We start from the raw sequence: 144,179 nt of genomic DNA on the forward strand, positions 1-144,179 counted from the left end.
TCACTTCATTTAAATGCAGAAGATCCTGAACAGACTTGCCAAGGTAGATGTGAAAAGATGTGGATCTGCCCAGAACTAGGGGGATCACTGGTTTGAAATTAGGCATCACCCTTTTAGGACAGAAATAAGGAAAATTATATCTTCTCACACTTGGACTTTGGAAATCTGCCTCAGAAAGCAGTGGCAGTGAGGTGGTCATTAAATATTTTTAAGGCAGAGGCAGATAGGTTTTCAGGCGAAAGTGAAGGCTGCAAATTTTGGAGATCAGAGTCAAGATTAGAGTGGTGCTGGAAAAGCACAGCAGGTCAGGCAGCATCCGAGGAGCAGGAAAATCGACATCTCAGGCAAAAGCCCTTCATCAGGATAGATTTTTGTCAGGAAGAGGAATTGAAGGTTATTGGGGATGGGGGTTGGGTGGGACCTGAGATCTGGATGTGGAATTTGAAACACTAACAGATTGGCCGTTGGTGGGGTCGGAGCAGAATGGACTATTTCCATTTCTATTTGGTATGTTTATATATTAATTAACAGGAGCAAAAATCTGCTTAAGGACAGGGTTTTTAAGACGTTTCTAAGAGGAGGAAAAGAGGGTAGAGAAACGGAGAGGTACAGAGAAGAAATTTCAGAACCCTAGGGCTCGTCTATTAAAGGCACAGCCACTGTTGATGGCAATCAGGGATGCTGGAGTGGTCAGATTTAGATGAGCAGAGATCTGTAAAGTGTATAAGGAATCTAAGGATGGCTGGGGAGCTTTTGAAGCTAGAGGGGCAAATAGATGCTCCTGAGAGCAGCGGCAAGATGTGCTGAAGGTGAGTACAAGAGCAAGTCCTTCAAGGGTGGTCTAAAGGAAATGACTTTGCATCATGCTTATCACTCCAGGGAATGGGGCTTTGAATCTGCGGGTCAAAATGGACCCCTCAACATCCAGGAAAATCCCAGTTAAATTCCTTCATTCATCCAAAATTAGTTCGATTAGTCACTCCTGCCATTTCGGCAGTCCCAACCTCCCTTGCTCATCACCCCTCTGGCAAAATTGGAGACAAAGTATACATGGAGCAGATGTTTCCCTTGTAGGACAATCCAGATGGGAGGTCATAGTTTCACACTAAATGGGGTGTAGGGCAGATTAAAAACAGAGATGAGGAGGGATTACTTCCCTCATGTAACCCTATGGAATTCACTACCTCAGAGTGTGATGGATGAGAACACTGGATAATTTTAAGGAGGAGATAGATCGATTTTTAATCAGTAACAGGTTAAAGGGTTAAGAGGAGCGTGTAATTGAGACCGAGATGTGATCAGCCATGGGCAGCATGGTGGCTCAGTGGTTCGCACTGTTGCCTCACACTGCCAGGGACCCAGGTTCAATTCCAGCCTCAGGCGACTGTCTGTGTGAAGCTTGCCCGTTTTCCTTGTGTCTGCGTGGGTTCCTTCCAGTTCTACAATTAAGTCCAAAGATGTACAGGTTAGTTGGATTGGCCTTAGGAAATCCAGAGTTACTGGGACAGGGTATGGTGGTGAGTCTGGGTGAAATGCTCTTTGGAGGGTCAGTGTAAGTTGATGGGCCAAATGGCCTGCTTCCCCACTGTAGGGATTCTTTGATTGTATTAAATGATGGAGCAGGCTTGAGGGGCTGAATTGCCTACTCCTGATTCTAGGTCTCATGTTTAAGCATAATATGTGCACGAGCAGAAAGACCAAAGTGTTAGAACATAGAACATTACGGTGCAGTACAGGCCCTTCAGCTCTCGATGTTGCGCCGATCTGTCATACCAATCTGAAGCCCATCTAACCTCCACTATTCCATGTATGTCCATATGCTTGTCCAATGACAACTTAAATGTACTTAAAGTTGGTGAATCTACTACCGTTGCAGGCAAAGCATTCCATATCCTTACTACTCTCTGAGTAAAGAAACTACCTCTGACATCTGTCCTATACCTATCACCCCTCAATTTAAAACTATGCCCCCTCGTGCTCGCCGTCACTATACTTGGAAAAAGGCTCTCCCTGTTCACCGTATCTAATCCTCTGATTATCTTATATGTCTCTATTAAGTCACCTCTCAACCTTCTTCTCTCTAATGGAAACAGTCTCAAATCCCTCAGCCTTTCCTCGTAAGACATTCCTTCCACACCAGGCAACATCCTGGTAAATCTCCGCTGCACCCTTTCCAAAGCTTCCACATCCTTCTTATAATGTGGTGACCAGAACTGTACACAATACTCCAAGTGTGGCCGTACCAGAGCTTTGTATAGCTGTAGCATAACCTCATGGCTCTGGAACTCGATCCCTCTATTAATAAAGGCTAAAACACTGTATGCCTTCTTAACAACCTTGTCAACCTGGGTGGCAACTTCCAAGGATCTGTGTACATGGACACCGAGATCTCTCTGCTCATCTACGCTACCAAGAATCTTACTATTAGCCCAGTACTTTGCATTCTGGTTACTCCGACCAAAGTGAATCACCTCACACTTGTACGCATTAAACTCCATTTGCCACCTCTTAGCCCAGCTCTGTAGCTTATCTATGTAACTTACAACATCCGTTTGTCACTATCCACAACTCCACCGACCTTAGTGTTGTCTGCAAATTTACTAACCCACCCTTCTATGCCCTTATCCAGGTCGTTTATAAAAATGACGAACAGCAGTGGACCCAAAACCGACTCTTGCGGTACACCACTGGTAACTGGACTCCAGGATGAACATTTCCCATCAACCACCACCCTCTGTCTTCTTTTAGCAAGCCAATTACTGATCCAAACTGCTATATCTCCCACAATCCCATTCCTCCACATTTTGTACAATAGCCTACTATTGTTGGGAAACCTTATCGAATACCTTGCTGAAATCCATATACACCACATCAACCAGTTTACTCTCATCTACCTGTTTGGTCACCTTCTCAAAGAACTCAATAAGGTTAGTGAGGCACGACCTACCCTTCACAAAACCATGCTGACTATCCCTAATCAAATTATTCTTTTCTAGATGATTATAAATCCTATCTCTTATAACCTTTTCCAACACTTTACCAACAACTGAAGTAAGGCTCTCTGGTCTATAATTACCAGGATTGTCTCTACTCCCCTTCTTGAGCAAGGAGAACCACAGTTGCTATCCTCCAGTCTTCTGGCATGACTACTCTAGACCTGTAGACAATGACGATTTAAAGATCAATGCCAAAGGCTCGGCAATCTCCTCCCTGGCTTCCCAGAGGATCCTAGGATAAATCCCATCCGGCCCAGGGGACTTATCTATTTTCACAGTCTGCAGAATTTCTAATACCTCCTCCTTGTGAATCTCAATCACACCTAGTCTAGTAGCCTGTATCTCAGTAATCTCCTCGACAACATTGTCATTTTCTTGAGTGAATACTGTTGAAAAATATTCATTTAGTGCTTCCCCTATCTCCTCTGACTCCACACACAACTTCCCACTACTATCCTTGATTGGCCCTAATTTTACTCTCATCATTTGTTTATTCCTTAAATACCTATAGAAAGCCTTAGGGTTTACCCTGATCCTATCTGCCAACAACTTCTCATGTCTCCTCCCGGCTCTTCTGAGCTCTATTTTTAGGTCTTTCCTGGCCACCTTGTAACCCTCAAGTGCCCTAACTGAGCCTTCACATCTCATCCTAACATAAGCCTTCTTCTTCCTCGTGACCAGAGATTCCACTTCCTTCATAAACCTCAGCTCCCGCGCTCCTCAGCTTCCTCCCTGCCTGGCAGGTACATACCTATCTAGGACACACAGCAGTTTTTCCTTGAATAAGCTCCACATTTCTAATGTGCCCATCTCCTGCAGTTTCCTTCTCCATCCTATGCTTCCTAAATCTTCCCTAATTGCTTCGTAATTGCCTTTCCCCCAGCTGTAACTCTTGTCCAGTGGTATACACCTATCCCTTTCTATCACTAAAGTAAACATAACAGAATTGTGATCGCTATCACCAAAATGCTCACCTATTTCCAAGTCTAACAATTGGCCAGGCTCGTTACCCAATACCAAATCTAATGTGGCTTCGCCCCTTGTCGGCCTGTCTACATACTGTGTCAGGAATCTCTCCTGCACACACTGGACAAAAACTGACCCATCTATAGTACTCGTACTATAGTGTTCCCAGTCAATATTTGGAAAGTTGAAGTCCCCCATGACAACTACCCAGTCTCACTCCTATTGAGAATCATCTTTGCTATCCTTTCCTCTACATCTCTTGAACTATTTGGCGGTCTATAGAAAACTCCCAACAGGGTGACCTCTCCTTTCCTGATTCTAACTTCAGCCCATACTATCTCAGTTGACGAGTCCCCAAACATCCTTTCTGCAACTGTGATACTGTCCTTGACCAACAATGCCACACCTCCCCCTCTTTTACCATCTTCTCTGTTCTTACTGAAACATCTAAATCCTGGAACCTGCAACAACCATTCCTGTCCTTGCTCTAACTAAGTATCCAAAATGGCCACAACATCGAAGTCCCAGGTACCAACCCATGCTGCAAGTTCACCCACCTTATTCCAGATGCTTGAAGTAGACACACTTCAAACCAACTTCTTGCTTGCCGGTGCCATCTTGCGTCCCTGAAACTTGATTTTGGACCTCCCTATTCTCAACCTTTTCTATACTTGAACTATAATTTTGGTTCCCATCCCCCTGCTGGATTAGTTTAAACCCACCCCAATAGCCTTCGCGAATTTTCCCCCCAGGATATTGGTATCCCTCTGGTTCAGATGAAGACCATCCTACTTGTAGAGGTCTCACCTACCCCAGAAAAAGCCCCAATTATCCAAGAATCCAAAACCTTCCCTCCTGCACCATCCCTGTAGCCACGTGTTCAACTCCTCTCTCTCCCTATTCCTTGCCTCAGTAGCACGTGGCACGGGCAACAAACCAGAGACAACAACTCTGTTCGTCCTAGCTCTAAGCTTCCATCCTAGCTCCCTGAATTTCTGCCTCAAGTCCCCATCTCTCTTCCTACCTATGTCGTTGGTGCCAATGTGGACCACGACTTGGGGCTGCTTCCCCTCCCCCTCCCCCTTAAGGATCCCAAAAACACGATCAGACACATCACAAACCCTGGCATCTGGGAAGCAACACACCAACCGTTAGTCTCTCTCGTCCACACAGAACCTCCTATCTGTCCCACTAACTATGAAATCCCCAATGACTACTGCCCTGCTCCTTTTCCCCTTTCCCTTCTGAGCAGCAGAGACAGACTCTGTGCCTGAGCCCTGTACCCCACTGCTTTCCCCTGGTAAGTCGTTCCCCCTCAACAGTATCCAAAACGGTATACTTATTGTTGAAGGGACTGGCCACAGGGGATCCCTGCACTGCCTGCCGGTTCCCTTTCTGTCCCCTGACTGTAACCCATTTGCCTTTTTCTTGTACCTTAGGAGTGGATTACCTCCCTGTAACTCCTCTCAATAACCCCCTCTGCCTCCTGAATGATCTGAAGTTCATCCAGCTCCAGCTCCAGTTCCCTAACGCGGTTTTCGAGGAGCTGGAGTTGGGTGCACTTCCCACAGATGTAGTCAACAGGGTCACTAGTGGTGACCCTTACCTCCCACATTCTGCAGGAGGAACATTCAACTGCCCTAACCACCATTCCCACTATTCTAAATTCCCAAAGAGATTGATGAAAAAATAAGGAATAAAAGAAAATCTCGTTACCTTACCAATCTGGCGCACAGGTCACTTTTTTTGGTTAGAGGAGGAGGATGGGTGGGAGATACTACCCGAGTAGTGTTTCGGGTAATGCCACCACACAAACATATGACTTCCCAGAAGTCCTTTGCTCCACCCTCGCACCTCTCGGCAAATGGAGGCCCGACTCCTGAGGTAAGTCCCTTTTAATGTGGGAAAACTCACCCTTCCCGGCAGCCCTCGCTTCACCTCTCCTTCTCTCCTCACCGCTCTGGCAAAATGTTAATGTAGGTAAGTCACTCAAGGTGGAAAGACAAATAGAGGGAACTTATGAAAGCATATAGTGTTCTAGGCCCCATACGTGGGGGCATAGATTACAGGAAGGTTCTGATGAATTATATAAGGCACTAGTTAGGCCTCAGCAGGAGTATTGCGTATAATTCTGGGCACCACACTTTAAGAAGAGAGAGTGCAACAGTGGGTTTACAAGAATGGTTCCAGAGGTGTGACGCTTCAGCTCTGAAGAAAGATCGGAGTGGTTGTAACTGTTCTCCTTGGAGAGGAGAAGGCTAGGAGGGGATTTGATAGAAGTTTCAATATCACAAAGATTCAAAATCATGACATCTAACACCCTCCAGGGAAGGAGTTTGTCTTCCTTACTGGTCTGGCCTATACGTGAATCCAGATCAAGTTCAATCAAGTTCAATCAACCAGAATCAAGATGGTTGACTCTTAGCTGCCCTTTAGGCAATTAAGGATGGGCAGTAGGTGCTGGCCTAGCCAGCAACATCCTCATCCTGTAAATGCATTTTAAAGAATCATAAGGGGTCTGGACAAAGTAGATAAGGGGAAACAGTTCCCAGTCGTAAGTGGATCAAGAACTATAGGGTATAGTTATAAAACATTTTGCAAAAGGGGCAAGTGCAAGATGAGAATAATAGACAGGGTCTAAAATGCACTGCTTGGGAGAGTGCTGGAGGCAAGTTCAATTGAGGCAATAGATAATCGTTTTAATATTGGATTTTGATTTGATTTGATTTATTTATTGTCACAAACATTTTGTTGCAAAATACAATAAAAACTGGTTGGGCAGCATCGTCACTCTCTGGTGCCACTTTAAAACACAAAAAAATGAACCAAAACATAGAACATGAAGACATAAAAATAAAGAAATAGAGAAACAAAGTTCATCTCCACAGCCCTTCTTGCTAAACGCTCAGCCATAGGCTTGGATCTCCCCCTCCATGAGTTCTTGCTGGACATGTCCAATGCAGCTACTGCTGATGCCCCAGGGTCTCACCCTGGACAGTAACTTGCCTCTGCTGCAACCACCAAGAGTCTGCTCTGGCCCACTTCATCGATGCAGAAACTACCAGGAACACTTCAAAGGTTTCAGTTAAGATTTACAAGGATGTTGCCAGGGTTGGAGGGTTTGAGCTATAGGGAGAGGCTGAACAAGCTGGGGCTGTTTTCCCTGGAGTATCGGAGGCTGAGGGGTGATCTTATAGAGGTTTACAAAATTATGAAAGGTACGGATAGGAGTAAATAGACAAGGTCTTTTCTCTGGGATGGGGGAGTCAAGAATTAGAGGGCATAGGCTTAAGGAGAAAGGGGAAAGATTTAAAAGGGATTTAAGGGGCAACTTTTTCACACAGAGGATGGTGCATGTCTGGAATGAACTTCCAGAGGATGTGGTGGCGGCTGGTACAATATTAAGATTTAAAAGGCATCTGGATGGGTACATGAATAAGAAAGGTTTAGAGGGATATTGGCCAAAGGCTGGCAAATAGGACTATATCAGTTTAGGATATCTGGTCAGCATGGACAACTTGGACTGAAGGGTCTGTTTTCATGTTGCACATCTCTATCACTCTATGACTCTAATACTTGCAAGTTTGTGTTATCTGCAAATGTTGAAATTGGACCACAAGTTTACATCATTAATATATATCAAGGGCAACATTGGTGCCAGTCCTGACCCAGAACAAACTTATTATATATTAGTCTTCAGTCCAACAAAGAACTGTTCACCACTGTTCACCTCTGCGAATATTGTCTGTTTCCTGTGGACTTGCCAATTACATATTCATTCATTTTTTATTCTGTGGCTTCAATTTTGCTGACAGTTTTATTATGAGACAATTTTGTCAAATGCCTTCTGGAAGTCTATATATATCTCATCAACTGCATTATCCGCATCAATTCTCCTTGTTACTGCTTGAAAAATCTCATCCAAGTTAGTTTTGTGCAATTTGTCTTTAACAAAGAAATAAATCTGCTTCTTTAAAAATCTTGATCCAAGTGCAGTCTTCTGTATTGGAATGAAATGTTATTTTCTGCACAGTTTTTCAGTCAGTTTTAGCAATCTATTTTAATGCATGGTGCAATGCTAGGTTGCTGCTCTCTATGCATAATAATAGTATTAATCTCCTTGAAACTGAGAAATCTCAGTATCCTGTGTAATATTGATTTACTCTTTTATAGTCAATTTAATTCATATTGTGCTTAAACTAGAATTCCTGTTAGTTCTTCATTACAATGTATATTGCAGAGGCCCATCTGATTAAGTAAGTTTGGTCCATGCAATGGATATGTCTTTGTGAAAGGTACAATGAGGGGAGGAGGCCGGTTGCAGAACTGACACAGCTCTCCTCAGCCAGGCTCTCTCTTGGAATGGAATTGCTGGCCATTCAGTAACTTATTTCAAACACATACATTGCAATAGTTGATGCTGAACAGTTGAAGGATCCATGTGCTTTATCTGACATATGAGGAAAAGATGGATCAGTTTTGAATAAAGTCCATGCCAACAGTTAAAGATTCTTTCACTCATTCATACCTTGAGTCAGAAGATGCAGGTTTTTTTAGATTAGATTACAGTGAGGAGTTCTGGCGAGCATCTAGTTGATTAGATTCACTCTTCAGCTTAACAAGTCTATACCTACCCTCTGAAGAGCAACCCACCCAGACCCATTCCCCTACACCGAACACTAGGGCAATTTAGCATGGCCAATTTCACCTAAGCTGCATAGCTTTGGACTGTGGGAGGAAACCAGTGCACCCAGAGGAAACCCACGCTGACACGGGGAGAATGTGCAAACTCCACACACACAGTTGCCTGAGGTGGGAATTGAACTCAGGTCTCTGACACTGTGAGGCAGCAGTGCTAACCACTGTGCCACCGTGCTGCCCACTTTTAAACACTGCCATTGAGAATCCCATGAATGGAAACAGGATGTATGGATCCCAATTCTAGATCATCAACCAACAGTAGTGGCTGTGGATGATTCCTCCTAAACTTCCATCATACTGGTTGTGAGCACAGAAAACCTACCCAACACAGAGGTCCACCATCTGGGATAAATGGGTTGAATAGGCATGGAAGGGAGTTCATGTTGTGACTTATCAGACTGTTAATCAGACCATAAACATTTCAAATTTCACTCTGCTTTTCCAAAAGAACACTTCGGAGACTCAAAAAAAAATCAAACTGCCATCCTGTGATATTATTAATCAGTTTATGAAGGTACAAAGTCAACAGAAGCTTAGTTTGCACAGACACCGAGGGCTGGAATTGAGAAAGCAATTGAAAACCCATCTAAGTTTGGCAAAAGTTAATAAGCCATGTGTATCAATCTAAAATATTTGACCTGATTGGTTCAAGTGAACCTCGAGAGATTTTAGATTGATCACTGATGTAACGTGTTAGAGTATTATTGAAGTGGCTCATATAGGATTATAAATGCTTTCTCCAAAAAAAGCAGATATGGAACCGTGCAATAGTGGAGAACTAATTTACTTTGGCTGCACTATGAAATGGAAAGGATAATTGAAAACAGAACAATTTGATTTGCATCCATGACTGAAGTTTTTCTCTGAGAAGATGTTTTATAGTTTATCTGTAAATTCTGGGCCACATAACACCACTGAAAACATTGGTAACCAGTCATTTTTTTTAAAAAAACAAAAACAGAAGTTGCTGGAAATGCCTCATCAGGTCTGGCAGCATCTGTGTAGAGAAATGAAAGTTAATGCTTTGGGTTCAGTGACCTTTGCTCAGGAGTGTTTTTCAAATCCTTTTTGAGATATAGCATTTATTATCGATCCTTACTTGCTAATATTGGTGTCATAGAGTCATCCTTCACACACCTAATGGGCTTTACACAAAATTACATAAAATGTTTTAATTAATTATGTGGTTACAGGACAGGAACAGGTAATTCAAGCGAACAGGCCTTTGCTCTGTTTATGCTTTGCCTCTGCCTCCCCACATTCTTCCTCATGTCTCCCTATTAGTATATCCTTATATGTCTTTCCCCTTGTATAATAAGACCATAAGACATAGGAGTGGAAGTAAGGCCATTCGGCCCATCACGTCCACTCCGCCATTCAATCATGGCTGATGGGCATTTCAACTCCACTTACCCACATTCTCCCCGTAGCCCTTAATTCCTTGTGACATCAAGAATTTATCAATCTCTGCCTTGAAGACATTTAGCGTCCCGGCCTCCACTGCACTCCGCGGCAATGAATTCCACAGGCCCACCACTCTCTGGCTGAAGAAATGTCTCTGCATTTCTGTTCTGAATTTACCCCCTCTAATTCTAAGGCTGTGTCCATGGGTCCTAGTCTCCTCACCTAACGGAAACAATTTCCTAGCGTCCACCCTTTCCAAGCCATGTATTATCTTGTAAGTTTCTATTAGATCTCCCCTTAATCTTCTAAACTCCAATGAATACAATCCCAGGATCCTCAGCTGTTCCTCATATGTTAGACCAACCATTCCAGAGATCATCCATGTGAATCTCCGCTGGACACGCTCCAGTGCCAATATGTCCTTCCTGAGGTGTGGGGACCAAAACAGTACTCCAAATGGGGCCTAACCAGAGCTTTATAAAGTCTCAGTAGCACAACGGTGCTTTTATATTCCAACCCTCTTGAGATAAATGACAACATTACATTCACTTTCTTAATCATGGATTCAACCTGCATGTTTACCTTTAGAGAATCCTCGACTAGCACTCCCAGATCCCTTTGTACTTTGGTTTTATGAATTTTCTTACCGTTTAGAAAGTAGTCCATGCTTGTGTTCTTTTTTCCAAAGTGTAAGACCTCGCATTGTTTCACATTGAATTCCATCAGCCATTTCCTGGACCACTCTCCCAAACTGTCTAGAACCGTCTGCAGCCTCCCCACTTCCTCAGTACTACCTGCCTGTCCACCTAACTTTGTATCATCAGCAAATTTCGCTAGAACGCCCCCAGTCCCTTCATCCAGATCATTAATATATAATGCGAACAGCTGTGGCCCCAACACTGAACCCTGCAGGACACCGCTTGTCACCGGCTGCCATTCCGAAAAAGAACTTTTTATCCCAACTCTCTGCCTTCTGTCAGGCAGCCAATCCTCAATCCATACCAGCCTAGACTCCTTTTAACTTCATCTTCCTGCATTCAAGGATTGAACTTGGCCTTTGAATCCTTAATAATGAAAGTTAGAATTCTAAAAGATCTGCAGATCCACGTTCAAAAATCAATTTGCTTCAACATTAAGTGGCAGATTTATTACATTTGCTTTGATTTGTGACCTCCAAAAAGGAATTGCATATATATCTGGATTAGCTGGATCTTCGTTATGAACTGGCTTGATAGACTTTCAAAAAACGGAATGTGTGGAAGAATAATTGTCAGGGTTCTATTGTAAAATCAAATGCAACTTATACAAACCTGAACATAAGCAATAACGACTAATGTATATATTGAACAGGTTTTGGAACTGATTCTAAACCAATACACTATATATACAACTTAGACTCTAATATTCTGGATATACATGAGGCAAATATGGGTTAATAGACAAACTGTGGCTGAACACTCCTCAGACTGCACTTTAAATGGCTCATGTTTCAAGGCAGATCCTACCCAAACATATTGGTCACAAATTACCAATAAAGTTCTGTCTCATTTGCAAGGGATTCCAAGTCTTCAGTTGGAAGATCCATCCTTGGAATGTTTTGATGGTTTGGTCTCTTATTTCAAGCCTCAGTTCTCCAAGACTCCTGAGTCTACTCCCAAAAGTCTAAATACCAACAAAATTTCAGCTTTTATTCAACATCTGCTTTATCAGGTGTCTCTAAGTTTCTTTAAACTCTAATCTTTGTCTATCTACACCAAGCAAATACAGCTTGTGGGCTTCCTTCATTGCCCTCTCAGTTGTACTGAACTTTCAATGGCTTCCAGGGATTTGTTTTAGCCCAATCTTTCTATATGGCAAGGAGGCACAATTCCCTTTGACTTCTCTTGAGCTTTAATTGCATAGTCGCTAAAACTCTTATGCTTAGTAGGCACTTTGCATCCTCACTTCCCACACCTTGACCTTTGAGCCCCACCCCTTCAATCGCAACAAAAATGGAACCTTCCTGGTCCTCACCTTCCACCCCACCAACCTACAGATCCAACGTATCATCCTCTGCCATTTCTGCCATCTACAAACAGATTCTACCACCAGAAATATATTTCCCTCCCCATCCCTCTCTGCATTCCACAGAGACCATTCCCTCTGTGACTCCCTTGTCCAAGCACACCACCAACCCACCCACCACTCCTGGCACCTTCCCCTGCCACTGCAAGAGGTGTAAAGCCTGCAGCCACACCTCCCACTGCACCTCCATTTAAGGCCCCAAAGGATCCAAAGGATCCTTCCATATCCAGCAGAGATTTACCTGTACCTCCAAACACCTCATCTACTGTGTCCATGACTCTTGAGGTGGTCTCCTCTACATTAGGGAGACAGGATGCCAACATGTGGAATGTTTCAGAAAACATCTCTGGGATACATGCACTAAACATCCCCACCGCCCTGTGGCCGAACACTTCAACACCCTCTCCTACTCCGCCAAGGACATGCAAGTCCTGGGCCTCCTCCACAACCAAATTCTAGCCTGGAGGAAGAGAGCCTCAACTTCCGCCTTGGGACACATGGGATCAATGTTGATTTCACTAGTTTCCTCATCTCCCTTCCCCCACCTTATCCCAGATCCAACTCTCAAACTTGGCACCGCCCTCTTGAATTGTCCTACCTGTCCATCTTCCTTCCCACTTATCTGCTCCACTCTCCATTCCGACCTATCACCATCACCCCCACCTTCATTGACCTATTGTATTTCCAGCCACCTTTCACCAACCCCACCCCCCCTCCCATTTATCTCTCAACCCTCTTGGGCCTCCTGACATTCATGATGAAGAGCTTATGCTCAAAATGTCGACTTACCTGCTCCTCAGATGCTGCCTGACCTACTGCGCTTTTCCAGCACCACACTTTTTGACTTTGCATGCTTCAATTTCCCAGCTCCAAAACTTGCAATGAACTGATCTCCCACCAAAACACACAGATTAATTGAAGCTAAACAGTGAATGGGATTTTTTGAGGAGTGACAATCTCAATCTCAAGTAGATTGTCACTGTGATCCTCTTCCTACAAAAACAAGGGAGCTCTGCATTTCTGAGAAGAGATTTCACTTGGGGATCCCACAGAAATACAGAAGCATTCTTCCACCACATGTAGAACTGTCAGATGTAGGTAAATCATGTTCCCTCTCCACAGCAGTCAGCTGCCGTATCCTGAAGTGTAAAGGTTCTGATGGCCACTTTGCCAGTTACTATCAAACCGCATGTACAGAAGGGCAGTGTGATATTAAGATGCCAATGGATAGGGCTAAAGGTCAGTAGGATGCCAGCTGGGAAATGAGTCAGTTGTCGAGTGGTGGGGTGGCATGTGAACATTCCAGATGAGTAGGAAGTAAGGTGCTGGGAAAGTAAGGAGCCAGACAGGAAGGGGATGGGTGCCAGGTAAGTTGATGCCAGGAAAGTAGGGACCAGGATAATAGCTGTGTAGGGTGCCAAGCTGAGGAGGAGGATCAGATGTCAGGTGGATAGAATGCCAAGGGTGAGGGGGTAGCATGCCATGCAGTAGGGAACAAAACTGTAAGGTGGCAAGGTAAGTGATTTCAGGTAGTTTGGGCTATTGGGCAAAATTGGGTTTGCAGGGGAAGGTGGGTGTTTGGGTCTGAGTGTTTTGGGGTTGGCAGGTTTTGGGGTTTTGAGTCAGTTTGAGTAAGAGTGGGTGTGGAATTGGGTCAGGTCTAATGGCAGAGGGGGTCAGGATGTGTACAGCAATGGGAAGGGGAGTGTGGGAATGGTGGGCTGGTCCCAGTGCGGGGAATTGGGTTGGCATTGGATTGTGTATGACAGGAGATGGCAGGTTGGGTCGCACTGTGGAATTGGGGAGGGGTGTGTTGGGTCAGTTTCAGGGGCAGAAGTGTGGGGGGGTTGGGTTCTATGTTGTGCCAGAGACTCAGGGGTGTAAGTGGTTTGGAGAATGTATGGTTGGTTTTGGGGGCTGTGAGGTATGAGTGGTGTCTGTTAAGTAGTTACTCTGAAGTTAGACTACATATGTAACAGTTTAACACTTCCTGAGTCACCATCTTACTTAATTTCATTGTAAACCTCCAAAGTCTTCTACGTAAGTGGACACTTTTGGAGAGTTCCAGATATTGAGGAATTTCCCAGTGGGAAATTCAATTTCCTGGACAATTCCTTTGGAGTCTGCTATAATGGAGATTCCCAATCTGCAATTCCTACAACTCTGGAGTAATGACTGCCTGGCCAATGGAAAAAACCTGGGACAGCATTCCTTAGCTTTACCCAGTTCTCATCTGTCCTTATCCTATCTTTTACTTTAAGTGGCCCTCATGAACTGTTTCTTTGCAGCCTTTTAAGATTCATGGAATACTTTTGCTCTCAAAACAAACAATCTCTCTGGACTGCTTTATTTATGAAAAGCAGCATAGACACCATGAGCAGAACTTTTATCAATAATCAGCCAAGTGTCAATCGTGGGGAGTTTCATGGGGTCGAAAGGTCATCTCTCTCCATGAGCTTTAGTGAGTTTTCTTGTGCTGTTCTCTGCCTCATTAACTATGCACCACACCTCCATGCTACCCCACACACACACTATCTTCCACTCAGCGATGACAAAAATATTCACTACTGCCCAGACTTCCTGGAATTCCTGACACTGGTATCATTTTTATTACCGGAAATGGTCGAAAATGATAACTTCTATAGAACGTCAGCACAAAGAACGAAACAAACACATGCTGCAGTGGCTTCTGGGACAAGCACAGGGACCACTTGCTTGTTGAGCATTAACAGGTTTAGAGTCAGTGTGATCTCTGCACCCAACTCACATCTGTTGGAACTGGATGTCAATAAAGTCCTGTCCGACTTGTTATGTCTGAGACTGCAGCACTCTATCATGCAGAAGGCAATGTCTCTCGTGCATGGTGTTGCTGCTGCTTTCCCAGCTCTTCGCAGTCCATCTCATTCACTCCTTGCCTCCAGATGTGCAGCGCCCAGCATCCTATGATTATGCGACAGAGTCTTCAGATCGTACTGTAAGGACCCCAAACCCCTCCTGCTCCCCAGGCGTCAAAACCTCATTTTCAGGAGGCCTTTTATCTGCTCTATGAGAACCCTGGTTGAAGAATAGGTTGCAATGTATCTACACTCAGCCTCAGTCAGGGTGTTGCATGTTGGAGTCACCAGTTGCCAAGGAGAACCCTTGTCTCCCCATCTCCTATTAACCAGCTTGTAAAGCATCTGCACCTTGAAGTAAGAGCATGAGGGTCCTCAAGGATATTGGGGTCAAGGCAGCTCTCAGGTTACCTGCTGCATACCTGTATCAGTCAAAAGTCAAAAGTAGCTTTATTTGTAGTTTCTACCTTATATACAGTAAAAACAAGGCAGCATTCCTCTAGGACCAGGGTGCTACATGGACAGCTCAAGCTACATGATCATACACAGGCGGCATAAGGAGCATAAGAAGTGCAAAACCTGCAAGGCAGCACAGTAATACCTGACTCTCAAGACAGTAGGCAGAGTGGTGTACAATTTACATGTAATAAAAGAATGATAATGAATAAAACATTGTTCTAGCAGCAATTCGAAGTCTTGCAAAGAATTTGAGATGGAATAGAGTCCGATCATACTGTGTTAAAGGGGACAAAATTGTTGCACAGTCTGGCCGTGAGAGACCAAATTCTCCAGTATCTGCTGCCAGATGGCAGGAGGGAGAAGACTTTGAGTGAGGGGTGTGTGGGTCTTCCACAATGCTCTTAGCCTTTCGGATGAAGCGACTGGTGTCAATGTCTGTAATGGAAGGAAGAGAGACCCTGGTGACTTGTTTATTAATTGAATAGAAATCTTTTCTGTGGATGAAATCAACTGCCTGATGATACAGTGCTCTCAATGTGATGTGTGTACACTCTATGGCATCCTGGCCCCGGGGGAGGGCAGCCTTGTTTGTAAAGTTAACTGCCCGGGCTGCAACACTGACCGCGTCACGGGGAAACTCAGGAAACATGTGATTGGCACAAATTCCATCTTCAATATCCTTGATCTATTTCTGGATTGAGGATTGTGAGACCTCTCACAGGTCCTCAGTGGAACCCCAGAAGCAGCCAGTTGTATAAAGTCTAGCATAGGTCTCACCTTGACCACTTGACCAACCACTCCATCAGGCCCCACTCCAGCAGTTCTGTGATGGTGCCCTGGAACATTTACAGCCTGTGCTGGACTTGCATCCTCGGGCACCTGGAGGAAATGACATCGAGGATGATAGACTCTGGGCCTCCTCTGCACCTGGAGGAGATCTTCAGCTGTGACTTCATCCTGTAATTGCTGCTGACTATGACCTGCTGAACTGCTGCCATCATGCTCAATATTTGCCCTGCTGCTAAGTTTTTAATCCTCCCCAAACTTTGAAATGATGTTCCAGGCCTGGGAAAACCACAGTGGCAATACTGACACCTGTGGAGCCCATTATGAGCTTCTGACAACTCTGAAAAACATTTGTTCATCATTACCTTACAACTATGTGCACCGGTAATTACCGGTCTCTTTAATAACGTGTTTTTCTATTTTTCCAATGAAACTTTGAAAGTCCATGTGTGTAACATCTGTTGCCTACCTCCATGAACCATCTGTGTTACTTCATAAAAGAACTCAGTCAGGTTCGATGGACATAATGTTTCATTTACAAATTCATCCTATCCTTTATTGATTTCTGATTCTGCGAGAATTAATTTAGTCCTTGACAAATGGTGCCTGGTAGCTTTTCAGCATGAGTTAGATGGACTGGCCTGTCATTATCAGACTTAATTCTGACTTCTTTTTCAACAAGAGTATAATGTTTGCAATCTTCTGCTGTGACTCTGATTGGAAGGAGGAGTGAAATACTGTGGCCAGAACGTCAGTTATCTCCATCTTACCTTCCCTCAGCAATCCCCCATCTGGACTAAGTGGCTTGGTAACTTTGGATGACACCAAATTGTCAACAACTTGTCTATTCAATGTCACCAACCTGCTTCCTGTACTGTGATATTAATCTCCTCTTCTCTATTTTCTGAAAACAGTTCATCCAGTACGACAGTAATGTCCTTTGGTTCTACATGATTTTCCTTCTTACCCTTAAATTACTTTCTTGTCCCCTCTATCTATAAAACTAATTGTATTATTTATGACTTATTCATATCACAACATTGCAGAACTGTTACAGTACAGAAGGATACTGTTCAGTTTCTTTTGCTGGTCTTTACTTGAATGGATGTTAGTCACTAGTCTGAGAAGCACTCTATGACCTTGTTTCCTTGAACACATGAAATAAGAAATTTATTTAACTTCTAGATAATGGGAACTCATTCCTCTTCAATGATTAATGAGAAGAATCATTGTCTGTGGGAATAAAACAGAATTGCAAAGACACCTCAGCGTGAAATATAACTCATCATTATCTTGTCCTTGAAAGATAAGGTGCGTTTAAGCCCTGGCACATGAGATTGGTTGGCAATGTCAAATTGTTAATAACTGCGTTTATATATGATGACTGCAGCAGTGCTAAAGCAAGAATGATGTGGATCCTGTTAAAAATAATCCAGTCAGAAGCCAAACTGTTGATGATAGAAAATGTTCTCTTATGACTAGAATGCCAATTCAGCAAGTAATCCATTTGAAAAGTAGGATTTTTTTTAAAAATAGCAAAAAATTGCAAGAAACCATGATGCTTTACCAAATAAAGGGATAACTCTCACTTCACATCATGGTTCCAGGATAGAGTTAGTAAGAGAACAACGTACAACATTAAAGACAATACTAACATTTATATAGCATACTTCCAGGCCATGGACATCCGACCTTCTATGGCCAATTAAGCATTGTGGGTGTGTGGTCACAGCTGATGTGGAGGAAGCAACTGAGTTAATTTGTGCAAGCTCCCACATGTCCTGATGTGACATATAACTGGATGTCCTGGTTTTCAGAGTGGTGGTTAAGTTGTTGAAGGTGATTCTAAGAGAGGACTTACATGCATTTGGAAAGGCAAGGACTGATTAGGGATAATCAGCATGGCTTTGTGCTTGGGAAATCATGGCTCACAAATATGATTAAGGTTTTTGAAGAAGTAACCAAGAAAACAGATGAAGGCAAAACCTACATGTTGCCGTTTACAGGGACTTAAGCAAGTCCTTCAACAAGGTCCTGCATGATAGATTGGTTGATAAGGTTAGATCACATGCAATCCAGGGAGAAATAGCCAACTGGATATAAAATTGGTTTGATGGTAGAAGACAGAGGATGGTGGTACAGGGTTGTTATTCAGACTGCAGGCCTCTGACCAGCGGTGTGCCATAAAGATTGATTAGATTACTTACAGTGTGGAAACAGGCCCTTCGGCCCAACAAGTCCACACTGACCCGCCGAAGCGCAACTCACCCATACCCCTACATTTATCCCTTTTTACCTAACACTACAGGCAATTTAGCATGGCCAATTCACCTGACCTGCACATCTTTGGACTGTGGGAGGAAACTGGAGCACCCGGAGGAAACCCACGCAGACACAGGGAGAATGTGCAAACTCCACACAGTCAGTCGCCTGAATCAGGAATTGAACCTGGGTCTCTGGCGCTGTGAGGCAGCAGTGCTAACCACTTTGCCACCGTGCCACCCACTGGTTCTGGACCCACTGTTGCTTATCATTTGCATCAAAAATTTGGATGAGAAAATTGAAGGTATGGTTAGTAAGTTTGTGGATGATACCAAAATTGGTGGCATAGTGGACTGTGAAGAAGGTTATCTAAGAGTACAAGATCTTGAACAAATGGCCAATGGGCTGAGAAGCGGCAGTTAGAGTCTAATTTAGATAAAGGCAAGGTATTGTAATTTAGTAAGGCAAAACAGGGTTGGATTTACACTTTTAATGGTAGGATCCTGGGGAGCGTTGTTCAACAGTGGGACATAGGTGTGTAGGTTCATGGTTCTTCGAAAGTGGAGTCGCAGGTAGACAAGGTGGTGAAGAAGGCATTTGGCATGCTTGCCTTCATTGATCAGAGCATTGAATATTGGAGTTAGGATGTCATGTTGCGGCTGTACAAGGCACGTGAGGCCACATGTGGAGAGCTGTGAACAATTCTAGTCACCTTGCTATAGAAAGGATGTTGTTAACCCAGAAAGGGTGCAGGAGAAATTTACATGGATGTTGCCAGGACTGGACAGTTGGACTTATAAGGAGAGGTTGGAAAGGCTGAGACTTCTCTTCCTGGAGCGTAGAAAGCTGAAGGGTGACTTGAGGGTTTTATAAAATCATGAATAGGGTGAATAGCCAAAGTCTTGCCCCCAAGTGTAGGGGAGTCCAATATGATTGGGCTTATGTTTAAGAGGGGAAAGATTTAAAAGGGGCCTGAGGGTGGTGTGGGTATGAAACGGGCTGCCAGTGGAAGTGGTGGAGGCCAGTACAATTATAAGCATTTAAAAAGCATTTGAGCAGGTACATGGATAGGGAAGGTTGAAAGGAATTTGGGCCAAATGCAGACAAATGGGACAACTTCACTTTGGGAAACCCGATCAGCATGGACAAGTTGGGCTGAAGGGTCTGTTTTAGTGCTGTATGACTCTAAAGACTCTCCTTAATGTCAGCCGCAGCAGTGCACTTCAAGATAACACCCTGGAATCTTTCCCTTTTTCTTGCAGAAGTTGATAGAGCCTCATTTTAAAACTCATCTGAAAATGGCCGCTGTGGCATCGGGAGGGTCAGCTGGATCCTAGGCTCACGGTTCTGTCGTGGGACAATAACTGGGCTTTCACAAAGGCAGAACTAGGAAGCCAACAAGCTCCGAATGCATCGGTGCTTCGAGAAAGGTAGACCTGATGAGCTCCAAGCGATGGAGCTCTGAGAAGGGGCTGAATCTATAGAGAAACAGTGTACTTTTGAGGTGGTGGGCAGTGAGACAACTTTCTCGGGAGGGAGGAAGGTCAAAAAAAAAATCCTTGCAAGGAGTTAAATCGGGGGGGGAATGGGTAAGGACTATTGAGGAAAAGGGTCCAATGGAACTGTGGGTATTCTGAAGACGGTCACTCAGCTGAAATGCTCAATGGAATTTCTCTGTGGCCTCTCTTGTGGTGTATTTGGAGAGAGAGAAGGGTATTTAATTAGTTAAGATGGTGGCACATCTTCTTATCTGCATCAGGTAAGGGGCCTGTGCTTGGACGTCCTGACCCTCTGCCAATCGAAGGCTTTAAGTAGATAGTCAATGATAACATTAGGGCTTCCTCCCACCAGTGCTGCCACTATGTGGCATGAGTGAAAGAGAAATCTATGTGGCCTGTGTGACAACCTTCCCCCCCACCCCCACAGACACACATTGTGACAGCCCCTTCCCTGTATCCCCCTTTCCCTCTATGATTTGTCTATGAACTGGGTTAATCTTTAGCTGGGTGGATTTGACTTGAATTCCAGACAAAGAGATGATTTTGGTGGATGGAGATGCAAAGCTGAAGAATAGACAATATTCCTTCATATTTTGTGTTATTCTCTGATGTGTGAAAATAAACTGCTTCAGCCATCTGGCAGATGGCCAACAGTGAAATCTCAAATGAATGCAGAAATATTTGCAGGCCATCATTATCAATGGTGATTGTTCGTTCAGAGCGTATTGGTGAAGACCTATCTAATCCTTGCTTCTAAGTCCACATGGAAAAACACAGATAACGATTTATGATCAGAAGGTTCTGAGACACTGGTTTCCCTGATAGAGCTCCTTCAAAGACGGCCACACATTTTTTTCATCTTTCAAGCTGCCAAAACATTTTTTATTTCACAGTGTCATTTAATTTGACATTAAGTTCCATAAATCTACAATCCAAACCAATGCTTGATAAACAGTATTGGCCCTTTGGAAAAGGTGGAAAAGCGCAGCAGGTTAGGCAGCATCCAAGGAACAGGAGAATCGACGGTTCGGACATAAGCCCTTCTTCAGGAATTATGCCCGAAACGTCGATTCTCCTGTTCCTTGGATGCTGCCTGACCTGCTGCGCTTTTCCAGCAACACATTTTCGGCTCTGATCTCCAGCATCTGCAGTCCTCACTTTCTCCTTTGGAAAAGGTGCATCCTTGAGTGAGAAATGACACAAACAAGTGGAAGGATGTGAGTCAAAAGGTGAGGAAAGATCTATTACGTTCTGCTATTGGTTAAACATCTCTTCTGTAATGATTGCATCTTAAATTGAGCTCATGGAAGCAAGTCATAATTAAGAGGGTTTCAGTAATTGGAGGGGTACAAAAAGTATTTACCTGTGAGATAGGCTGCTGTTAGCTTTGCTGTAAAACCTGTGGAAAACTGCAACCTCTGAAACAGTGAAGTACACAGAGGGTGTTATTTTTGGTAGTCACTCATTGCCTACAATGGGAAGAGGCTTTGAAAGTGACATTTATGCATTTTCCAGATTGTATTATGACATAATTAGTTACATTGGAAGGTAACAATTCAATTATTATTTTTTTGTCTTCCGAACGTCTGTTGATCCCAAAGAAAGAATTCTTTGTGGTGCAATCATAAATTTATTTGCCCAACTCTCTATTGGTCAGCGCTTTTACTACAATCACAGTCTCCACTCTAGCATCCTACAAATAGGACAGAGCAACATTTGTCTCAACCACAACTTCTATCTCTGCGCAGAGCTGGCTGGACAGGGAAGGTGATTATTACTCTTGTCCTGCCTCTTGTGTCCCTAAGTGCACAGTGAGAAATTCAATCAGCAAATTTGGTGTTCATCAAAATCATCTCTGTTGGGTAGATTTGGGGGGGTGGGAACAGTGAAGATTTTCCTTGAAATATTAGGGCAAGTGCAGTGGCTCAGTGGTTCGCACTACTCCCTCACAACATCAGGACCCAGGTTCGATTCAACCCACAGGTGACTGTAGAGTTCCCAGGATTACCCATGGGAAATGCAGGGCTACAGAGATAGGGTAAAGGGGTGGGTTTGGGTGGAGTGTCATTGTGGACTTAATGGGCTGAATGGCTTGCTTCCACACTGTAGGGATTCTGCCTTAGTTTGAAATCTGTCTTGGGTAATAGCAAATGGGCTGCCCATTGACTTCATTTCAGAAGGAAATGATGAAGTGTTGAAATGGGCTGCCAATTCATTATTACCTGTTTTATGCTGTCACTGTAAACCTGTTTCAGCAGTTGCAACATTATGCTCCACAGATACCATAAAGACAACTGTGTTTTCTGGGACAATGAGGAGGTCTCTCAAGATCTGAATCTGAGTCATATCTGACTTGAAACATTAACTCTATTTCTTTCTCCACACTTGCTGCCAGACCTGCTGAGTTTCTCCAGCATTCTCTGCACTTTTGTTGTTTCTTTAGGGTGGAGCAAGAAGAAAGGAGGTTTTATTTTTTTCAATGCATCACAAGAAATGCAGGAACACAGTTGGTTTATTACAGATCAGGAAGGGATCCATCAGCTCCTTGAGCCTGTTCCAACAATCCATTAGATCATGGCTAGTCTGTACCTTAACTTCACTTTGCTGGGATTTTCTTTCCTACGTCCCTTACCTATTAGAAGATCTGTTAATCTTGGACTTAGTAGCTCCAATAGATCGTCAGGATCCACCCATATTTTGGGGAGTGGGTATCAGGTTTTCAGTAGCCATTCTGCAAAGTTCTTCAATACAATCCTAATGTTAGAACTCAAATTTTAAGATTGTATGCCTTATCTGGATTTACTGGTCTGAGGAAATTGTAATCTACTTTATTAAATCACTTGACCCATTTTGAACGGCCTCCACTTGGTGATCATACTACCCTTTTAACTCAAGGCAACTCACGTGATGTTTACATGACCTGTCCTTAGAATTTTGCTTTTAAGCACTGGAATCATTTTGATAAATCTGTGCTGCATTCCTTCCATGGCCAATTTGTCCCTCTTGAGGTACAATGCCAATGAACTGAATGCAAAACTCTAAAATTAGTCTGACCCATATGAAGTGGGTGTAATTTTGTCTTAGCTCATAGTGTAGTGTGGGCGACAGTGAATTGGCAGTCTTCCCTTGACTTCAGTTTATAGCATGTATACATACAAATTGTAGGTACTTATGAAAAACCAAATCATTAGAGACATGACCAACATAACTTCGTAAAATGTCAGGATCAGAACAACTTTAGAATTGAGATTCACAATTAGCTAGAGTGATGAAATATAGCAATTACATTTATGGAAATGTATTTAATTTTCAAAAGTGACACCCTTTCATAGTCTGTAAATTAAAGTGCCTGACTGACATGCTTTATGAACAATCCTGGGTATTATTCCCAATGGTACTCATAGGTTGTTTTCATCAACCTTAGTCAAACATTCTTCACTCAATCCAACTGTAGATAGACACACCCACAGTTTCCCAGATGCCATATTTTGTGGACGTTAATCACAATTTTCCAAGATCTATCCAGTCCGACATGTTTTGATAGACATTGGCCACCATTTCTCAGGAACTACCTGTTTCAATGTGCATTATGCAGGGTCATTGCCGGAATCATTTTAATCAATGGTTTTGATCATCATTGGTCATAGGTGGACATTAGCTGCAGTCTCTCTCACTGTTGAGATTTCATTCCAATGCAAACAAAGTATATAAGAAGTTTTACTTTGAGCACTGAAGCTAAAGCTCATCCAAAAGTCTCAGAAAAATATATACATGTGCCAAGTGTTCTGTTTTATATACACACACATATATATCCATAAATGGGTAATGCATAAGGACTCCTGTGATCTCCTGCATGTATTCTGATTAATACACATCCAATTTTACATGCAAGTAGCTCTTAAACCATTGTCTTAACAATAGGGCATTCATGATTTATAGAATTTGAAATAACATACAATTACCTTTATTTAATCTTCTGCATGCTTGACTTTCATGAATGTATTCAGTGACTAAATCAATTTCTTTTTAAGTTTTGCTTTAGCGGACAGTTCTACATGCTCCAGTTAAATTGTTCATCTCCTGGTTTAAGCAGGTTTCACATTATCTGATTGGCCAAATGAGTATCCAGCAAAGGAAAACATTTCAATCTCTAGAGGCCGCAGTTAGCATTGGGAAAGGATTTGTTACTGACTCGCCTTGGTGGAATACGGTTATATGTGTTATTGGCACTTTCAGGAACTCTAGTAATAGCCAACAGGACTTTGTTGTATATCAGTTATTGTTGATGTAGATCTGTTCAGCATGAAATGAAGACTGAGATTTTGCAATTCATAATTTTGCTTTTCCAACTTCAGTAATTTCTCTGGAAGATGTGATTGTTGGCATGGTGTCATCACTGATTACATAGTTGCAGACAATTCTGATCAAAGGTCTTGGTACAGTAATATTATTTCCAAAGACAATGGGTTGTAGTCTCCCCTTTGTGAGTACCTTTACTGGATAGCAGACACAAGGAGAAAACAGAGCAATATCAGCTAATAGGTGCACAGCCACTTTGAAATGACAGCAGTCCTTTAAGTTCCAATTTCTGTTAACTCTTTAATTAGTTATATATCAGGGATTAAGACACCCTATCCAGTTTCAACTTCCAGAATGTTAGAATGACTTATAAAGCAGAATTTGATTTCGTGATATCAGATTGTATTTGGCTCTGCTTCAGTAAAGAAATTGGAAGCCGTTTGATTTGGAAGATAACGTTTTTAACCCTGTGGAAAATGTTACAATGTTGGGATGAAATGAACGTTGCCCCATACTAAAACAGACATTGCTGGAGAAACTCTGTGGGTCTAGCAGTATCTGTGGAGAGAAAGTATAGTTCTGAAATTCTGAAGGAGAGTCACCAGACTCAAAATGGTAACCTTGCTTTCCCTCCACAGATGGTGCCAGACCTGCCGAGTTTCTCTGGCAATTTCTGTTTTTGAATCAGATTTCCAGCATCTGCAGGTCTTTGTTTTATTGAAGGTTCTCTCATTTCTGTTTCAATTGTGTTTTTGGATCAATACAAACAAGGATTGTGTAGGAACAGGAAGAGGTCATTCAGTTCCTTAAAGCTGCTCCACCATTTGTGACTAATCTGTATATCAACTCTGTTCACACAACTAATTGTCTGCAACTCTCAAAATACTTATATTACAAAAATATACCAATCTTGGTTATGAAAGCTCAAATCGAACCATCAAGAGGTTTTCTAGGAGTATTCTTAACATGGTGGCTCATAGTGTCAAGGACCTGGGTTCAATTCTGGCCTTGGATGACTGTCTGTGTGGAGTTTGCATGTTCTCCCTCTGTCTGTCTTTGTTGCCACTGGATGTTCCAGTTTCCTCCCACGGTCCAAAGATATGCAGGTTAGGTGGCTTGGCCATTTCCCATAATGTCCAAGGATGTGAAAGCTTGGTGCATTAGCCATGGGAAATGTGGGAGTTTGGGAATAGGGTGGTGGGTCTGGTTAGGATGCTGTTTGGAGGTCAATGTAGACTTGATGGATTGCATGGTCTCTTTCTGTAGTGTAAGGATTCAATGAAATTTACTGCATATTACGTGAAAGATTCTTCCAATGGCTTTGTTCTGAGATTTTACCATTGTTCTCCTTTTTGCTCTGAAGCAAAATTGATTCATACTGTAATAGTTAGCTTCAAACAATTATTCCTTTTTGCTAAGGAGATGATAAAATGACAGATTATTAATCCCCAGGATGTGGAAAGTGGAGATTCAGTGGTGGCAATAATTGTGAATATTAAGGGAAGATGGACACATTCTGTCTTGTACAAATGCTCAGTGTCTTGCACCTTTCTTCTACAAATATTACTTGCAAATGACCAGCCCCAATAATTCAGGTCTTGCTACTTGCTGGCGTGAACTACCTTATTACCTGGCGAGTGGCGATTGGGAATGAATGATGTGCATTCATCAGCAACTATCTCATCTCTGAGCTGGTAATAAATAGAAGATCATAGATGAATAAGGTAAGGATGGTTAGTTCAAGGACACCACCCTGAGCAACTCCTGCTATGGGGACCTGGTGCTGAGATCATTAACTCTATGGTCCTTTGAGATAGGCATGATGATAACCAGTGGAGAGCTTTTCCCTGATTCCCGCAGTAATTTTGCTAGGGCTTCCTGATGCCATACTCAAGTATTACCTCAAGGTCAAGGGCAGTAACCTTCACTGCACCTCTGTAAATCAGCTTTTCACCGATGTCTGGAGCAAGATTATAATGAAGTCTGGTGTCATTATGCACAATGGTGCATCGACCTGGATTGTTGGCAAGCTATTCCACCATGACAGGCATCAAAGTCTCATCACAGACCCGCACTGCATTTTTTCTCTGGTCTGCAGTGTGCACATTATATCACAAACTAGATCCATCTTTGGCACTACCAACAGTTGGCGACATAGTCCCTATGTATCCAGCTGATTGGTGGATTCTGTAGACTCCTTCCCAGTGACATCAGGCTAAGGGCAGACCAGGGAGGGACGTGCTTTGGTTTAAATGGTGTCCATCATGGATGCCCTGTGCCAAGGAAACTACAAGTACTCCTGGGAAGGCAGATTCTTGTCAAAGATTCATTGGACAGTACAGTCACACCCTGGTTGGTCTGATGGTCAATTGGAGAGTGCCATTAACCAGAGGAACACGTTATTTACCTATGAGGAGATCAACAGAAGCTGACAAGAGAGAATGAAATTTATACCTATTGCAGAGTCTCGTCTTCACAAAACGTTTATAAAGTTACCATACGCCTTGCTTTCTGAACAGTCTGAATATTACCGACACTGCCCTAAAAGGCTCCCTTGTATGTGGGACAAAGCTTCCCCTCTTGAGATGATTAAATTACCAGTTTGGATAAAGGCCATTTTAAGGAATTTGATTGTCTGTCCTCCCAATACTGAACACTGATGAAATTGATCAGCACAATGAACGCTGATGAGTTTTGTTTTTTGAATCAAATGCTCCGTCGGCCATGTTGGAGTTGATCAGTTCGACTTCTGATTTCGAGGCTGCTCTTCCACGGTTCAATAGGTCATAGGTCAGAGGGTTGTATGTGTCCACATTGGGGCAGAGTCCTACAAATGGTTGTTCTTGGACAGGTAGGCTATCAGTGCCACGGCAACACCCACGTAAATGCCAGTTCCGATGGTGATTGAGAGCACAGCCAAGAACAGCGCGCGTCTGGAACTTGAGCTGGCATGGTGGTAGTCTCCCTTTGCTACACCCTTGTTGGTCTAAGGAGGAGTGAATAGAAATAAATGATTTTAGTCAGTGTGGAATGGCACATTTTTTATCAGTTATTCACTGATCAAACACATCATTAACCAAAGAGATTTTAATCATTTTCAATCAAAACGGTATTGTATCATAACACCTTTAGATATAAATACTTTGTAAACAGCAGCATATAAAGGAAATCAAACCCTTCACAATGTAATGTACTAACAGTCAGGAATAGAAGATTTCAGTACCTAGTGTTAGCATAAGCTCTGATAGCAGGTTCAAATAAAACAATCACATTACTCAGTGTTAGTTTTTCAATATGGTAGCTGTAGGTTCAACTCCCACTTGAGAGATGCCGGCACAGTACTGAAGGGGTGCTAGGCAGAAGTGGGTACTTCAGATGCTGGGGACTAGAGTCAAGATTAGAGTGGTGCTGGAAAAGCACAGGTCAGGCAGCATCCGAGGAGCAGGAAAAATCGACGTTTTGGGCATAAGCCCTTAATCAGGAATGAGGGAGTGTGGCCTTGTTGAGAGGCGCTTGTATAAAACAGTGAACCAAGATCCTCTCAGACAGACTTAAAAAACTCCCCAGAACACTATTTTGAACTAAGCTGTGAGGAAGCTTGACGATTTTCAACCTTGGAATACAATTTCTGAGATTTAGTTGCACAGAGGGATTTAAGATTACAAATTGTGTGGAAAGGGTGAATTTGAATTAAATCACAGTGTCAGTTTCAAAATGACATTAGGAAATGATAAAATAATTTCTAAGTAAAGAAGTGGAGGTGAAACCCCTTGAATCATTTAAAAACAGTCAGACCATTCCAGATGGATGGCGTAAGATGGGCCAAATAACCTGTCCTCTTTGGACTTATAATTGTTGGAGTTCAGAAGAATAAGAGATCTTCGAGCAACATGTAAGATTCTGAGGGGGTTTTGGTGATGCAATGTCCGTGTCATGGGCCAGGAGGTCAGAATTCAAGACCCACCTGATTCCAATTTGTGTACAAACAAATTGACTAAAATAACTCTAAGATACTGAGATTGTTTGAAAATCTAGAGACTGAAAAATTGTTCTCTCTTGAGGGAATCTAGAATGAGGGGAATAGCTTAAAGATAATAGCTCTTCCATTTAAGATGCAAATAAGGTGCAATTTCTTCCATTAGAATGCGATTGGCCTTTGGAATTCATTCACACACATAAGCATTTCACATATTTAGATATAAATATTCCTTGAATATATGAAAGTGAGGCTTGTAATGGAATACAAGGCTTACAATTATGTTTCATTAGTGATGTGCAAGCATTGATTGATTGTCCGTGACAGATTCAGATGTGCAACAATCTGGAGATGCATTGATCAGTAAAGAGGCAAAAATTTAACTTTGGTTTGCAATTTTTTCCAGCTTGAAAAGAAATTCCTGGCATCCAGGGAACAAACAGTCAATATCTGTAGGACTCCACAGCAAAGAAAGCAGCCACTGGGCCCCACAGACCTCTACAGGTATTGTTCAATCCTAGCATCTTCAATGCATAATATTAACAGCCTCTATCCCATTCTCCCTCATGTGGATATCTAGATCCCCCCAAGCAATCCATGTAGCAGCAAGTTTCACATTTACACAGCTCCCCAGGGTGAAAGTCTTTCTTCTGAAATCCTTATGAGGTATGGCAGTTTGTTTATCTTTGGTGCACAATGTACTAAAGTATAGATAGCAGACAAAGATGGGGTTCTTTGAAAGAATGCAGAGGCTACTTGAAAAGGTTAACCAGAGTTTTCAGGAAGGTTGGAAGGTAAGACAACAATTCTTGAAAACATTTCAGCCCTCTCAACTTCACAAATCTCTGGATGGATCTCAAAGAGCCAAGAGAAAACAAAGTCGCTGCATTCAACCTTCCTTCCCCTTACAGGACTCGAGCAAAAGTACAGTGTAAACAGCATCAATCTCCTCCTGTGTGATTTACGTGTTGGACTGCATTGCTGTCTCGGTTGTGAGTCAGGACGTTGTTACTTCCACTGAGGGCATGCTGCACTTCCAGCTTTCCATTGAGAGGCTTCACCAAAGTCTATCCTCCTGGGTGTTTGCACAAAAACATTTTGTGGTATCTTCCCAAGACCAGGGGTGGGACCTCTTCAGGGCCCCGATTGCTATTTGCCCTTGAACTCAGCACTGAAGTAACTCAACAGATGCTAGTATCCTGTCACCAAGTCACCTCTTCTTTATACATGGAGAGTCCTTGACACTGATCTAGCTCCCTCAGATCCAGCTCTCAGAGTGAACAGAACCTCTGACACTCACATTGATATCTGTCTGCAAGGATTAACAGGCCCAATTAGGGGACTCATGTTCTATGAAGTCCACCTGGCTGACTTCATTACAATCACCACAAACACCACCAGAACAAATGTGGCTGTTAATGTATTGCTGTATTTGGGATCTTGCTGTGTACACATTCCTCAAATTAGAAACACTGCGTGCACTTCAAAAGCACTTAATTGGCTGTGAACTGAGATGTATCAAAGTTGTGAAAGGCGCTCTCTTGCTGAAGCCCCTCTCACTTCATTTCTCACCGGGTAAAATTCTGGAGCGACAGATTTTAATTATGCATGTGCACACTCTGCAGCTGCCTTGGATGTAAATAAGTCATATTTACGGCATAAAGAGCATTACAGAAATAGCTGCACAGCAGCAACGTGAAGCTGCAGTGTTTGACCCTTTCCTGGCTGGATGCCATTCCACGTTTTCAGTCTACCTGCTGCCTATCACATGTGGGAGAAAGGGAAAGACATTGCGCAGACCCTCAAGAAAATCCCTGGAAAAAGGAAGGGGGGAAAATCGAAGCTGGGAAGCCACCCGATCGCGCTCTCTCTCTCTCTCTCTCAGGAACGTTACAAAGCTGGGTTGAATCACTTTTGCTCTTGACCCTTCTAGAATGATATTTTAAAATAAGGATTTCATTGGAAGCAGTTGCTGAGGAAACCAGTGAGGCCTGTGCAGACTAATTCAGAGGATGGACTTGCTACAGGGACTGGGGCCTGCATTTCTGTGCATGAGAGATCCAAGGCTGCTTTGAGGTACCTGAAAAATAGCCTAATATTCCCCAAGAAGCCCTGGAGCACAGCTAATTGAACCCTGAAATCAGGTAGCACTGGGTTTGTTTTATACCTCTTCAAGGGGCACAACGATGCCTGATTTTTATCTGTACAATTCTATAGTAAAGCACCATAAATAAAAAGCACAGCAGTGCTATAGCAGGGAATGGATAGAAATAATGTACACACAAAATGATGCATAACACACACCAAGTCTTTTTGTGTTGAATAAAATCACTACAGCATTTTTTATGAGACAGTGGAATAACCCACTCCATCATCACTTATACAACAGGCCACTGCAGCAGCTGCTTTATTTAATTGACAGGAGGTCATTGCATATGCCAGAAATATTTCACACACAGTTGTTTGTGGGGGGGCACACAAATAGCTGAAGAAGATTGAACTCAAGTAGCGACTCAGCATAATCCAAGGTTGGTGAGATAGTGTGAAGGGCTCGTTCCTTTATTGCCTGACATTTATCTCTGTCAGGTGCGTTCAATTCACTTCCTGCTGCTGTTGGCCAGAATCAAAACTTTAATCATCATTGTTTCCTTTGCAGGCAAAAAGCCATTTTGTGTTCACACAGTCAGCTAAGCCTTGCCAAGTTTTGGCCAAGTGTCAAAGGTGTTGGATTCCAGAGGGTTTTTCTCCCTGCCATCCAGAGATTATTGGTCATATTACCCCAAACTTGTCTCACTAATTCTTTACAAACCAGCACCTCCCCACCCACCTCCATAGCGATGTTCTCAATGATATTCTGCCACTCATCTTGCCCAGAGGAACTAACTGTCAACAGCCCGGGCACCTACGCCATCTTTATGCACCTGGACAAGCACTGGCGTTCTATAGCTGTTTGGCAGTAGCATCAGTCCTGGACATGGTAGAGAAGAGGGCAATCAGCATCTCACTTTGTGGGTGGACACTGGCAGGTCCTTCTACACAGGGTGATGCTGAAGAGGGAAGGTCCTCTTTACCCCAGGACCAGCAGTGTAGTTAGGACACCAGGTGATCTCAGCCGGTACCCAACAGTGGCAAAAGAAGCTCAATGACCTTCTGCACTCTGCCAATGTACATGCCATCATATTCTCTCTGCTACCTCACCCGGTCTCTGTTACTGTTCCCATCTCCCATCAAGGCTTATACTCTCCCTCTCTCACTGACATCCGGAACTCTATCTGACCTACTCCAACACTGACACCATCAATCCTGCACACCCCTGTGCTGCCAACTCTCTCCCCTGGCACAACTCACCGACTTCCATTGGTCTGTATCAACACAAAACAGCTGGGCCCCACAACTCTATCTCACTCAGCTCTTCCCTTTCTGTCATTACAAGTGAAAGCAGACCACTATAGGGCAGAAAGGGCCAGGATTGGGGTAGAGGGTGGATTGCCAGACTTTGAGTTCCTAGCACTTTACAACACAAGGATCCTGATCCTGACTGCCCTGAGTCAGTGAGTGAGTGACTGCGTCCAAGCCCAGGGGCCACGATTGGAGGCTGCCCTTGACTTACTGCATTGGGATCCCCTGAATACAGACGGTCTCCCTGTACACTAACAGCCACCACAAGCTCCCTTGCTTTGTGTCTACGCCAAACTGCACAGCAAGACACAAGTGATGGGAGCCTAGTAGCTCTGGCTAAGTCAGCAAGTGCGGAAAAGCAAGGCATGTGCCTGTCTCTGAGCACAAAGTGCCCTTGCAGCAGCATCATCACAGTGCAAGTTACTGCTGGGCCCCAGAGGGTATTGAAGACAGCAATGGTCTGGAGGCTGATCAGAGGATTGTTGGTGAGAGGCTGGCAAGAGCCAACGCTACTGACCATGGATGGATGGTGAGGGCAACGTGTCCCAGAGCCTGTCCTGAGAGACTTGGTATCCAAGGTGAGGACCCAGAAGAGTAAACACCCAACTGGAATTAGCAGGTACTCACTGTGCTGTGATCCAAGTGAATGGCAGGGCAGGCTTGATGGGCTGAGTGGCCCTATTCCACAAACTAATCACCATCCTGACTAAGAACTTTACAACTGATCGTTCACAGTTGTTGAACCAAAATCCTGCACTGTTACCATAGATGGACTTCATTGATTCAAAATGGCAGCTCACCACCTCCTTCCTAAAGATAATCAGGTATGATCCACAAATTCAGGCCTTTCCAGCAATTCTCGCATTCCGTGGAAGAAGAATAACCAATTACAACTTCAAAGATTTCTAACCACTGTACTGACCAATATTCATCACTGATTCAAACATCATTTTGAAAATAAAACTCTCAGCATTATCGCCTCGCTTTTTCTGGGATCTTGACATTTCTGGCACATTTCCTGCAGTCACTGCACTTTGGAATATTTCAATGTTTTGAAACAGGAGTTCAGCAAAGGTGATAGCGTTACCCACTGATCTATGGCTGAGTGCATGCAGTGAGGCCATCTCGGAGTTCTTGGTACAAGGTAGCCCACAGTCAAGTCACTGAACAGGAACAACCTTTATTAAGTGCAGGTGAGAGAGAATGAGAGAGAGGAAATCTCTGGAACCCTACACACTCAGGTCCCAACTCCTTATGAGACATCATTGTGACATTGTTCCTTTTATAGTTGCTCAGTTAGTAAAGCAAGTTAAGTACAGTTTCCATGTTCCCAGATTTTGAAAGGCTTTTAATTACTAGTCTTAGAAAATTCTTCACTTACAAAGACATCCAAAGGGATTTTATGAACACTTTAAAGGAGAGAACAGGTCCCCTTAAAGACCAACAAGGCCATCTAATGTGTGAAACAGCAGGAGATGAGTGAGATACCAAAATGAGTATTTTGCATCAGTATTTATTGTGGAGAAGAATATTAAATCTAGAAAACACGGGGAAATAAATAGTGATACCTTGAAAACTGTCCTTATTGCAGAAGAGGAGACATCTTAAAATGCATAAAGGTGAATAAATCCCTGGGACCTGATTGAGTTTATCCCAGAACTTTGTGGGAATCCAGGGGAATGATTGCCGAGCCCCTTGCTGAGATATTTTTATCAATAGCCACAAGCGAGGTGCCTGAAGACTGGAGATTGACAGCACAATATTAGTCAATCAAGAAAGGTGGTGAGGAAAAGCCAGGGAACTATAGACTAGTGAGCCTGACAGCAGTTGTTGGAGGAGGGTGGGGTCCTGAGGATAGGATTTACATATATTTGGAAAGACAAGGACTGATCAGGGAGAGTCAACATAGCTTTGTGCATAAGAAATTGGGTCTCACCAACTTGATTGAATTTTTTGAAGAATTAACAAAGAAGATTGATGACGGCAGAGTGGTATACATTGTCTACATGGATTTCAGCAAGGTGTTTGACAAGGTTCCACATGATAGATTGGTTAGCAAGGTTATATCACGTGGAATCCAGAGGGAACTAGACAATTGGATACAAAATTGGCTTGAAGGTAGGAGACAGAGGGCAGTGGTGGATTCTTTTTTGGACTGGAGGCCTCTGATCAGTGATGTGCCACAAGGATCGGTACTGGATCCACTGCTATTCATCATTTAAATAAATGATTTGGATATAAATGTAGGCAATGAAGTGAGGAAGTTTGCAGATGACACCAAAGTTGGTGGTGTAGTGGACTGCAAAAAAGGTTATCTTAGATTACAAAGGGTGGAGGACAGGCAAATGAAATTTCATTTAGACAATTGCAAGGTGTTGCATTTGGGTAAGGCAAATCAAGTGCAGAATATAGACAGTTAATGGTGTGGCCCTGGGAGTGTTGCCAAACAAAGGGACCTTGGAGTACAGGTGCATAGCTCCTTGAAAGTGGAGTGGCAGGTAGAGGGTGGTGAAGGTGGTGTTTGGCAAGCTTGCCTTTATTGGTCAGTGCATTGAGTATTTGGAATAGTGCCTTCAATTCTTCTCTCCCTGCTTTAGGAAAGATGTAGGTAAACTTGAAAGGATTCAGAAAAACAATTACAAGGACATTGCCTCGGTTAGAGGGTTTGAGCTAGAAGGAGAGGTTGGATAGGCTGGGGCTTTTCTCGCTGGAGCATTGGAGGCTGACAGGTGACCTTATAGAGGTTTATAAAATCATGAAGGACATGGATAAGGTAAGTAGTCAAGGTGTTTTTTTCCCCCAAGTGGAGGAGTCCATAACTAGAGGGCATGGATTTAAGGTGAGAGGGAAAAGATTGAAAATGGACCTTTGGGGCAATGTTTTCACTCAGAAGGTGGTGCATGTATGGAACAAGCTGCCAGAGGTAGTGGTGGAGGCTGGTACAATTACAATATTTAAAAGGCATCTGGTTAGTTATATGAATAGGATGGGTTTAGAGGGATATGAGCCAAATGCTAGCAAATGGGATTAGATTTATTTGGGATATCTGGTCGGCATGGATGAGTTGGATGGAACGGTCCATTGCTGTGCTGTATAACTTTACGACTCTTCGACTGTATGAATGAGAAGAATTTGACTCATGATTTATTCTTGTAATATTCCTGACTACATGCACGTTATTAATATCTGATGGAGGTCTAGTGCTCAATTCTACAATTTTTCAACAAATGGCCATGAAATTGTTCAGTGTATTGCTGATGGTACATTAAAACATGAGGGGTTTCTTAGCAACCAAGTAGGTTTCTAAGCAACAGTCATGTAAAACAATTGAACAGATTATGTACTTCTTCATTTTGAAGCGTTTGTGAGCTTTTCTCAAGACATTCAATTTGTTTTCCCCAATGGGAAACCGAGACCGACCTTGTATTAATTTATTGAACATTTTCAAATTTGGACCAAATTCAACTTCACGCAGTCAGTCAGTGAGATAAATGGGGCTGGGTGTTTATCCTGTGAATGCTGAATGTCTCCATATCAAGTGGTCTCAGCTACGGTTCAGTGATAGTATCTTGCTTCTGAGGTAAAAGTGGTGGATTCCAGTCCCAGTCTAGAGAACTGGGTCGGCATTCTCACTCCTGCATCAGGTAGTGCAAGTTGGGCAATTTCCTGGTTCATCTGCACTTACAGTGGGAAGCCATGATCTGAATCTTTGTTCCAGGGGTGTATGTGGGATAGAGACACACCCACCACCCTTACATATGGATCAAAGGAGCTGCAGGTCGGCAATCTCTCAGTTTGTCTTGCTTGTTTTCTTGAAGCAAGGCTTTTTAGGTCTTACTATTCATATGTCTTCACTCTATGTCATACATGCTAACCCATGATCCCTAGCTATCTCCTTGGCTCCCATGCCAGCTTAGTGCCAATTTATGAAGAAGGGCTGATGCCTGAAACGTCGATTCTCCTGTTCCTTGGCTGCTGCCTGACCTGCTGCGCTTTTCCAGCAACACATTTTCAGCTCTGATCTCCAGCATCTGCAGTCCTCACTTTCTCCTAGTGCCAATTCATGCCAAATACGCTAACTACTTCTAATGGCTGTCATATATTCCATTCTGACCCAATGCTCCAACTTATCCCCATGGCTCCTATCACCTGTGCCACCTTATTGCCAACTCATGTCACTCCCAGCTATTCCTTTTTAGATTCTACTGGTACTTAATGCCAAAGCACAAATGCGCCTAGCACCCTTTGCCTTTATATCCTCCACATCAACCAACTCGGGGTCTACCTTGGGCAGATCTGCAATTAAACAAAATTGTAAATAACTGTTGCAGAGTTTACTATTTACTAATCAGCGGAAGCTGGTGGCTTAAATGTGATATTACTAGACTAGTAATTCAGCAATCCAGAGCTAAAACTGTAGGAGCACAGATTCAAAATTTCAACATGACAGTAAAAGAAATTTATATTGAATCAAATATTTAAAGAAACAGTAAGAGAAAGCTAATAAAGATGGTGGTAACCGTAAAGCTCACTGCTTGTTAAATTCCATCCTGTTCACTGTGAATTAATGCTTTTTAGGGAGGCAACTGGACCATCTTTACTTAGTCTAGCCTACATGAGATTCCAGACCTAGATTAATGTGACTTATTTGTAACCGTCTCCATGACGACTTCGTAAGCCATTCACTTCAAATGTAATAAACACTAACCTGGTGAGTGACCCCATGAAAAAATAAATTTTAAAATCCATTTGAGAAAACCTATTTAAATATCCCATTCCAAACCAGCCCCTACAGTACTGAGTCCCTTACCAAAAGCAGACAGAAACCCACATCCTTAAATAGCCTCTGAATTGTTAATTAAACTCTGAACTTATCACTCACCCATTGTGAAAATGATAGGTCATGGAAAGCAAACAAGCATTCATAATGTTGTAATGATTGCACTTATGATTTTGTGAATAAGCAGTCAGGACAGCTTTCTTTTCAAGTTTTTAAAAGACTGGCCCTTTAACTAACTTGACAGTTTTACAAAGCTCACCTGTCCTCCATTTATAATTTCTGTAAAGATTTGTAACTCCCATGTTGCAGGTTAACACTCTGGCTCTAGTGAAAATTGAGTCTGTCTGAACTTAGCGCTGAGTTAATATGGCCCTGTTAGGTTCAGGAGTTGGATATGTAGGAGTCACGTCATATGTCCCCAGCAAAAACAGGATCTGTCTGTAAGTGGATCTGGACCTCGCTTCTAGTTTGGAAGGTCCCTGGTACCTCCATGAAAACCCAGCCCTTTAGCACAAAATCTCAGCTGATGCCCCAGTGCAGAACTGAGAACGCTGCCTGGTCAGACATATCACCTTCCAGACAAAATGTTAAACCAAGGCCTATCCTCGCAGAAGGATATACAAAGTCCATTTGCACCAATCAATAGCAAGAGCAGACTTCCCGGTGTCTTGGCTAAAATTTATCCTTTAAGTTAAAACAAATGATCTGTTACTGACTTATTTGCTGCTTTTTGGATCATGTTAACACTCAATTTTCTTGACTTGTTTCTAACAGTAAAATGTTGACTGTATTTCAAATGTACTTTGTGAGGTGAAGGAAAATCTATTTGAATCTTTTTTCCTCATTCTTGGGGTGCACCAGTGCTCATCATCCACCGCAAAGGAATTTGCTACCCCGACTTCCTGAGAGAGAACGGAGAGGAGCCTAACATGTTTGGGCTGGACTACATTCACAAAGCAGCAGACTCAATTTCCTTTCCTACTGAACTTTAGTAACCAATCAGATTCTCTTTTCAATAATCTAATGCCATGGTCACTTTAACTGAGACCAGCCTTTCATGGTCAGATTTAAGAATAACAAATATAACTTGCATATCATGGTTGGATTTGGTTTATTCCAAGCCACCACATTATTAGACCTGTCACAGACCGTAACCCATAATCCTTTTACCCTCAATCTATCCTCTGCTAAAGACCTTTCTAAATATCATTTGAATCCATTTTTATTTCCTTGCTCCATCCTTACACAGGTCTGTGACCCTGATTTGAAAAGGTCTAGCTATTTCCGCTTTCCTGTGCTTTTGTCTTCTTATGTGTGAAAAGAATGATCTTGCATTTATATAGCATCCTTCATTATCTCATGACATCCAGAAGTACATTACAGCCAATAAAACATTTCTTGAAGTGGAGCCATTGTTGTATCACACAGCACTGCAAGGCACAGCATGGTCTCAGTCAACAAATGAGAAGATGATTGTACAATGTATTTTACTGATTTTGGCCAGGACTTCCCTCTTCTATGAATAAAGCCATAGATTTTCACATTCATTGGTGGAGACTAGGGGCTTGGTTTAACATCGGATTTGATCCACCCGTAATTATTCAGTATTCTCCCAGGACAGAGCTGGACTGGATGGGAAACTGACTCAGAATCCAGAGTAGCAGCACTGAGGCACTGGTAATACTGATGGCTTGGGAAAGGGAAGCTCAGAAATGACAATTTCACTCACCTTCCCCCCCACCTAACCTCCCCGGTGTTAGTCAGCCAACTGGGAGGAGAATGGATAATGTTCAATTCAGCACTCTATGCCATGAACACATGAAGGGAAATAGATTTTTGGTGTGAATACAAAACAGATGGCAATCTATTGGACTGATGCCCTAAAGGCAGACTGAGTTAACAGATGGACAGGAATGTTTTTGCCACTTTGTTTTTCCATCTCTGCACAAGGTTTTGTGATACCTGGTAATGCCAATGAATCAAAAACTCCACAATGTTACCTAACAAACTGCCTTCAGGTATAAATGGGTCAAGAAAAGTGTTGAATAATTTTCATGTGATGGATAGGTCTTGTGTTAAATCTCAAGAGAAGATGAATTCATGGAGATCTTTCACGGTGTGACAAAAAGGCTAGCTAGACAAGGGAAGGAACTTTGACCTTTTGAGGTTTGGGCAGGTTCCAAAGATAGAGTCATGCAGTCTCACAGCTTGGAAACAGACCATTCGCTCTAACTAGTCCATGCTGACCATGTTGCCAAAGTAAACTAGTCCCAACTGTCTGCACTTGGCCCATATCCCTCCAAACCTTTCCTATTCATGAACTTATCCAGATGCCTTTTAAACATTGTAACTGTCTGCATCTATCACTTTCTCTGGCAGTTCATTCCACATATGAACCACTCTCTGTAAAAACATTGCCCTCATGTCCTTTTTAGAACTTTCTCCTCACCTTAAAAATATACCTCCTAGTTTTAAATAGCCCCACTCTCAGGAGAAGATCCTTGTCATTCACCTTTGCCTATCATCCCTCATGATTTCATAGACTTCAATAAGGTCGCCCTTCAACTTCCTATGCTCCAGTGAAAACACTCCCAGCCTTTCCAGTCTATTTTTATATCTCAAACCCTCCAACATCCCAGTGCATCTTTTCTGAACTATCACCAGTTTAATAATATCTTTTCTAAAGCAGGGTGACCACAACTGTACACAGTACTCCAGAAATCAGGGCAGGACTTAGAAACAAACATAGAAGATGGGAGCAGGTGGTGGCCATTCAGCCCTTCGAGCCTGCTTTGCCATTCATCATCATGGCTGATTGTCCAACTCAATAGCCTAATCCTGCTTTCTCCCTATCACCTTTGATCCCATTTGCCCCAAGTGAATCTAGCCACCCTTGAATACATTCAATGTTTTGGCATCAGCTACTACTTGTGGCAATGAATTTCACAGGTTCCTAAGGGACCTAAAGTTGTCCCTTAGGTCTCTTTTATATCTTTCCCCTCAGCCTAAACCTATGCCCTCTAGTTCTGGACACCCCAACCCCAGGGAAGAGACCTTGTCTCTTTATGCTATCCATGCACCTCATGATTTTATAAACCTCTATAAAAGGTCACCCCTTAGCCCTGTTAGAATTTTATAAGTCTCAGATTCCCCCCTTTACTCATTTCAATTCCAGCAAAAACAATCCCAGCCTAGTCAATCTTTCCTCATAAGTCAGTCCCACCATCCCTGGAATCAGCCTGGGAAACCTTTGCTGGACTGCTTGGAATGCAAGAGCATCCTTCCTCAGAAAAGCAGACTAAAACTGCACTCAATATTCTACATATGGCCTCACCAAGACCCTGTAGAACTGCAATGACACATCCCTGCTTCTGTACTCGAAACCTCATGCAATGAAGGCCAACATACCAATTGCCTTCTTTCCTGCCTGCTGCAGCTGCATGCTCACCTTCGCCAACTGGTGCACAAGGACACCCAGGTCCCTCTGCACACTCCCCTCTCCCAATGTACAGCCATTCTGGTAGTAAGCTGCCTTCTTGTTTTTGCTTCCAAAGTGAATACCTCGTATTTATCTAAATTATTCTGCATCTGCCATTGATTTGCCCACTCACCCAAACGGTCTAGATCATGCTGAAGCATCTCTGCATCCTTGTCACAGTTCACTCTCCCACCCAACTTGGTATCATCTGCAAACTTTGAGTTGTTACATTTAGTTCCCTCATCCAAATCATTAATATATATTGTGAGTAGCTGGGGTCCCAGCACCAAGCCCTGTGGCACCCCACTAGTTACTTCCCTCCAATTTGAAAAGTAATGATAAATGTATAAGGTAAGGTCCTGGGGAGTGGTGCTGAACAACACTCGAGTGTACGTTCATTGCTCCTTGAAATTGGAGTCTCAGGTAGACAGGCTAGTGAAGGCGGTGTTTGGAATGCTTATCTTTCTTGGTCAGAGTACTGAGTTAGGAGGTCATGTTGTGGCTGTACAGGACATTGTTAGGCCATTTTTGGAAGATTGCATGTAATTCTGGTCTCCCTGCTACAAGGAGGATGTGGTGAGGGTTTAGAAAAGCTTTACAAGGATGTTGACAGGTTTGCAGGGTTTGAGCTATAGGGAGAGGCTGAATAGGCTGGGGCTGTTTTCCCTGCAACTTCAGAGACCGAGGGGTCACCTTATAGAGGTTTATAAAATCATGAGGGGCATGGATAAGGTAAATAGACAAGGTCTTTTCTCTGGGGTTGGGGAGTCTAAAACTAGAAGGCATAGGTTTAAGGTGAAAGGGGAAAGATTTAAAAGGGACCTAAGGGACAACATTTTCATGCAGAGTGTGGTATATTTATGGAATGAGCTGCCAGAGGAAGTGGTACAGACTGGTACAATTACAACATTTAAAAGGTTCTGGATAGGTATATGAATAGAAGCAATTCACAGGGATATGGGCCAAATGATGGCAAATGGGACTAGATTTATTTCTGATATTGGGTCGGCATGGACGAGTTGGATCGAAAGTTCTGTTTCCATGCAGTACAGCTCTAGGACTCTAAGAAGTCTCACCAATGTCCTCTACAACCTCAATATGATGTCCCAACTCCTATACTCAAATTTCTGAGCAATGTAGGCAAGCGTGCTAAACACCTTAATCACCCTGCCTACCTACCTAGGCCACGAGTTTCAAAGAATTGTGTGTTTGAACCCCTCAGCCTCTCTCTCTAAATCTGTGGATGATTATGGGTTGGGAACAGTGATACTGTTTCTAGGAGGTTGTAACCACTGAGACAGAGGGCTTTAGGATCTAGTGGAGTGATAGGGAAGTAAGTCTGAGGAGAGAGATCCAGAGGTCCAATAGTGTCAAAAGCAACCTGGGAGCATGGGATGGTAGTATGTTCCAATATTGTTGGCAAAGGAAGATCTATTATCCTCTTGGGAGAATGGGACCCAAATTGTTAGTGACACTTCTCAAGCTGTCAGATTAACAGTACATTGAACATTTTCCTCGTGAGTGGTGGGTGTCCATATTTATGTTGCTGCTTTTAAGCACTTAAGGATTTTTTCCTTAAATTAATGAATAGAAAAGAGCTTTATTCATACAGCACCTTTGGACATCCCAAACCGCTTTACAAATAAAGGTGTTCTATTGAAATGTACCCATTATTGATGCAAGAGAAAGATTTGGAAAGGTTTTTAAAAAGATTTTCAATGAGTTAAAAATTCAAGCAGGGCTTTCACAGTTACAAAGGATAGAGTCAGCCAATTATTAATCTGCTGTCAAAAACCAGCCTTTCCTCAAAAAAAAATCACTTGCCATTTTGTTTAAAGGATCAAATGATGCCTTTAATTTAATTCCCGTCATTCCTGAGAGTGTGAGATCAGACAATGTACAGGGTGATTTCCTCTGAAACTGACTGGTTCTATAAGAGAGGGAGAGTGGGTAACGAGAGCTCAGTAAAGGGGAGGCAAGTGAATGGTAGTAAAAGGTGCATTGGGTGGGTGATGGAGAGAGAGAGATGGTGAGGGCTTAAGGCAAACCAACACAGACAGAGTTGTTGGGTGAAAGTGACGACTGCAGATGCTGAAGATTAGAGTCAAGAGCGTGGTGCTGGAAAAGCACAGCAGGTCAGGCAGCATCCCAGGAGCAGGAGAATCGACATTTCGGGCAAAATCCTGATGAAGGGCTTTTGCCCAAAATATCGATCTTCCTGCTCCTGTGATGTTGCCTGACTTGCTGTGCTTTTCCAGCACCACACCCTCGATTAGTTGATGGGTGCATGGCAGAGGTGGCATAAACTGTGCAGTTTTTGGCGAATGCTCTGGGTGCCAGCTACAATAAGCGCATATTTGTGTCTCTGGCCTGGTTGGCGTTGGGAGTTACAATATGGTCAACGGGTAGAGCTGATAATCAAACTGTGCCCTCTCGTGCCTTCTCAACCTGCTGTTGCCCTCTCAATGTCGAGTTTTGAATCTGTTTCAATTGACCAGAATGGAAGCAGATTGCACAACATCACTACGCTCCATGTGAAGAAGCTACAATGTCACTTACTTTCATTTCAGGGACAAACAGGGTCTCTGTCAAGCTGTGGGTAACTAATACTAGAGACTTGAAATATTTCCAATTAGGGCTGCATGCAGAAAATTCACAAATCTATTACTGTGATGCCTCAGTGCACAGCGCTTGCAGAAAGTTATTTCCTTTGAGGTTCTCAGACTACAATTTAATATCGTCCTGAATTTTATAGTGTTATCTACCTTCATTGTAATGCAATCCTAGGGACCAGTCCTATAATGCACAAAGTGCCAGGCTGCACACCCACAATACAACACGAAAATCAAACTGCATCCAATAGCTTTAGAACAGAGATTTTACAATTACCTTTAAATGAGAGTTACTGCTGACCATCTAAATATGACTGACACTGTACCTCCCCCTCAGAAATACCAGGCAGATTCATCTAAAGTATTCTGCAATTGCTTGCTTGCATGCAGTAGAATGGTTGTCGGAGTTATTCCCTTTTTTATACACAAAGGGTTCACTGAAATGAAAATGTGACTGATGCCAAAAATCCCGGGATGACGACAAAAAAAATGTAGTGGAAAGATGCAGGATGTTGGGTTGTCAATGTAACATTTAAACTATGCTCTTTCAGTCAGTTCAGTGAAGATCTGTGTTCCTACTCTGCAAAACAGGCTGTGGGGTGAATATGGCCTGTTAACAAGGAGATGAATAAAGCAATGGTTAGAATTTTGACCAACGGGAGGAGGAACGACTTTTCATTGTTTATGTGAAAAAACAAAGCTGCAGCTTACTGTTCCTCTGTTTCAATGGTCACAGGGACCACCCAATCAAAAACTGGGGGGCTAATTTTCAAAGGATCTTAATGGTCAGCCTGTTATTACATTTAACCTAAGTTGCAGTTAATGCTAATAGTCATTATCCACTGCTCTCAACTCCTCTTGCCCATGAGGAGATAAATTTATACGGCATAATCACAACAAAAGCATACATGTCTTGTAAGGGGTGTATCTTCAACCGTTGCCAATCACTTCCACCTTGACAACATGGGATGCATTAATCCCATGATTTATACAGATAGCAGTTGTAATCTACTTAGTCCCAAGTGTATACCTCTCATTTCCAAGTGAAGAACTCACCTTGTTTCACCTGTCCTATGATTGGATTTGATGTCAAAGAGAACAATGTATCATGTTGGCAGCATGTCTTTCTGAACATTTGACTATTAGCCTCAACCTTTCAAACATTGTAGAAGAACAGGTATGGAAGGGAAATGACTAGCAAGTTCCAGCTCATCATGTATTAGCAGTTCAGGAGCTCTGTACATACCTGCCTATCATTCCTTATTTAGAACCATAGAGTCATGGAGATGTACAGCACAGAAACAGACTCTTTGGTCCAACTCATCCATTCCAACCAGATATCCTAAATAAATCATTTGCCAACATTTGGCCTACATCCACCTAAACCTTTCCTATTCATAAAACCATCCGGGTGCCTTTTAAATTGTATCAGCCTCTATTAGTTCCTCTAGCTACTCATTCCATACATGCACCACCCTCTGCATGAAAAAGTTGCCCCTTAGGTCCCTTTTAAATCTTTTCGCTCTCACCCTAAACCTATGCCCTCTAGTTTTGGACTCCCCCAGCTGTCTATTTACTCTATCCGTGCCCCTCATGATTTTATAAACCTCTATAAGATCTCCCCTCAGCCTCCGAAGCTCCAGGGAAAACAGCCCTATTCAGCCTCTTCCTGTAGCTCAAATCCTCCAATCCTGGCAACATCCTTTTAAATCTTTTCTGAACCCTTTCAAGTTTCACATCCTTCCTATAGCAGGGAAATCAGAATTGCACAGTATTCCAACAGGGGCCTAACCAATGTCCTGTCCAACTGCATCATTACCTCCCAGCTTCTATATTCAATGCATTGACCAATAAAGGAAAGCATACTAAATGCCTTTTTCACTATCCTATCTACCTGCAGTTCAAGGAACTACAAACCTGCACTGCAAGGTCTCTTTGTTCAGCAACACTTCCCAGGACCTTACCATTCAGTGTAAATGTCTTGCCCAGCTTTGCCTTTCCAAAATGCAACACCTCATTTATCTAAATTAAACTCCATCTACCATGCGTCAGCCCATTAGCTCATCTGATCCTGTTGCATTCTGGGGTAACCTTTCTCGGTGTCTACCACACCTCCAATTTTGGTGTCATCTGCAAACTTCTTGGATCACAACTCACTAAGCAATAGGTCAGGCCCCAGTAACTTGTTTAAACCTGCAACAGATTAAGAGATATATGTTTATCTATTGTGAAGTTTAAACAGTAACAGTATTAAATAGCTCACTCAGGAAAATCTAATTTTAAGCAGAACTCACTGACATGGAGACTCCGTTATTATTGCTTAAACATAGTCATATCATGACTGACTAATATCTTCCAATGCCATGTCTACCTGATTTCTCTCTGGCAATAAGGAATCAAACCAATTATTTCATACTTCTCCTGTTTCACAAATCATTACATGGAACTTTACCCAACACATCCCCTTCCGGCCCTATTCCAATTTTCATTTTGTACATTATTAATGCAAAATATTTTGTTTGCTTTACGCTTCCTGCTTCCTAATTACTGTTTTAAATGTCTCTAATTTTTCATTGCTCCCTTGTCATTCTCGCCCCTTTTGTCCATGTCCTTGCCATCGCTTTTCCCTGTTTCTATATTCAACCCTTGAGTATAATTAGTATTTCTTTTTTCTTATTTTTCAAGATCAGAACTTATTTTTCAATGGAAACTGAACAGTCTAAAATGTTACTGATCATTGTTCTCCATCATTGTTTGCTAATTTTTTTTTCATTTTATTTGGAGTTCTATTTTGAGTTCCTTAAAATAAACTTTTCACCAATTTATTACCTTGGACCGGTCTTTCTCAATTATTACCTTGAAGCATATTGCATTAAGCCCATTATTGTCTAGTTGTTCCCTGCTTTAACTTTACTCATCTACTTTGGTTAATTCTCCCTTAAAATATTCAATAGCAAATGTTCCTTTGCTAAGAGTTTTGGGTTTAGAAAGCTGTCTGAAAACACGTTAGAGATTTAATTCTCTTATAGGCATCAATGGAAACAGGAATAGCATCAGCAATTCAGTCTCTCAATCACTGCTCTGTCTTTCAATTGGATCATAGTTGATCTTCCACCTCAATTTCCATTTCCAGTACTATTCCTATTCCCTTCATTTTGAGTCAGAGATGTACAGCATGGAAATAGACCCTTCAGTCCAACTCTTCCATGCAGACCAGATATCCTAACCTAATCTAGTCCCATTTGCCAGGACTTGACCCATATCCCTCTAAACCCTTCCTATTCATGTACTCATCCAGATGCCTTTTAAATACTGCAACTATACCAGCCTCCACCACTACTACTGGCAGCTCATTCCATACACGCACCACCCTCTACGGCAAAATATTGCCCCTTAGAAGCCTTTTATACCTTTCCCCTGTCACCCTAAACCTCTGCCTTCTAGTTCTGGGCTCCCCCACCCCAGGGAAAAGGTTTTCCCTATTTACCCTATACATGCCTATGAGGTCACCCCTCAGCCTTCAATGGTCCAGCCTATATCTTTCATACCTTGAAATATTTTGAGGTCTAGTTTCAATTTGCTCACTGACTGATCTCCATAGGCTTCAAGGTAGAGAATTCAAAACATTGCCATCCTCTGGGTGTTAGGTTCCTCCCCATCTGAGCCCTAAATGAGCTCCCTCTCATTCTGAGACTGTGCCCCCTGACCAAAGACAAGTAACTGAACAGTTCAGCATCCAGACAAATTGGTAAATTATTTCATCAATAACCTCTACAGCATATTGGTAAACTTTGACTACTGATCTTTGAAATCAGGATTCATAAGATACACAACTGTTGCTGGAATTATTGTTGAGTCTTTATCAGATTTATTGCAGCCTAAGGTTCATTTTGGACAAAGCTAGTCAAGTTGTGTGGAAGAAGAAACTGAAGAGGTGAGGGGGGAAAATACTCGAGAGAAAAAGAGAACAAAAGAACCTATTTACTCTACAAGGTGCAAGTAGCCTACTTACACATTTGCCCAGCCAATGCAAGACTAGGCACAACAGCAGATATGAAGAGTTAGTGCCAATGGAACAAAACAAGCCTCACAAACATAAACAGCACCCTGCTATGGTAAACAAAATGCTATATCTGAAACTACAGGTCATTTTCATATTTAAGATACAAGGCTTGGGGCAGGGAAAAGCCAAATGCTTAGGAGATTAATGTGATAGCACCTACAGCACTGGAAAAGATATCAGAGGCATTCCAAAGGGAAATTAGTTGTTCAACAGATCCAGGTTTGATAGATAGTTTGACAGGTTTGAAGGGCTATGAACCAAAGGTAAATGGCGTTAGGCCACAGATCAGACAGGATCTCATTGAATGTTGTAGAACAGGCTTGAGGGACCGAAAGGCCGACTCCTGTTCATACATAATCCTGAGATGGTAAGACTAACCAAAGTTTCCCGAAAGAAACATTCTGAACAAAAATGAGCAGTACAACCCACTTGAGCTCAGCAAGGAATCAATTGAAGTTGATCAGACAGTGAACAGACTTGTAAACAAATTGGTTTAAACTGATACGAGCTTAAAAATAAAAGGTTCTGGATGGAAGTGTTGAAAGATGTCACCAATAGTGCTATCAAGCAGCACTTGCTCAGCAATAACCTGCTCCCTAGCAGCCGGTTTGGGTTCTGTCGGAGCCACTCAGCTCCTGGGTTTATACATGAACAAAACAGCTGAATTCCAGCGGTGAGGTGAGTGTGATAGCTTTGATATTAAGGCCATATTTTACTGTTGCCATCAAGAAACCCTAGCAGAGCTAGAATTAATGAAAATCTGGGACAAACACTCCACTGGTTGGAGTCATACCACATAGGAAAATGGTTGTGGTTGCTGGAGGTCAGTCAGCTCAGCTCCAGGAGTTCCTCAGGGTACTGTTGGAGACCCAACCATCTTCAGCTGCAATGACCTTCCCTCCATCATAAGGGGTCAGAAGTGGGAACGTTTGCTGATGATTGGAATTGTGAATGTTGCTGATCATTGTACAGAGATATTAGAGCAGTTCATGTTCAAATGCACCAAGTTCTGGACAATATCCAGGTTTGGGTTGATAAGTGGGAAGTAACACTCCATCTAGCCAAATGCCAAACAATGACTATCTCCAATGAGAGACAGAACATAGACCAATGCAGCACAGAACAGGCCCTTGATGTTGCACTGACCTGTGAACTATTCTCAGCTCGTCCCCCTACACAATCCCAAAATCATCCATGTGCTCATACAAGGATTGTTTAAATCTCCTTAGTGTGGCTGAGTTGACTACATTAGCAGGTAGGGCATTCCACACCCTTACCACTGAGTCAAAAACCTGCCTCTGTCTTAAATCTATCACTCAATTTGTAGTTATGCCCCCTCGTACACGCTGACATCATTCTAGGAAAAAAGACTTTTACTGTCTATCCTATCTAATCCTCCGATCATCTTGTAGGTCTCTATCAAATCCCCTCTTAGCCTTCTTCTTGCCAATGAGAACAGGTTCAAGTCTCTCAGCCTTTCCTCATAAGACCTTCCCTCCAGACCAGGCAACATCCTGGTAAATCTCCTCTGCACCTTTTCCAATGTTTTCACATCCTTCCTGAAATACGGCAACCAGAACTGGACATAATATTCCAAGTGTGGCCCAACCAGAGTTTTGAATAGTTGCAGCATGGTATTGCGGCTCCCGAACTCAACCCCTCTACGAATGAAACCTAACACACTGTATGCCTTCTTATCAGCACTATCCACCTGGTGGCAACTTTCTGGGATCTATGTAAATGGACTCCAAGATCCCTCTGCACATCCACACTACCAAGAATCTTTCCATCAACCCAGCACTCTGTCTTCCGGTTATTCTTCCCAAAAGTATCACCTCACATTTAGCTGCATTGAACTCCATAGATGATCTAACCATCACCCCCTGACATTCAATGGTGTCACTATCACCGAATCCCCTACTAACAACATTCTGGACCTGAAACTCAGCTGCACTCACCACACAAACACTTTGGCTATAAGAGCAAGATGGAAGTTAATAATTCTGCAGTGAGTAACTCATCTCCTGACTCCCTGAAGTCTGTCCACCATCTGGAAGTCAGGAGTGTAATGGAATACTCCCTACTTGCCTGGATGAATGCAGCTCCAACAGAACTCAAGAAGCTTGACACTATCCAGGACGATGCAGCCTGCATGATTGGCACCACATTCACAAACATCCATGCTCCCCCGCCGCCCCCCCCACCACCACCAATGCTCAGTAAGAGCAGTGTGTACTACCTACAAGTTGCACTGCAGAAATTCACCAAAGATCCTTAGACAGTACCTTCCAGATCCATAACCACTTCCATCTAGAAGGACAAGGGCAGCAGATACATAGGAACGTCAGACATTACAAAGATCCTCTTCAAGCCACTCACCGATCTGACTTGGAAACATATCACTGCTCCTTCACTGACAAAGGGTCAAATCCTTGAATTCCCTCCGTAAAGACATTGTGGATCAACCTATAGCACATGGTCTGCTGTGGTTCAAGAAGACAACTCCTTACTACCTTCTCAAGGGCAAAGAGAGATGGGCAATAAATGCTGGCCAGCCAGTGATGCCCATGTCTACGATAGATTTGAAAGTAACAGTGTCAGACAATATTTGGTAAATACCATTTCTCTAATACCACAGATGACTATGAAAATTCCTAGTCAACCAGGAAGCCAGACTAACACCCAAGGATTCAAGACATGATTGAGAATAATATCCTGGTCTGAGAAGCTAGGTTATTACTATATGTTTCAACAGAGCAGCCATCTTCCATGATGGACATCAATAAGATTAAAAAAGGTCCTACAAATGAGGTTATGTGGAAACTAGCTGAGATCACAGGGAAAGCTTCATCTGTACAGGGGGGAGGACAAAATTAAGGGCCCTCCAGATAAGGGATGGGACCAACTATTGAGTTTAATAGGAATGATATCCTCCCCAAAGATAAAAGATCTCTAACTGGGAAATGATTTAGTGAATCAGAATCCAAGGTCTTCATTTCTCAGGTCAAAGCCCAGACAATCTTCCAACTCCAAAGATAACGCTGTCTGGAAAAACAGCCTGAGTTTGTGAAGTCAGAGACAAGAGGAAAGCTGGGGTGTGGTAAATATTATCTGTAAGGAAAAGAGAGGTCCACATTATACACTGTAATGGTTAGGAAAGGTTTCATGTTTGTGATTGAGTACCATATGTGGCTCCTGTTAAAATTTACACAACTTAGTTAGGCATAAGTGCAGTTTGTATCTATTTCTATGATGCAGTAAAGTGCATTTTGTTAACACTCATGAACGTTTCCTCTTCAACCTTCCCAACAGGTTCTTAATCTTCCTTTTTAAACCAAGTCTAAGAGCTGTTGTGACAATGGTTCTAGTCCCACCTGCTCCAGAGGTTTGGGATAACATATTGATCAGAGAAAATATCTAGAAAGAGTTAGTGTAAGTACTCGACTCCGACTTTAATCTGCTAGTGGTTGATGCTGCAGATGTGTGATAGGTTCTAGACTCTCCAGCTAGGGAAACATCCTTCTTGCATCTACCTTGTCAAGCCCTGCTGGTGTTTGATATAATTATCACCTTAACTACCTCTTCTGGTCAACTAATTTCAGGACAGTTGAAATTGGCCAATGACATCTTCTGTTAACCATTTTTTTTTAGATGCAACATTAAACTGAGGTTCCCCCTGCCCTTTCAGATGAACATTAAAAGATCCTATACTTGACTATTTCAGAGATGAGCAGGGGAGGTATCCCAGTGTCCTGGCCCATCATTATCAATCATCACAATAAAGGTTACCTAGTCATGTGTGGTCCATAGGGGTTTGCGGTGTGTAAATTGGCAGCCGTGTTTCCGACATTATCATCGTGACTGTACGTCAAATATTATTGCATTGGCTGTAAGACTTTTGTGAAGTCTGTCATTTGTGAAAAGTGCTATATAATCACTAGCCTGTCTTTCTTTTGATTTCCCCGCTTTCTGTGCATATTTCTTCCTTCCCCTCCCTTCCATTATTAGGTAATCTGCAGAATACACATGTCCTTTTTTTTAAAAAAGTCTCCACCAATATAGACTCTTTCCCGTTAACAGATTATGCCACTCATTTTATTGTAATTATGTTTTCTGTTACAAATACTCTTCCCTCATCTCCTCTTTCTCCCCTCCTTGCCTTTATAAATAAATTATGCCTCACAGCGCCAGGGACGTGGGTTCAATTCCACCGGCAGGCAATTGTCTGTGTGCAGTTTGCTAAATTGCCTGTAGTGTCCAGGGATGTGCAGGCCAGTTGGATTAGTCATAGGAAATGCCAGATAATAGGGTAGGGGGCTGGATGAGATGCTCTTTGGAGGGTCAGTATGGAATCGATGGGGTGATGGCCTGCTTCCATACTGCAGGGGTTCTATGATTCTATTTTCGGAATTGTCTCCATAACTGTTATTCCATTTGGCTTCTTGCAAATGTATCAAAGCTTCTGCTTTCCCATTCTGTTAAGGGCACTGTGTACAAAGCTGTATATGGATGATTTAACTCATTTTAAAAGCAGTCTGTTTTGCTTTACTTTTAACGTGTTTTTTAAAAAAAGTTCATGGGAAATAGGAGCAAGAGTAGGACACAGTCATTTGAAACTGCTCCAGCGCTTAACAGGATAATTACTGACCTTGTACCTCAACTTCACCCTCCCTCACTATCCTTTTATTTCTTGATTTTGATAATATCCAAAAGCTATTCACCTTGATCTTGAATATTCTCAACTACTGAACATCTGCAGCTCTCAGAGTAAAGAATTCCAAAGGTTTGCATGACAAAGTTTTGTTTCCTCTCAGTCCCAAATGGACAGACTCATTATTGAGAGACTCTGACCCATATTGTGGGCTGCCCAGCCCTGGGTAACATCCTCCCAACACAGCCGGTCAAGCCGCTTAAGAATTTTATACATTCAATGTGATTACCTCTCACTTTCTAAACTGCAGGGAAGGTTGGCCCAGTCTACTCAATCTCTCCTCATAGGTCAAGTCTCTCAATCCAGGAACCAGTCGAACGAACCTTCACTGTACTCCCCTGGTGCAAGTATGTTCTTCCTTAGGGAATGAGACCAGAAATGCATGAACTGCTCCAAAAGTATCCTCGCCATTTCTCGGTGTAATTGTAGTAAGCTTCTTTAGTCTCATTCTTTTGTAACAGAAATTACTTCGCAACTTTCCTTCCAACTTGCTTGCTTTAGCTGCATGTCAATATTCAGTGATTCACTTTCAAGGACACTCAAAGTCCATTGGAATTCAAATATTTTCAAGTTTCTCACCAAAAAAAAAACCAATAAATGTTTTTATTCTCCTGTCCTAAAATGCTTCATTCTTAGACCATTCCCTGACTTGCTTTAGTCTGTCTACAGCTTTTCTCCTTTGTTTCATTTCTATTGAGCTTTGCTTCATTTTCCGGGGACACTTTCCTCAGACTACTTTGAAAAGCTTTGCTTCTCCAATAATTTCCCATTTCATTGAGACATTGGCCCCATTCCATGGGAAACCTGTCCCATTGGTATACTGGGTCAAGAAGGAACAGTATCAATGAAAAGAAACTCCCCTTTCCTACTGCAGCTTTTAGGCACAGCCCTTTTAGTGGAGACTAGAAGTAGAGAACATTGTTTCCAAATAACAGGCCTCATGTTTAAGAGAGTGATAGGGAAAATTCTTTCCTCTCAGTGGATCGTGAATCTGTGGAACTCTCTTCCACAGACTGCAGTGGAGGCAGCGTCATTGAATAATTCTGATACTGAGTTAGATACCTTCTTACTATTGAGACAGTCAAAGGGTATAGGGAATAGGCAAGAGAATGGAGTTTGCAATCCAAATAGATCAACCATGCTCTGATCAAATAGAGAGCAGGTTTAAGGACTTACTTTTGCTCCTTTTTCTTTCTTTAAGTTAATTGTTCACTATATCATTTTAATTGCATGACACTGTGAATGTTTGCTATAAATACCATGACTTATGATCCTGCCCCACTAGTCACCAGAAGAAGCAGCACTCTGAAAGCTAGTGCTTCCAAATAAACCTGTTGGACTATAACCTGGTGTTGTGCGATTTTTAAACTTTGTACACCCCATCTTGTTTTATCAGAGACAGCTACAATTGGATTTTCCCTGTCCTTTCCAAATTCCTCTCCAGAAGCCTCGAGATACTATGTACTCTGCAACTGAATGGGTAACACACACTTCAGGACTGAATAAACCGGTAGATCAAAGCAAATCAGGAAAAGCTCCATGAACTGTGATTGATTGGCCTGATAGCATTGCTGCTGCTGGAGTGGAACAAGGCTTTGGTAATTAGTAACCACACGGATGCCAACCAATGTTCGATGATGTACAGTGACATTTCCTTCATTGAACTGTCCTTGGGACCTCTCGTCTCTACTTACTTCGTGTGAAAGGTAGAAGGCAGCGATTCCCAAAGGCCAGAAGCAGCAGAGCATGGAGAAAACGCTAAGGCCTAGATGGTCCCTGGGTGGTATCATCAGAAAGTTGTCCTCACTTTCCGTCTCACTTGAGTAATCACTCTGCACAAAATCAAAGAGCAAGTTAATTGCACACCTCTGTATTGTTTCTTCATTTCAAAACAGAATGGTCAGTTCATAAGGACATCCAGGAACCAGGTAAAGAGTCAATGAACCGTGATTGAATCTCACAAAGGCTGAAAGCTTGCACTTTAACATCAGGACGTATGAAGGAATTCCCAATATCACCAAGTCTCTGTTAATCACATCTGCTAAACGCCAATCTAAATAAACAGAATCCTGTGATGTCGCTTGACAATTGCAAGTCCAGAGCCTAGACCAGTCTTATAGGATCTCTACAGTGTGGAAGCACACCTTTTAGCCCACTGTGTCTGCACTGACCATCTGAAGAGCATCCCACCCAGGTCCATCCCTCTTACACTATCCTTGTAACTGCATTTCCCATGACCAATTTACCTAACCTCGACACTATGGAACAGTTTAGCATGACCAATCTACCTAATCTGCACATCTTTGGACCGTGGGAGGAAACCCACGCAAACTCCACACAGACAGTCGACCGAGAGTGGAATCAAACCTGTGCCCCTGATGCTGTGAGGCAGCAGTCCTAACTACTGTCCTCAACTGAGGCTAAAGCGATTCTTAAAGAACTATGGTTTGTCAATCTTCAAATTTTGCTTTTCCAGGGAGGCAAAATTTGACTCAAGATCCTACAAGTCTTTGCCAATTGAGATAGGTGCACCACTGACGCATTCAGAAAGCAGGTGGAAAAAGATTGTGCCGACTTGAGAAATACGAAAACTCAAATGAGGAGAATAGGAACTATTGTGAATTGTTATGAAAAAAAGAGAGTAGTTTCAGATTTGAAGCATTAGCTTTTTCTCTCCCCAAATATTGCCAGACCTGCTGAGTTGCTCCAACATCGTGTTTGTTTCTGATTTCCAGCTTCTGCATTACTTTGTTTTGATTTAGCTACAAATTCCTTTGAAATTACTCCACTCCCATGCTTTTAACAAAAATGAATCGGTGCCAATAACATTTGACTTTTATTGTTCAGTTTAATTTTCTTCCCATCTTTTGTTCACAGGTTTTCATAACCAAGTCTGACATTTCCTATTGAAGGGAAAAACAGAACAATTGGATTGATCCCAATTTTATCTCCAGAATAAAAATAGTGGAACAGAGAGCCTGCTTAAATCTCACATATTTGAACAACCAATTTAATCAAAGTAGTTAGGATTGGCTATTGGAGGTCAGTTTTCAAATTATTTTCTTCCCCTGCCTTTACTCATGAGGTAACCTAGTTTGATTTGAAATGAACTTTAATGTGAAGTATTTCAACCAATATATAGGTTCTAGGATAACAAGACATAATATGTTTGGTGATTCATTTCACTTATAAATAATTGAACATAGGATTGTTATGAAGATGTGGGTGTCTGTACCTTTAAGAAAGTTAAAAGCTTGCAGAACTACCTGACAGTACCAAGTAATCTTTTGGTCCAGCAGTTCGTGAAGCTGGTTGTCTGGAGACAAAAACAAATTTGAATTAGGTCAATCAGTTGAAGTGAAACCTCCCAAAAAAATACCAAGCTCCAATCAAGTTTGAATTGAGTATATTGACAATATTAAAAGCCAATTACATAATCAAATGCTTTGGAGGTGGGGGCGGGGGAGGGGGGGGGGGAATAAGACTGGGGAAAATTGAACAGTTGGGAGATAACTGCCAAAAAGACCAACAGGCATAGGCTGCTAGTCAGAACTGTCTGAGAGGAACCGGTCTAGAGGAGGAGTTTGCACAGAGAAAGACATCAACACCAACCTGGAGAGCAAATCTACAGAGGAAGATATAAACAGAAGATTCGACCACAGGCTGGTTTTGATATTCGAGTTGTTCAGTAAATCTTAATTAGGGGTTTTACCAGAGTAGTGTTATAGAAGGGAAAGTAAAAGATAGGTTAGAGGAAGTTGTTGTAAATAATGGTTAGTTAATTATTCTCGGTTATACTTTAAGAAATAAAGTTGTTAATTTTTTACTTGAAATAGTTCTTGGCCCCTTGGATTTTCATAGATTACAGCATGGGATAAATCTTTGTGTTGCTGGTTTAAATTGAGGAGAGTTTACCTCAGATTGTAACAGGATAAAAACATTCATCTTAAACACCTTAACCAGCAAAAGTGCTACATGCCCTACCTCCGAGAATTAATGTGTGTTTTTTTTTAAAATAAGGGCTAGAGAAAGATGGTTTTGTCAACCTTTATCACTCTCCAAGATCTCAAAGACAGTAGTGGTCTTCCTGTCTTTTCTTCTTACTATGTACATAAAATATACTCTCTCTCTTGTAGAATTTTATTGTTTTATACATCTCTTCTGGTTGTTTGTAATCCTCTCTCCTATTTTACCATTACCTATTGCTTGAAGGAATTGCCAATGGTCACAAAACGAAGGAACGATTGGTGCTGTTATGATACTGGACATTGATCTAGCTGACTTGCTGTCAACGGTCATATCACCTGGGCATGGAAACCCTTTCAATTCCGTTAGTGGGCAGAGTTGACATGTGATACCCAGAAAATGCTATGCAGGTGGTGTTTGGCATCCTTTAATCCTGGTGGAGACATAGATCACTGTACAGGGGTCTCTTTAGCAAAGAGAATGAAATACAGAATGCCAGTGACCTCTCTTACGTAATAGTGGATGGAAGACTGCGACATGCTGTAAACATCTCCAGTCCCAACTTATAGAAAGAAAGACACAGGCACAGTCATTCTCACTGGCACTGCTGCTCTCACCCATCTCCTATAATTCTATTGTGGCTTTTGCAGGTCGCAGATTTCAGTAAGAACCTCCTGAAGTAGGATGGAAACCCCAAGACAAAGATATTCATTTGCAGAGGGCTCTTTCTCCACCTCCTCCTCTTTACTCTTAAAGCAGCCTGGCCTCTGTTCATTCTCCCGATCCCTGTCATTTCCAAAGGAGAATGGTAACAGCTGAACTCATGCCTGGGAACAAATGGTTTATGTAGAAACCATAAAGTCAGCACAAATTCCTTCAACAAGAGCCAAACCTGGTCACTTGTAAACTTTTGCAGCTTTAAACTTCAGAAAGCTCAAAACATTTGTAGAATGGAAGTCAAACCTAGTGCCGAATCTGTGATGGTCCCCAATTTGTGCTGTGCAAGTGGAGTGGAGGTTACCTTCCTTATAAGTGTCAAACTGTGAGAGTTTAAACTTGAGAGAGTGCGATTCACTGCTGGAGTCACAGTGTTTCCTGTTGGTTAATGCCAAGATCTGCCTGCCTTGTGCATTTACTCAGCCTTTCATTTTGACTTTGTCTCAATGTGGTGTCCAGCAAAACTCACCCAAAAGGTATGTGTGTACCCCATTAGCTGCCTTTCTGATCCTCAAACAACCATGGCATCCAAACAGTGAAGGTTACCCATCCCAATGGGAAACAGCTGAGGCCATCCTTCCAACCAATTATTTCTGCATTATAGTTTAGGCTCTATTGGAAACAAAATTAAAGAAAAAATAAATTGCTATTCTCACAAAGGACATTAAAAAAAAACACTCAGTTGTGGACTGCTTCAGAAATCTTAAACAACTAACATGACTTTGAAACTAAACTGAGTAAAATCTGATTAAGATGTTCATTTCCTGAAAAAGGAGAAAAGAACCGCCTCATGCTGGAAATCAGAAACAAAAACAGAAACTGAGTTTTCCCAGCAATTTCTGTTTTGGTTTCTGTTCATTCCAAAGTTTATGAAGTGATATTATAAATAATGGAAGGGTGTTGGTGGTGTAAAAATGATCTCACTATAGTGGGGCAAATGTGCATCATCCCATTATTTGGGGGAAGAAATGCAGTGCACATTCTATACCCACAACTAAATCAGCTGGGTCAAAGGGCCAAGCAGTGGCAGATGCAGTTTAATTTAGATAAATGCCATTTGTTGCATCTTGGAAGGCCAAACCAGGACAGGACTGACAGTTAATGGTAAGGCCCTGGGGTGTGATGTCGAAAAAAAAGAGACCTTGGTATGTAGTTCCTTTAAATGATTCCCTTCCTGATGTAGGGCTTATGCCCAAAACATCGATTCTCCTGCTCCTCGGATGCTGCCTGACCTGCTATGCTTTTCCAGCACCACCTTAGACTCTGATCTCCAGCAAGTGCTGTCCTCACTTTCTCCTCATTCCTTTAAAGTTGTGTGAAGGCAACATTTGAGATGCTTGCCTGCATTGGTCAGAGTATTGAATGTTGGAGTTGGGATGTCATTTTGTAACTGCACAGGATGTAGGTGAGGCCACTTTTGGAATACCACATACAGCTCTGGTCGCTCTGCTTTAGGAAGAATATCATTAAATTAGAAAGGGTGCAGAAAAGATTTACAAGGATGTTGCTGGGATTGGAAGATTTTAGTTAAGAGAGGCCAGATAGGCTGGGACTTTTTTCCCTGGAGCATAGGAGGTTGAGGGGTGACCCTATAGGGGCTTATAAAATCATGAGGGTGGGGTGAAAAGCCAAGATCTTTTCCTGAGGGTGGGGGAAATTCAAAACTAGAGGGCACAGACTAAAGGTAAAAGGGGAAGGATTTAAAAGGAACCTGTGGGACAGAATTCTCACACACAGGTTGGTTTGTACATGGAATGAATTGAAAAATGTGTTGCTGGAAAAGCGCAGCAGGTCAGGAAGCATCCGAGGAGCAGGAGAATCAATGTTTTGGGCATAAGCTCTTCTTCAGGAATGAGGAAGGTGTGCCAAGCAGGCTAAGATAAAAGATAGGGAGGAGGGACTTGGGGGAGGGGCGTTGACAATGTGGTAGGTGGAAGGAGGTTAAGGTGAGGGTGATAGGCCGGACAGGGGGGCGGGGACGGAGAGGTTGGGAAGAGTGCAGGTCAAGAAGGCCCAAGGACATGCAGGTCCTTGGCCTCCTCCATCACCAGACCATGGCAACATGATGCCTGGAGAAAGAGTGCCTCATCTTCTGCCTAGGAACCCTCTAACTCCAAGGGATGAATGCAGATTTCTCCAGCTTCCTCATTTCCCCTCTCCCCCAACTTATCTCAGTCCCAACCCTCTGACTCAGCACCGCCTTCTTGACCTGCACTCTTCTTCCCGACCTCTCTGCCCCCTCACCCCCTCTCCGGCCTATTACCCTCACCTTAACCTCCTTCCACCTATCACATTCCCAATGCCCCTCCCCCAAGTCCCCCCTCCCTACCTTTTATCTTAGCCTGCTTGGCACACCTTCCTCATTCCTGAAGAAGGGCTTATGCCCGAAACGTCGATTCTCCTATTCCTCGGATGCTGCCTGACCTGCTGCGCTTTTCCAGCGACACATTTTTCAGCTCTGATCTCCAGCATCTGCAGTCCTCACTTTCTCCTTGGAATGAATTGCCAGAGGACGTGATGGGTGCAGGTACAGTTATAACATTTGAAATGCACTTGGACAGGTACGTGGATGGAAGCTTTTAGAGGGATGTGGGCCAAACACAGGCAAATGAGACTAGTTTAGTTTGGGGAACTTGATTGGCATGGACGAGCTAGAGTGAAGGGTCAGTTTTTAGTGTTGTATGACTCTAAGGTTTGTAAAGTCGTGCTCATTTCCAAATCAGAATGTCCCACTTCAGACTGGAGTCTATGCATTAGGCTGGAACTCCCAGCGACGACCAGGAAGATTAAGGGATGATCTCTACTTGAGGAATTTGTAAGAGTACTTCATTTTAAATGTAAAACAAGGCCATTTAATAAGTAAATTCAGAAGGTACTTTGTGATGCAAAACATATTAGAAATCTGGAACCAATGCCCTCAAAATATGATGGATTCTGGGCCAAATTGTATGTTCAGGACTTGAAAGTTTTCTACAAATTTTGTGGGATAAAGGTATTGGTAGATATAGAGCAATGGCAGGTCAATGGAGTTAAGGTGCAGATTGGCCAGGACCTATTACAATGGAGGAAAAGGAGCTGAATGGCTGACCACTATTACTGCGAGACACTATAGGTTAGTGGGACCCTGATTTTGCTGCTGCATCAGGCTGGGATAGATAAAGAGAAGGAGACCCCATTCTGAGATGTCTGCTCCCATTTCCACCTTCTTCCATTTTCAAGGATGTGGGACATCGAATGTTAACAACATTTCACCATTCGGAAATCCCCAACACTACTGGTTTCATTGCAGGTGTGGTGCTTTCTGAGCTCTTGCAATCTCCAAGGGGTTGCTGTTGACTTTGGAAATCTTCTAAAGATGATATGGTTCAGTTCAGGTCAGATGCATTGTGAAACATGTCAGAAACCTATCTAGATTTGGGGTCCTATTTTGCAGGTAAATTTAAAAATGTGTTGACAACTTGACACTTAAAAAAAATTCTACAACATTTAATTAAAGTGTGATTTCATTACTGTGATTGATCATAGGTATTTGTTCGTACAAATGTAAGTGGCCATAAAATTGACCAAAGTGAAGGCATTCAGACTCTTTAGGGTACTTTATCCAGTGGATCAATATTCTTTTGCATTGAACAATATGATTACGACGGTCATGTATTAGTTGAACCAAGTACTTTCTTGCCTTTCATTGACCAGCCAGCCATCTGTTCAGCCTTTGCTCAGTGGAACAGATGGCTGAGTTTTACAACTGACAACTCCGTCATCTTTTCAGCATTTGAAATGTGAAACTCCTGGGATCTGTTTCACTGCATGAAAGGCTTTAATATATTCAGACCCTAGGCTCTTTGCCGACCAGCCTAGGCCATGAAATCACTATGCTTGGTGAAACTTCAAGCCTCACTAATGGGGCCAAGTTTATTTCTGGCTAGACAGTTAATGGGAGGTCTATTTTCCATCCTTTGGGGAAGAATTGCATTTTAAAATGTCAGCCTAAGTGACTTGTGGCTTTCAGAGATCATAGGACCGAGAGATCAGGAGGACAGGCAATGGGCTAATGGTATTATCACTGAACTGTTAACCCAGAGACCCAAATTCCACTCTGGGGACTTGGATTTGAACCCTACCACAGCAGATGGTGGAATTTGAATTCAATAAGGAAATCTGGAATTAAGAATCTAATGGAGGACTGTGAATCTATGGCCGAGTGTTGGAAAAACTCATCTGGTTCACAAAACTGCTATCCTTACCTGGTCTGGCCTACATGTGACTCCAGACCCACAGCAACATGGTTGACTCTTAACCGTCCTCTGGGCAATAAATGTTGGCCTAGCTAGTGACTTGTCCTGTGAATGAATAAAAAGAAATCCTACTGCTCAAGTGATGCTGGCCAATCACAGGCCAACAGCTCTTTATTGTAGGCAAAACTACTGGGGGGAGTAGTGGCAACCACTGCAATTCACTCATCTTAGGGCTCAGAATTGGCAAGGAACCCAGGCCATAAATTAATGAAGGTAAGATGCAGGTGAGGAAGGCGGGGGGGGGGGGAGAAAAAGAGGAAAGGAGAAGGGGGTGCCTGAGAGTCACTCCCTCTTCCTGATGCAAGATATGACTGAAAATGAAGACCTTGTTGGGAGCTCATGAGTAAAAACAACTAGCAGTAAAAGGATCAAGCTTAAAAATGGGCATTAACTGCCTCCTTAAGGACTCCAGTGGGTGGTGGTATGGGAAAGCTGTCTACCTATGAGCACTTATGCCTCCCCCCCTCCAACCTGGCACCATCTTACCCAATGAAATGCCCCTCAACCTCCAAATTGTATTGGCTGATGCATTAATGACCCAGTCACCGTACAGGAAACTAAAACCATCGCATCTCTGGACAGCAATGATGACTGAATTATTTGGTTTTAACATAATGGAGATACAGGAAGACATCATTTAGAAGGTGACAGGCTAGTGTTATTATTGCTGGACAATTAATCCAAAGACTTTGTTAATTATCTGGGCACCAGGGTTCAAATCCTGCAGATGGTAGAATTGGAATTCAATTTTTAAAAAGAAAATCTTGGATTAAGAATTTATTGATGACCATGAAATAGTTGTCAATTGTAGGGAAAAAAAAAAAGTGGTTCACTAGTGTCTTTTAGGGAAGAAAATTGCTGTCCCTACCTGGTCTGGCCTACATGTGATTCCAGACCCACAACAATGTGGTCGACTCTTAACTGCCCTCTGCACAATGATGGATAGACAATAAATGCTACGCTAGCCGGTGAAGAGCAAATCCTGTGAATAAGTAAAATTTAATAAGCCTCTTATCCCTATTTTGCCAATCAGACCATGGGCAATCCAAATTTTACTTCCACTTCTCCACTTTAGTCCCATATCTCTCAATGACAAAAATAGATCCCTTCTGAATTGCGCCATTTTGAACTGACCCAGTATGATGCTGGTGGGCTGGGAAAGTTTCAGAATTCCACTTGCCTTTGTGAGGAAATCCTTGCTATCATGAACAGACCAGCTGTAATTTTAAAGTTATGCTCTTCGTTCTTTAATGTCACCAGGAGGAAGTAATTTCTCTCTTTACTGTAACCTGTACTGTAGAAGAATGAAGGGGGGAGTCTTACGGAAACACACAATTTTATAAGGGAATAGATCAGATACGATCAGGGAGGTTGTTTCTACTGGCAGGTGAAACTAGAACGGGGTGGGGGTGGGGGGGGGGGGGGGGGGGGGGGGGTGGTAGTAGCCTCAAAATAAGACAGAGCAGGTTTAGGACTGAGTTGAGGAGGAACTCCTTCAACAAAGGGTTGTGAATCTGTGGAATTCCTTATGCAGTAGGGCTACCTCACTGCATGTTTTTAAGGCAGAGATAGATTTTTGAAGGAGTAAAGGATTTAAGGGTCACAGTGAGCAGGCAGGGAAGTGGAGCTGAGTCCACAAAAAGATCAGCCATGATCTTATTGAATGGCGGAGCAGGGTCAATGTGCCAGAAAGCTTACTCCTGCTCCTAGTTTTTATGTTCTTAATCACCTCAATGAGGTCACCTTTTAATCAATTACAATTACTCAAGAGAATAACAATGTGGTCTACGCAACCTGAAGCCTTTTTAGCTGGTGAATCTGCCTGGGAAGGGCTACAATATTTTCTGAGGTGTGGTGCAGAGAACTGGGTGATTTGAAATAACTTGGGGTAGCCGGTACTAAAGACTACATCTATAAGTCTCACACAAACTATGACACGTGCAGAGCAAAAGAATTGGAGAAATCTCTTTCAGAGTGAAATGAAGGGAGGATAATTGAGGAATTTTGACGGAATAATGCTGATCATGTAAGACTGAAATTTGTCTAAGATCCATAAGCTCAGAGGACGTTGCCCAGCCTGAAGAGCTTTCGATCTGAAGAGAGATTGGACAAACTGGGATTATTTGCCTTGGAGCAGAGGGGACCCAGGGACATCATGATTGAGATGTATGAAATGACGAGGGTCATAGATAGACTAGAAAAGTAAATAAGAGCCTTGATGATCAAGGGCATTGATTTAAAGAAAAGGACAGGATGTTTAGAGGGGATGAAAAGAAAAAAAAACGTGAAGATTTGGAACTCACTGCCCATAAGGGTAGCAGAGGCTGAAACACCCATAACATGTAGGTCGTATTTAGATGCACACTTGCAATGCCAAGACTTTCAAGGCCGTTTGTTTACTGCTGTTGCTCTTGACTGGTACAAACTCAATGGACCTTTTTGTGTACTAGTGACCACTAGGAGTAGGTAATTCCTCTCAGTGACATTGTTTGCTGGATAATTGTTGATTAGAATATCAGAGATTCTTCCCCTGCTTTATCTTTGAAATTGTTAATCTTTTATGTATCTCTTATGCCCATCTGGGAGGATGGACGTGGAATCAGATTATTATTCTGAGCAAACACTGACAAGCTTCACGCACACGCCACTGTCTCTGTACTGGCACAGGGTTTCAGCCTGGATTGTGGGCTCCAGTCTTTGAAGTGCAGGTTGAAGCCATGACCTACTGACTCAGCAAAGACCAACAGCATGGAGATGAAAGCTGATAAAGCTGTAGGAGGAATGGCTACGAAAGGTGTTAAGAAATGAAAAGTTCCAAGTGTTTAAAACAGAGACTCTGCATAACATTGCAAATGGTAACTTCGTCCAAGTAGTCGCAAGAGAAGAGAAGGCATGAAACACACGCCTTCTGGGAACGAAAATAAAATAATGACCTTCACTATGGAGCTACCAATTGGGCTTAATAGACTCCGAAGGAATATATCTCCAAGAATACATGGCACTTATTCCTGAGAGCTAAGAGACACTATACAGAGTGGATTTATGAGGGATGAACAATCATTATCAGACAGCTACTTTGAGCAATAGGTAGTACCAGCCATTTGGGTGGCATGGGGGCTCAATAGTTAGCACTGCTGCTTTACAGCACCAGGGATCCGCATTCGATTCCACCCTTGGGCGACTGTGTGTGGAGTTTGCATATTCTTCTTGTCTCTGCAGGAGTTTCCTTCAGGTGTTCCAGTTTCCTGCCACCATCCAAAGATGTGCAGATTAGGTGGTGTGGCCATGGGAAATTGACCATATAGAGTCCATAGATGTGTAGGATGGTTGGGTTAGCCACGGGAAATTAGGTATTATCGGCATTGGGGAGGTGGGTCTGGGTAGGATGCCCTTCAGAAGGTTGGCGTTGACTTGATGGGCCAAGTGGCCTACTTCCACTTTGTAGGGATTCTATTTCATGCTGCTATAAGGCAGCAACAACACTTATGTTAATTTCTACTAACAGGATTCTGCCAACCACACCAATGACTGTATGAACTGCAATGCTGCTGCAATGTCAGGCCTGTAGGCCATGAAAGCCAACAAACCGCAGACCATATTAAACACATCCCTTTCGCTGTTTCCAATAGGTAGAGTGCTAACTACAAATCAACCAGCCTATGGTTGCAAAACTCAGAATATAATTTATTATGTTGAATGTGATTTTGTGGTTGGACAGCACTTGGTGAACAATTCTTAATGCGCTGCCAGCTAAACTTATAACTAATTTAAAACTACCTGGCTGACTTGCAAAGTAGCTCACATACTCTTGTTAGCATCAGTATATATTCATGTGGAAGACTCTGCAAGTTAAAGAATAGGTACAGGGATTGCACATGACATATACAGGTATTGCACCGGTTTTGAATTCAACAAGTGTCTGGGGAGACTAGGTCCCTGGTGATTTCTAGAAAAGAATGCCAATTGGTTTCTGAGAAGTAGAAATTGTTGCAGGATGAAAAGATTTGCTATGCTGCCACTTTTTCAGCAATACTCATTATCAGTGAATTAATGGACACTGCACAGACACAAGAAGCTGAAGGAGATGGGAAATGGGAAGCAGACACAGGCAGTTGTAGATCTACCAGTTCTACCTTAAATCCCATAAAATGCATTGACTATCTGAATGAACAAGACAATAATAACAACCTGGTAAACAGTAGTCAGCATGGGAAGATGCTGGTTGGTTTACATGTCAAATTCTTGATGAGTAATAACTTTAGTGTAGCTGAACTCAATGTCAAAAACTAATTGGATAATAAGAACACCAGACACTTTAATGAGTCAGGGATAGCAATGGGAATAGATTGCAATAGATCGAAGGCAGACCTAAAAGGAAACTGGGATTGATGCAGTCAGAAAAGAAATTGTAACTGATCAAAAACTGTTGCCATTAACTTAATGCTCAACACAGACAGTGAAACCAATAGCATAGTTGGATAGTCAATGCAGCAGAGGAGACTAATGTTGTCATGGGACACTTCAGAATCCCAGACAGACTGTTGTTGGAAGTTCCCAGAAACTGGAAATTCTGCTGGGCAATTCTCCTGCACTCATATGCCCCTGAAATAATTCATCAAAAGGCAGAGAACAGGGAGAGTCTGGTTTCCACCGAGTTACCTGGGACCAATAAAATCTTCTGGTGAAATATTAAGACCAATTTATAGCACCACCTACAGCTTCCCTGAACCCTTGCATCCTGCAGATTTCTGACAACAACCCTGTCCTGATTAGATCCCTCAACCCAACCCAATGAGATTCCATCCTCTTGACAGAAACCTCAGCACTAACTCCACATTTTCCCTCAAGCCTCAACATCACCCCAATCCTCTACCATCTCTGACCCGGACGTAGCGACACTCACTTGGCATACCCACAGCGTACCATCACTTACCTGGCACCCTAACCCCACACTTGCCTTAAACATTTACCCTTTTACAGCAGTCTGCTGGATATTGAAATCTCAACTTGGCACAGTCTGTTGTAAAAAAAGGGATCTGGCTCGACATTCCATAGTTTCCCCTGTAGTGCAGGATAACCATGTCCAGCTACACACTGCATTCTTAAAAGGAGCCAGGATCACCACTCCTAGATTGGAAGAGGAAGCTCATTACTAAAGAGCAGAGTAGCAACCAGATTCCAATATCTGGGCTATTATTGCCACCACAGTAGATTGGCTTCCCCTATCTCCAATCATCAAACACAGCTCTAGGTGGACTGCACATTGAGAACTGGATCCAGTTCTGATCACAGAAACAAGGGAGACATTTAAATGGTGAAGGCAGCACATTGACGAGCTATGGGGCAGATAGCTCAGACACTAGATTATGAGGCAGACCGGAAATCATTGGCTTATTTGCCTGGAGAGGTGGTGTCTGAGAAGAATAGATTAGAGTCATGGGGGTGGAAAGTGTAAATTATTCCCAATATTAATTTAAAGCAATACATGGGTTCAGGTTAGTAAAAAAAAAACGCATATTTAAGACAGACCATTATTTATGAAGAGTGATCAATGCCTGGAATATGTTCAGACAGAGCAGTGGAAAATTCTCATTATTTAAACAGATACTGGAGGTGGAAAAGGTGGATAATTTTATACAGATGTGGATATGCACACATCATACTCATATCTGCATGCGTACAGAGACATACATGTCCTTTGAAAGGAGCTACCCAATTAGTTCCACTCTCCTGCTCTTTCCTCACAGCCCAAGTACATTCCATTCTTAACTAAACATCCAATTCATTTTTGAAATTTATTGTGGAATCTATTTTCACCAGTTTTTCCAACGAGTTTGTTCCAGTTCTTGATTTTTCAATCTGCGAAAAATAGTCTCACCTTGCCTCTAGTTATTTGTTCAACAACCTTAAATCTCTGTTCTCTGGTTAGATGGTTGAAGGTATTTGAGGTTAAATGGTTAAATTGCCTCATTTAAATTCAGAAAGCTACAAAGTTTTTCAGGGAGTGACACTGTTAACATAACTTCTTCCTACAATCAACTCCCACACAGTAATTACTGGCAATCTGATTCATATCACAGACCTGTGTTTGCTTTCACTTTCATCAAAAAAAAGAATTTAATGTGAGAACCGAAAGGTAATTCTATGACTTCAATAATAGAACAGTTCATCAATCTGGTCTTGATGACAATGACTCCATTTTTGACTGAGTTTAGTTTAATAGGGAAAGGCTGGAGGGAGCCCTGACATGACTTGTAAATGTGGCTCTGGTTCAGTGAGCTGAATTCTTACTCTTGAGCCAAAAGGTTGCAGGTTCAATTCCTATGGCAGAAACTTGAGCAGATGATCTAGACTAACACCCCAGTGTAGTAGATTTGTGGTACTGGTCAGTGGGTGTTGTCTTATGGATGGAACATTAAACTGAGTCCTCTCTGCACTTTTACATGGACAGAATAGATCTAATGAAGTACAATGAAGTTCTCTTCAGGTTTCCTGGGCAATGCTTATCCCTTGACCTAACGCACATGATCTGGTTCTTATCCTACAGCTGTTTGAGAGAACTGTTTAGGACTGCCATGTTCCCCTGTATTGTGAAATTGATGCCACTTCAAAAGCACTTAATGGGGTGTAAAACTCTGCGGGAATGTCCTGAGGTGGTCAAAAGTGTGATTTCATTGAAATGTTATGGTGCAAAAAGAGGCTATTAGGACCATCATCCCTGCACTGGCTCTCCCAATGAGAAGCAGGAATTAGTGCCATTCTCCTGCCTTTTTCCTGTACCTTTACACATTGTTTCTCGTGTAAATAAATAGAATGCCCTCTTGAATGGCACAACTAGATTGGCGTCACCGCACTTTCAGGCAGTGCATTCCAGACCTGAACAATTCATAGTTATTTGTTTAATGACCTTAAATTTCTGTTATCTGCTTACAAGGTTAAGGATATTTTCTGGAGGTTAAATGGATAAATTGTCTCATCATATCACCTTTACTTCTTTTTCAAATCACTAAATATGTGCCTTTTCATTCTTGATCTTTTATAAATCAAGAACCAGGCAGTAGAGTTGCTCAGTGGTTAGCATTGCTGCCTCATAGCACCAGGAACATGGGTTTGATTCCACCCTCAGGTGACAGTCTGTGTTGAGTTTGCACATTCTCCCTGTATCAGTGTGGCATTCCTTCAGGTACTCCAATGTTCTCCCAGTCCAAAGATGTGCAGATTAGGTGGAATGGCCATGGGCTGGATCTGGCTGAGAAGCACTTCAGAGGGTCAGTGCAGACTTGATGGGTTGAATGGCCTCGATCTACATTGTACAGAATCTAGGATTCTTAGTTTCTCCCTATCCTCCCTCTCTTTCCAGCCACCTCACAATTTAGAAAATTTCTACCACGTTGCTAAGCCTTCTTTTCACCCAGGAGGACAACCCCAAATTCTTCGATCTACATTCATAACTGAATGTTTTTATCGCCGGAACCATTCTTATAAATATTGTCTGCACTCTCACACATCCTTCTTCTAGTATGGCACCGAAAACTGTGCACAATACTCAATCTGAAGTCTAGCCAATGTCTTAAACAGTTTTGGCCTAACTTCCTTGCATTTGCAACTTCTGTCCATGTTAATAAAGCCCAGGATGCTTTATGCTTATTAACTGCTCTCTCCACCTGTCTGGCCACCCTCAAATGATCTGTGCACATATACACTTTGATCCAACAGTGCAGCCTTTCTTGTTGGACTAGACACATACTGCTCTAGGAAACTCTTGTACCCAATTAAGGAACATTTTCCCTTTACTGCTCTTCACCAGTACCCTTGGTTAGGTAATTGAAAATCACTCATTAAAACTAATCGCGCATCCAATTGGTTTGAACAACTTGTACCCAAAAATATTTGACACGCAGTCCTGCCTCTACTTGATCCAGGTCCCTGTTATCACCAAAACATCAGACTCCCAACATGGTGATCTGCATGTATAAATTCCCCAATCCTAGTAACGCTAAACTATACTCCATGAATTCACACACATGCACACTAACGTTGATTTAGAGGGTATAAATGCAAGTTGTTTTTTTAAAAAAAAAAATAGTTCCTAAAACCCCTTTCATTATTCCCTCAGTGAAAGTGGGAAAGTGTACACTGAAATCTGCTCAGTGAACACAACCTTCAGTACATATTGGATTGTTGCCAATTTTTACAACACTGTCAAGGGCCTTCCCAGCTTCTGGCTCTGTAGCGGTGAGATCTCTGTCCTCTACTTATCCAGCCCATCTCTGACTCCCTTCACTTCACTGTCTATTAAGCATTCAGCAGCTCAAACCCAGGATCCAGAGTTTGAGGTAACAATTTGAAAAATGTTTCCTACCTCCAGTTCTTGGAAGTCATCCTCATCGTCCACATCGTAAGACAGGGTTTGGACTTTATGGTCATCAGCTGATAGATCGATGAATTGGCTGTCTCCAAAATCCAGCCCATCCTTTGTGGGGGATCTGCTTTCAATGAAAGTTGTTTCACAGCAATCTGAACTATTGCTCTCACTCCAGGGTCTCAGCATGCTCTCAGAGTACAAAATGATATTGGGTCGGTACTGGGCCTCAACGGTGTGCTGCAAGGTGCTGGGGTTGAGGACTTGGTGCTGGCCAGAGTCATTCCTGCTCCTCTCAATGTAGTTGTGAGATGGGAAACTCCCCAGTGTGTGTTCCTGGTATTGAGGAGCTGAGTAAACGGATCCCAATCTATCCTTGCCATCTATCGCCAAGTCTTTGGTGTTGATTAGACCATTCCTCTTCCCAGTCTCATTGGCTGCTTTATGACTCATACTCTTGCTTTGCTCCACAGGATTCTCCATTTTTTTGTGTCACCTCTTGATTGCTTTGACTTCCCAATGCTATCCAAGAGGAAAAGTTATTTAAGTGGCACCTGCATTCCTCCTCTAGATCTTCCTCCTGATGAAAGAACAGAATTTTTTTTTGCTCATTACTTCAAAACCAAGTTAAGACTCTCCATAGATTTCTCAGAGTTACTAGGCCCTCAATCCCCTCCCTCTGCAAAATTTCTCAATTTTCAGGTCTCAAATCAACAACTCACTTCTATTAAAACAAGGCCTTAATGCAAAAAAAAAGGCATGAAGGTGCTTCAAAAGGCGCATTATTGAGCATAGTTTGAGGCTGAGACACAGAACGAGGTATTAGGACAGATGACCAAAAGCTCGGCTAAATAATTAGGTTTGAGGGAACATTTTAAAAGAGAAAAAGAAGAGGCAGATGGCAAACAGAAAGGGCATTCAAAATCTACCAATGGTAGAGGTGGTGGAAGTGAGGGGTTTGCATAAAAGGCTGCATGATCATGTGGTCACTGGAGGCTGTAGTGAGGCTTGAAGCAATAGGAAGACTTTAAAGCAATGTTAGTGCTGGAAACCATGTAAGGGTATTGGGGAATTGGAATCTGGTGCAATTGGACACAGGCAACAGTATTTTGAATATCTTCAATTTTAGTCTTCAAAATCATGGGAACTTAGGCTTGTTGAATTTTGCCCTGTTGATTTATCACCCTATCAGTGCACACTTTGGAGATCATGAATTAGGCCAGGCCTTTGTTTTTTTACCCTTCCACCCCCCCCACCCCCCACCATTGTGGGTAGTTCTGGTTTGCAGAAGAGCAAATCAGTATCACAGTGGAGGCCTCAAACAGGTATTAGGCCTGTTATTTGCATGTGGTAAAGAGTCTCAACTAATAGACAGCTTTTTCAATTTAGTAATATGATAGATGGTGCACTTTTACTGTGCACTTCCTGGCTACCATATTGAAAGTTTCAGTCACTTTGCAAAAATACATGCACTGAGTGATCAATTTCCTATGTCATTTTTCTTTATATTTTATTTTACAATTAATATGAAGGTCACTATTTTATTGCCAGGGAGCTGCTTTACCATCATGTCACAACCACTGGTTGAAACTGGGCTAGTTCACATCACCAATCCTTACTTGTGGATTTAAAAAAAAATCAACCTGCATTGACGAGTTATGACACACCTCTCGGGCAGAGGGGATGAGAACCCAGGCCTTCTGGTTCAGAGGTTGGGACGAGAGCCCTTTGAAATAAAGTTCGACAGAAATTAACTCAGATCAGTGGATTCAGAGTATACAGTGCTTACCTTTGCACCATTGAATGCACCAGTGGGTAACATCTAGTGTATAGATATTTTAAACCAACCAATTCAAAAGCATTAGGACACATGGCTAGAGGAGACAGGATTTGAACTCTGGCCTCCTAGCTCAGAGAAAGGGACAACACGATTATCCCTTTATTTTTAACTAACTTGTTCAGATAGATTATGACACACCTCTGGGGCAGCAAGAATTTGAATCCAGAATCTTCTGATGAGGAGGTAGGGAATATTACCATATCTAGGAGTCAGTCTATTATTTACCATCGTCTAATTATCAATCATAATGTCTCAACTAGAGGCAATTGTCTTATATAACAAAGCATAACTAATTGCATGATACGATTGGGTATAACATTAACATTAATTAGTTAGGAAGAATTACAGCGAGAAGGCAGGATGACATGTTTGTTTCCTCAAGATTTTGTGCAAGGCTGCTTACTTTTCACCTAGAGACTCTGACAGGGCATCAGACTAGAGTGGAGCTCAAAACAGCTCAGCATTAGCTCTTTCAGAATGATTACCTGATACAAAAATGACTGTTCCTCACTAGTAGTCTAGATATTACACACAGGAGCTTGAATTGGCCAAGCCAACTGGTGTTCTGCATCATGTACTTTTGGACATATTGAACTTATAATACCTACATATGCTTTGTGAAGGAGAACTTTGACAGCCAAAGGATGACTGTAGACATCAGTTCAGTGGATCAGTAATGAGACTTGTGGGCCAGGGGGTAGCTGAGAATGCAATAGCTTGATGAAGGGGAGGGTGAAAGTGATGGGAGGATGGAGCGGATAGGTGGGAAGGAAGATGGATAGGTCAACAGGGTGGTACTGAGTTGGAAGCTTGGGACTGGGATAAGGTGGGGGGAGGGGAAATGAGGAAACTGGTGAAATCCATGGGGTTGGAGGGTCCCAAAGCAGAAGATGAGGCATTCTTCCTCCAGGTGTTGGGTGGTTAGGGTTTGGCAATGGAGGCGGCCCAGGACCTGCATGTGGGAGGGGGAGTTGAAAGACCTTTCAAAGACCTCAAGAACCACTGCATGACCAACCAGTACAGCCTGGCAATGAAAAGCAAGAGCAGAAACCTGACAAAAAAAAGTGACATTACTTGATTATGGCTTTCTGTAGCAACCAATTTGATGTTAGATGCAAGGTCACCCACTATGTTAAAAGGAATGGAACCCTTTGTGATTTCAGCCCATCTCCCCTCTATGCCATATGCTTGCTTTCAAACCCTGTAGGAGTCACTAAGAATTTCCTTGCCCTGTGTTACAATGCTGGACCAACACTGTCACATAATAGGATGAGTACCAGGGATGAGTAATGTTTACTTTTAAAAATGTGCAAGAACCAGGAACTTACTAAGAGAATAAAGCCACATGATTCCATGGATTTGAACAACAGTAAACTTTACTACACAATATTGCAACAGTGCTATAAACCTACAATATATTGTATTTTCCAACTCCTTCAGATTAACAAGGCAAATGAATAATGGACTGTCATTGAGCTCCTCAGTCCAGAACAAATAACAAATCTGATCAAGACGGAAATGTTTATGACACAATGGATGATCAAATCTCATTAAGCCTGACAGGGGATGAAAATCCTCTACTTTTTTTGAATACGCCTTGAAAATCTCTCTCAAGAGCCTTCCATCATTACTGCTCTCAGTCTAGTTGATCACTGCCCCTTCCTGGGCCTCCACTCCCCTGGACTCAAACTGCATCCCAGCACTCATTCATAACCATAACTCCACTAAACTAAAACTGCCTCCAGCGTATTCCACTCAGAGATTCATTCTTGCTCTGTGGTATCTATCAAGTACAGCCTGTGAATTTTCAATTCACACACACTAATCTACACTGAAGTCTTAATGCTTGTAGGCTTCTTACAAGTCCATCTTTACTCCCCCAAAAGAGATTAGTTGGCACTGACACTTGACCCCAGCATTTATCCCATTGTTAGAATTTGCTCTAGAACTCTTACAGCTTAAAGCCATCCAACTGCACTGGACTCCTTCTCATGACCCCTACACGGGATCTGTATAGTTCAGCTCCCTTCCCAACAGAGCAGCTACACAGCACCATTTTGAAACACTAAGTCAGCCTTGCTCCCTGAATTACGTCCTCACCTCCCTGCCTGGAACCTTTCAACTCCTTTTCAGTGAACAATTTCCTGGTGTACCCAATCAAACAGCTTGCTATAGACCCTGCTCCTACTTCCGGGCAGAATTGCATGTGGAGAACATTTAGTGCCTCCCCAAGTCTGGTCATTCACACAGTTGAGACCATGTTAAACTCCTATAAAGCAATAATTTAGATTAGATTCCCTACAGTATGGAAACAGGCCCTTCAGCCCAACAAGTCCACACCGACCCTCCGAAGAGAAACCCACCCACACTGATTGCCCTCTGACTAATGCACCGAACACTCTGGGCAATTTAGAATGGCCAATTCACCTGGCCTGCACATGTTTGGACTGTGGAAGGAAAACAATGCATCCTGAGGAAACCCACGCAGACCACTAGGAGAATGTGCAAACTCCACACGGACAGTCACCCAAGGCTGGAACTGAACCTCTATCCCTGGCGCTGTGAGGCAGCAGTGTTAACCACTGAGCCATCTATGCCATGCCATGGCTGCAGCTGAGAACTGTAACCAATTCTGGGCGCCACACCTCAGGAAATATGCAAAGCTTTTGCAGAAATTTATTAGAATGCTCCATTGCTGAGGAAATTACATTTATATACATTGACTAAAGCTGCAATAGTCACTCTAAAGGCAAAAAAAAATTGAGATGAATTAATTGGTGGTGTTTGAAACCATCATGGGCTTAGACAGGGCAAATGAAGAAAATCCATCTCCAATGGCTGTTGGATTAACAACCAGAGGACACTCATCGAAAAGGTGACTAGTAAAAGTAAAAAACAATGACAGCAAACAAATCTTTTATGTAACAACCAGTCAACATGAGAAGTATACTAACAGAGAGAATGGTGGAAAGAGATTTCAATGGCAGTCTTCAAAAGGGAAAAGGATATCACAAGAGAGGAAAAAGTGTGGAGGAGAGATCAGGGAATGGGACACCCTGAATTGCCCTTTGAAATAGCTGGTGCAGACTTGATGGGCTGAATGGCCTCCTCCTGTGCTATTCTACGTGGTGATACACTCAGTTTAAAGCCTGGAATCACTGGTGAGACTTGCCTGGGACATTAGGAATGGACAACAGGAAATACGCAAGTAAAAGGAGGGGAGGCAATATAAAAGGATGGAGAGAATGCTTATAGGAATGGTAGACAGAACGGCAAGGGAAGGGACTGAGGAAAAAAAAAACTTGAAGGGGAGGCAGAGACAGGAGGCGAATACAAAAAAGGAGAAAGCAAGGGAAAAACAAATATTGACCTTGGACAATAATGGGAAGGAGAGGATAAAATAGTCAGGGTGGAGGGTATGTGAAGGTATGATGCCTGGCAGAATGAAAAGGGTACTGGGGAGGGCACTAGGGAAAGGAATGGAGTATAGGCTAGGGCAAAGGAGAGGAAGGGAGCAGAAATTAAGGGAAGGGGCTTTGCAGCAGTTGAACTAGAAATAATATTGAAGGTCTCTATCTGAAACAGTGACCTACCTTCCAACGACAGATACTGGATTTACCTACTGCACACTTCCAGTATTTTCTATTTTTACATCTTAATCACAGCCATTGTCATCGTCAATTGTGTTCTGACTTGATTATAAATAGAGGCAATGTGAAAAAGCCATAAATCGAGAATGGTTTATGCTACCAGTCAGAAAAACCTTGTAACTCAACTGGCAAATTAGCTGTTCTTGGACAAAATGAATGATATCACTCAGTACATATGCTCTGTATACAAACACTGACATTGTCCTGTTTGTATAAAAACAATTGACACAGTCTATGAAATGCTATTGTTAGACTTTTGAATGAATTCATTCTTAAGATGTGAAGAGTGTTACTGGCAGGGTCGCTACTTCTTGGCCAGCCCTTGTTATTTTGGAAAAGCGAGGGGGAGGACTCTTTGTTCAGCCACTGCTGTAGCATTTGGACACAGAGTGGTTTGTGCGGGCACTCCATGGGCACCAGTTGCACTAGTGTGGGACTGGAGTCACCTATCAGCCAGACTATTAAGGTCAAAAGATTTCCTTCCCTGCAGGACAGTGAACCAGTTGGGTGTTTACAACAATCCTAGAGCTTCATGATCATTTTAACCAGTGTTTTAAAAAAAAAAACTTTGAAAAACAAATGTAATTCAAATTTTCAAGCCTCAGTGGTACGGTTTGAACTGACATTAGCTTGATTATTCATCCAGTGAGTTTCTGCATCACTGTTCTCCCACTGATGTAATTACAAAAATACTTTATCAGTTAAATTGCTTTCTCTTCTCAGGCGACCAGCATTTCCAATGTTTCTATTTCATTGGGGACAAAGGTAGAAACCCCAACTAATAATGCCTCAAATGGTAAACAATGTTTGAAAAGCTAATTACAACTTCAAGCCTTCCCTTAAATCTCCAGTTAAATGCCTAAACTGTCGTAAAAACAGAGAGTTAATTGATTTATTTATTGCTGATCCTTAACTGCCCTGGGAGGTGTTGGTGATGGGCTGCCTTCTTGTACTTCCCGTGTCCATGTGGTGAAGGAACACCCACTGTGTCATTAGGAAAGGAGTTCTAGGATTTTGACCCAGTGACGAACAGCAATAGATTTCCTTGTTTACAACCGTTCTTCCCAAGACCACAAGAAACTACACAGTTGTGAACACAGCAGCCTTCCATCCATTGACTCCATCTATGCTTCCCACTTTGGGAAAGCAATCAACATAATCAAAGACCTCTCCCCATCTCAGTTATACTCCCTTCCATCCTATTCCATTGGGCAGAAGACAAAGGTTTTATATTCGTATAAATAGATTCAAGAACAGCTTCTTCCCCACTGTTATTAGGCTTCTGAATGGACTTCTCAAAAGTTTAAATTTGATGTTGATCTCATTATTTGTACACCTTCTGTGCAGCTGTAACATTGTATTCTTTGCTCTATTGTATTACTCTGGAACTTTATATGGTGTGATCGGCCTGTACTGTACACAAAACAAAACTTTTCACTGTACCTAGGTACATGTGACAATAATAAATCAAACCAAAAACCAAGTCGATTGTGTGTAGCCTGGAGAGGAACTTGCAGGTGGTGACATTTACACGTATCTGCTGTTCTTGTCCTAAGTGGACGAGGTTGCATATTTGGATGATACGGTTTAAAAAAAAACCTCGGTGAATTGTCACAGTGCATCTTATAGACGGTACACACTCGGGGTGTAGTGATGCAGGGAACGAATGTTCAACATGGTCCATGGGTTGGAAATCAAGCAGGCAGCTTTGTCCTGAATGGTGTCAAGTGTCAATGTTGTTGGAACTGCACTCATCCAGGCAAGTGGGGTGTATTTCATCACACTCCTGACCCGTGCCTTGTGGATAGTGACTAGGATTTGAGGAGTTAGGACCTGCAGTAGTCCGTATTAAACTGAACTGGTACAGTTCAGTTTCTTGCCAGCCATAACCCTCGGGATGTTAATAGGACAGGATTTAGTGATGGTCAGTTTATTGAACGCTAAGGGACAACAGTTGGGAGTGGCATGCATATTGCTTGCCACTTGTTTGCCCAAGCCTGAATATTGCCCTGGTCTTGCTGCTTCAGTATCGGAGGAACCACGAATAGTGCCGAACATTGTGCAAAAATCCCTACTTCTGACCTTATGATAGAAAGAAGGTGATTGATGAAGCAGCTGAAGATGGTTGGGCAAAGTCAGGAAGAGAGTTCAAGTTTTGCTGTCCATAGATGCTGTCTGACATAAATATTGTCAGCACCTCCTCTCTACATTTGATTCCAGAATCTGAAGTGTTTTACTATTATATTAGTTGAGACCTATTTATGACCAGGCTAGTATGGGAGCGAGCTGGGATTGGCCAGGTCCCAATCAGTGTACCAGGAGCAAGTTAGTCAAACAATAGCTCTGCTCTTGAACCGGAATCAATGGCTGTATGGGCCATAGCTTCCTTTGTGTGGCCCACAGGACTTCAAAACCATTTTGATTCCAGCTCACCTTTCCAGTTGGTTCAAATGCAGTTGGGTCCTTTGTAAAAAAAAACTAGTGCAGGTAAGTGGAGATAATGAAGCAAGTTGGCCTCATTTTACTCAGGAGAAAGGATCCATGACTGTTGAATATTTGCTAGGCCCCCTTAAATCCTGCCACTGACTGGAAAGCTGTCAGGAACACTTACACATGTGATTCGTAGCCATTGGCAAATGCTCAAATCGTTTCTTGTGACTCTTTTAGTCAGGGGAAGGATTTTTTTTTTCCTTAAAATATAAATGGTTGCATGTTGCCAGGGTTGGAGGATTTGAGCAATAGAGAGATGTTAAATAAGCTATGGCTGCTTTCCCAAGAGCGTCAGAGGCTGAGGAGTGAGGACCTTATACAGGTTTATAAAATCATGAGGGGCATGGGTAGGATAAATAGACAAAGTTTTTTCCCTGGGGTGGGGGGAGTTCAGAACGAGGGGGCATAGGTTTAGGGTGAGAGGGGAAAGAAATAAGAAGTGACCTAAGGGGCAACTTTTTCCACGCAGAGAGTGATGTATGTATGAAATGGGCTGCCAGAGGAAGTGGTGGAGGCTGGTACAATAACAACATTAAAAGGGCATGGGCCAGGTGCTGGCAGGTGGGACTAGATTGGGTTGGGATATCTAGTCAGCATGGGTGAGTTGGACTGAAGGGTCTGTTTCCGTGCTGTACATCTCTATGACTATCTACAGAGGGGATCTGAAATCGGTCTCACTCACCTTTGAACATAGTTGAAAATCCAGGTAGAGAATTGCAAATGCAAAATTGGATCCTCAGAAAAGAAACTCATCTCCATCTTAAAAGGGAGACTTCTCAATTCTCAAACTAAGTCGCCAGATTCCCACACGAAAGGAGTAATTTTTTTTGCCACCTATCCTGGGAAGCTCCCTCAGCATCCTTTAATAAAATCTCCTCCCATTATTTGAAATGGAGCATGGGGCCAGTTCACTCAATCTTTGACTAATGCACTAAGAACTAATCTAGGAGTCAACCCACACAACCTTCTCTGAACAGCCTCCCATGCAAGTATATTATGCCTTAAATCAGGTGTAAAATTGTATACAAATATTTTAGCTGTGGTCTCACCAACATTCGAAACCATGCCAGCAAGTCTTGTCACTTGTTAAACTCTGCTCCCCCATGTAATAAAGACAAAATGTTTCTCCTGAGTTACTTGTACCACCTGCATTCTAACCTTTTGTGCAGACATCCAGTTGCTTCTGTGCTACAGCATTTTGCAGTCTCTAGGTAAAAACAAGGATTGCACATGCTGGAAACCAGTCAAGGGGTAGAAATGTTGCAGTGCAGCATCGTGCTAGGTCAGTGTTATGTCCGCCCCACATGCTTCAAGCAGAAAGTCACACTGGAAGGTCTAAGGGGAGTAGTGCTCAGTAAAGTCCAGGTAGACACCCTTCAGGCAGTGAGTCTCAGCACAGTAACTAGAAGGCAACCTCTGATACTAAACCAGGGGCTTGGATGCAAATCAGTCCTGCATCAGTGTTCGGTTCCTCCCAGTCTAGGGGTAAGGAGCTGAATGGTGGGTATCAGAGCTGGTTCTCTCACTCGTATTGTGGGCCTGGAACGTGATAAAAGAGAGAGATTGAGTGAGATAAACGTGGTTGACAGTTCTTGGTGCTGGTGTAGGAAAAAAATGAGGACTGCAGATGCTGGAGATCAGAGCTGAAAATGTGTTGCTGGAAAAGCACAGGTCAGGCAGCATCCAAGCAGCAGGGGAATTGACGTTTCGGGCAGGAGCCCTTCTTCAGGAAGGGTGTAGGAAGTGAGTGATCAGACTGTGCAGAGGGCATGCAGGGTGAGTAAGGTGGGATGTTGAGTGGGCATGAGTGGAGAAGTTGCTGTCTGTTATAGCGAGAGGTAGAACATTAGCCTTGATGGGAGGTGGATGTACTAGTAAAGACAGAGTGACTGAGGTAGCAGAGAAAAGACGGCAGCACTTACTCTGGTGGAGCAGAGCAAGTCACTGTGGAGACTGCACAGTGGGAACCTCAGACCAAGCCGGCATAGTTTGTGGTCTTGGCCTCCAATGGCCTTGATCGGCTGCGCAATGACCTTTTGAATATGGTGCCAGTGCCAGGGATCCTGGGTAATCCCAGCAGTGGCTAGTACTTCTCCCCACTCTCATTTAAATATCACTAAATAATGCAAAACAAAAATCACAACAAAATGATATTTGTAAGATGATACCCATATTGAATTAATTTCAATCTGCAAGTAATGTAATCTAAAAGATAGCCCCAAATTATACCAATCAATTTTTTTTGCCACTTCACTTATATAATCTTTATCAGTAAGCAAATTCTTCAGGTCCTCTTCACAACTTGATTGCCAAATTGCACAACTTTTTACAGCACTCCCTGAGCTTCTAAAAGTGATGCACCGTTCTTTATCTTCCAGGTAACTTCAAAGAGATCTGAAAGGATTTCTCTCATTATTCCCCATCTATTGAGGGTTTTTGAGTCAAGCTGTGGCTGTTCAGGAACACGAGGCAACAATTTAAACCTAATTGACTTCCTTACATTTGCCACAGCCTCCTTCAGTGTTTTTCCTCTCCCTTTATCTCAACTACTCCTTGCCCTCCCTCTCTCACCCTTACCTTCCTTCATCATTTCTCGCCCCCTCCCTACCTCTCCATGTCCCTCCATCACCTCCACCCTGTCACATCTCCACGTGCATCTCAGCGCTGGGTCTCTATTCAGATGAACGACTAGCAGTTGGTTGCCTGCAGTGACTCATTGGCAACACAAGAAAGAGAAAGGGGCCCTTACATATTGCCAACTGGAGAGGGACAACATTACAGTAAGGACAAAGACATCCACCTGACCACCAGAAGTTCAAGACTTGCACAGACCTGGGTTTGCATTCAGTTCATGTAGCACACCTTGACCTCCCTCAGCAAAACAGGATTGAAACTCAATGCTTTGATCCATCATTTCAGAATCATGGAATTGTTACAGTTAAATAGAAAGGCCATTTAGCCAACTGTGGCTAAGCAGGCTCTCAGCATTTTAACTTGGTGCCATCTCCTGACTTTTCCCAATAACCTGGTAGATTGTTTTTATTTAAACAATCTAGTGGCCTCTTAAGTGCCTCAGTTAAACCTGCCGCCTTCGCAATGTCAGGCAGTGCATTCCAGGCCTGATTATTCATTGCATTAAAAACAATGTTTCTCACTACATATTTGCTTCTTTGGCAAAACATTTTAAAACTGTGGCAAATGAAAACCAGAAGAACTACTGGTGCTATAAAATCAGAAGCAAAAATAAAATTGAGGCAGGGTCACCGGACCCGAAATGTTAACTTTGATTTTTCTTCACAGATGCTGCCAGACCTGCTTAGCCTTTCCAGCAACTTCTGTTTTTTGTTAAAACCGTGCCCTCTGGCTCTTGATCATTTTTGGAGCAGGCAAGTTTCTCTCTAGCTACTCTGTCCAGAGCCCTCGTGATTTCTATCAAATCTCTCAGTATTCTTGTGAAAAACTCTCTCAAATCTTTCATCATAACTGAAGTGCTTCATTCTTGGTACCATTCTTATACAACCCTTTTGCATTCTCGTCAATGTATTCACATTCTTTCCATTGTATAGTGCCAGAGCTGTACATAATACTCCTGCTGAGTTTTAACCAGTGTCCTATACAAGTCACTATGACCTTCCTGCTCTTGTACTCTATACCCCTATTTTTGAAGCCGAGAATACAATACTTGTTAACAGCTCTCTCTATCTGCCCTGCTATCTTTAATGACTCGAGGTAAATACATCTCCAGGTCTCTCTGCTCCTGCACACCATTTAGAATAGTGCCATTTGTTTTACCCTGTCTCCAGGATCTTTGTACCAAGATGTACCTTACACTTCTCTGCATTGAACTTCCTGTACCATTTATCTGACTGCTCCACCATTGTACAAATTCCATAAGGGTGGCACAGTGGCTCAGTAGTTAGCACTGCTGCTTCACAGTGCCAGGAACCCAGGTTCAATTCCAGCCTTGGGCGACTGTCTGTATGGAGATTGCACATTCTCCCAGTGTCGGAGTGTTTCCTTCAGGTGCTCCGGTTTCCTCCCACTGTCCAAAGATGTGCAGGTCAGGTGAATTGGCCATGCTAAATTGCCCCTGGTGTTAGGTGCATTAGTCAGAGGGAAATGGGTCTGGGTGGGTTACTCTTTGGAGGGTCGGTGTGGACTGGTTAGGCCGAATGGCCTGTTTCAACGCTGTAGGAAATCTAATCTAATTTTGAAAGTCCACACTGTCCTCATCTTAAAATTCTACCATACATGCATATATAAAATTAAAAGCGAGGTTTCCAATAGTGGCACCTGGGGAACTCCACTACAAACCTCCAACAAGCCTCAAAAATACCACTGACCATTACTTGGTTTCCATCCTTTAGCTAACTTTGCATCCAAGTTGCTACAGTATCTCTTATCCCATGACCCATCACCTTACTCAAGTCTGTTGTTTGGTACTGCATCAAAAGCCTTCTGGAGGTCCACGCACACCACATCAACTACGTTTTCCTCATCAATTGTTTCAATTACTTCATAAAATGCCAGCAAGTTAGATATGATCATCTCTCCAATCTATGATGAAGCTTCCAAATCAATTCACATTTTTCCCTATATTTTATTAGCTTTAACAGAGTAATTGTTTCCAGAAGCTTTCCACCCCTGAAGTTGACTGGCCTAGCCTGTAATTGCAGAGCTTTTGTTTTTGAATCAATGTTAATTTTCACAATTTGGATTAGATTCCTTACAGTGTCCTTCGGCCCAACAAGTCCACACCAACTCTCCGAAGAGTAATCCACCCAGACCCATTTCCCTCTGACTAATGCAAACACAATGGGTAATTTAGCATGGCCAATTCACCTGACCTGCACATCTTGTGACTGTGGGAGGAAACTCATGCAGACACGGGGAGAAAGTGCAAACTCCACACGGATAGTCACCCAAGGCTGGAATGGAACCTGGGACGCTGGTGTTGTGAGGCAGCAGGGCTAACCACTGAGCCACTGTGCCACCCTCCAATCAGCCCGCACCATCCCCAATCCAGGGAAGATCAAAAGATTACTGCCAGTGCTTTGGCAATAACCCTCAGCTTTATGCTCACTTACATCATTATCCTCGAATGTAACTCATCTGGTCACAGTCTCATTAACTTCAAGTGAAAATAACTTATCCAATTGCTGCACCTCTATTTTAAATCCTTCAGTCTGGTCACCGTGGCCTTGGGTAGCCTTTTGCCTCTATATGTGAATACCCATTTCAGTTCCTTTAAAACATTTAAGAGTTTAAAACAGAACCGAGAAGGGGGACGGGATCTGTACTGTTGGGACGGTCTCCACCTGAACCGATCAGGTACCAATGTTCTAGCAAAGAGGATAAATAGGGTGGTGAGTAGGACTTTAAACTTTGAGTTTGGGGTGGGGGGTGGGGAAAGAGGGGGAGAAGGGGAAAGTGAAAGCGACAGGGAGTATGGAGTTAAATGGAAAGATAAGCAACAGGATAGCATGTTTCCAGGCGGATTTAAACTCGAGGCAGACTGGGAATGCAGCAAAAAGGAAGGATAACTTAGGACATCTTATGACTTCCAATATCTCTAATGATAAGAAAGTTAGCATTAAGGCACTTTACCTGAATGCACGTAGCATTCGTAACAAAGCAGATGAACTAATGGCACAGATCATCGTGAATGATTATGATGTGGTAGGCATCACAGAGACGTGGTTACAGGGGGGTCAGGACTGGCAGTTAAACATCCAAGGGTTTTCAACTTATTGAAAAGACAGGGAGGTGGGCAGAGGGGGAGGGGTTGCCTTGTTAGTTAAGAACAAAATTAAACCTATGGCACTGAATGACATAGCATCGGATGATGTGGAGTCTGTGTGGGTGGAATTGAGGAACCACAAAAGCAAAAACACCATAATGGGAGTTATGTACAGACCTCCTAACAGTGGTCAGGACCAGGGGCGCAACATGTACCGGGAAAAAGAGAAGGCATGTCAGAAAGGCAAGGTCACGGTGATCATGGGAGACGTCAATCTGCAGGTGAACTGGGTAAATAATGCTGCCAGTGGATCCAAAGAAAGGGAATTCATGGAATGCTTACAGGATAGCTTTTTGGAACAGCTTGTCATGGAGCCCACAAGGGAGCAGGATATTCTGGACCTAGAGCTATGTAATGAACCAGACTTTATAAAAAAATCTTTATTAAGGGAACACTTAGGAAACAGCAATCATAATATGGTAGAGTTCAGTCTGCAGTTTGAAAGAGAGAAGGCAAAATCGGATGCAATGGTGTTACAGTTAAATAAAGGCATGAGGGGGGAACGGACGAAAATCGACTGGAAGCAGAGCCTAGCAGGGAAGACAGTAGAGCAAAAATGGCAGGAGTTTGTGGGTATAATTGAGGACACAGTACAGAGGTTCATCCTCAAGAAAATAAAGATTATCTGGGGAGGGATTAGACAGCCATGGCTGACAAAGGAAGTCAGGAAATGTATCAAAGAAAAAGACATCCTATAAAGTGGCCAAGAGCACTGGGAAATCAGAAGATTGGGAAGGCGACAAAAACAAACAGAGGATAACAAAAGAGAAATAAGGAAGGAGAGGATCAAATATGAAGGTAGGCTAGCCAGTAATATTAGAAATGATAGTAAAAGTTTCTTTCAATACATAAGGAACAAACGACAGGCAAAAGTAGACATTGGGCCACTTCAAACTGATGCTGGAAGCCTAGTGATGGGAGATAAGGAAATAGCAGGAGAACTTAATAAGTACTTTGCGTCAGTCTTCACAGTGGAAGACATGAGTAATATCCCAACAATTAAAGGGAGTCGGGGGCGGAGTCGAGTATGGTTGCCATTACAAAAGAGAAAGTGCTAGAAAAGCTAAAAGGTCTTAAAATTGATAAATCTCCTGGCCCCGATGGGATACATCCTAGAGTTCTGAGGGAGGTGGGTGAGGAAATAGCGGAGGCATTGGTTGAGATCTTTCAAAAGTCACTGGAGTCAGGGAAAGTCCCGGATGATTGGAAGATCGCTGTTGTAACCCCCTTGTTCAAGAAAGGATCAAGACAAAAGATGGAAAATTTTAGGCCAATTAGCCTAACCTCGGTTGTTGGTAAAATTCTAGAATCCATCATGAAGGATGAGGTCTCTAAATTCTTGGAAGAGCAGAGTCGGATTAGAACAAGTCGACATGGATTTAGTAAGGGGAGGTCGTGCCTGACAAACCTGTTGGAATTCTTTGAAGAGGTGACAAGTAGGTTAGACCAGGGAAACGCAGGGGATGTGGTCTATCTAAACTTCCAAAAGGCCTTTGATAAGGTGCCACACGGGAGGCTGCTGAGCAAGGTGAGGGCCCATGGTGTTCAAGGTGAGCTACTGATATGGATTGAGGATTGGCTGTCTGATACAAGGCAGAGAGTTGGGATAAGAGGTTCTTTTCGGAATGGCAGCTGGTGACAAGCGGTGTCGCGCAGTGTTCAGTGTTGGGGCCGCAGCTGTTCACATTATATATTAATGATCTGGATGAAGGGACTGGGGGCATTCTAGTGAAGTTTGCCAATGATACGAAGTTAGGTGGACAGGCAGGTAGTACTGAGGAAGTGGGGAGGCTGCAGAAGGATCTAGACAGTTTGGGAGAGTGGTCCAGGAAATGGTTGATGGAGTTCAATGTGAGCAAATGCGAGGTCTTGCACTTTGGGAAAAAGAATAAAAGCATGGACTACTTTCTAAATGGTGAGAAAATTCATAAAGCCAAAGTACAAAGGGATCTGGGAATGCTAGTCGAGGATTCTCTAAAGGTAAACATGCAGGTTGAGTCCGTGATTAAGAAAGCGAATGTAATGTTGTCATTTATCTCAAGAGGGTTGGAATATAAAAGCAGTGATGTGCTGAGACTTTATAAAGCTCTGGTTAGGCCCCATTTGGAGTACTGTGTCCAGCTTTGGTCCCCACACCTCAGGAAGGACATACTGGCACTGGAGCGTGTCCAGCAGAGATTCACATGGATGATCCCTGGAATGGTTGGTCTAACATACGAGGAACAGCTGAGGATCCTGGGATTGTATTCATTGGAGTTTAGAAGGGGAGATCTAATAGAAACTTACAAGATAATACATGGCTTGGAAAGGGTGGATGCTAGGAAATTGTTTCCGTTAGGTGAGGAGACTAGGATCTGAGGACACAGCCTTAGAATTAGAGGGGGTAAATTCAGAACAGAAATGCGGAGACATTTCTTCAGCCGGAGAGTGGTGGGCCTGTGGAATTCATTGCCACAGAGTGCAGTGGAAGCCGGGATGCTAAATGTCTTCAAGGCAGAGATTGATAAATTCTTGATGTCACAAGGAATTAAGGGCTACAGGAAGAATGTGGGTAAGTGGAGTTGAAATGCCCATCAGCCATGATTAAATGGCAGAGTGGACTCGATGAGCCAAATGGCCTTACTTCCACTCCTATGTCTTATGGTCTTAAAAACAGAGGACAAAGATCACTGGCTACTGAGAGACTGATAATCCCTCCAGGACACAAAGCAAGAAGGGTCACTGGACTCTAAAAGGCATAGAGTCCTAGAGATATACAGCATGGAAACAGACCCTTTGGTCCAACCCGTCCATGCTGACCAAATACCCCAACCCAATCTAGTCCCACCTGCCAGCACTCACCCCATATCCCTCCAAACTCTTCCTATTCACATACCCATCCAGATGCCTTTTAAATGTTCTAATTGTATCAGCCTTCACCACTTTCTCTGACAGGTCATTCCATACCACGTACCACCCTCTGCATGAAAATGTTGCCCCTTAGGTCTCTTTTTATATCTTTCCCCTCTCACCCTAAACTTATGCCCTCTAGTTCTTTGGTTCCCCCACCCCAGGGAAAAGACTTTTTCTATTTAACCTATCCATGACCCTCAATTTTGTAAACCTTTATAAGATCACCCCTCAGCCTTCAACACTCCAGGGGAAAACAGCCCCAGCCTGTTCAGTCTCTCCCTGTGGCTCAAATTCTCCAACCCTGGCAACCTCCTTGTTAATCTTTTCTGAACCCTTTCAAGTTTCACAACATCTTTCCGATAGGAAGAGACCAGAATTACACACAATATTCCAACAGTGGCCTAACTAACATCCTGTACAGCCACAACATGACCTCCCAACTCCTGTACTCAATACTCTGACAAATAAAGGAAAGCATACCAAACACCTCCTTCACTATCCATCAACTTGTTTTCTCTCTACAGACACTGCCAGAACAGAGTTTCTCCAACAATTTCTGTTTTTGTTTCAGATCTCCAGAAACCACTGTTCTTGTTTATACAAAACAACTGGTATAGACATGGGCAAATCCCTGAAGATTAAAAGGGAAATCTACAAGTACATCAAGGATGACACATAGCTTATGTAAAGGAACTCAGCATCAGAGGTTCAGATGGAGCTGGAGCCTGGTCTTTAAGAGTTCCAAGATGCCCTCTCTTAACATCCTTTGTTCAAAATTTGTTGCTGTTCACTCAGAGTGTAGGTCTTACATTGCTACAGATCTCCTCTCTTTTCAACCATTGTAAGAGACTTTGTGAAGGAATCAAAAGGAAGACATAATTGGGATTCTGGTCCAGGAGTTGAACAGTTGAAAGACTGGAGACAGTGCCTGCGGACAACAACTGATCACACACCTCAAGCTCAGAAGCCATTGAGAGACATCATTTTTAGTCTCTTGGGCAGTTCTGAGATTCCTCCAGAATGGTGACAGGAGGATGGGACACAAACACATGGAAGTTTACAGTTAGAGTTGTTTTCACCTTGTGGACATTGTTGTGGTCATCTCACCCTCTAAACATGGTCTAGAAGAAGCATATACAAGATAGAAGTAAGGCAGTATATAGTGTTTATGTTACTAGAATAGGTATCCAGAGGCCTGAATTAATAAGCCACAGAATCTGCATCAAAATATCATAAGGGTAGCTTTGACAATCAGATGAAGGACTTTTGCCTGAAACGTCAATTTTCTTGGACCACAGAAGCTGCCTGACCTGCTGTGCTTTTCCAGCACCACTCTAATCTTGACCCTGATCTCCAGCATCTGCAGTCCTCACTTTAGCTTAGTTTTGACAATCAGTTAGTCTAAAACCAAATCTGGAAATGAAAACATGCCACCAGTCAAAATGGTTACAAAGTTGCCAGATCATTATAAAACAAACTGGTCCACGAATGCCCTTTAGTGAAGGAAACCTGCCATCCTTACCTAGTCTGCAACTTCAGTCACACACTGACACGGTTGACTCTTAGCCTGACTTAGTCCAGTTAGCCACTCATTAGGGGAGGAACATTCACATTCAGAAAATTTTAGAAAACTAATAAGAATATAGCTAGGCAGGTGAAAACAAGACAGAATGCCTTAGAATCCTTACATGGTATCATCATTCTTTCAAAAATTACATTCTTAGATTGTACAATTTACCTAGGAAACAATGTGACTGACTCGGAATGCATTCGGAGATTGGAACTGGACTCCTTTCCCTAGTTGCAGGAATGGTCATGGATGAGGCATTTTTCTTAATTGGTTTCTCTCTCCACTCTTTCGCCAGCATGGGACTGGCCTCCTGATTTCTTTCTCCCAATGGAGAGCAGTTTGCTAGTGCGCCTGCCTTTGATACTGAAGCAGTTGTTCACAGGAACTGGGCCAGGATCGGATGAAAGTCTGGCAATTACTCAGTTCAGACAGGCTCACTGAAATATTGAGCACGTATTTTAGGTTAGCAACGCTTACTTTTTGTTCTGCAATTTATCTTGCATCTTTTATATGGAGGTTGAGATCCACAGTTACTCTGTGCTATTTGTAGCATTTTGAATCATGGCCCTTTTGTTCAACATCACCAGCAGTCAAGGCTGCAAGTTTATATCAAACTGCAAGTATTTTCTTGACAGCAGAAGGTTGACCGTGGAGTAGCTAAGTGGGTTTCCAAGGCAAGCATTCTTCTTTGAGGGCAGTGTCGTTTTAAACTGTGCAGTGCTTTACTCAGTACTCTACTCAGTTGCATTTTATTAAATGCCACCATTTCGTAAAGCTCCTATATCCTGGTGCATCTTGGTGAAATGTGATTGCACTCATCTGCTGCATCGGAGTGGAATTCAGTGCAATTGACAATCTGGAGAGATCCTGAAAACGTAGCCGAGATCATTTTCATTAAATCCTCAGTCCCTCCAAGTCAGCATCAGACGATGTGTTTATCATTAGTGTCAGCCTGGGACTGTGCACCCCACCTCCTTCTGAGTACTGTGTTCAAGCCCCACTGGAGTATATGAGCCGGGCTGACACTCCCATTGCAGTACTGAAGGAGTGCTGCACTGCCAGAGATGCTGTCTTTCAAATGATGCATTAAGCCAAAGTTGAGTCTGCATTCACTTGGATTTAAAGCCCCTCAGCCTCGGAGGTGGATGCCCTGTTCAGCTTCTGTTACTCCCAAAAGCTTCTAAATCTTTCTGCAGTATTACCTTGCTAGCTCATTTTCCACCGTCCATTGTCTCTATAGAGCCGTACACAAAGAGGGAAGAGAATGTTTTTTTGCCCAGAGATGATGACGTGGATAAAGAACCTACTGGTTGAAAGAAACCCTCAGCACCCTGTACAAAATAGAGGGACTTGCATCTGCAGTAACCCACCCTGGCTTGGTCAGTGCTTTGGCTGATATAGATACAATGTAGCACATCTTTGCAAATTACATTTGTTCTGCTAGTCTGTAAATTCCCACCATTCTCTGAAAAGAGGGAATGAGGGGGACAAAGGAGAAGACAGATCGTGGGAGGGGGGGGGGGGGGAAGAAATGCTCCATGCTTTCTGAGCACCCCCATCCTGCAAAAAGTTATGAGCTGATTGGGAGCTGTGCCTATTTTTGCAACTTAGGTACCAAACATTCTTTTAAAAAAACCAAGTCCAGACTGTCATGAAACAGCTGTCTAGTGACTGTGTGTGTCAAAACATACACCTCAGGCACTCTGTTTAGTGTCAGGGGTCCACACTTCCTGATGTTATCTCCCCATCGGAGCATTACATCAGAAAAGGCTTTGCAAATTGTTAAAGGCACTCTCCCTGCCTGAAGATTACCTTTGCAACTTGACACTCGGAGCTGGCGCGATGCAGAAATTCACTCCAACTAGTATTAATGGAAGTCAGAAAGATTTTGCAACACCCTTTTGGCCCATTGAGTGGAACTGGATGACCCCGCCCCAGCCCCAGAATAAAGCTCGGTCAGTAACAATTCCCAAGGGTACTCTGAACTGTTTTCAAACCAAAACTATCACATACAGTTAAGAGAGGGACAGTCAACCTCCCAGCGGTATCACGATATATCGGGGAAATTTGAAAACCAGAGATTGGAGAAAATCATGAGGAGACATGGAATTACCACAGAATCAGTGACTTGTCGCCCGGAGTTGATCAGAGACTGCAGTTAACAACCACAAAAACCTTTGTAGTTTAAGATTTGGTTTGCTCAGAAGGCTCTGAAAGAAAATAGGTAAAAACAATGACTGCAGATGCTGGAAACCAGAGTCTAGATTAGAGTGGTGCTGGAAAAGCACAGTAGTTCAGGATGCTGCCTGAACCGCTGTGCTTTTTGTAGGGTGGATGTCTGAAACATTTTCCAGCACCACTCTAATCTGGAAGAAAAGTACTTTGAGTTTTTGCCCCCCCCCCCCCCCCCTTTATTCGGAGTGCTACCCACCTGAGACACACAATACTCCACTCAGCAGCAGAAATCATTGTCCTAATGGAGATAGCGCCTCTTAAATCTCCCGCAATGATTAGTTACAATTCACTGGAACATCTTATTCATGAGGCGAAGCTCAACTCGGTGCACTCTAAGACGCGTGTCCCCTTTAAATGTGTAGGGGAATTTGCAAAATGGACAGAAATGTTTGGGGCAGGTTTGTCAGTGTGTGCTGCGTGTCTAACCGTGGGTACGCATATGATGTACAGGTCTGAATGTGATGTGAATGTTTGATGTGTGTGTATAGATGGGTCAGTTTCACATCGTCGGTTACAACATAATCACTCCTCTTCCCCCCCCCCCCCCCCCAAGCAAGACAGCACTTTGTAACGCCTACCTTATCAGCTTTCCTCTATATTGCCTGCCCCGGAACCCAAACCCCTTCAAGCCATCCATTAGCACTTGGAGGGGCTAGTCTCTGAGCAATTCCCGGCACCGAGCGGTCCCTACAGGTGGGGACCGCAGAATCGGAAGGCAGAATGCTGCAGTCTATCAGGAACATCTTTGCATCAGACTGCCCTGTTCGGAGAACTCGAATCTCCCAGCCCGGAAAAAAAACGAGCACCTTCCACACCAACCTGCCCTGTGTACCTCACATCCACTGCTGCTCCATTCTGCAGAAATCTCCCAGTGATACAGTCTATCCATCAGCACCGTGCCAATAACTGAGGATGTGCGTGAGAGTGCATATATCTGTGTGCATATCCATACACATCGTCATAGAGTCAAGCTGCACAGAAAACGACCCTTCAGTCCAACTCCTCCATGCCGACCCGACAGCCCAATCTGACATTATCCCATTTACCAGCATTTGGCCCATGTCCCTCTAAACCCCTTCTATTCACATACCCATCCAGCTGCCTTTTAAATGTTGTAATTGTACCAGCCTCCACCACTTCCTTTAGCAGCTAGTTCTGACACCACCCTCAGTGGAAAAAAAAAGTTACCCCTCAGGTCATTTTTAAAATCATTCCCCTCTCACCTTAAAACCTGTGCGCTCTAGTTTTGGAGCTCCCCACCCTCGGAAAAGAAGACCTTGGGCTATTTACCCTATCTATGCTCACGATTTTACACACATCTATAAAGGTCATCCCTCAGCCTCCGATGCTCCAAAGAAAAAAAAATGTGCCAGCCTATTCAGTCTCTCTCCCCCCCCCCATAACTCAAACCCTTCAATCCTTGCAATATCCTTTCCTGCATCATCTCAAGTTTAACAACATCTTTCCTATAGCAGGGTAACCAGAACTGTATGCAGTTTTCCAAAAGTGGCCTAACCAATGTCCTGTACAACCACAACATGACCTTCGAACTACATAATGTTCTGACCAATGAGGTAAGAGGACTAAGCACCACCTTCACCACCCTGTCTGTGTGTGACTCCACTCTCAAGGAACAAGTACCTACAAGGCAAGGTCTATGTTATAAAAATGCATATATGTGTGCTTTTTTCATTTTTGTCCAGATACATATGTCTACTTATCAATAGATTTATACTCTCAGCTGAGTGTTTTTGAACAATATGATTGTAGGTGTGTATGATGTATGTGTTTTGAAGAACGTGTAGTGCATGCATATCAATATCTGCATGTGTGTAAAAGTGTGTTACAATGTGCATGTGTGGTCAACGTACAGAAAGTACCTCAAAGCATTGAAGGTATATGAGTTTCACAGGTTTGTCCAAATCCAGTAGCAAGGAGCCCAGTCCAATGGAACAGTGCTCTCTCAATCCAGCATAGAGGCACTAATCACACGAAAACAACCCAGCTCCACTTGACTGGATCCCTGACAAGACTCCTGAGGCTTTATGGACCAGGGCAGGTAATAGCAAATTCACCATAGCTCCAGAAGACCACAGGGTTGACAACATTAGAGAGGGAAAGGGACAAACAAACACAGATGATTTACAGGTCACCATACCACAGACAAGGGGACAGGCTGAGAAGGAGAGTCCTTCATGGTAACCTCAAACAGTGTGGGAATTGAACTCCCGCTGTTAGCACTCGGCTGCATAAACTAGCTATCCAGCCAACTGAGCTAACAGCCCATTCATCAGGGCAACTCTCTCGGGTGGGGGGGTGGGGGCAGCAGATACTCTATAGGGATCGTCTCAAAGAATCCCTGAAGTGAAACATTTGCTAATTTATTGGAGACCCTGGCTGTGATGGACCAAACTGGATAAGGTTTATTCAGGAAGGCACTCAACACGTTGAGACACATTAGGATCTCACAGAAGCTGAACCAGAGGAACTGCACAAACTGGCAAATAGCTCACCTACCCAGGCTTCTCAACACCATCTCTCTGCACATGACACAGGACGCCAATTACAGCTGGACTGCCCGTTCACTGGAGAACCCATTAAGCTGGAGTAGAAACGTCTCATCCTCACGGCTCAGGGTCTGCCTAAGGCAGCAATTTCAAGAGTGATTATGTGTGTGTAAAAAAAAGTGTATGTATGTGAGACAGCACGCATGACAGTGTGTTAATGTAAACCTATGAGAATGTAAATTATTTGTGAATGGGAATATGTATATGGGGGGGGGGGGGGATTGGAGAATGGAGAAAGAAAGAGAGAGAGAGAGAGACAGAGAGCAAGAGAATGTGTATAGAGTAGATGTGTGGGAGAGACAATATTTGTGGGACAGTTGTATAAGATGGTTTGCATACGAGTGAGAGATTGATTGCATATGGGAGAGAGCTTAAGTGTGTGTCGTTAGTTTATGAATACTCGTGGGAGAACATATAACAGAGCGTATGTGAGGGAATGTAGGAAAAAAACGTGTGTGGAAGACTGCGAGTGAACATAAGAGTATATGGGCGAGAGTGGTGTGTGATTGTGGGCATGTGACAGAACACAGTGTACTTGCGCGTACTGGGGGAGTATAAGCCTGCCAGTGTGTCTGTGGGAGACAATTATTTTCCCCATAAGGTTAACGCTAACATTAGGTTTATATCGCTTGTGTGTACATGCTATAAGCAGCGTAACAACTGCCTGGCACAGCATAACTCGGGTATTATTGCAACGAGTAACTGCTTTCAATACAAGGAAATCAGCCTGAAAAGCGGTGTAGTGAAAATATCACCTTTCAATGGATTCAGAAAACTTGTCTTTCTCAAGTGGACAATCTTCACCGAGCTGCTAGTCCAGAGATACCACATAAAACGCCAAACGGACAGAAACCTGCAAGTTTAACCTAATCCAATTCTCCTCGCGTTCTGGCCCATCTCAATGCTAAAACAGGGAAAGCACTCCTGAGAGAGAGGCGAATTCCAGACCTTACCTCGGTTTTGGGAACTGCAGTCCGAGGTGCAACGGTGCGAGTAATTCCTTTTGCGAAACATCGGCGTAAATCCCCGTGCGGACCCTCCGTGCAATCTTACTTTCACTGAGTGAAGGCGTTTTCCATTGACCGCTCTGCAACACAGGCGAGCCGGGCAAAGAGCACAGCTCTCAAAACACATTGGCTACTGCAGCGTTTCCCTCCGGTAAAACTATCTACACGAAGCCACCGTGCACACACAAAAAAAAAGAGTCCCGCATGACTTGGGTTAGATTGTACTGTTAAGCAAGAATAATTACTCCCACCCCCAATAGTACAGATAGCAGTGGCCCATGGGTCTGAACACCGACTCCTTATGGAGCTGTGAAATTTCCCATTTAAATTAATTTGGGCTCTGGTCGAGGTTAACAGAATTACTATGAGGGGTTTGCGTCAGGCAGCGACAGAGGAAGGAAACACGTTCTCTCATTGCAACGAAAACTCACGCATCTGCAGATACTCAGCTGACTTTCCAAAACTACTGCAGTGCAAGTCAGCAGAGATGTTGGCCAAAGTCAGATACAAAAGGTGACACGGGCAGATTTTGTGTTTTTTTTAATATTGCTCTCTCTCATTTGGTGTTAGGATTTTGGTTTAGACCGCCCATCTGCTGTTCATTTAAATCTCCACTGATTTCCACCAAACCTGTCTCTAAGTTTATGACTCGGAGCACTTAACCTAACATCAAAAATCTATCCAACTCAGCTTGAAACCTCCAACTGATCGTATGCACACGCAGGTCGAGGGATTTTCCACCACACTTTATGTAATAGAGAATGAAGGCTTCCTGAAGGGAAGTTTTAAGATTACATTCTGACTCAGAATGTTCCTCACCCCAGTGACTTGAGCAAATGAGCTAGTGTGATACCGTGCCGACACAGGAGAGCCGCATTACTGTAGGCAACCACCTTCAGATGCCTCATTGATTTGCATGAAATACTCAAAGAAAAGCAAATGAGCTCGCTCTGGCTAATATTCGTTTCCCAGTCAGCTTTGCTGAAAAGGATCATTCTATCGCTGTTGTTTCTGGGAGTTTGCTATGCACAAATTGCCCATTGCGTCTCTAAATTAAAACAGTAACCACAATTCAGAAGGAAGTACTACACCATTGGCTGTGAAGCTCTTTGGGACATGAAATGCACAATTTAAATTCCTCAATTACTTGTAGTAAATCCTCTCTTTGATTAATTTTGCTTGCATGAAATCTGACCTTTAATAAGTGTAAGATTTGGCTCTTTAGAAACAGAATTCCTCACGACTTCCTCCCTCTTGACTTTTACAAGTAATATCCATCCTTTTTAATCAACTGATTAAAATTTCTTGTTTATGCGTTTTTTTTGGATGGGTTGGAATAATGAGAACAACCCTGAATGATCTACAAAACACTGACTTTGCGTTCCTTTTCATCAATTTGTTTAATTGCATTCATCAGTAGAATGTGTTCGTAGACTAAATGATGCTACGCGCCATTGCCTTGAGAATTCCTAAACTCCTCAAATAGAGTTCAATTTATTTTAGAGTGACAAACAGAGGACGAGTTTACCAAATAACTTTAAAGGTTGTACATTTACTTTACAGTGGTATCCAGACAGGCTCCAATGCTTGAGTTCACTTCAGATTTGACTGCCCTTCATTCATTTTAGGTCTTTGTCCTGTTCTGGCTTCTTGCCTTTTCTCCTTTCCTCCTATAGTTCACCATGCTGACATAACTCAGCATTTCCTGGGGCAACAAGGTGGCTCAGTGGTCAGCACTGCTGCTTCACCGTGCAGGGGCCTGGGTTCAATTCCACCTTTGGGTGACTGTAAGTGTGGGTTTTGCGTGTCTGCATGGGTGTCTTCTGGCTTTCTCCTAGAATCCAAAGATATATAGGTTCGGTGGATTAACTGTGGGAAATGCAGGGTCTGGGTGGGATGTTCTTTGTTGGGTAGGTGTGGACTCAATGGCCAGCTTCCACATTGTATGCATTCTATGATTCTTCTTCACTCCTTTTGTGTCAGATAGATTGGGCCTGAAGGAATGGAAGCATATCAATTGGAAAAGTTGGAATAATTAGTTTTGGTTTTGATTCCCTGGAGATGTAGGTGCAGTGGTAGTTTAAAAAAAAACACTCACGAGCATCACTGGCTGGCCAGCATTTATTGCCCATCTCCCATTGCCCTTGAGAAGGTGGTGATGAGCTGCCCTCTTGAACCATTGCAGTCCATGTGCTGTATTGGCAGACCCAGAATGCCCTGAGGGGGGAAGTCCCATGATTTTCACCCGGGGACACTAAAGGAACAGCGATACATTTCCAAGTCAGAATGATGATTGTCATGGAAGGGAACTTGCAGGTTATGGTATTCCCATGTGTTTCCTGCCCTTGTCCATCTGGATTGAAGCAGTCATGGATTGTACTGTCTAAGGATATTGGGCAAATTTCTGCTGTACATACTGCTGCCACTGAGCGATGGAGGTGGAGGAAGTGGATACTTTCACCACGCCAGTAATTAGGGTCCCAGGACAATGTTCTAACTTTCAACACAGAGGTTCAAGTCCTGCATGGTAGTTGGTGGAACTTTAGATTCAATTAATGTTGTGGTTCTGTTCGCCGAGCTGGGAATTTGTGTTGTAGACGTTTCGTCACCTGTCTAGGTGACATCCTCAGTGCTTGGGAGCCTCCTGTGAAGCGCTTCTGTGATGTTGCCTCCAGCATTTGTAGTGATTTGTACCTGCCGCTTCCGGTTGTCAGTTCCAGCAGTGCGCTGCAGTGGCCGGTATATTGGGTCCGGGTCGATGTGCTTATTGATTGAATCTGTGGATGAGTGCCACGCTTCTAGGAATTCCCTGGCTAGTCCTAAACTATGAAAGCAACCACCCCAACACACACAAAAGAAGTTGCATCAAGACACTGTTCAAAAGGGCCACAACACACTGCAGCACACCAGAACTGCAAAAAGAGGAAGAAGAACACCTATACAACGTATTTGCCAAAAATGGATACCCCCGCAATTTCATCAACAGATGCCTAAGGGAAAGACAACGGAATGAGGACATGCCACAACCCAAAGGACTAGCCACACTACCATACATCAAAAACATTTCTGAACTGACAGCCAGACTACTGTAACCATGAGGACTCATAACAGCACACAAACCAATAGCCACTCTCAGACAACAACTCACCAGGACGAAGGACCCGATATCCAACATGAGCAAAACCAATGTAGTGTACAAAATCCCATGCAAGGACTGCACCAAACACTACAAAGGACAAACAGGAAGACGGCTAACGGTCTGCATGCATGAACACCAACTAGTCACGAAACAACACGACCAGCTATCCTTAGTAGCCACACATGCAGATGACAAGCAACATGAGTTCGACTGGGACAACACTACTATTATAGGATAAGCCAAACAGAGAACAGCCAGGGAATTCCTAGAGGCATGGCATTCATCCACAGATTCAATCAATAAGCACATTGACCTGGACCCAATATACCGGCCACTGCAGTGGACAGCTGGAACTGACAACCGGAAGCGGCAGAGACAAACCACTACAAATGCCGGAGGAAACATCACAGAAGCGCTACACAGGAGGCTCCCAAGCACTGAGGATGTCACCTAAACAGGGGACGAAACGTCTGCAACACAAATTCCCAGCTCGGCCAACAGAACCACAACAACGAGCACCCGGGCTACAAATCTTCTCCCAAGCTTTGAGATTCACTTAATGAATCAGGAATATAGTACTGTAACTACTGGACATCTGCCTACAAACAGAAAATGCTGAGAGAAACTCAGCAGGTCTGGCAGCATCTGTGTAGAAAGTGAAACAGAGTTAATGTTTTGAGTCTGAAATGACTTCTTCAGAACTGTAAAGGTTGGAAAGTGGTGTTTTTTAATTCTGTAGATGGAGGGGAAGAGAAGAGAGTGGAACAGATTGTGAGAATGTCCAGAGCAAAGGACATAGGAGTTGCTAATGGTAATGAATCAGAGATACAGCTATAAAATGAGTGTAAATGAGAGACACGAAAAGGAGAATATTAGGCTGCTGTGCAGAGAGAAACGTCAAACAAGACCTGGCTGTGGGAAAGGGGAAATGTAAGTAAAACAGAAGTGATGCTCTGAAGTTATTTAGGCACTAGCTCCTCCTTACAGAATACAACCTACTATTTTCCCACTACTTTCAGTTCTGGATAAGTCATATTGGATTCAAAATACTAATTATTTCTCTGCACAGATGCTGCAACACTGGCTGAGTTTCTCCAGCACTTTGTTTTCTTTCCAGATTTTATGATGCCTTCAGGGCTGAAATTGGTGGATGTGGTTGGTTTGGCCTACACTTGACTCTAATCCCACATTACATATCATTCATGAAGGGATTGAACATGATATGATGGGAAGTCTTGTGTATCCCTTTGACTCTGTAACCTGGATTGGTAAAAGCAGCAGACCTTTCTGTGGGTGTTATTGGATGAGAGGTAGGGAACTGCGAATCAAAAACTAATACACCGCCCAATTTAAAACAAATTTTTTTTTTCAACAATGAGAACACCTAGAGGCAAAACAAACATGTTCCATACTTTCATATATAATCAGCAGATGTGGACAATTGTTTGCAAAGTGAGCTAATAGTCCAGCAACATCTTGATGTGGAAAGATAACAAATGGGAGAAATGCGTTGCCAATGTGACTAACTCATGACACAATTGATTTAATTTGGTGGAGAAAACATTTAGGGATGACCCAAAGAATACTTGGTATCTAAAAGAACAAATACGTTTCAATGTTGAGGACAAGTTACATGACTATATATTCTTGCCCAGTGTATATTTAATTGTTAACATGTGAATAGACAAGAGCACTTGGCATATGAATATGTGTTCTGAAGAATGGTCACTGGACCCAAAACGTTAACTCTGCTTTAAGACCATAAGATATAAGAGCAGAAATTAGGCTGTTCAGCCCATCGAGTCTGCTCCATCATTCAATCATGACTGATAGGTTTTTCAAACCAATTTTCCTGCTTTCTCCTCATAACCTTTGGCAATCAAGAACCTATCTATCTCTGTTTTAAATCTACTCAATGACTTGGCCTCCACAGCCTTCTGTGGCAATGAATTCCACAGATTCACCACTCTCTGGCTGAAGAGGTTTCTTCACATCTCCATTCTAAAAAGTCTTCCCTTTACACTAAGGCTGTGTCCTCAGGTCTTTGCCTCTCCTGCCAATGGAAAAGTCTTCCCTATGTCCACTCTGTCCAGGCTGTTCAGTATTCTGTAAGTTTCAATCATATCCCCCCCTCATCCTTCTAAACACCATCAAATACAGTCCCAGAGTCCTCAAATGTTCCTCATATGTTAAGCCTTTCATTTTGTGTGTGTGTGTGTGTGTGAGAGAGAGAGCGCGCGCGTGTACGTGGCAGCATTTGTGTGCACAGCAAGATCCCACAATGCATCTAATTAACAGCCAAACTGACACTTCCTGACTGTTGAGAAGAAAATAGAATCATTGACTAGAAACCTTAGTTCTGTTTTCCTTTCAACAGCTACTGTCCAATCTGCTGAGGAATGCTAGTGTTTTCAAAGCCTGAGAAAGTTTGCTGACCGTGATGCCTCATCCTTCTGAACCAATTCTGCCTCAGTCTGGTCTCGCCCAAACTCTTTGGCCTTTATGATTTTGCTTCTGGTCAAAACAATGGGACTGAAAAAAGTCTTCCTCTGCAACAAGACAATTTCTAGTCATATACATCTCCTTTTCCTCTGTACAATAGTCTTTCTGCCCCCCTCCCCTCCAATCATTTACCTTCTCTGTTTTGGAGGAAATACTCCTTTAACTTGTCATTGATGTCACCTCTGGCCTTTCAGTGCCCGTAGTCTCAGTCTAAGACAAACCAGGACGAGACTTATACAGCCAGTAGTAGGGCTTTGGATAATGTTGTTGAACAGAGGTGCATAGTTCTTTAAAAATTGTATCGCAGGTTGACAGGTTTGCCTTCATTGACAAGAGTATTGAGTATTGAGTATAGGAGTTGGGTTGTCATGTTGCAGTTGTACAGGATATTGATGAGGCTTCATTTGGAGTACTGTATACAGTGTCCAGAGATGTAGAGGAAAGGATTGCAAAGGTGATTCTGGATAGGAGCGAGAGTAACAGGGCGGTTGTTATGGGGGCCTTTAACTTTCCAAATATTGACTGGGAATGCTATAGTTCAAGTACTTGAGACTGGTCAGTTTTTGTCCAATGTGTACAGGAGGGTGTCCTGACACAATATGTAGACAGGCCAACAAGAGGCAAAGCCATATTGGATTTGGTACTGGGAACTGATCAGGTGTACCCGAGAAGCCTGTGGGAAGCTAGAGAAGTGATTGCTGGGCCTCTTGCTGAGATATTTATATCATCGATAGTCACAGGTGAGGTGCCAGAAGACTGGAGGTTGGCAAACGTGGTGCCACTGTTTAAGAAGGGAGGTAAAGACAAGCCAGAGAATTATAGACTGGTGAGCCTGACCTCAGTGGTGGGCAAGTTGTTGGAGGGAATCCTGAGGGACAGGATGCACATGTATTTGGAAAGGCAAGGACAGATTTGGGATAGTCAACATGGCTTTGTGCGTGGGAAATCATGTCTCACAAACTTGATTGAGTTTTTTGAAGAAGTAACAAAGAAGATTGATGAGGGCAGAACAGTAGATGTGATCTATATGGACTTCAGTAAGGTGTTCAACAAGGTTCCCCATGGGAGACTGATTAGCAAGGTTAGATCTCATGTAATACAGGGAGAACTAGCCATTTGGATACAGAACTGGCTCAAAAGTAAAAGACAGAGGGTGGTGGTGGAGGGTTGTTTTATAGACTGGAGGCCTGTGACCAGTGGAGTGCTGGAAGGATCAATGCTGGGCCCACTACTTTTCATCATAAGTATAAGAGGTACAGTTAGTAAGTTTGCAGTTAACACCAAAATTGGAGGTGTAGTGGACAGTTAAGAGGGTTACCTCAGATTACAACAGGATCTGGACCAGATGGGCCAATGGGCTGAGAAGTGGCAGATGGAGTTTAATTCGGATAAATACGAGGTGCTGCATTTTGGGAAAGCAAATCTTAGCAGGACTTATACACTTAATGGTGAGGTCCTAGGGAGTGTTGCTGAACAAAGAGACCTTGGAGTGCAGGTTCATAGCTCCTTGAAAGTGGAGTCGCAGGATAGTGAAGAAGGCGTTTAGTATGCTTTCCTTTATTGGTCAGAGCATCAGAGCATTGAGTACAGGAGTTGGGAGGTCATGTTGCAGCTGTGCAGGACATTGGTTAGGCCACTTTTGGAATATTGCGTGCTATTCTGGTCTTCTTCCTATTGGAAAGGTGTTGTGAAACTTGAAAGGGTTCAGAAAAGATTTATAAGGATGCTGCCAGGGTTGGAGGATCTGAGCTACAGAGAGAGGCTGAACAGGCTGGGACTGTTTTCCCTGGAGTGTTGGAGGCTGAGGGGTGACCTTATAGAGGTTTACAAAATTATGAGGGGCATGGATAGGATAAATAGACAAAGTCTTTTCCCTGGGGTCAGGGAGTTCAGAACCAGAGGGCATAGGTTTAGGGTGAGAGGGGAAAGATATAAAAGAGACCTAAGGGGCAACTTTTTCACACAGAGGGTAGTACATGTATGGAATGAGCTGCCAGAGGATGTGGTGGAGGCTGGTAAAATTGCAACATTTAAGGGGCATTTGGATGGATAAATGAATAGGAAGGGTTTGGAGGGATATGGGCTGGGTGCTGGCAGGTGGACTAGATTGGGTTGGGATATCTGGTTGGCATGGACGGGTTGGACCGAAAGGTCTGTTTCCATGCTGTAACATCCCTATGACTCTATGACTCTAATTAGTGTTAGATTTGGAGGTAAGTGAGCAGTTTGGTGATAGTGACCACAATATGTTTATGTTTACTTTAACAATGGAAAGGGATAGGTATATATCGCAGGGCAAGAATTATTGCTGACGAAAGGCAATTATGATGCGATTAGGCAAGATTTAGGATGCATAGAATGGAGAAGGAAACTGCAGGGATCGGGCACAATTGAAATGTGGAGCTTATTCAAGGAATAGCTACTGCATGTCCTTGATAAGTATGTACCTGTCAGGCAGGGAGGAAGTGGTCGAGTGAGAGAGCTGTGGTTTACTAATAAAATTGAATTTCTTCTCAAAAGGAAGAAGGAAGCTTACGTTAGGATGGGACATGAAGGCTCATTTAGGGAACTTGAGAGTTATAAGCTAGTCAGAAAAGACCTAAAGAGAGAGCTAAGAAGAGCCAGGAGGGGACATGAGAAGTTGTTGGCAGATATAATCAAGCAAAACCCTAAGGCTTTCCATGGGTATATCAGAAATAAAAGACTGGCTAGAGTAAGATTTGGGCCAATCAAGGACATTAGTAGGAAGTTGAGCATGGACTCCAAGGAGATGGGAGAAGCGCAAAATGAATATTTTTTGTCAGTATTCACACTGGAGAAAAGACAATATTGTCGAGGAGAATACTGAGATACAGGCTACTAGACTAGATGAGATTGAGGTTCACAAGGGGGAGGTGTTAGCAATTCTGGAAAGTATGAAAATAGGTAAGTCCCCTGGGCCAGATGGATTTTGTCCTAGGATTCTCTGGGAAGCCAGGGAGAAGATTACAGCGCCTTTAGCTTTGATCTTTACATTATCATTGTCTACAGAAATAGTGTCATATGACTGGAGGATAGCAAATGTTGTCCCCTTGTTCAAAATTATAGACCAGTGAGCCTTACTTTTGTTGTGGGTAACGTGTTGGAAAAGGTTATGAGAGATAGGATTTATAATCATCCAGAGAGGAATAAGTTGATTAGGGATAGTCAACACGGTTTGTGGAGGGTAGGTCGTGCCTCACAAACCTTATTGAGTTCTTTGCGAAGGCGATCAAACAGATGGATGAGGGTAAAGCGGTTGATGTGTATATGGATTTTAGTAAGGTGTTTGATAAGGCTCCCCATGGTAGGCTATTGTACAAAATATGGAGGCATGGGATTGAGGGTGATTTAATGGCTTAGATCAGAAATTGGCTAGCTGAAAGAAGACAGAGGGTGGTGGTTGATGGGAAATGTTCATCCTGGAGTTCAGTTATTAGTGGTGTACCTCAATGATCTGTTTAAGGCCCACTGCTGTTTGTCATTTTTATAAACAACCTGGATGAGGGCGTAGAAGGATGGGTTAGTAAATTTGTAGATGACACTAAGGTCGGTGGAGTTGAGAACAGTGCCAAAGGATGTTGAGGTTACAGAAGGACATAGATAAGTTGCAGAGCTGGGCTGAGAGGTGGCAAATGGAGTTTAATGTGTGAGATCATTTGTTTTGGAAGGAGCAACAGGAATAAAGTCTACTAGGCTAATGGTAAGATTCTTGGCAGTGTAGATGAATAGAGAGATCTCAATGTTCATGTACATAGATCCCTGAAAGTTGTCACCTAGGTTGATAAGGTTGTTAAAAAGGTATATGGTGTGTTAGCTTTTATTTATAGAGGGATTGGGTTTCAGAGCCATGAGGTCATGCTGCAGCTGTACAAAACTCTGGTGTGGCCGCACTTGGAGTATTGTGTACAGTTCTGATCACAACATTGTAGGAAGGACGTGGAAGCTTTGGAATGGGTTCAGAAGAGATTTACGCAGGATGTTGCCTGGTATGGAGGGAAGGTCTAATGAGGAAAGGCTGAGGGACTTGAGGTTGTTTTCATTAGAGCGAAGAAGGTTGAGAGGTGACTTAATTGAAACATGTAAGATATTCAGAGAGTTAGATATGGTGGATAGTGAGATCCTTTTTACTCGGATGGTGATGGCGAGCACGAGGGGACATAGCTTTAAACTGAGGGGTGATAGATATAGGACAGATGTCAGAGGTAGGTTCTTTACTCACAGTAGTAGGGGCATGGAATACACTGCCTGCAACAGGCTCACCAACTTTAAGGGCATTTAAATGGTCATTGGATAGATATATGGATGAAAATGGAATAGTATAGGTTAATGGGCGTCAGATTAGTTCCACAGGTTGGTGCAACATCGAGGGCCGAAGGGTCTGTTTTGCACTGTAATGTTCTATGTTCTGGTTGCCCTGCTTTAGGGAGGATAATATCATTTGGAGAGAATTGAGAAGAGATTTACAAGACTGTTACTGGGAGTGGAGGGTTTGAAATATAAGGAGAGGCTGGATAAGCTGGGACTTTTTTTCACTGGAGTGCAGGAGGTTGAGGGGTATAAAATGGAGGTTTATAAAATCTAAAGGGGTATGGGTAAGATCTTTTCCCTGGAGTTGGGGAGTTAAAAACTAGAAGGTATAATTTTAAGCTGAGAGGCAAAAGATTTAAAAGGGACCTGAGGGGCAATGTTTTCACACAAAGGGTGGTTTGTATGTGCAATGTATTGCCAGAGGCAGTGGTTAACGCAGGTACAGTTACAAAGTTTAAAATACTTTTGGACAGGTACATGAATAGGAAAGGTTTAGAGGGATTGGGTCAGACACAGGCAAGGGGGAATCTTTTAGTTTGGGAAGATTGGTTAGGGTGGATAAGTTGGACCAAAGGACCTGTTTCTGCGCTGTACATCTGTGTGACTCTGAGACCCACTGCTCCCTCTCTGCAATCAAATTCATGCTTAATCTGAGCTATGGCATGTGCAAAGTAATTCTTGAGAGGGACAGCTTACTTGTGACCTATGGCTTCAGAAGCTCTTCATCACTAGGTTCCTTCACATAATTTCCATGTCTGGTGGGTTCTAATTAATAGAGACTGATTGCCCTGGCTATTCAGCAATTCCTGCTGTTATTCCACCATGGGACTACCAGAATAACTAGATATAACTTGGTCTTTTAATATCAAACAATTCCTCTGTTCCTATTATACTTATGGATCATCCTGGAGATCAAGGGTAAACCATATACTTCCCTTCCCTATCACAAACCTACTGCCACAAACCTTGTGAGGTAAATTCAACCCGAAGTAATTATTATGACAAGAGGAAACTTTCCCTCCTGGTTCTTCCTGACCTGTTTGCGGGCTTTGACAATGTTGGCTATACCATCCTTCTCCCTTGCCTCTCCCCTGTTGTCGAGTTGGATTTTACTGCTCTCACATGCTCCCATTCTCATTCAAACACAGCCAGAGAATCACTTGCAATGGTTTCTCACCCTGCTTATGCACACTTACCTCAGGTGCCCTTCAAAGATTGATCCTTAGCTCCCTCTTATTTCCCATCCACTTGCTAGTCTTTGAGAAAACAGTATTCATTTTTACAAGCACCCTGATGGTGTCCTGCTCTATTACCCAGCTGGCACCATGTCCCCCAGGCAGAAGTAGGTACTGCAGATGCTGGAGACCCGGGTCAGGAAGAGTCAAACCATTCCTGATGAAGGGCTTTTGCCTGAAACGTCGATTTTCCAGCTCCTCAGATGCTGCCCGACCTGCTGTGCTTTTCCAGCACCACTCTAATCTTGACCATATCCCTTCAGCCAATTACCTTCACATTAACCTTACACACTAATCTTCATGCTTAACACCTTTACCTAACCTCACTAGCTTGTGAGAGAGGCTTACTTGAAGAATGAGGGGCCGTCTTATAGAAACCTCTAAAATGCTAACAGGACTAGGCAGGGTAAACGCAGGAAGGATAATCCCAACGAGTGGGGAGTCCAGTATTAAGGGTCACAGTGTAAGGATACAGGGTAGGCCATTTAGCACTGAGATAAGGAGAAATTTTGCCACAACTGAAAGTGGCGAGCCTGTGAGAATCTCTGCCCCAGAGAGGGGTTCAGGTCAAAACATTGAACACTTTCAAGAGGAGATAGCTAGAATTCTTAGGGCCAAAGGGATCAAAAGAAATGGGAGAAAGTGGGAACAGGGGGTGATCAGCCATTATCGAATCGAGTGGCACAGCAGAATCGAAGGGCTGAATGGCCTACTCCTGCTCCTATTTTCTATGTTTCCAAAACAGCAGCTATTGTTCTGTGGCTTCAGTGAAGGTACACTCTGACACTGCTTGCCTGATGTGCATCTGCTTTGGAGGCTGGTATCAGAAAGACGTATGAAGGTAAGAAAGGTCCCTTTTGTCTGATCCGGTTTGGAATTAGGGATCCCAGTAAAGATTAGAAGATTTGCGTATTGCTTTTAGTCCCCACTCCAACTGTTCTAGATACCAACTCCATCCCGCTCCCTGTATCAATCTGAGAGTAAGCCAGTGTGTTAAAGTTGATCCCCAGGTGAGTTTCCATCTTTGTATTCACACCTCAGACTGCCTATTTGCATGTCTGTAACAATGCTTGACAAATGCTGAACCCTAACCGTAACCTTAACCCTGCCTCAATTCATCCTCTGAGGCCATCATTCCTTACTCCGTTACCTCTGGTCCTAACAATTCTAACATACTTCTGGTTGTTTTCATACATTTCACCTTCCAGAATCTTGAAGTAATCCAAAACTGTGCTGCCCGTGTCTTAATTCAAAGTGAGTCCCATTTACCTCTGGCTCCCAGTCAAGTAATGTCTTCGCAACATGAGAACAGGAGTAGACCATTCAGCCTGTCAATCCTGTTGCACCGTTCAATATGATAATGGCTGATTGAGCACTTCAATGCCTTTGGAATACCGTATCCCCATAACCCTGTATGCCACTATTAATCAGAAATCTAGCAATCTCTACCAGAAACATACCGAAGGACTGAGCTTTCACAGCCCTGTCTGCCAGAGAATGGCAGAGCGGAGTAAAAGGGTGGCACGGTGGCTCAGTGGTTAGCACTGCTGCCTCACAGTGCCAGGGACCCAGGCTTGATTCCAGCCTCAGGCAACATCTGTGTGCAGTCTACATGCTCACCCCGTGTCTGCGTGGGTTTTCTCCGGGTGCTCCAGTTTCCTCCCACAGTTCAAAGATGTACAGATTAGGTGGATTGGCCGTGCTAAATAGCCCATAGTGTCCAGGGATATGCAGGCTAGATGTGTTAGCCATGGGAAAATGCAGGATTACAGGGATAAGATTGGGGGTCGGTGGGGGTGGTGGGGGGTGGGGGGTGGGGGGGGGGGGGGTCAGGGTGGGGAGGGTTGGAGTTGAGGGTGTCGGTGGATGGTTAGGTCTGGGTGGGATGCTCTTTGGAAGGTCAGTGTGGACTCAATGAACCAAATAGCCTACTTCCACACTGTAGGGATTCAATGACTCCAAAAGAAAACTGTCCTCATCTCAGACAGAGGCTGTTGCGGAAATTCTGACACAAAATTGCCCTTAATTTTAAATTGTATTCCCTAGTTCTACACTTGTCAATCAGAGGAAACGTTTTACCTACATCAGACTTGTCTAACCCTTTCAGTATTTTGTAAGTTTCAATGCCATCACCTCTCATTCTTAGAAACTCGATAGTATACTGGCTCAGTTTTCCCCACTTTCTCCTCATAGGACATCCCTGACAACCTGGGAACAAACTTGGTGAATTCTTGCTGCACTTCCTCTGTGACAATAACATCCTTCCTGAGATAAAGAAATCAAAATTGCACACAGTACTCCAGTATAGTCTAATCAAGCTTTGAGAGAATTGAAATAAACCTTCACTACCGCTGTACTCACATCCTTTTACAATAAAGGCCAACATTGCATTAATCTTCCCAATAGCTTGCCACATCTATATGTTAGCCTTCAGTGACTTATTGACAAGGACACCTAAGTCCTTTAATACATTTGCAATCTCTAACCTCTTCCCGTTCAGGAAATGCTCTGTGTATCTGTTTCTCCTCCCGGGATAATCTACATTTTTGTACAATATATTCCATCTGCCATGCTCTTGCCCATTCACTAAGCCTGTCCACATCTTCCTTTAACATCTTCCTCATGACACACATTCCTACTTCACTTTGCAACATGACTTGACATGGCCTAATTCTTATCCTTGCTTTTCAATCCCTCCTGTCTCTGAAATCTGCTCCAGACCCACAATCCTCTGGGATATCTATACTGATCTAATTCTGATCTCTTGCATATCATCAGTTTTTATCCCTCCACTATTGTGGGCTGTGCCTTAAATTGCCTTACCCCCAAACTGTCAAATAGCCTCTGTGCACATCTCTGCCTCTTTACTTCACTTTCCGCCTTTAAAAGATTGTTTAAAACCTAAATCTTTGACCATGCTTCTGGTCAGCCAGCATAGAATGTGACTTGCTGTCATATTTTGTAATGCTTCAGTGAAACCCCTTGGGACAAATGAGCTCTATACATAAAAGTGCTGGAACTCAACATTTGTTTTAGAAATTCATCAGCTACCTCTGCCTCCTCCATCATATTTGTTTTCCTGTCATGTGTCTCACTGTGCCCGACAAGTTAAATTCATGATGTTACTTTTGCTTTCAGCACTGCCTTGGGCTAGTTCCATCCCAGTCAAAGTGACCTGCTTCAGCTACATTGCCATCACCGCTTTCCTGCTCCCTCTGCTCGACTTTTGTAGGCTTGGCTTTCAGTCATTGATCCCTTTCTCTGGAAGTTTATCTCTTTCCACGACAGACCTCCAAAGTTGTTCACCTACTCCCCTTCGCTCCTCCTTCCGTTTGTGCTCCGTGTTCAGCTCAGTCTGTTGTAAAGTGCATTCAGTCTTGCTTTTGCTCTGACTGAGTCAGAGGCAATTCCTGAATACATTACAGGCTTCATTTTTGTGAAGCTACCTTCTGAGCTGGGGTCTAGTTGGATTGGAGTGACGGGTCTAATATGAATGAAAACAAAAGCAGAAATTGCTGGAAAAGCTCAGCAGGTCCGGCATCTGTGGAGAGAAATCTGAGTTAATGTTTCGGTTCCAGTGAGCCTTTCTCAGAACTGGACTCGAAAAGTGAATTCTGATTTCTCTCCACAGATGCTGCCAGACCTGCTGAGCTTTTCCAGCAATTTCTGTTTTTGTTTCTGATTTCAAGTGTCTGCAGTTCTTTTGGCTTTTATCTAGCATGAATGGAGTTGTCTCCAAATCTGCACTTTGCAATTAATTGAACACTCTGAACCGTACAGTTGTCGTCCTAATGCAACAAACACAGCAACCAGATCACACTCAGCAAATCCCCACAAGTAGCAACTTGCTACTGAGCATTGAATTGACCTGAATGATATTGTGGGGGTGGGGGTGGGGTGTACGTATTGACCAGAACCTCCCTGCTCTTCTGTACAATGCTGTGGGTTTTTATGTGCCCATGTGAGAGACCTCAGCTGAACAAAAAATCCTTGAGAAAGTCTTGCATTACAATGAAATAGTAACACATTCTTTTGCAAATGTTGTCTTGGCTTATTTACTTGAGGTGTTAATCCAGCTATTTCACAACAGTGGAGAGAGGTGTCTCAGATGAATGCATTAAGTGCTTGTATATAAGTATCCTAGAGAATAATTGCGGCAACTTTGACCCTCAGCTCATTTTGGCCAGTACTGTAATTGATATTGTGTGCTGCTCCCAAATCCTCCATAGTAATCACTGGCATTTTTCCCATTTTCAGCATCTACCTTGCTGTTCCTACATTGAATACCATCTGTACTATCTTACCAACCACAAGCAGAATGTTCTACATTAACCTTGATATCATCTTCCAACTCTAGTATGTCTTCCTTTACTCAAAGCTGAATATGTAGGAAAGCAGTGAATGAATTATGAGATGGCTATCTCTTTGACAGCAGCTATTCTCAACCCTATTACAAAACAGTGACTGTCAGACCAAGTGTGTATTCAATGCCTGATTTCTGATCAAAGACCAATTGTACCCCAATAATGCTCTCCTACAACCTCTTCCAAGAGGCAAAAGATACAGAAAACTGAACACACGCACCTGCAGGTTTAGGAACAGCTTCTTCCCAGCGTTTATAAGACTGACGAATGGACTCTGTCACCTTAAATAATGCTGATCTTGCTAATGTTGATCTCGCCTAGTGCACGCCCTGTGCAATGTAACTTGTATGCCTCTGTTTAAGTCATTTTGACTTGTATATCCTTGCTTACTATGATATTCTTGTACTGCTCGTAAACAAAACTTTTCACTGTATCTCATTACACGTGACAATAAATCAATCAATTTCTTTTCAAAGGAGAAAACAGCTCAGAAGAACAAGAATGTATCACCTCTCAAGGCTCCAGCCCAGAAATTCCTGCTAGTGTCACAGTAAGAGGTGAGGGTACTAGAACCAAGGCTTTTATTTATGTTATGCCCTCAGCATAACTAGATGGCCCAGGACATTTCAGAGGAGCATTTTAAAGATGTCTCTGACTCTGAACCTCATAAAGATTTTTGGGATGGGTGGCGAAAAGCTCAGTCAGAGTGAAGAAATACAATGATGTGCAAGAGGCCTGACATGAGGGACAGTAAAGTTACCAGAGGATGATAGGGCTGGATGAGGTTATGGAAATAGGAGATGTTAAGCCCATGGAGGGATTTTAACACAAGATTGAAAATTTTAAATTTGAGGTGTTGCCAGATCTGGAACCAATTTAAGTTGGTGAACGCAGGGGATGATTAATGAACTTCGGTGTGAGTTAGGACATGGATAGCAGAGGTTAGGATAAGCTTCAGTTTTTTTTTAAGCTTGTGAGGTGGACAGCAGATCATTTAATATGAGAATTGAAAGGGCTGGAAGCGTTGGACAGAAGGGATAAGCATGCTGTTGGGCTGATCAGCACAGAGGAACAGTGCTGAAGCCTTGGACACAGTGACGGAGAATGCTATGTCAGCCAAAGACAAGGTGCTGGCAAGACCCATTTGGAACTCGACTGGAATCTTAACCAGCTCAATGTCTCCACAAGGACCTATGCCAAAAGCTATCTGGCAATTGATTCAACACTGCTGTCACTTTGAGATGGAAGTGTATCTTCTTAAGCATTGGCAAAATGATAGCAAATTAATCCTGCTTGAAACGTGTAAACTGGGAGACATGGTTAGCAACAGCTAGGGACCAGGGACTCTGTATGGGATCTGTTCACTTGAATATGTGCATGGGCCCCCAATAAAATGTTGATTCATTGATTTTGCACTCGAAACTATTTGAAAAGACATTTATATCCATTGCACACTGACTGACATTGAGTCCCAGTCAAGGGAAGACCCCTTTCTAAAATAAATTCTATTTGGTGTGTTCATTTCCCTCCATGGCCTTGTCCATCCTCATCTTCCAGGTAACAACCGTTGGAACTTCCTGTGATGCACCATTTCTGCTGGCCTAATGTGCTTCCCTCTTGTTTTGTTTTGCTCTTGTTAGCTGTGCCTTCAGCGGCCTACATCCCAAAAACTGGAATTACGTCCTAAAAACTCCTTTATTGCTTCACAGCTCTCTCTTTTGAGACACTCTTTAAAGCTTACGTATTTGTCTAAATTCTTGACACCTCTAACTTTTTTTTCAGTCAAGCTCCCATGATGTACCTTAGGACATGTTTCTCCATGAGAAGCTAAACATCAATGTAAATTTCTGCTTCTAAATACTTGGAGCACCTGGACTGAAAGTAATAAACTGTAGGTTACACGGGGAATATTAATCAGCACTTTGAACAATTGACATTTCTAGAGGACAGTGTTACAGAAAGTCAATAGAGCTAATGTAGTAACGCATTGTACCACAGAAAAGGCTCAATCATCATTTTCTGTAGCTTGTACTCAATACTTAGAATGTTACAGAGTTGGTGAAATGGAAGAAACATGATTACAGTATGTAGACATTGAATGCAGGATGTTGCAAAGAGAAATGTATTATGCTTATGGTGGTGTAGTTACTCTACTGTTGGGCTGTTATTCCAAAGAAAGTACACAAAAATTGGACCATGACAACTTGAAAGTTTTGATCATGTATAAAAAAAAGTCAAAAAATCCTAGACTCAGTTAAAATTATTAAGGATCTGTTGGAATCTTGCAAAGATCCAATCGGTTCACTTCTATTCAGTCTGGACTAAACATGAGTATAGTCCATGTTTGTCTTTCAAAATAGGCTCTTGAGCCATCCATTTCTGTCAAAGCACTACTGGTATTATGTAGAATTACAAATGATATACAGCTCAGAAACAGCCCATTTGTCTTAACAAGCACATTCCCAATTTTCTGTGCCAGTAAATGTTGATATCATTTTGCACTCAGTGGAAATGAACCGATGTTGAGAGTGTGTTGCTGGAAAAGCACAGTAGGTCAGGCAGCATCCGAGGAGCAGGAAAATCGACATTTCAGGCTGGAGCCCTTTGAAACATCGATTTTTCTGCTCTTTGGATGCTGCCAGACCTGTTGTACTTTTCCATCAACACGCATTCTCGACCCTGATCTCCAGCATCTGCAGACCTCATTGTCTCCTAGGAAATGAGCCAATGTCATATTCACTCACTTGTGATCACCTGAATTCAAAAGTGCTCAATGCAAAAATGACCCCGTTTTCTCCTGCAGCTGTGATTTTAACCAATTCCTCCCTCTTCCAATTTTGGAAGCTTTCTCTTATCTCATTTATGCTAATTAGACCCCTGCACATCTGATATGAAAAGATACCTTGACCTCTGGCAAAATTGTTTTACATCTCTCCTTTTCAGGATCCTCTTAATTTCTTAAGTGTAATATAGACCTAAGCATAAGCTTTATTGGCATTGGGTACAAAGATGACACCCATTCTACTTACTGTGAGACTAAGGACCCTGACAACATTCCTACAATAGTGCTGAAGACTTGTATTCCAGAACATGCCATACTCCTATCCAACCTATTCCAGTACAGCTATAATATCAGTATCCAGCTGAAAATGTGGAAAATTGTCCAAGTATGTCCTGTACACAAAAAAGCAAGACAAATCCAACCCAGTCAATTATCGCCCCATTAATCTACACTTGATCATCAGTAAAGTGATGGAAGGTGCCATCAACAGTGCTATCAAGCAGCACTTGCTCAGCAATAACCTGCTCAGTGATGCCCAGTTTGGATTCTGTCAGGGCCACTCAGCTCCTGACCTCATACAGACTTGGTTCAAACGTGGACAAAAAAGCCGAATCCCAGAGGTGAGGTGAGAATGACAGACCTTGACATCAAGGCTGCGTTTGACCAAGTGCGGCATCAAGGAACCCGATCAAAATTGGAATCAATGGGTATTGAGGGCAAACTCTCCAATGGTTGGAGTCATACCTGACACATAGGAAGATAGTTATGGTTGTTGGAAGTCAATCATCACAGCTCCAGGACATCTCTGCACGAATTCCTCAGGGTGGTGTCCTAGGCCCAATCATCTTCAGCTGCTTCATCAATGACCTTCGCTCCCTCCTAAGGTGGGAGATGTTCGCTGATGATTGCACTATTTGTGACTCCTCAGATACTGAAACAGTTCATGATCAAATACAGTAAAATCTGGATGGTATCGAGACTTGGGCTGACAAATGGCAAGTAACATTCATGCCACACAAGTGGCAGATGATAACCTTCTCCAACAAGAGAGAATCTAAACAGAATTCCTTGATATTTGATGGCATTACCATCACTGAATACTCTACTATCAACATCCTTCGGTCGCTGTTGTCTAGAAGCTGAACTAGGCTAGCCATGAGAACACAATGGCTACAACAGCAGGTCAGAAGCTTGGAATACTGTGGTGAGCAACTTATCTCCTGACTCTCCAAAGCCTGTCCACCATCTACAAAGCACAAGTCAGGAGTATGATAGAATACTCCTCATTTGCCTGGATGGATGCAACTCCAACATAAGAAGCTTGACACTATCCAGGATAAAGCAGCCTGATTGATTGGTACCACATTCACAAGCATCCACTTCACCACTGACGCTCAATAGCAACACTGTGTACTATCTACAAAATCATAGGGTTATAGAGCTGTACCGCATGGAAACAGACCCTTTGGTCCAACTCGTTCATCCCGACCACATTTCCTAACTTAATCTAGTTCCATTTGCCTTCGTTTGGCCGTATCCTGCAAAACCCTTCCTATTCATATAGCCATCCAGATGCCTTTTAAATGTTGTAATTATACCAGCCTCCACCACTTCCTTTGGCATCTCATTCAATACACTCAGCACCCTCTGCATGAAAATGTTGCCCCTTAGGTTCCTTTTAAATGTTAAGCTCTCACCCTAAACCTATGATCTCTGGTTTTGGACTCCCCTACCCTGGGAAAAAAAGACCTTAGCTATCCATGCCCCTCATAATTTTATAAACCTCATTAAGGTTACCCCTCAGCCTCTGACACTTCTGGGAAGATAGCCCCAGCCTGTTCAGCTCAGCTCCCGCCACAGCTCAAACCCTCCAAAACTGGCAAAATCCTTGTAAATCTTTTCTACACCCTTTCAAGTTTAACAACATCTTTCCTATAGTGAGGAGACCGGAACTGAATGCAGTATTCCAAAAGTGACCTCACCAATGTCCTGTATAGCCGCAATATAACACCTCAACTCCTATACTGAATACACTGTTCAATAAAGGCAAGCATACCAAATGTCTTGTCTACCTGAGACTTCACCTTCAAGGAACTATGAACCTGCACCCGAAGGTCTCTTTGTTCAGCAACACTTCCCAGGACCTTACCATTAAGTGAATAAGTCCTGCCCTGATTTACCTTTCCAAAATGTAGCATTTACCTAAATTAAACTTCATCTGCTACTCCTTGGCCCATTTGATCAAGGTCCCATTGTACTCTGAGGTAACCTTCTTCATTGTCCACTACACAGCAATTTCAGCATCATCTACAAACTTATGAACCATTCCTCCTATTTTCACATCTAAATCCAAGATGCACTGCAGAAATTAATCAAGGTTCCTTAGACAGAACCTTCCAACCCATGACTATCACCATCTGGAAGGACAAGGGCAGCAGATATATGGAAAGGTATACTGACACACTGATTCTGAGACATAGCATATCATTTGGTATTTGCTTTTCAAAGTTCAGGTAGGGTGGGTACTGAGCCACCTAATACAACCACTTTCTCAAGTGTGTAAAGTCATTTTCCTAATGACCATGCAGCTTATAATTATAGTATTCAGAGAAAAATACACTGGAAACAAAATAGGCTTAATTTATAAATTCCTTGCTTTTAGGTTTTTGTTACAAGTTGTTTGGTTTAGCATTAACATACAGAGGGGGGAGTGGGTGACCCTCCCCTGAAATCCCCTGGAAAATTCAATTCAGTCAATGAAGACAGCCATCAACATGTCCTCCATGATAATCCTCAACAATGGCGCCCCTCAAGGATGTGTTCTCAGCCCCCTACTGTACTCCCTGTACACCCACAACTGGATGGCCAAATTCCATATGAATACAACTTTGCTGATGACTCTACTGTGGTAGGCCAGACATCTAATAAAGTTACGTTAGAATCCAGGAAGGAGATAGAGGACTTAGTGTCGTGGTGCTATGATAAGAATCTCTTTCTTTGTCAATAAAACAAAGGAACTGATCATTGACTTCAGGAAGAAAGGAGGAGGATACACCCCCTATCTCCATCAGCAGAGCTGAGGTGGAGAGGGTCGAGAGCATCAAGTTCCTAGGAGTGACGATAGCCAATAGTCTGACCTGGACCTCCCACGAGACACAATGGTCAAGAAGGGACAGCAGTGCCTCTTCTTCCTTAGGTGGCTTAGGAAATTCAGCATGTAAAAAAAAACCCTCACCAACCTCTACAGATGCATGATAGGAAACATTTTATCTGGGTGCACAACTGTCTGTTACTTCTCTGTCCAGGATCGTACAAAACTACAGAATGTTGTGTGCACGGCCTAAGCTATCATGGAAACCAACCTTCCATCCATGGACTCCACTTACGCTTCTCACTGCTATGGAAAGGCTGCCGACATCATCACAAACCCCTCCCACGCCGGTCATGCTCTCTTCCAATCTCTTCCGTCAGGCAGAAGATAGAGAAGCTTGAACACACGCACTAACAGGTTCGAGAACAGCTTCTTCCCTGCTCCTATTAAACTGCTTAATAGACCTCCCTAATTTCAAATAATATTGATCTTGTGAATGTTGATCTTGCTTTGCGCACCTCCTGTGCCTTGTATGCTTTGCATGTCCTTGTTTGCTGTACTGTTTCCAAAACACTGTTCTTCGGTACATGTGACTCCATTAAATCAAATCAAACCAAATCAAGCCTGTCAAATTCTGCTAACAGGCCAGAGACCTGTTCAAGGAAGCACTAGTTATGGAAGCATGTGTATTGTTGTGGCTAATTGACTGATGTGCTTTATAGTATAAGATGGTTTCTAAGCAGTTTGATGGTTCCTGAAGTAATCAGGAGTGACCAACGATGTTAAAAAGTATCAGTTGAGTGCTTGATAACATTTTTAAAAAACCCACTCCAAGTAAAATACATCAATATTGCTCACTTCTTCCAGTAGTTGAGTTTGGCATTCTCATTGTCCTCTGAATCATAATGTTTGTTCAGAATTCCCTAATGAGTTTCTTAATTGTTGTCTTATATCGGGGGCCTTTAGTTTTCCTCTCCACTCCCTCTGGATTTATTCTAGAAAAATATCTCACTGTTTGATGTGGTCACTACCAACCTTTGCAGCAGAAGGGAGACCCTGTTTGAACAACCTCTGGATTAATGGCTATATGTTTAGGCAACACGAGGCAGGTCTTACTCTACCAAGCTTCTGTTTGTACAGGTCTTCCTGCTATAATGTGCGTTTCGTTAATGCAAATGCGCTGCAACATGATTGACGAATTGGGGATACTGTTTCTAAAGCGTTCACTTTTAAAACTTGTGTTGGCTGTAACATGATTACCTCACCAACACTTTAAATACTGTTTCTAAAGCACGATTCTTCTATAATGTGGGGTTACACAAGCACGCAACCATCATGTTAAAGAAGAACTACCCATAGTTAATAAAATGTAAGAGCCTTATATTCAGCCCTCATCTGCCCCAGCTTCCCAGAAGCTGCTAGCGATATTTATACAGCCTGTTTAACTCGTTCCTAGTTTGTGTTTCCACACATTGTTGGTGTCAGCCATATTTGTGAACCCCTTCCAGTCAGTCTATATCTTTTCTATAATTTGGTAATAAGAAGGAACACAGTACTCTCTGTGCAGTCCAATAAAGGCTTTATACAAATTTATCTGTGTTTTCCAATATTATCTCTTTGGCCTTCATGTTGCCCTTATTAAATTTTGGTGATTTGTGTGTTTGTACTCCCAGATCATTTCGCTCCTCTACCTCATTAGGGTTATTACCTTTCAACTAATTTGTGACCTCCTTACTTTTGTCACCAAAGTATAATAACTCTCATTAATCCGTGTTGAAATTTTATTGGTTAATATATACCAGATATGTCAGCTCATTGTATTTTGTTGCTGACCTCCTCATACAAACTTTCTTCTTATTTTGATGTCCTCTGCAAAGTCACAAATTATGGTCTTGCAAAGTCTTTTTATGGTTTTGCTACTCAAAATACTGAACAATAGGAGGTAGACGTTTGAGGGATTTTTCCGCCTGCTGCCTCATGGAAAAGCTATCTCTTACTCCGACTCTTTGTTTTCTGTCCTGTTGTTTGTGAGCTATCATTTCCACCACTTAACTTCTGAATCCATGCACTCTGACCTTATTATATACCACTTCTGTAAATTTAGATAAATTACACTAGTAGCATTATTTTTGTCAATGCACTCTGTTATTTCTTCAAAACATTTAATGTTGCTGGTTGTGCAATACTTTTCCTTTTGAAATCCATGCAGACTCTTCATTGTTATATTTTTGGTCTTGGAGTCAAACAGCGTAAAAACAGAGCTTTCGGTCCAATTAGTCCACACCAACCATGTTCCCAAACTAAACTGCCTGCGTTTGGTTCTAAATGTTTCCTATTCATGTAATTATCCAAATGTTTTGTAAACATTGTGACTGTACCTGCATCCATCACGTTTTCTGGCAGTTCATTGCGCATATCAACCACTCTGTAAAAAAGTTACCCGACATGTCCTTTTCAAATCTTTCTCCTCTCACCTGAAAAATATGCCCCCTGAATTTTGAATTCCCTCACACTAGGGAAAGGACAACTGCTAACCTTATATATGCCCCTCATAATTTTATAAACCTCATCCCTCAACCTCCTACACTCCAGTGAAAAAATCGCACCAGCCTATCCAGTCCATTTTTATATTCCAAACCCTCCATTCCTGAGCAATCCATTCTGGCAACATTCTGGTAAATATTTTCTGAACCCTCCCCAGTTTAATATTATCCTTCTTATTACAGGGCGACCAGAACTGCACACAGTACTCCAGACGAGGGATCACCAACATCCTGTACAACATCAACATGACGTCCCAACTCCTATGCTCAATGGTCTGAGCAATGAAGGCTGGCATGTTAACTGCCTTCTTAACCATCCTGTTTACCTGTGTTGCAAATTTCAAATAAATATGTACATGAACCCTTAGGTGTCTCTCTTCTATAACATTACCCAGGGCTCTGCTGTTAACTATATGAGTCATGTCCTTCCTCACATTTATCTAAATTAAATTCCATCTGCCACTTCTTAGCCTATTGACCCAACTGATGAAGATTTCTTTATAATCTTAGATAACCTTCCTCACTGTCTACTATGCCACCAATTTTGGTGCCATCCGCAAACTTACTAACCATGCTTTCTATATTCTTATCCAAACCATTCAAATGGACAACAAACAGAAGTAGACCCAATACCGATCCCTGTGCAACACCATTGGTCACAGGCCTCCAGCTGAAAAAAACATCCCTCCATATCCATGGTCTATCTCCTAAAATAAAGCCAATTTTGTATCCAATTGACAAGTTCACCCTGAATCCCATGTGATGTAATTGACCAGTTAAAGACCCTAATTGGCGATGGATAGACCCACCCTCCCATCCTGGCACTTTCCCCTGCCACCGCAGGAACTGTAAAGCCTGTGCCATACCTCCTCCCTCATCTCTATCCAAGGCCCTAAAGGAGCCTTCCACATCCATCAAAGTTTTACTTGCACATCCACTAATATCATTTATTGTATCCGTTGCTCCCGATGCGGTCTCCTCTACATTGGGGAGACTGGGCGCCTCCTAGCAGAGCGCTTTAGGGAACATCTCCGGGACACCCGCACCAATCAACCCCACCGCCCCGTGGTCCAACATTTCAACTCCCCCTCCCACTCTACCGAGGACATGGAGGTCCTGGGCCACCTTCACCGCCGCTCCCTCACCACCAGATGCCTGGAGGAAGAACGCCTCATCTTCCGCCTCGGAACACTTCAACCCCAGGGCATCAATGTGGACTTCAACAGTTTCCTCATTTCCCCTTCCCCCACCTCACCCTAATTCTAACCTTCCAGGTCAGCACTGTCCCCATGACTTGTCCGGACTTGTCCTACCTGCCTATCTCCTTTTCCACCTATCCACTCCACCCTCTCCTCTCTGACCTATCACCTTCATCCCCTCCCCCACTCACCCATTGTATTCTATGCTACTTTCTCCCCACCCCCACCCTCCTCTAGCTTATCTCTCCACGCTTCAGGCTCACTGCCTTTATTCCTGATGAAGGGCTTTTGCCCGAAACGTTGATTTCGAAGTTCCTTGGATGCTGCCTGAACTGCTGTGCTCTTCCAGCACCACTAATCCAGAATCTGGTTTCCAGCATCTGCAGTCATTGTTTTTACCTCGATGGGTAGAGAAGGCTACTCTTGCCCAGATGGTGGTGGGAAGGTGATGACTATCTTCTGATAATGACCCTACAATTATTTGCCCTTCCTTGCACTTTATCATGCCACAATCCATTTTGATGTTGGAATGAGCAATGAGGTTGAGAGGGTGAAGAATAGACCCCTCCTGTTCTTATTTTCCAATGATTGATCAAATGAAAGAGTCCCAGAATTGGGCCTTATGATAAATTCCTTGGACCTGTTCCAGACCTTTACAGGTTGAGTGTGATAGGTCAAACATTAGGTCCCAGGTAACACAAAGAGCATGCCTGAGAACTTTTATATGCTCAGTCTTAAAGTCCAAAGTAGGGATAGACCAGCTTGACACTGTTTTCTTACTGAGTATAAATTACAGTCACAATTGAAGAGGAAAGATTTTTCCTTGACATAATCTTTTGAAGAGAATTAGAATACAGAACTAATCTTCCTATCCTGACAGATGGAGAATCATTCATTCCCCTTAGAAACTGAAGTGTTGTAAATCAAATAATGAAGCTCCTTCCAATGTGGGATGACTGGATGATTGAAGCTGTTTACTTTCTAATTCTCTTGAGGACATTTTGCTTCAGAAATCATTGTACAATAGGATTGCTTGGCGTACATTCCACACTCTGTCCTCTATACCAGTTTTCTCCTTAAGTTGTATAATTGCAGCTCAAACTTTTTTTGGCCTTTGTCCTGTCTCTCATTTTCGAATTTACAAGATCTTGTTCTGCTGCAAGATATGATATCAATGGAACTGTTTGGACTAGGAGCAGGAGTTTTCCAGTATCCTGGCTAATATGTATCCCTTAAACATCATGATTCAATTCAATCAACTGAACAAAATAAAACCGAAAAAATTGCAGATGTTAAAAATCAGAAACAGAAACAGAAATGGCTGGAAAAGCTCAACAGGTCTGTCAGCATCTGTAGAGAGGCATCAGAGTTAACATTTCAGGTCCAATGGCTCTTCCTCAGAACTGGACCTGAAGCATTAACACTGATTTCTCTCCAAAGGTGCTGCCAGACCTGCTGAGCTTTTCCAGAAATTTCTGTAGATCAATTGGACCTTTGCTATTTTGTTTGGACCTCAATCCATGTAAATGGTCTGTTCGGATTTCCACATTGCAACATTATCTACTCTTTCATTGGCTCCAACAGGTTTTGAGGCATCCTGAAGTGGTAAAGGCGATGGCGATGTGGTGAAGTGGTCAATGCAAGTTATTTTCTCCTTCGATTAGTTAGACAAGCCAATGTGAACTGCAGCTTCTCAAGAATGTACAATTGCTTGCAAGCCAGATATCTTCATGTCATTTCCCAATGTTCATATCTTACTTCATCATCTACATCAATCATGTACACGGTGGATAATTCATGTCCCAAAACAAATTGATGAGAGCCACGGCTGGTCCTTCAGTCAGGCGTTTTGTATGAGGTTGAAGTGAGGTGTTGAATGGATTGGATGGATATCTTTGTTAATGTGCAGGGAAGATGTTATTTCATGTGGTCACGGGCTTCCCAGTTCAGTATTTATACAAACCAGGAAGAGAGACGGTGGGAGGAAGAGAGATGGGGGAGAGATGGGCGTGAGTTAATTGGCAAATGAGTGAGTGAGTTGGAGGTTCTTGCTACAGGCTGGATGTTCTGGGGTTGAGGGGTCCTCTGCCATATTTATAGATCTTTGGACTTCATTTTGCTCACTGTAAAGCCTTGAAGCTTCCCATGATCCATGGTGGCCACTTCTTGAGCCACCATGATGTTTCCTGAGCAATCCAGGATGGCTGCCAGTTTCCCCCATGCTGCCCTCCAGATGCTACTGGATGGGGTCACTGACTGAAGGGACCTCCTCTGTCTGGCTGAATCCACCAGGGGGCATCTTGTCAAGCCTGTTCTGCCTGAGCTGAGATCACAAACAAGCCAGTGTCTTCCAAAGTACTGGAAGACAGTGCAGGGAATAAATCAATGACTTCCTGCACTCTGCAAGTGTCGATGGCACCACCTTCTTTCTGCTATCTCACACTCACTGGGGCATCACTCAGTCTAACTCAGCCACTGTATAGGCATCTCCTAAAGTCCTACAGTCTGTGGGTATCAGTGTCCAATTTATGATGTGCACTCAAGGGCAGGCAGCATCTTATCCTGTCTTCAGGCTGAGACAGGAAACTTTCTAATCATTGAGGAAAAATAAAAACATTGAGGATGAGGCAGGAAAGTAGAGTTGAGAATCATCAGATCAGCCTTGATCTCATTGAATGACAGAGCTGACCTGATGGACTGAATAGCCTGCCTTTGCTCCTATGTCTTATGGCTTGCAATGGAGAAGATAAGCTATTGAATGAATGTTTCTTGTCCTATTGACTCTTTTTGACCTCAGTTGGCAAGACATCAATCAGGGCTCAATGTCCCCTCAACCAGGCCTTCTGGTTAGAATTAGAAAGCGTAAGGAAGCCATTTTTTTAGTCAACTTGTTTGGATATGTTGGCATACACCTTTAGGGCAGGTGGGACTTGAGCTTAGACCTTCCGGCTCAGAGGTAGGGACATTACCACTGTGCCACAAGAGACCCAAATTCTGAACGACATTTCCAATGCAAGCCTTGAACTGAAAGCCAATTTTTGAAAAAAAATGTCTTTTTATATCTGGAAATGCTATCACACACAAATGGTTTTTCTCCACATCACCAAATCGTAACTATTAACCGCCACCAGTAAATCATTCATCACACTTAGATATTTACTTACAACACCTGTAACTTACTTTTCTTTTGTAAGGATACTACCACTGTGCCACAACAGGGCCTGTGGGTTTGCTTTTTTTTTGTTTTATTTCCCCAAAAGCACCCGCGGTCAATTCTGATTGTTTTTACAATGATACAGAAAATGAAGAGAACTTTGTGAGTAGTGTTTATTTATTTTTTCTCCGTCACCAGGATATCACCTGTATTGCCTGAACACTTGCAAGCAAGGCCCGTCATGGAAGCTCCAATGTCAAAAGTGAAGGGGGGAGTGTAGGGAGAAAGGGAAGGGATTCAATCAAAATGGAGTTGGGGGGAAGCTGACAACCTATTACTTGAAAGGCAAGAGTACTAACCACTGAGCCACAAATTAAAATCAAGTAGCCCAATGAAAGCATATTAAAGTGAAAAATCATGCAACACCAGCTAATCGTCCAATATGTTTATTTGGAAGCACTCGCTTTCGGAGCACTGCTCCTTCATCAGGTAGCCTGATGAAGGAACAACTCTGAAAGCTAGTACTTCCGAATAAATGTGTTGGATGATTAGCTGGTGCTGTGTGATTTTTCACCTTGTCCACCCAAGTCCAACACTGGCTTCTCCACATCCTATGATAGAGTGCCAACTCCTTAAAGGGACAAGCATAGTAACAGCAATCAATTATTTTAAAATTTAAATGAAACTTTGATTTAAAATATAATTTTGGAAATTAATAATGTATTCCAGCCCCTGTAGTGTCCACTCACCATGGAAAGCCTTGTGCAAAACAACAAACAGCTCCCACTCCGTCTCCAAGGACATCCGAGCAGAGACATAGCTGAGGAAGAGGGGCAGGTAGTCAGTCAGGCTGAATGGTCCATTCATTGATATTAGGAATTGGGATATCTTGTTGCTGCTGTACAAGATGTTGGTGAGGCCACATTTGGAGGATGGCATGTAGTTCTGGTTGGCCTACTATAGAAAGGATATTATTAAACTAAAAAAGTGCAGAAAAGATTTACGAGGATGCTGCCTGGACTGAATTGGGTTATAAGGAGAGGCTGGATAGGCTGGGTTTTTTTTCCCCCTCCTTTTTTCTCCTAGGAGTGTAGGAGACTGAGGGATGATCTTATGGAGGTCTATAAAATCATGCGAGGCTTAGATAAGGTAACAGCTTCTTCCTATGGTGGGGGAGTGTAAAACTAGAGGGCTTAGGTTTAAGGTGAGAGGGGAGAGATACAAAAGGGTCCAATTTTTAGTGGGTGAGTGGCTGGAATGGACTGCAGGAGGTAGTGGTGGAAGCGAGTACAATTTTGTCATTTAAGAAACATTTGGACAGGTACGTGGATGGGGTAAGTGGTGGAGGGATATGGTCCAAATGCAAGCAAATGGGATTAGATTAATTGTGAAAACTGGGACTAGTTGGGCTGAAGGGCCTGTATCCAGGCTGTAAACTTCTATGGCTGCCTGGACCTCTTTATGGGCCCACCTTGGCCTAGCCCAGGGGCAGCCTCATGAGGAGCTCCTCTGATCTGGCCATCTTCCTGCAACCAACCTGGATGACCAAAGATCAGGAGTGTGGGGCTGAAGTGCTAAAAACATCTGAGAAACAATGCCCTTGAGAAGTGAAATAGAAGTGAACTAGTCTTGAGCTAGATAGGACATAAATCTGTTGTCTGGTCCAGGATTGTAAGAGATACATGACTGCTTAAAGGGGCCATGAGAAACAAGGTAGATCCAAGCCTTTGCTCACCACCAGATTCCCAAGGGTCAATAGAACGGGCAATAAACGCTGGTCTTGTCGACAGCACCCACATCCAGAAAATGAATAAAAGTCACATGATAGTCATGAATGATCCAAAGCAAGTACAGAAATGAAGTGCTTGCACCCTGAAGGAAGAGCAACCACAGAGCACTTAGGGTTCAAATCATCCGGGATGTTAGAAATACTAAACAAGAGAAACAGTCAGTCTACGTCCAAGTACAGCAACTCCTGGACAATATTCAAATTTAGGCCGCCCAATCTAAAGTAACATTCACGCCACAAAAATGTCAAGCAATGGCCAACTTAAACAAAAAGAATCTAACTGTAGCCACTTGACACTTGATGACCATCACAGAAATCTCCCACTATCAACAACCTGGGGGGTACCATGTACTAGACTCGTCACAAACTTACCATGGCTACAGAGCTGGTCAGTGGCTAGGAATCCTGCAGCAAGTAACGTATCTCCTGACTCCACAAAACCTGTCCATCATTTAAAGGCACAGCCACCTGGATGACCGCAGCACCAACAACACTTCTGAAGTTTGGAGCCATTCAGGACAAAGCAGCCTGCTTGATTGGCACTACATCCACAAAAGTCCACTCTTTGCACTTCCGATGCTCAGTCATAGCAGTGAGTACCATCTGCATGATGAACTGCATAAATTCACTGAGGGGCTTTGGGTAGTACCTTCCAGGTCCACAACCACTTCCATCAGGAATGGTGGAAGGAACATAGGAACACCACCACCTGCAAGTGCCCCTCCAAGCCACTCACCCGCCTGACTCAGGATGTAGTGTATTATCATTACTTCACTGATACTAGGTCAAAATCCTGGACTTCTCTCCCAAAGGGCATTGTGAGTCTACTTCCAGCACATGGATTGTAGCGGTTCCAGAAGGCAGCTCACCACGACCTTCTCGAGGACAACTAGAAATGGGCAATAAATGCTGGAGCAGCTAGTAATGCTCTTATCCCAGGAAATAATGTTAAAAATTGAAACGTTATTGTGTAGCTGATTTTTGATTCCATATGCTGAGGTTTACAAATTACTTTGCAGGCCCTGCAAATACATCCCCACTACTCAAATGCACTAATATATAGAGACCCCAAATTTTCCTGAAAAACTCATTTGATGCAGCCCTTGATGAAACTATTAATGTCCCCTTTTTAAGCTTGGAGCCCCTGATTATCAAGGTGACAATGTCTTTGCTGGTCCTTCACCCTCCCCATATTAAGGACAGAATGAGCATGACTTGCATAACACCCCTTCAAGACCTCACATCCCCAAGATTACCCCCTAACATCTATTGTTCTTCCTGAAACTATTGACCACTCCTTCAACTGCTTAATACAATCAGGTCAAGGTGGGAGGCGAAAGGAGGGATAGAACAGGCAATAAGTAGCAGGTTTAAATAAGGACTAGGAATCAGTGAAGGCTTGTTGGGCTGAAGGACCTGTTCCTGTGCTGTATTGTATTGTATTATTGTCTATATCTGCCTGCTGTCTTGACTGATGCTAAAACCTCCCTGGATTATGTGTGATCCTCACTCCAACCAATGGACTGCAGTTCATACCTGGACTGACTAACTGAAGACACTAGGATTGACAGTGGCTCAGTCCCTGGATTTAAGCCCTTAAAATGACAGTGCTGACTGGAGGCCATTCTCACTTCACTAACCATGCATTTCCTTTCCCATTGTCATGCTGCCCTGCTGGCAAATGCACCAGCTCTGTGTTGCTGCACCTCTGTGCCATTCAGCGTCATGTATCCAAGCATGTACTCTTCAATGCATCCTACAGGCACCAGCTTCTATGCTGAAGTTTCATTGATGAAACAACAACTGTTAGCTGATTCTGCCCGATGAAGCTCATGCTGGTGCTTTGCCTTCGCTCAGTTGATGGAGTGATGGTCCCGGGACACACTGTGTGTTAGTCAGCATGGACTACCTGAAAGTGCATTGCTACTATATCAGTGGAGGCAGTGAAAACTGTGTATCCCCTTGTATGTGAGGCACAGGAGCCAAGTCAAACAGATATGTGCTTGCCTTATGCAATAGACTGTCTAAAATGTCGAGTATCTCGATTGGATAGGTGAATTGGGAAGGGGGAGTAAATTGTGGCATTAGGTAATGAATGAGACACAAATGAACAAGACCTTAAGATATAGGAGCAGAATTAAGTCAGTCAGCCCGTTGAATCAGCTCCATTATTTGATCGTGGCTGATATGTTTCTCAACCCCATTTTGCTTCCTTCATCCTGTTACCCTTAGTCCTCGGTCTAAAATACACGCAATGACCTGGCCTTCACAGACTTCCAGGGCAATGAGTTCCTCAGATTCACCACCTCCTGGCTGAAGAAATTCCTCTTCATCTCAGATTCATCCCTTCAGTCTGAGGCTGGGCCCTTGCGCCCTATTTTGTCTTCCCGGTGGAAATGTCTGCTCCATTTTATCCAGGGTCCTCAGTATTCTGTAAGTTTCAATGAGATTCCCCTCATCCTTCTTAACTCCGTTGAGTACTGACCAAATTCCTCAAGCACTTCATCCCTGGGATCATACTTATAAACCTCCTCTGCATCCCCCTCCAAAGGTAGCACATCCTTTCCTAGATACAAGGCCCAAAACTGCTCACAATGCTCCAAATGGAGTCTAACAAGACCCTTTTACAGCCTCAGTAGTAGATCCCTGCTATTGTATTTTAGCCCTTTTAAAATGAACACTAACATTGCATTTGCCTTCCTGACTGCCAGCTGAACCTGCATGCTAACCTGGTGAATCTTGAACCAAGATTCCCAACTCCCTTAGATCCTCAGATTTCTGCAGCCTTTCTCCATTTAGAAAACAGTCTATGTCTCTAATATTCCTATCAAAGTGCATAGCCTCACACTCTCATACATTGTATTCCACCTGCCACTTCTTTGACCACTCTCCTAGCTGGTCACTGTCCTTCTGCAGCCTTCCCACTTCCTCGTCACTACCCTGTTATAGAGTCATAGAGATGTACAGCATGGAAACAGGCTCTTGGGTCCAACTCGTTCATGCCAACCAGATATCGTAAACTAATCTAGTCCCCTTTGCTAGTACTTGGCCCATATCCCTCTAAACCCGTCCCATTCACATAACCATCCAGATGCCTTTTAAATGTTATAATTGTCGCAGCCTCCACCATTTCCTCTGCCAGTTCATTCCATCCATGTACCACCCTCTATGTGAAAAAGTTGCCCCTCGTGTCTCTTTTAAACTTTTTCCCTCTCATCCTAAACCAATGCCCTCTAGTTCTGGACTCCCCACCCGAGGGAAAAGACCTTGTTTATTTACCCTATCTATGCCTGTCATGATTTTATAAACCTCTATAAGGTCACCCCTCAGTCTCCGACACTCAAGGGAAAACAGCCCCACCTGTTCAGCCTCTCCCTATAGCTCAAATTCTCCAACCCTGGCAACATCCTTGTAAATCTTTGCATAACCCTTTCAAGTGTCACAACAATCTTCCGATAGAAGGGAGACCAGAATTACACACAATATTCCAAAAGTGTTCTTGCGTTTATCTTTGTACCATTTGCAAATTTAGCAACAATGTTGTCAGTTCCTTCCACCACATCATTAAGGTATAGTGTGGATAGTTGTGGTCCCAACACTGACCCCTACAGAACCCCACTAGTCTCTGTCTGCCATCCTGAAAAAGACCCCTTTCTCTGCAATCTCTGCCCTCTGCCAGTCAGCCAATCCTCTATCCATGCCAAGATCTTGCCTCTAACACCTTAGGCTCTCATCTTATTTAGCAGTCTCCAAAGTTAGCTCATTTGGCTGGATGGCTGCTTTCTGAAACCAGCAGCATACGTTCAATTGTTTGACTGAGGTTACAGTGGCAGACTCTCCTTCTCAACCCGTCCTCTTGCCTGAAGCATGGTCACCCTTGGGTTAAGCCATCGCCAATCATCTCTGTTTAGTGAAAGAGTAGGAGAATGGTAACTTTATTTGGTCAATAGCAGCAGATGGTAGAAGTCGGACGTATCCACTTAGCCCCCAAGTTGGCATTATTTGTGTCGATTCTCATCTTCAAATTAAAATAAACCATATTGTTTTGCCAGTCCTTGTTGCCTGATGGTACTATTAGGTTGAAAGAACCACATAATTTGGTGGCAGCATACTTTGTAATGATTAACTGAAAAGTATGCAGCTTTAACACCTCACATGCAACAGAAGGGAATAATTGATGTGAAAGGGAAGCAACTATCAAAACACAGTGAATCTGAATGATTCTACAATCCTTTAGGAATTCTGTTCTCCATGCCTTCATACGAGGATATCCCCGCACCATGCTCCAGGCAACAGGGATTAGGTAGGATTTTTCAAATTTAGGAGAGTTCTGGAGAAGGGTTACACCCGAAATACCGACTTCATCACCTCCTGATGCTGCCTGGCTTGCTGTGTTCTTCCAGCCTCCTGCCTGTCTACTTTGGATTCCAACATCTGCAGTTGTTTTGTCTCTAACCAAATTTAGGAGAGGCAAACTAGATTAAATCTACTTGCCGCAGGATCAGAAATAGTTGACTTTGGGAAGTCTAATTTCAAGCAAACTTGACTGTCGTAGATATCCATTTCTGCTCTTTGCTGCAATTCTGGGAGGACTGATTACACACTACAGACTGAGCTGGGAAGGCAAATATCCTTCAGTAATTGCGACTAACAGCCGGAAAAAGAGATGTTAAAAATATTTATTTTAGTGTTGAAGCACACAGTACAAATTGGTGCTTAAAGTCACCACTATGTTGGTGAAATTTAGAGTAAAGTGAGGGTTCAACAGTATGACCATTATAGTCAAGGAATAACCCAGGACCAGTTATCGTGTTGCCACAGGGACCTCCCTGTCATCAGTGAGAAGCATCTGGTGGTGATTTAACCTGACGGCTACCAGACTTCAGGTAAGGAAAGTCCTTTGTGGTAACCTCAAACCAGTAGTGAGAATTGAACCCACGTTGTTAGTATCGTACTGCTCTATAAACCAATGGTCCAGCCAACTGAGCTAAACCAACTCCCATAACCAGTTGAGGCATTGCCCACAAGAGGTAATGCAACTGAAAGAGACAAAACACCTGCATCAAGTTGTTGGAACTTCCAGCTAGCATTCAAACTCCTGCAAAAAAGCAGGAAGTGACGGCAACATTTCCAAAACTTAATTGGAAAGCCTCTGCTTTGTTCTAACAATAAGATTGTTGGAACTAGGAGCAGGAGGAAGCAATTCAGCCTCTCAAGTCTGCTCTGCTAATTAATACGATCGTGGCTGATCTCATCTCAGCCTCAACTCCACTCCCCTATAACCCTTTAAGACATTACTCATTAAAAATCTGTTAAATTTATTCAGTCTCCCTGCATCTATCGCACTGTGGGGTAGAGAATTATACAGACTTACGATCCTTTGAGAGAAGTAAATCCTCCTCATCTCTGTTTTAAATATGCACCTCAAAAATCCCTCCCCCCAACCCCCCCTTGTGTGAAACTATGACCTCTCATTTTAGATTGCCCCACGGGGAAACATCTGCTCCAAGTCTACTTTGTCAATCCCCTTTAGAATCTTATAAACCTTAATTAGAGCTCATCTCATTCTTCTAAACCTCACGAGGCTGCGTTTTCAGATCCTCAATTTTTCTAAATCAGACAAACAAGCCATTAAAATAAAAATTGCTGCAGGGAATGGAGGCTTCCATTGACTGAACATATCAAGTCTGTCCAATGACCATCTCAAAAATCCGGTTAAATACGGTCAGTACTCGAAAATCAGTTAGACCTAAAGCTCATCTTCTGAACATATTATCGGAAGGTCATATCCTTTGGACACAACCCTCACAGATTAGTGATCAACTCATAAGTAGATGCAGAGTCAAGGGACACAATTATGGCTATTGGCACAGTGGTACAAATATAAACCTATTCCAGTGCTCAAATTATATGACCACATATTAAGATTCAGCATAATTTAAATGGGAAACTAGATATTGGCGTAAGTGCAAACATTTTTCCACCATTTTTCCATTCAGTTCAAATTTTGATAGATGTTTACAAAATCATGTGAGGTCTGGACAGTGGGAATCCAGAGAAACTGTTCCCACTTATCAAAAGATCATAAGCCCGAGAGCACAGTTTTGCAAAACAAGCGAATGTATAGTGGGGGGATAAAGGAACTTTTTCACACAGCAAGTAGTGATAAACTGCAATGCATAAACCCACAGAAGTGGCCAACGATGATTCAAACAACCAACAACAATTTCACCGTCAGTTATAGTCATTGAGTCATACAGCGCAGAAACAGACACTTTGGTCCAAACAGTCCCTGCCAACTATAATCACAAACTCGCCTGCACTTGGCTCATATCCCTCCAAACCTTTCTTATTCACGTACTTATCTATATTTCTTTTAAACATTGTAATTGTATCCACATCCACCACTTCCTCTAAAAGTTCATTCAACACATAAGACACTCTGTCTAAAAAAATTGCACCTCATGTCTTTCTTAAATCTTTCTCCTCTTATCTTAAAATTCGATTTAGATTACTTACAGTGTGGAAACAGGCCCTTCGGCCCAACAAGTGCACACCGACCCATCGAAGCGCAACCCACCCATACCCCTAACCGAACACTACAGGCAATTTAGCATGGCCAATTCATGTAACCTGCACATCTTTTGGACTGTGGGAGGAAAACCACGCAGACACGGGGAGAACCTGTAAACTCCACACAGTCAGTTGCCTGAGGTGGGAATTGAACCCAGGTCTCTGGTGCTGTGAGGCAGCAGTGCTAACCACTGTGCCACACAAGAAGCCTTTCAATTCATCCACAGATAACATGTAAGCATGCTGATAAGGACAGAAGAGCAGTAAAAACAGGTTCAGGATCACAATAAAAATAATTTTGATCAAATGTTGCTCCAAAGTTTCAAGAGGTTCACCCAGATATTTCACATTATTGATGGACGCCAAAGGTTCTGTGATTGTAGACCTAGCGATGAACAAGAATTATGAGAATATGGGAAAAGCCAGATCTTTATGGTAGCATTTGATAGACGATAAAATTTAAAAGAAGCAAAATGCATGGAGGAACTAAGGGTGAGATGATAAATGGCAGGATTTCAAGGTTGAATTGAAATGCCAAAAATTATTACATAAACAAAAGAAACATGAGCAGTGATTGCTAAGTAGATACATGAACAGGTAAGATAATAAATCCAAACCGCCATTTATATCTGATATGCTCTCTCTAGGGTGGCACAGTGGGTCAGTGGTTAGCACTGCTACCTCATAGCACCAGGGTCCCAAGTTCGATTCCAGCCTTGGGTGACTGTCTGTATGGAGTTTGCACATTCTCCCTGTGTCTGTGTGGGTTTTCTCTGGGTGTTCTGGTTTCCTCCCACAGGCCAGGTGAATTGGCCATACTAAATTACCCATAGTGTTTGGTGCATTAATCAGAGGGAAATGGGTCTGGGTGGGTTACTCTTTGGAGGGTTGGTGTGGGCTGAAGGGCCTGTTTCCACTATGTAAGGAATCTAATCTATAACTTAGGCTCGAATTTAGGGTTAAGTTGAGGTAAGTAGGAGTTAATAGACAAACTGTGATCGAACACAAAATCACAGAATTGTTATGGTGTAGATGGATACGATGGGCTCATGCACTGCAGTTTATCAGGTGGAAAGATGTTTGTACTTACGCCAATATCTAGTTTTCCATGTAAATTGTGCTGAATCTTAATCTGTGGTCATATAATTTGAGCACTGGAAAAGGTTTGTACCACTGTGTCAATAGACACTTGAATGTCGCAATTCTGTCCCTTGACTCTGCATCTACTTATGAAATGATCAATAATTTCTGAGGGTTGTGTGCAAAGGACATGAATTTCCAATAATATTATCAGTCCAGCGTATCTGAAATGGCTCTGTTGGTATTTAACTCAGAGTTATTCTCCTGCCTTTTCCCCATACCCCTGCCCATTGTTTCCAATTAAATAACATCTAAAGCTCTCTAGAAAGCCTCAGTTGAACCTGCCTCCACTACAATACTTGACAGTGCATTCCAGACCCAACTACTTGCTGTGTGAAAAAGTTCCTTTATCCTCCCACTATGCATTCGCTTGCTTTGCAAAACTGTGCTCTCGGGTTTTTGATCTTTTGATAAGTGGGAACAGTTTCGCTGGATTCCCACTGTCCAGACCTCACATGATTTTGTAAACATCTATCAAAATTTGAATTGAATTGAATTAGCTTTATTGTCACATGTACTGAAATGAGTTTAGGGAAACGTTTGCAATTCATCAGTTACTATACCATCTTAGGTGCAAAGGTAGCTAGTTATAGATTGTTCGAGACAAGCTCTTGGGAAAAAATAAGAGAAAAATAAAGAAATAAAATTTTAAAAAATTATCTTAGTCTTCTCTGCTCCAAAGGAAAATAGTCACTATTTTTCCAATCTTTCCTCATAACTGAAGTGCCTCATCCTTGGGACCATTCTGTTACATCTCTTCCACTCTCTCTCAAATGCATTTGAGTCACAGAGATGTACAGCACGGAAACAGACCCTTTGGTCCAACTCGTCCATGCTGACCAGATATCCCAACCTAATCTAGTCCCATTTGCCAGCACTTGGCCCATATCCCTCTAAAGCCTTCCTATTCATATACCCTAGTCTCTGACCTACTCTTGTAGCCACTGTGTTTGTTTGGTGATTCCATTTGAGTTTCTAGTCAATGATAACCCCTAGGACGTTGATAATGGGGGAATTCAACCATGTTAACACCATTGAATGCCAGTGGGTGGTGGTTAGATTGTCTCTTATTGGTGATCACAGTTATGTAACATTGAATGGCGTTACCATCACTGAATTCCTCCACTGTCAACATGCTGGGAGTTATCATTGACCAGAAATGCAACTGAAATCACCACATAAACAACAGCAGGTCAGAGACTAGGAATACTGCAGCAAGTAACCCACCTCCTGACTCCCCAAAGCCTGTCCACCATCTACAAGACACAAGTCAGGAGTGTGATGGAATACTTCCCACTTGCCAAGATGGATGCAGCCCCAAAAACACTCAAGCAGCTTGACACCATCCAGTACAAAGCAGCCCGCTTGACTGGCACCACAGCCACAAACATCCACTCCCTCCACCACCGATGCTCAGTAGCAGCAGTGTGTACTATCTATAAGCTGCACTGCAGAAATTCACCAAAGATCTCAGATAGCACCTTCCAAAACCCACATCCACTTCCATTTAGAAGGACAAGAGCAGCTCATACATGGGAACACTACCACCTTCAAGTTCCCCTCCAAGCCACTCACCATCCTGTCTTGGAAATATATTACTGTTCCTTCGCTGACTCTGGGTCAAAATTCTGGAATTTCCTCCCTAATGGTGGATCAACCCATAGCAGGTGGACTGCAGAGATTCAAGAAAGTATCTTCCTACCACCTTCATCAGGGCAACTAGGGGCAGGCAGTAAATGCTGACCAGCCAGTGATACCCACGTCCCAGCAATGAATGCTAAAAAAAAGTCTCTTGCCAATGTAGAGTCAACACGCTGGGCAATACAGTTATAAATGGATATGTATTGCAATTCCAAATCTGTAAACTCCATTGTACTGCAGGGCCAATTCAGAATTGCTATTCAGTAGACAGTATTCAGTGCAGATAACACTAACCAATCATTGCTAGTCAATGCCCTCAGGAATACGTGATGTCTTGATCAAAGAATAGGAAGATGAAAGATTCCCAGCACTGGCTTGTGGGTAGCATATTATCTAACCTGAACATGGGACAGAATGTTTGAACACTGATGGTACGTGGAATCCAGTACAAATCAACAGAATATGCCCAGAATCAAGGTTGCATCAAGTACAAACATCAAAATGCATGGCAGTGAGTCCAAGCAGATGCCAAATCAGAACAACACCACAACTATATACACCCAGGAAGTTCCACTGCAAACAGAACACAGTCTAAGACACAACACCAGCACAGTATGCTCAACCGACAGTCTGGAAGTGCACAGCAGTCTCCAACAATGATCACCAGAACTGAATTTGGATAAACAACAGACCAATATATTTCAGAATTATTTAAATGTATTGACTTGCATAATGACTTGATTAGACACAGTGTTATTTGCTGCCATAAATACAGTTTAATTCTTTCAGAGTAATCTTTTGTTTAAAAACAAGGGGAACTTTGCAAATGATGCATTTGTAGCTTTAAGGGAATACATGTCAATTATTGCCACTTTGACAGAATGTGATGCATTAATCCCATAACTTCATTAAATCTACAGCAGTAGACGGTCGGGAGTTTAACATTTATACTTAGCGCTTAGTTAATGTATCATTTGGCAGAATGCCTCATTATCAGAACTTTCCAGCAAGCACCAAGACATTGTTTGGTTGCGAAGGGTGAGGAGGGCATCATCTGTGAGATCCTTCATGTATGTCCAGATGGTGTACCCGAGAACTCTGTGGGAGGCTAGAGAGGTGAATGCTGGGCCTTTTGCTGGGATATTTGTATCATCGATAGTCACAAGTGAGGTGCCGGAGGACTCGAGGTTGGCAAACGTGGTGCCACTGTTTAGGAGGGGCAGTAGGGACAGGACGGGGAACTGTTGACTGGTGGGCCTGGCCTCGGTGGTGGGCGGGTTGTTGGAGGGAATTCTGAGGGACAGGCTGTACATGTATTTGGAAGGACTGATTGGGGAGAGTCAGCATGGCTTTGTGCGTGGGAGGTCATGTCTCACAGACTTGATTGGGTTTTTTGAGGAAGTGGCAAAGAAGATTGGTGGGGGCGGAGTGGTGGGTCTGGTCTATATGGACTTCGGTAGGGCGTTTGGCAGGGTTCCCCATGGGAGACTGATTAGCAAGGTTAGATCTCATGGAATAAAGGGAGAACTAGCCATTTGGATACAGAGCTGGCTCAAGGGTGGAAGGCAGGGGATGGTGATACAGGGTTGTTTGTCGGACTGGAGGCTGTGGCCGGGGGAGTGCCGTGGGCACCGGTGTTGGGTCCTCTGCTTTTCGTCATTTATATAAATGATTTTGATGCGAGCATAAGAGGTACAGTTAGTGGGTTTGCAGATGACACCAGGGTTGGAGGTGTGGCGAACAGCGGGGAGGGTTACCTCAGATTACAATAGTATCTGGATCAGATGGGCCAATGGATGAGGGGTGGAAGATGGAGTTTAATTTGGATAGGTGCGAGGTGCTGCATTTTGGGAAAGCAAATCTTAGCAGAACTTATACACTTAATGGTAAGGTCCTGGGGGGTGTTGCTGGGCAGGGGGACCTTGGAGTGCAGGTTCATAGCTCCTTGAAAGTGGAGTTGCAGGTAGATAGGGTAGTGAAAAAGGTGTTTGGTATGCTTTCCTTTATTGGTCAGAGTACTGAGTATAGGAGTTGGGAGGTCGTGTTGCGGCTGTATGGGACATTGGTTAGGCCACTGTTGGAGTGTTGAGTGCAGTTCTGGTCTCCTTCCTGTCGGAGGGATGTTGTGGGGCTTGAAGGGGTTCAGAGGAGATTTGCAGGGATGTTTCCAGGGTTGGAGGATTTGAGCTATGGGGAGAGGCTGAACAGGCTGGGGCTGTTTTCCCTGGAGCGTCGACGGCTGAGGGGTGACCTTGTGGAGGTTTGCAGGATTGTGGGGGGCATGGATAGGATGGATGGACAGGGTCTTTTCCCTGGGGTCGGGAGTCCAGAATGAGAGGGCATTGGTTTAGGGTGAGAGGGGAAAGATATAAAAGAGACCTACGGGGCAACTTTTTCACACAGAGGGTGGTACGTGTATGGAATGAGCTGCCAGAAGATGTGGTGGAGGCTGGTACAATTACAACATTTGAGAGGCATTTGGATGGGTATATGAATAGGAAGAATTTGGAGGGATATGGGCCAGGTGCTGGGAGGTGGGACTAGATTGGGTTGGGATATCTGGTTGGCGTGGACAAGTTAGACCAAAGGGTCTGTTTCCATGCTGTACATCTCTATGACTCTATGACTCGCTGTGCCACCACCCACTGCTGTGGCAGGGCTACATGGGACTGAGATTGTCCCACATCTCCTTCTGGAATGTGCCTTTGCAAAGGAAGTCTGGAGAAAGATGCAGTGTTTTTCGGAGATTCATCCTGAGCAGCTCGGTGACGCAGGACTCTGCTCAGCGGTCTGTTCTCCGGGACGCACACTGAGACGAACATTGATTGTGTCTGCAGGATCATCAATTCAGTGAAAGATGGCTTTCGGTCTGCCCAAAACTTGTTGGTCTTCCAGAGCAAGGCGTTGACCTTGACTGAGTATAGCAGACTGACACATTCCAATGTCCAGGACTGCATGCTGAAGGATGCATTAAAGCTTGGAGCATCTGCCACCAAGGTGCAGTGAGGCAAGACCACCAATTAAGGTCTTTCTGCCAAAGTATAATGGGGACCTGTCCAATTATTGGACCCTCCCACTGCCTCAAGTGTATGTAAATAGTATCTTATACAAGTTAGAGAAGACTTGGGCATCTTTGTTCTCCATATAAAAGACTGCAAACAGAATGAACTGTTCTCGTGACTGTATGTATATTAAGACTTTTTATGCATAAAGCATATTACTGAAATTTTTTAAAATGTATTTTTATCTTCATTTGGAGGACCTACGTTATTTTTTCATCATTCCTTGTCACTTGATTGTTCTCCTTACTTTGAGGAGAAGAATTTAAAATCCTTGTTAGCTAAAAAAATTCAAGGCATTTTGTCACCTTGTCCTTAGCTATAAACTAGCCATTTCCTGATCACAGATATTGGGTTAACTGGTAACAATTTCCGCACCAAAAGACGGGAAAACAAGATTGAGGCTGATTTTCCAGAGCAGCGCTGAGGGAGTATGGAACTGTCAAAGTCCCGTCTGTCCTCTCCGCTGGATCTAAACAATGCCATGACTGCATTGTGAACAACAGACAGGCTTTGGAGTTCTGGCCAATATTTATCCCTCAACCAACAATTAAAGCAGATGATCAAGTCATGATCACATTGTTGTATGTAGGACTGTGCTGTACACAGACTGACTGCTGTGTTTCCAAGATTGTAGCAGAACTATTGCACTTCATTCCTGCAAAACAATTTTAAATGAATGATGTAAATGGTGCCCGTGAAGAGGCAAAAAAAAGTGATAACAATTTCTATTGTTGTTAAACCCAAACATGAGACATTATAAAGTAAAGGTATTCCATGTTTAGTACAGGAAAGAATTGAACATCATCCCAGATGAGAAACATTGCATGGGATTGAAAACTAAGGTAATGTCAGAAAGGACATTCTCCAATGTGCTGAATTACGAGCTGAATTTATGTAATGCTCTTCAATTAACTAAATGTAGCATCAGCAGAAGGTTTAGCTGCTCTGTTGTGACTAGATTAAAGGTCTTTCTTGTTTGTGTGACCACAAGAAATCCTTCCCTGTTTGCTCTTGTTCTCCTAGTGTTCTTGGGAAATGTAGCTCTTATACTTGAGAGGACACATGCGTCATAGGTCATAGTTCATCACTGACGCTTCCCTTCAGTTGTCTTCGTGAGGAGGCAAGGGACCAGCCCTGGATGGCTTCTTTAGAAATTCCCCTTTCACTTAATAAGATCTGGGTTAATATGGCAAAGGAGGGTAGGGGTGAGGGGTTTGCGCGCGGAAAGAATTGAGTGCATGTTACTGACTGGTACAGTCATAGAAGAACGCAGGGATCTACCAACTCAGGATTATAATAGCACTGTACATTACAGCCATTTAACTCATCCCAAATAACCACCATCTCAGCTAAGCTCTAATTTAAATAAAGATGTACCAAACCTAATACTTATTGGATCGACTGACTTTGAATGTGTCAGGGATTGCATTAATTTGCAATGAAAGATTGCTGAAGGGTAAATTTGCACCATCGAAGAAATAATGAGAAGTCTCACCATTCAACAACAGTGTGTACTGACATCCAGAGGTTCCTGAAATCTATCCTCAAGTTTAGGGTACAAAGAGGGATAAAGCATTGGAAAGACTGCAAAGTGTAGAGATTCACTTCTTCAAAAGACTTGCACAAGGACTTCAAATGTTCAATGAAAATGTCTTTCAAGTTTGCTGATTAAACTGGAAGATTTGCAGTCAAAGTTATTGTTCAATAAAGTACTGGTTCCGAAAGGGTTAATGTTGAAGACTGTATTAAGTTCCACCCAATCAGATGAAATCGAAAAGACTTGTGGGCAATAAGGTAGAACATTTTAGGATCTTATGGATTACTGACATATATCCACAGGCCGCTTCATAGCCTTAGTAACAATATTGATCTTACTAATGTAACTGTTTTCCGTCATGAGACAAAATGATATCTCGTTAAGACAGGAGCGTTTCCTTGTTCAGACTCACTGGTGTTTGTTCCTTTACCAATGTTGGTCTAAAGGTTTATTTGGTTCGATGAGGGAAGGAGATAGTATCATAAATACATTGCTTGATACTGCAAGGTATTCTGGATGAAAAGACACCAAAAAGAGAGCTTCAATATTGATTGTTGCTGTTCTTGACAGTTTGTCTGGGAAACTAACTGAGGATAAAGAATAATTTGGGCTGACATGCAAAAGTAGAATGTCATTCTCAATGTTCAGTATTTGTCCATTGATGCATTGTTCCAAGGACTCTAGAGTCAGATGTCACTGCAGTTGTTTTCTTGAACTGACAGAACTGGGCCTGAGAGTAACCTGGGATCAGGAGCAATCCCTGAGTATGGCTTCTAGTTCAGAATCTCTATAACATGAGGCTCATTCTCCTCCAATATGACAGAAAGAGGAATGTCTTCAAGCTGGTAGAACTCTTGGAATTTCTTCATAAAATATCACCTAATTGCCTTGGGACAAAGCCTCAGTGAAAATGCTCTGGAAGATCTTCACAAAATGTCAAAATTTCTTCATATGGAAGGTCATGTTTCTGGAGGGTCCTGAGGTAATGCTCACAAAATGAGACGTAAATATTATCTTGACAAAGTGTGTATTGCACTCAGGTTGGAACATCTAGTTGCCATTGTAGAAGACCAGGTTAGACACAAGCTTGCCAACATGATAAAGATTTGTTCAGATTCTGTAAGATGTAAATAAATTTGTCAATAACGTTACTGTTGAAGGTAAACGTTGCTTCAAAATAGCCTTTAACTGAAAGTACGTGATCTCCCAGAACCTGAATCTTGGCTATTGCTTGTTGAAGGTATACAATATGAAACTGTTCTAAATTGTCAGTTGGCACAGTAATTGTTGTGCCTGAATGAAGACAATATCTTGGTGTCAAACATCTCGGTTTTCAAGATTACTGATCAATAATTTTAGATCATAATATTCTGTTCTGGGTCAATACTATCCAATAAGAATGTATATGATCGCCATATTTTCTTGTTAATTTACTCCATTTTCTGGAATCTCCTTCATTCTTGAGGTGAACAGTTTGACTTACTTTTGCAAAACACTTTGAAAATGACAAAATCTGCTGCAGTGAAGGCCTTGACCACCCCCTGCTGGTCAATCCTGTCCCATGTTTTGCCTTCTCACACCGAAGTACCAATACCACAGAATGGCAGGTCCCATCTTTTCCTCTTATTCACTGGGTAGACAGACAGCTTTGGGCCTAATCAACTGACATGTTCAGGCCAAGCTTCTGAGTTGCGCCCAATCACCCCATATGTTTGGGCCTTGCACTCAGCTTGCCTGGTACACTGGACCACCCTGATCTGGCATCACCTTGGTCCTGTATACAATAGGTCAGGGAGCATGATGTTGAGAATCCTGATGAGCTGATCCACCCGATCCGCATCATTGCTTGAGTTGGCTCCACCACATGCAGCCACTTTGAAGAATAACTTTGCCTCACTTTGGGTACGTCTTCAATGATGTCACCTCACTTCCAGTAAGTTTTCAAGTTGCTGTTCAAGAAAGACTCTTTCCTTGTGGTTCCTCAATCTTGCCTCATGGCTACTCAATGTTGCAGTGGTTGCTCAACCTTGATTCATGACTACTCCATGTTGCAATGTGGCTTTTCATATTCCACCGAGAAAAACATCACCATCAACTTGAGAACAGTGTCTCCACCTCTGCTACAATGTAGGCTGTTTGGCCCTCCATACAAGTTTGGACCTTCGGCCCAACAAGTCCACACCGACCCGCCGAAGCGTATACCACCCAGACCCATACTCTTACATTTACCCCTTCACCCAACACTATGGACAATTTAGTGTGGTCAATTCACCTAACCTGCACATTTTTGGATTGTGGGAGGAAACCGGAGCACCCGGAGGAAACCCACGCAGACACGGGGAGAAGGTGCAATAGCTCCTGTGACCTTGTAAGTTTATTTCCTTCAAGGGCACATAATTTATTTTGGAAATCATTCATTGTTACTACCTCCACAACTCTTATGTACAACAAATTCCAAATCAGTGTCAAAATATTCTTCACACCTTTCCTACGCTTCCCCAGGCATGTCTTACCCAAAACTTTAAATCTGTGTCCCCTCATCCTTGCACAATAAGGTAATGTCATAATCTTGCACATCACTATCAAATCTCTTGCTCCCACCCCCAAAGTTTTAATTTGTTTTGAATTATTATCACCGCATGTACCTAAGTACAGTGAAATGTTTAGTTTTGCATGCAGTCCAGGCAGATCATACCATTCAAGGTCATAGGGTGGTAGAATGAGGAATACAATGTTATGGATGCAAAGAAGGTGCATAAGAAGCAAGATCAACACGAGATTTGAAATCTGAGAGTCTGTCCAGAAGTCTTGTAACAGCAGAGAATAAGCTATTCTTGAAACTGTTGTACATTTGTTTAAGCTTGTGTATCTTCTGCCTGACAGAAGAGGTTGGAAGAGTGGGGTCTTTGACCATGTTTTCTACCTTTGCAAAGCAGTGGGAAGTGTAGTTGGAGTCAATGGATGGAAGGTTGGTTTGCATGATGGACTGGGCTGTGTTCACAACTTTCTGTAGTTTCTTATGGTCCTGGGCAGAGCAGTTCCCATACTAAGCCATTCTGACAGGTTGAAATTGAAGGGCAGAAAAGAGAGAGAGAGAGTTTTCAAGCAGCTCCCTGTTAAACTTCCAACCAGTTCAAGACTGAACTAAAACTGCTCAGCTCAGCTGGAGAGCTGACCGCTCCCCTTTCATTATACAGGTCGCTTCTAAAACATGACCACATTGGCCTGAAGTCTCATGTGTTTGCATATAAACAAAAAGCCTCTCAAAATCCTTTTCATCTCTGTATCAAAGAAGACTGATTCAGAGCCCGATGATAGAATACTTTCCATGGTGCATCTGTAAATGTTGGTGAAAGTCCTCATGGACATGCTGAATTTCCTTAGCCTCTGAGGAAGAAGAAGCATCATTGTGCCTTCTTGACAGTCATATCAATGTGGGTGGACCAGGATGGATTGTTGGTGATTGTCACTCCTAGGAACTTGACTCTCTCAATCATTTCCACCTCAGCTCCATTGAGTAAAATCCTTTTTACTCTAAAGTACACACCTAGCCTTTTGAGTCAACCTTGTAGCTGAAATTCTCTGGAATCAGTTTGGTAAATCTCTCTGCACTCTGTCAAGAATCGTCACATCCTCATAGATATGCAGTGACCAGAACTGGCCACAATTCTCAATAAAGCTTTCGTCAGGCTACAACTAAAGGTTCTGCATAACTTCCCTACTTCTGTACTCAATGTCTCTATTTGTGAAGCCCCAAGATTCCTCATGCATTGTTAACCACACTCTGTCACAAAGCTAGTCCCTTTTCTTCCTTAAAGCTATTCCTTGGCTCAAGCAGATTCTGCCCTTCATTTGTTTTCAATGGGTAATAAATCAGGCCGGGCTATGATCAGTTTGGTTTGGTACAGAGATGAAAAGGATTTTGAGAGGCCTTTTGTTTATATGTAAACAGATGAGACTTCAGGCCAAAGAGGTCATGTTTTAGAAGTGACCGGTATAAAGAAGAGAGAGTGGTCATCTTCCTAGCTGAGCTGAGCTGAGCTGAGCAGTTTTAGCTCAGTCTTGAACTGATTGGAAGTTTAAAAGGGAGCTGTGTGGAAACTCTCTCTCTTTTCTGCCCTTCAACTTCAACCTGTCAGCATGTGTTACATTTACACTGTTTTTAAAGGGAGTTTGCTTATTGAGACTGTTGTGTATATTCGGAACAGTATAATTAAGTCTAGTTGGATAGGTTGGGTTCTGTAGGGTTCTTTATTCTATTCTTTGTATTTCATTGTGTAATTTTGTGAATACGTTTTTGTCTGTTTTAAAATCTAGTAGTCAACCTCACTAACTTAATCCAAGTATTTTTCACTATACACTTACCGGAACAAATTGCAAAGTTATGGTCTGAGCTGCCTGCTTAAGAATGTTTTGAGTGGTCTGGCCTAGTCCATAACAACTCTCAATGTGTCCTGCTCCCTTTAAAGAATTGTGTACATGCATCCCTGAGATTTATTTGTTCCTTTGTGAGAATGGTACCATTACATCACTCTAGCCTCTCCCCATTCCTCTGTCAGAACGTATCACATCATATTTCTCAGTCTGAAATTCCATTTGCCCCATTCTGTCAGTACATCTGTGACTTGTTGCAGACAATCCTTTGTCATCCCCATATTTTGCCATTCCCACAAGTCTAGTATTGGTATAACATTTTGAAACTTTACTCAACATTTCTAAATCCAAGCAATTTATATATGACAGAAAAATACGGTACTCGTAGCATTGACTTGTGTGATGTATAACTACCTACTGCCCTCCAGTCTGAAAAGCAATCATCTATCATGATGCCCTGAGTTTAATCTAATCTCATCTAGTCAATTCCTTTCTCAAATTGACGAGAATTGAGGAGGATGCAGCCATCCTTATAAATCTACCTTTTATAAATCTGTCCAGGCTCTCCTGAACTAAGTCAAACCTTTCCAAGTGTCTGTTAATTATTTTTCCCCTAATTAAGAATTTCAAAACCTTACTCCCCACTAAAAGTAAATGAACTGGTTTACGTGCTGGGACAGTCATTCTATCTCTTCTTAAATAATGGTGTCTCATTTGCCAATCTTCAATCCACTGGCTCTTCACCCAAATCGAAAGAAACTTGAAAAACTAAAGCAAGCTTGAAAAGCCTTCTCATTATCTCCACACCAATTTCCTTTACTGACCTGGGGTGTAAGTGATTTGGAACGACCATCATGATCAAAGTTCCCAGAAGCTCCTTCCTCTAAATTTTCAAACTGAACATTTCCTGCTCTCTCTCTGGTTCTCCTGATACTTTGCCACATACTTATTTCTTAAAAAAAACATGCACACAATGAACTCATTAACTATGCCCTACACCGTTATGCACACACCATCCCCTTTATCCTTAATCTGACCTATTCCACTTCTTTCTCCTTCTTTTATCATGTGGTTTTGATAGCACACTGGGAATTTGGGCTCTTTCCAGTCTGGGTCAAGGAGAAGGCAAAGTGAGGTCTGTCCGCAGGCTTGGGCTTCAAAGTGACATATTTATTTTACATGAAGACTAAATACTGATTACACAATAATCATAGATATACTGCCTCACAGCGCCAGAGACCCAGGTTCAATTCCCGACTTAGGTGACTGACTGTGTGGAGTTTGCACATTCTCCCTGTGTCCGTGTGGGTTTCCTCTGGGTGCTCCGGTTTCCTCCCACAGTACAAAGCTGCAGGTCAGGTGAATTGGCCATGCTAAATTGTCCGTAGTGTTAGGTAAAAAGGGGTACATGTAGGGGTATAGGCGGGTTGCGCTTCGGTGGGTCGGTGTAGACTTGTTGGGCCAAAGGGCCTGTTCCCACACTGAAAGTAAGTAATCTAATCTAGAACCTGGCTTCCAGTTACATTTGGTAAGGATTCAACCGTCCCTATTGAGTGTTCATGTCCATGTTGTAGTCTGGTCTTGGGCAGAGTTCCTTCCAGTGCATTCTAAATCCACACATACACTGTGGTATTTACACTCAGTGATGTGCAACTCCTTGACATCATTACCATGTTTCTCTCGTGTCCTCAGGACCTGACAACAATACCTGTTCACAGTTTACATGCCGGTTGAGGCTTTTGGCTTCATTTTACATTGATCAACACTATGTTCTTGAACTCCTCCAGATTTCTTTTCCTCTTCACCTCCTCTCTCAACCTATCAGTTTTGATATTATTGTCTTTAACGTTGAGGCTTTTGACAGCCATACATTTGGGTGCTGCACGTTCAGAGACAGAAGGTGGGAGGAAAAGAAAACAAGGCAGAAGGCTACATTTCATGAAGAACGCATATGTACAGTACATCATTCTGACAACCCTGATGAAACAGTGTTTGGACCAGAAAATTTGCCGATGTTTGAGGAATGCCATGCTGCATCAGAGAATTAACTAAACCAATTACTTGGCAAATTCCAACGTGTCTCCAGCAGAATGTGTAATTAATATATATATTGGACAAAATTCTTTGGATGACATTAGGTATCAATAGTGGTGAGAAAAAAAGTCAAAATTAAAATAGGTCCTGCTTTATTATGTTTTATGATTTTATTTTAATTATAATTTTGTCAGTAAAGTCCTCTTTAAAACAAGCTTAACTTAAAATAGGTTGAATTGTCGCAATCTTTTCAGGTGTTGGTTCTCATGGTTAATAAAATGGCTTTTAATAATACTTTCTGAATAATGGATCACCTCAGCTCTGTCAAAAACAATAATAGTTGCTGCACAAAACCTTTTCCTTAAAGTAAGGCATTTTCTATCACCATGATATGGCGAGACCATTCACATTGGTATATTTAGAGCATTTAGTTTTTTTTGTTAAAACGGTGATTTGAAACCACAAAGTGCAGTTAATGATTCATCCTTTATTCCCACGACAAAATCATAGCACTTACTTTTCTTGACTTAATGTTGTTTTAGGCTTTTCTCATGCCAATGAAATTCACCTGGAAAAGGTTGGGATTTGCAAGTAAAGAACTGCAGGTTGCAAGCCATTGGTTTAGATGGACACTTCCAGGGCAATACTGAGGGAAAGCTGCACAGTCTGAAGTCTGTCTTTCACAGGAAACATTAAAAAGAGGTTTTGTCTGCCTTTTGCATTAATGTACGAAATTCCATGGTCTAATTTTAAATAAGAAACTGCATTTATGCAGACCATTGAGTATAGGAGTTGAGATATCATGTTGAGGATGTACAGGACGTTGGTGAGGCCACTTCTGGAGTTCCTCATACAGTTCTGCTCACCCTGCTTTAGGAAGGATATTATTAAATTAGAAAGAGATCTGAAACTACACACCTTGTTGTTGCTGGGACTGAAGGGTTTCAGTTATACCGGGAGGCTAGATAAGTTGGGACTTTTTTCACTGGAGCGCAGGAGGTTGAGCTACAG

General features: G+C 42.9%; 1 protein-coding gene across 3 annotated transcripts; it reads right to left on the minus strand.

The window, feature by feature from the left end:
* Positions 1 to 20,845: 20,845 nt before the first annotated feature.
* Positions 20,846 to 93,096, minus strand: LOC140483226 (synapse differentiation-inducing gene protein 1-like). Of its 3 annotated transcripts, none has more exons than XM_072581309.1 (4): positions 92,627 to 93,096; positions 68,630 to 69,209; positions 52,984 to 53,121; positions 20,846 to 27,256 (listed from the first exon to the last, which is right to left on the minus strand). In XM_072581309.1, the coding sequence occupies exons 2-4, from the start codon at positions 69,110 to 69,112 to the stop codon at positions 27,098 to 27,100; spliced, it is 780 nt and encodes a 259-aa protein (XP_072437410.1). In that variant the 5' UTR covers positions 69,113 to 69,209; positions 92,627 to 93,096; the 3' UTR covers positions 20,846 to 27,097. The 3 variants fall into 3 exon arrangements, with proteins under 3 accessions (XP_072437410.1, XP_072437411.1, XP_072437412.1); XM_072581310.1 differs by lacking the exon at positions 92,627 to 93,096 and adding an exon at positions 89,926 to 89,979; XM_072581311.1 differs by lacking the exon at positions 92,627 to 93,096 and adding an exon at positions 89,685 to 89,793.
* Between the last annotated feature and the right edge of the window lie 51,083 nt (positions 93,097 to 144,179).

Source organism: Chiloscyllium punctatum, chromosome 11 (assembly GCF_047496795.1).
Source record: "Chiloscyllium punctatum isolate Juve2018m chromosome 11, sChiPun1.3, whole genome shotgun sequence".
In the NCBI taxonomy this organism is placed as follows: domain Eukaryota; kingdom Metazoa; phylum Chordata; class Chondrichthyes; order Orectolobiformes; family Hemiscylliidae; genus Chiloscyllium; species Chiloscyllium punctatum.

Excerpts from the sequence above, each read along its gene's own strand:
- LOC140483226 (XM_072581309.1), bottom strand. The coding sequence starts at position 69,112 with ATGGAGAATCCTGTGGAGCAAAGCAAGAGTATGAGTCATAAAGCAGCC. Across the intron at positions 53,122-68,629 it reads ATGACTTCCAAGAACTGGAG|AGTGATTACTCAAGTGAGAC; the intron begins GTAGGAAACATT and ends GATTTTGTGCAG. Across the intron at positions 27,257-52,983 it reads CCTTCTACCTTTCACACGAA|ACCAACAAGGGTGTAGCAAA; the intron begins GTAAGTAGAGAC and ends ACTCCTCCTTAG.